Below are 144,179 nucleotides of genomic sequence, written 5' to 3'. Positions count from 1 at the left end.
TGGCATGTGGACACGTCCTGGTGCCTGCCAACCACTGCCCCACTGCCTTGGAGATTAACCTTGGCAGGCATTATGCTACGGGAGTAATCCCTGAATGAAAAATCTGTGGTGGAGACTCGCATCAGGCAGACAAGCTTACAGAGCTCCAGTACGACCCTCAACGGGGGTATAAGCAGAAGAGGTGACCAATATGGGAACCCAACGATTACACCGGCGAAAGAAGGCAATGCATGATAGACAGGCTACAAAGGCGAAACCCAACAAACGTGGCTATCAGCAGTCCATTGCAACTCTCCCTCTCCCCAGTCATTGCAACACTTGCACCACTGGATCAGGAAAAGGGAGAGCCAAGATGTGTGGCTGCAGCCTGTGCTTTTGCCTCACCACATAAATCAACTCACACGCAGCCAACATACAGCTCAACGTACTTCTCATCATCATCAAAAGCCCTTTATCCCCAAAAGTCCTATGGCAACGGACGAGTGGCGACGGGGACAGGCAGAGATGACTGCCAGGAGTCTCTAATCACAACTCTGCACATGGGCAGCACAGATAAGATGGTCGTTTATGTACTAGGATCTAGGCAGCATTGCAATCCGGTCCTGTCTGTCCGACTAAGCAGCCCTTTCGAGGAGCCACTCTGCTTGCCTCACATGGGGAGGGGGGCTAGAAAAGGTGCCCTAAACATCGCCTGCCTAAAGAACCAACCTGACTGGGCAACCTCACCCAGTAAGGTCTTCCTTACATGGTCGAAAACACGATCATAAACACAGATAAAAAAAAAAAACTATACAACCTCTTATGGTCACTGCATGGAATTTCAGGCCCCTTCTGGATACTGGCACAAATGAGCGTCCTGAAAGAAGAACTGCCCTTGTGGCAAAAGAGCTAGCTAGGTATAACATCGACATAGAAGCCATTAGTGAGTCCTGGCTCCCGGACGAGGGTCGACTCAAAGCACAGGGGTCTGGCTATACCTTCTTTTGGAAGGGTAAGCCTGCTGCGGAGAAAAAGCACATTTATGAAGTTGGCTTTGCCATCCACCAATCCATCCCACACAGGCTAACTGAAATGCCTGTTGGGGTGAACGAGTTCCTCATGACGCTCCGAGTCTCACTAAATCACTTACATCATGCCTTCTTCATCAGTGCATACGCCCCAACACTGGCTGCAGAGGATGACATCAAGGCCTTTTATGCCGACATTAGCGGAGAGCAAACCTCTATCCCCAGAGAAGATAAGGTTGTGCTCCTTGGTGACTTCAATGCCAGAGTTGGCAGAGATGCTGAGAACTGGCAGCGAATCATAGAGAGAAATGGACTAGGCAAGTGTAATCCCAACGGCCTACTCCTCCTCAGCAAGTTTGCTGCACACAGCCTCACTATCACCAATACCTTGTTTAGGCAGGCCGACAAGTTCAAGGGTTCGTGGCAACACCCACGATCCAATCACTGGCATCTCATTGACTACATCATTGTCAGAGAAAGAGATCACTGAGCTGTCCTCATCACCCGAGCCATGCGTGGCTCAGACCACTGCGACGCTGATCATTGGCTCGTCAGAGCCAAGCTCTCACTTCACGTCGCCCCAAAACGGCGGAGGCAGCAAGCCTCCGGAAAAGACTTAAACACCAAGCGTCTGGAGGATCCAGTGGTAGCAAATGTTTTCAGAGAGCCGCTCAAACATGGCCTGATAAACAACCCGACAACAAAAATCCCAATACCGAATGGGATATTCTCGACACTGTGATGACAAGAACCTGCTGAGAGACCCATGGCCAGACTGCAAGAAAACACCAGGATTGGTTTGATGAAAATGACCTGGAAATCAATGTACTCGTCGAGGATAAACGTGCTACATTAACTGACTGCCAGAACAATCCTCAGTCTCGGATCAAAGTTGATACCTGCTACAAGAATAAAGCAGCGGCCCAGTGCGAACTTTTAAGACGCCTCCATCGCCAATATTTATAAGGACAAGGGAGACCTGTCAGACTGTGGCAACTACCGCGGAATCTCACTGCTGTCCGTAGCTAGCAAGATTATCGCCCGAGTCCTCCCAAACAGACTTCTTTCTGAAGCGGAAAACTCCCTCCCAGAATCTCAATGCGGTCTTAGACCATTATGTAGCACCACTGACATGATCTTTGCTGCCCGCCAAATACAGGAAAAGTGCAGAGAACAGTTTCTTGACCTGTTCGTGACCTTCATAGACCTAACCAAGGCCTTCGACTCAGTCAACAGGGAAGCCCTCTGATGGACCCTCAGCCGTTTTGGCTGCATACCAAAATTCATTGCCATTGTGAGACAACTCCACGATGGCATGAATGGCAGTGTCCTACACAATGGCACCCAGTCTGAGTTCTTCCCCCATCCAAACGGGGGTGAAACAAGGATGTGTACTGGCACCAACTCTCCTTTTCATTTTCTTGGCTGTCTTCCTTACTCGTGCCAGTGGCAATTTAGCCGACAGGGTGGACATCGAGTGTCGGATGAATCTTGTCGCTCACACTGAACGTGACCTACAAGAGATCCTGAGCACCTATGCAGATGCATATACACACTTCGGCCTTGAGGTGAATGTAATTAAGACTCAGATTCTCTTTCAGCCTGCTCCTAGATCAGCCACACCTCCACCATCCATCCAGCTTAATGGTACTACCCTCTCTAATGTTACCCATTTTCGGTATCTCAGCTCCCACCTGTCCACCACCGTAGACATCGATGAAGAGATTCAACATCAGTTCAGATGTGCATCTCAAGCCTTTGGCAGACTCCATACTCGTGTCTTCAGCTGTAGAGAGCTGAAATTTTCTACAAAGTTGCACGTATATCGAGCAGTGGTCCTCCCCACCCTGCTATATGGCAGCGAGACATGGGTCACATACAGGACGCACCTCAAGGCACTTGAAAACTTTCACCAGCATAGTCTATGTTTGGTCCTCCGAGTTTTCTGGGAAGACAAGAAAACAAATGCCAGTATTCTCTCTGACATCAGCTGTAAGAGAATTGAGGCTACCATTATCCATAAACAGCTATGATGGACTGGCCATGTTACCCACATGGACGACAGTAGACTGTCAAAGCAGCTACTTTACAGTCACCTAACGAATAGTAAACGTAACTCCGACAGGCAACTGAAACGGTAAAAGGATAGTTTTAAGACTTCACACAGTAATGCTTGGAGGAGTACCACACAAGAAGATGTCAATACTTTCGAGTTAGCCCGACTGCATGCCGAAGCACACAAGCGCCAGCACCGAAAAGACGCTGCCGCCGCCCCTCCCGCACTAGATATAGCCCTCCACACGTGCAACTCCCTGCCGGTACCATATCGGTCTCTTTAGTCACCTCGGAACTCACCAATGAAGGTGACATCCTTAATAACTCGTATAATTGTATCATAGCTGGATGATCGTCATACTCGATTTCGAGTGACAGCAAAGTAGAAGTAGTGTGTGTGTGTGTGTGTGTGTGTGTGTGTGTGGGGGTGTGTGTGTGTGTGTGTGTGTGTGTGTGAGGAAGTAAGTACATATAAATGCCATAGCTATTACATTGTTATATAGTTACATAATAATATAGAACTTATCAATCAATACCAAGCCTGATAAGAAGGTCAGGTCACGATGGAGGTCACCAAAAACGTCTCGGGTATTTGCAGTGTGTGAGAAACTCAAAGGGTTATGTGTCACCTTTCTCGACACACTTAAAAATGCCGTGTTATATGTCTAAAGTTCCCCAAGACACTTAAGGCTTAAAGTAAGTTTCTAAGACACTTAAAGACATAAATTAAATCCCCAAGACACTTAAAAGACAAAAAGTAAGTCCCAAGACAATTAGAAGACAAGTCACCAAAACACTAACAATATACAAAAAATAAACTAAGTCACCGAGCCACTTTAAAAGACATGTACAATTCGAAGACACTAGAGACATAAATTAGCTCACAAAACACTTAAAATATATAAATTTATTCCCTAAGACACTTGAAGACATTTAATACGTCTTAAACACCAATTCATCTTAGAATGTCTAAAACATTGGTTCCCAAACTGGGGTCACTGGACCCCCTAGGGATGCACACCAATATTTCAGGGGGTCCACGTAGGGCTATGAGAGGTTGGAAATTTTATAGAAAATTTGTGACAACCTGTAATAAATAAGGTTTAGTTATTAATTCCCACTTGGCAGGGTGGAATTTATCTTCTTTCTTTACATTTGACTTCTAAATTATTTACTGGATGACTTCAAATGTTATCATTACTGTGGTAATAGTTATGTTATGGTTGTTGTAGCCGCCCAATGAGCGACTGTGGAATAATGAGACCCTTGCACGTAGGACTCGATTGTTCTTTATTCGGTCAAAACCTGCAGAGTACAAATTACATATGTTACATATGAGATAATTAATTCACCTGTACGTTCCTTCACTATTAACAACAACATATGATATATTTGAGTGGAGTGGCGGTGTTAAACCATATAAAACTTACGTGCTTCGGGTCTAATGTAGGACTTATTAGCTCCCTGACTTGTTAGCTCACTGGACGGCTAGAGACTATCTTCTGAACCCCACAGGGAGCGAGTCAGCCCAAGGCCAGGACCATCTGTTTCACATTTAACACCTCAGCAAAGTTCGCTGTCAACATTCTGTCTCCCCTTTTCTCTCTCCCTATCCCTCTGTTTCTCTCTCTCTTCTACTTTATCCTACATATCCTACTGTGGCGGTAACAGTTATGTTATACAGTTAAAGTGTTATAGTTATGTTATACATTTAAAGTGTTATAGTTATGTTATACAGTTAAAGTGTTATAGTTATGTTGTACAGTTAAAGTGTTATAGTTATGTTATACAGTTAAAGTGTTATAGTTATGTTATACAGTTAAAGTGTTATAGTTATTGATGGTTATGTCTTGGGCATATTATTGGGTAGAGTTGACAATAATATGTTCTTTTCTTCTCTTGATCACAATCTTATATATTTCATCTTTACTTTTAATGAATTTTGGTGAAAAATGAAAAGGCGTCCACAGGGATTTTGGAGGTTCCCCAAGGAGGGAATGGAGTGAAAAAGATTGGGAACCACTGGTCTAGATTTGTCTATAAGCCATAGACATATCTAAAGAATATGTCTTAGCACTACAGCACACTTAAAACCACTTTAAAATTATTATAGAATATGTCTTAACGCTACAGCACACTTAAAAGTACCTTCCAACTGTTAAAGGTTATGTCTTAACACTACAACACACATAAGAAGGCTGTACGTGATGGCTCAAAGCGCCTAGAGAAAATTTAGAAGTAAAGTCTTAAGTTCACAACACACTTAAGGTCATAAGTAATCTCATGTCTAAAAACTTCGATGAGGACATTTTTTTAAATAGGAAAATAAAGTTTTCTTGCTTAACAGAATGACACACAGAAGAAGGTTATAAGTAAAATCTTGTAAGTTAAAACACACTTATAAAGTTATGTCATGTTTCCACATTTTGCATTATACTTCGATAACTTTTCAGTTCATTACGAAACAATGAAATGAAACTTAAAGTCAATATAACAAGGAATCTACTGTGACAAGTTATTATAATATGAAAGTCAATAGGGCAGATGATAATAACAAACAACAATTTATGAGACATTTACAATATAATAAATTAAATATCGGAGCGCAAAAAGACGAATCAAGAGCACCCGGAACAACACATCGGAGTCAGGCGGTCGACTGTATACTCTGCACATCTGTCGAAGCATTCTGATGGAACGTCTATGTATACAGATTTGGTGTCACACTTTCTGACTCGGTGATATTTAAACAGAAGACTGTCATTCTATTGTGGTAATCTATCGGTGTGTAATGCAAAAAGGGGTATTACCAAAAAAAAAAAAATCACTCATTAGGGCTATGACTTACAGTATGTCTTCATATCTAGAGGACATATTGTAGAAGGCAACTTGTTTACATGTCAGCTGATCTACGCACAACACCATGCAGACATTTACGTGAGTGTGGTTGCAAACATCTCTCTCTCTCTCTCTCTCTCTCTCTCTCTCTCTCTCTCTCTCTCTCTCTGTCTCGCTCAATCTCTCTGTTCTCTCTCTCTCTCTGTAGCTCTGCCTCTATCTTCCTGTTCATCTGTCTCTCTTTGTCCATCTGTCTCTCTCACTCTGTTCCTCTGTCTCTCTCTCTCTCTCTCTATCTCTCTGTCTCTCTCGCTGTTCCTCTGTCTCTCTCTCTGTCCCCTTCTATCTTTCTCTGTATCTTTGTCTGTCTGTTTCTCTCTCTGTATCTCTGTCTATCGGCCTGTTTTTTTCTCACCTGTCTTTTCCTACACACTTTTCTTTATCTACAAGTAAACAACTTTCTGTTTCTGTACACAGTTATGTCTGTCTGCCTGTCTGTCTCACTGTTTGTCTGTCTCTGTCTGTCTGTTTCTCTCTTCCTCTCTGTATCTCCCTACACATCATATATTCTCTTCCCTCCACACAACACACTCTCTCTCTCTCTCTCTCTCTCTCTCTCTCTCTCTCCCTCTCTCTCTCTCTTTAACTGTATCTTTTTGTGTTTCTCTTTCTCTCTCCCTCAGAAATCCGCCTCACAGAACGTAGATGCAAGGGGAAGTATCAGACCACAAATACCAAAGTTTATGGACTCAGGAGAAACAAACAGAATACTCGGCACCATTCCTACACAGTTCGTAATAGGAGTATTCGATGCCGTGGGGCTGCCAAAAGACCACTTGAGATAGTTCTCACCTCCCACTGCTGATACCGAGAAACAGAAGAAATAATAGAGGTAAGTTATTATTCTCCCTCTTACCTACCCTCTCTGTCTCCCTCACCTCCCCTAAATGGTTCCCCAAAGTTACCAAACCTTAAGAAGTTCATTATCACTCCCGATCTATACGGCCGGGCAATAGACAATCTCCCTAGACCAGCATCCGCCAGTAGGGTCGGCGGAATATGAAAGATGACCCCTCACAATAACTTTAAGTGGAATGGGGTAGGCTGTCTAGTGCCAGTGCCGTCAAAAGAGGAGAACCAACAGGTAAATGAGCTTCAAGAAATATCACAAACAATAACTAGTCCAAGTCATAGCTTTAACACACTATTAGCTTAGCCAGCCAGTAGCAAGGCGGTCAGCCCACTTCCTTCTACCTCCCCTTCTCTCTCTCCGATTTCCGAGTTATTAACTTCTTTCCTTATATAATCTTATTTCTCTTAAACAAAGCTAACCTCTCCCGCCCAGCACTCACCCGTTCCATCATTCCACATCAGCACTCCTTCTTGGTCTCGGTCATTGATGGGGAACATGGCAAATGTGTTCAAGACAGACCCCGTCTTCTGATCCATCCAGCCCCACTCACTGGCATCTCTGGGTTTAAACATGGTAGAGAAGAGGCTATCACACAACACGAACGACAGATCCCAGGAGATTGGAAGAAGCCCAGGGAGGTGAAAGACCCATCGTCCATTGTAGGCGACGAATCCATAGGCAGCATAATCTGGTTAGACGAAGGTTAATGAGTTAGACGAAGGTTAATGAGTTAGACGAAGGTTAATGAGTTAGACGAAGGTTAATGAGTTAGACGAAGGTTAATGAGTTAGGGGAAGGTTAGTGAGTTAGGGGAAGGTTAATGTGTTAGACGAAGGTTAATGAGTTAGGGGAAGGTTAGTGAGTTAGGGGAAGGTTAATGAGTTAGGGGAAGGTTAATGAGTTAGGGGAAGGTTAATGAGGTAGGAGAAGATTAGGGAGTTAAAGGCAGGTTGAGTGCATTAAGGGAAGATTGAGTGAGTTAAGAACATAACAATGGAGGAAATTGCAGTGGGCCATAATGGGCAGTCCCATTTACACCCAACCCCTATCACTCATATATCCATCCAACCTATGTTTGAAGCTATCCAGCGCATTCAAGTTAATGATGATGTTTGGTAACTTGTTCCACTCATCCACTACTCTATTTACAAGCCAATGTTTACCTATCGTGCGCCTAAATCTAAATTTTTCTCATTTAAAACCATTGTTACGAGTTCGCTCCTGGTTGGATAGTTTGAATCCTTTGTTATATCACCTTTGTTTAGCCCTAACTTCCATTTATACACCTAGATCATATCGCCCCTCATTCTACGTGTGGAAGTAAAGTCAATGAATAAGATCAGTAAATAGCTTAATGAACTTGGCCAAAATATCCTCACCAATCAAACAACCGTTGCCTGTAGCGTTGGGGTAGAAGTGCTGAGCACAAGCACACTTATTGGTCGGGTCACATTCGCTTCCCTTTGACGTGGCCAGACACTGCACATCCGCCTCGCAGTCCTCTCCTAAGGCCGCTGGCGCTGTTGGGCGAGGAAGAGATGACACTAACTAAAATACAATGAAACCTCTATTTAACGGACGATATGGAGAGATAAGTCCGCTATATCGAAGGTACATTAGATGTGATACTTCATCTAACGGATTATATGGAGATGAGTCCGTTATTATGGAGAGTTCACTGTATAACGTTCTTTGGTGAAACTAAGCGTTTATAGCATACACAAACAACTGTGAAACTGGTTATTGATCTCACAAACCATAACAAATTTGGCCATTGGTGTGAAACCTCGAGAGTTACATTACCGAGAGAGAGAGCAGGCATCTATCCTAGACCTAAAAACTAATAACACGTTTCACTAATGATACGTGCTTAAAGGATACTATTTTTAGGATACTTGTTTAAGGGATACGTCCACTGACCTACTTCACAGACTCCATCAGTGGGGTCATAGCCGAGGTCACAGTCGCAGGTGCCCAGGACACAGGTCGCGCCCTCCGTAAGGACGAAACACTCCCAGTCTTCTGTACAGGACTCACCCACTTCCTTACACACTGTGAAACGATTTATATTGTATTGAGAGAGAGAGAGTACAGGTATACAAATAATATACATAGATATCGCTGGGTTATAAAAAATATACATAGAGCAAATATATATATTTGCCTCTGAGGATGTCTTGAATAAACATAAGAACATAAGAACATAAGAACATAAGAAAGTGGGATACTGCAGGAGGCCGACTGGCCCATGCAGGGCAGATCCCTTTCACACCCATCCCAGCACTTCCATGTGCCTATCCAACTTCGTCTTGAAGCTCCCGAGCGTCCCCGATCCTACTATAGCACTCGGTAGCCTATTCCACATATCCACAACTCTATTACCAAACCAGTGCTTGCCTATATCCTTTCTGAATCGGAATTTATCTAATTTAAAGCCATTTTGTTCTAGTTATTTCGTTATTACTGAGCTTCAGAACATCTTCCATTTTACCCTTGTTAATCCCACTTACCCACTTGTACACCTCTATCATATCTCCCCCCCTAACTCTACGCCTCTCAGCAGATATAGCCCTAAGCTTTTCAGTCTTTCTTCATATGGAAGGTTTCTAATAATATGGATCATTTTTGTCATTCTTCTTTGTACTCTCTCCAAAGAATCTACTGTCCATTCTATAATAAGGACTGCCAGAACTGAACACATAATCCATGTGTAGCTACTAATGCTAGGTAAAATTTCAAGATAACGTCAGCAGTTCTGTTACTCACAGACCTAGATATGAACCCAAGAATCCTGTTTGCCTTGTTGCGAACGCTAATACATTGTTTTCTAGGTTTCAAGTCGTTGCTAACAAATACACCTAAATCTTTTTCACAAACTGAATTTTCTATTTCCGTGTTACCTAGTTTATACTTAACGTTTGTATTCGTCTTCCCTATCTGTAGTACCTTGCATTTATCAGTATTAAAATTCATTTGCCAGTTTACTGACCACTCATGTAAGGTATCTAGATCTCTTTGAAGGTGTTCAAAGTCACTGTCTGAATTTATCACTCTCCCATTTGGTATCATCTGCAAATTTACTAATCCTACTAGTTATGCCTAAATCAAGATCATTAATGAATATAACAAACAGCAGAGGGCCTAATACAGTCCTGGGAACTCCTTTTGTCCACCCAGTCTGACTTTAATCCCATTTATGCTGACTCTTTGTTTCCTACCAGTTAACCATGACCTAATCCATTTTAATAATGATCCACCTATTCCATGTGCTTCTACCTTCCTCATCAATCTCTCATGAGGGACTCTATCGAATGCTTTACTGAAATCTAAATAAATTATATCATATGACTTATCATTATCTACCGCTTCATATACTTCTGAGAAAAAGCTAAGCAAATTTGTGAGACAAGAACGTCCCTGGGTGAACCCGTGCTGAGAAGAATGAATTAAGTTGAATGTTTCAAGGTGACTTCTGATTTTTGTAGCAATAATTGACTTCTAGCAACTTGCCTATGATTGACGTGAGACTAATGGGACGGTAATTTGATGCAATTGATTTATCACCCTTTTTGAAAATCGGAACTACATTTGCAAGTTTCCAAGCTTCTGGCACTAGGCCAGATTCTAATGACTTATTAAATAAAACTGCTAATGGATTACTCAACTCATCTCTACATTCTTTTAATATTCTAGCATATACCTCGTCTGGACCAGGCGATTTATGAGGCTTCAGTTTGTTAATTTCTTTAAGCACATCGTTACTAGTAATATTGATATTCATCAACATATTTTCTATACTGTCGTTATATACCTTATGAACTTCTGGAAACTGTGCTAGGTTTTCATTTGTGAATACGGAGCGAAAATGACTATTTAACGTACTACACATTTCTAACTCATCATCAGTCATTTCTCCTGTCGTAGTTTTAAGGGGACCTATTGTATCTCTAACCTTTGATTTATACAGTTGATAAAAAGCTTTGGGGTTATTTTTCGATTCGTTTGCTACCTTGATTTCATAATTTCTCTTTGCTTTCCTAATTTCTGTTTTTACCTGTCTTGTTAGGTTCTGATAGTAACCAAGTAAGTGATTTTCGCCTTTCTTAACTTTTCTATATACTCCTTTCTTTTTCCCTAGAAGATCTAAGAGTCTATTATTCATCCATTTTGGTTGGTTCCGTATCGATCTGAATTTTCTTTTAGGGATGTGTTTATTTTGGGCATTATTGATTGTCGCAATAAATTGTTCATAAGTAGCTGCTAAATTAAATTCGGGGTTATCCCGTCCTAAGTTGACAGTTTCCAGAGGTGTGGGGGGGATTAATCTTTTGACCATAGGGTCATCCCTTAGGTCTCTCCTTAAGCTACCGTAATTAGCCTTCCTAAAATCCGGGATCAAGGCCGAATTTTCCTTCTTCCTGCCATCCCATATTATGTTAAAATATATGGCTTTATGATCACTGTTTCCTAGTTCGTCTCCAATCCCAAGGTTCGTCTCCAATCCCGAAAGCTAAGGTGCTCCTTTGTTACCCTTTCTCCTGTGTGATTTTATCAAGATTTATCTTATCCACGTTTCCTTTGTGGATCTACGTGAAACCTAAACTAAGTATACTTTTTGTACAGTATATCTTCACTATGTGCAGTAAACATTGTATCAGTGTATACCACCACCACACCCTAGCCACTACCACCACTTACCACCACAGTAGAAGTTGTTGTCAGTGTCATTGAGTACACCGTCCACCACACTGAAGATTGTACACTCATACTTATCCTCAGCTGTGGTCTTCAGATTGTACCCCTCACCGGAGAGCTGCATAGAGGCCAGTCCGCAGTGCAGGCGAGAAGAGAACTGGGTGACGAGTTGGTTAATTATAATGTATATAAATGAGCCCCCTTTTAAGAAAACACTAATAATTAAAATATTAACTACAACAATAAGGATTACCTTATATAAGCATTTATATAATTAGAAACATATTTAGCAAACATTTACTAATTTAGATTATTTACTTAGATAAACATTTATTTAACGAGCCCATATTGAACATTAGTTCAGAATACATACTTCCTTCACCACCGCGATAGAACCAGTGGCAGCATTGTTCTTATATCTCTGGTAAAGCTTCTCATCCAGGGCGATAGTTCCTCCTAACACCATCACCACGCCCACCACCACGCCCACACACAGCATCTATGGAAGGAACAAAAATGGAAATCATACGTTAGGATTAATATTTTTTTAATGATATGTATAATAAATTAAATCTGTACGATGTCTACAGTGAGAATTTATTACATTAACGTCTTTGAGTCTGGGAAATAATTGTATATAAACACAAATAAACTTGAATTATATGTAAATATACAAATATATGATACAAAAATTAACTGGAAATAAACTGAAACACTACAGAATAAATTCCTTGTGTGATCAGAGAAATAAATTGACGTTCCCACATACAGAAAATACATTTTTATCTATGCTAATTTACTGATTTATTTGTTTGTAGTAATGGTAAAGTTATACTCTCGTAACAGTCACTCGAAAAACTATCTCTAGAAAATTGTCTTAAAAAGATATAACAGAACGGACGAAGGATTTTGACAACCCTATCGAGATAACAGGAGTCATAGTGTTCATTCTGAATTTCACGGATCACCCCAAGTAGAGATAATTTATTTGAGTGACTGTACTGTACATTCAAACATGCATAGACTTAAGTTTGGTACAGTTTAAGACTCTTCTAGCTGCTACAGTCCTTTTACATCTTTCATGACCCATTAAATATATATAATGAATGTATTTAATTATAATTAACATTAGACATCAAAATTTTAATCTTGTATGATGAAAATACACTGATATATATTTCTTGTCTGCCTGTAAAACATTGTGACGGTTCCTTGTGAATCATTACCAGACTACTGATTGAAGTCAGGTGGGGGAGGGCAGGTGAGGTATGAAAAGCGTTGATATTAAGTCGACAAAAATAACATTATTAAACGAATGTAATTTGTGGATCTGGCGTCTTTACACCCGACAAAACTCCCTTAGATGGTGGTTGGATAACTTCGTTGGCAACTGACAGTGTCCAATGCCACATTTCCGTTAATTATTTTATTATTTTAATTTTGGTTTACCCGATTTGAAAAAAAAAGTGGCTACAAACATCTGAGGGATCCCACACTATGTTGTCATCAAGTTTCATAGAAGTCGGTAAAGCCGATTTCTGACCTCCTTACAGGCATGTGCTTTGGAATATAAGGCAAACTGCCAATTCGAAGGACTTAGTGGCAAATATTATTATTATTATTATTATTGTTATTATTATTAGTGTTTTCTTTTTGAGGGGGACACATCGTGTTAAAAATGCAAGATGTGATTTTTTCGTAATCAATAACCTCTAATACAACGAGGTGCAAAGATTTAGTAATGTAACATATTTGTATCTGGATATACTAATAAGTCTAATGTATATGCTAATAAGACTAGTGTATATGCTAATAAGACTACTGTGTATACTAATCTAGAACAGGCACTTACACATCAGTTATTGAAGCACATTACTACATCAACGTTATTGTTCTCAAAGTGGTGATATGTGTCACTTAGTTCTTTATTTATGGTGTTTAATTTCGCAATCCTCCAATATTAATACACAGCAGCAGTACTATAAATATTAAAGTATATATGTGAATGGATTAAGACCTGGAACAAAGAAAATGGGTTCATAGCAACGGGTAGCTTTAATATTCAAGACACATCAAAGGAAATTGTATTAAGAATATTTATTACCGACTGACGTGTTGGTTTGTAGGTCATTAATAGTTAATGTAATAATTGTGTTTGATTACTTTAGTAAGTAAAAATATGTAAAATTTGTGAATATGAGGTTTATTTTATTTACGTACACACACACACACACACAGAGGGAACGATAATTTACATGAATGTTGAAGTTCCCACATCTGGCAATAATAGAACCCCCTCGGAGCTGAATTTATGATATCACCGTTATTTACAGTAGGTCGCGTTTCTTTTGTATACTTGTATTTATAAAGTCCCCCCCAAAAAAGTATCGTTAGATTTCTCATCGCTACAATTTGGAACGCTAGACGAAATGTTTTGATATGATCCACAGTGTATCACCATAAGTCTGTTCCCTATATCAGCAACAGCTAGAGGTGGAGGTACGATTGGGGGAGGGAGTCGTCCTTGTATGATAAACTGGGTAGAAACAAGGGATATGTTACCAAGCCGCTGACTGATGATTACAATAACACTGATTTATGAAGAGTGACTAAGCAAATATTACTTGATAGTATGAGTGAACAGCTACAGCAATATACAATATATTAATCTACATGGGATCTACCATGTTGCTGATATGTTAATTGTATTGTGGTTGAGAAGTTTCAGTGTGGCACAGTGGTTTCATGGCGCCTATCTCATCGTGACGTTGTGGGTTCGCTCACCCCAGTTCGCCATGCTGTCTAAGCGTCACGTATACCCTCGTTGTGAAGGGTATTATAGTACCTCTCACATCTTGCCATGTCTTCCCAATAATTCTTCGCTCCATTGGATGTAAGATCTTGTTGATAACTGGCATGGCGTTGGTATCCATGTATGACATCCACTCCAAGTCATGTAATATCTGAAGCCTGGAAGGATTCACATCATTTGAAATCGTATATGTTTATTCATTCTCAGAAACACGTCAGGTAACATTGCTCGGAAAACATCGACCCCATGACAAAGTGTTTTAGGTGTAGAAAAATACAAACTAGTACAGAGTTTATGTTATATGTATAATGTATTGGGTCAAATAAAAGTGCAACACTTAAATAATAACACCGTCACCCTCAGCTGTGACATCAAACAAACGTGGGAGCGATTGGCACGTCACCAAAACATTTGCGGCCAACAAGCGAAACTACGCGATGATGCAGCTCAATGGGAGGTTTGCTGGGTAATAGAATTTACGTTCACGTCATCATCCGATCACACTGTTCTTTAAGAGGTTTGCCGGGGTAAAGGAATTTCCGAAAACAATGCCGTCTTTTGGGAGCTTCCGGATATGGGGGCTTCAATCTGTATTAAAAAAATAAGTACAGTGAGCCAACACGGTGGGAATGTCCCATCCCAACAGGTGGAACTGATCATGGTTGGCGGCTTTATACACAAATCACTAATGTGAGAACAAGATTAAATTATAATAAAAACATATATTTATGAGACCAATACTGTAGAAAATAATATTTGGTTACTATATTTCTTTATCGTGAATGTATGGAATGACCCTCCCTCATCTCAGTGGGCCACATGAGTGACCCTCCCTCAACTCAGTGGGCCACATGAGTGAATCTCCCTCAACTCAGTGGGCCACATGAGTGACCCTCCCTCAACTCAGTGGGCCACATGGATTCTATATCTACGAATCAGGTACTTGGAAAATTAAAAAAGAGAGAGAGAGACAATCGAAGTCTTCTCACAGTAATGAGACAGGTTCATTGAGTCCCCTGAAGCTCCGACACCTGCTTTGAGGTGTTTTGTGAATCAGTGTCATGAACAGCGACGGTCGAACGGTGAGTCAGTTTGTTTACTACTGTCGTTGAGTTAACAACTGCCACAGTGAAGTGTTATAGTGTTTAATCGTTGCTGATGGGAAAATAAAACTAAGAGGTAAGTGGTGGCCAAAGCGAGTTATATTTGTTGAGGTTAATGTGTTAAATATGAGGATGTACAGTGAGTGGTACGGTGAGGACTGGGGCTGACTCGGCTTATAACACAACCAACTTCTACAACTATATAACATTACCTTATACCCCTAAAAAACTCTTACCAATCACTCCACAAAAAATGCTTATAACTTTCCACAAGGCCTTGGCGGAAAACATAGATAAATTGTCATAGTTAAATGAATAATAAGCAAATTTTGGCAGTTTATTTACAATATGGCGCCTCGGTCCACCCGCTGGCAGTGAAAGCATAATAAAGGACTGTAGATGTTTCCTAAAAATAATAAAAATTGTTTTAAATACGAATCAAACATTATCTTATTTAGGAATGATTCGTCAAGTAGTATTTGAATACTTTTAACCTTTGTGAAGCTAATCAATCCCTCCCTGCCTATGTTTACATTGTCAGCTGGTGGAGTGAAAGAAGACATATTGTAAACTGGATTTAAAAAAAATTTCGCATCAAATATAAGCTGTTTAATACAAGTGAATAGTTTGGTAGGGCACCTTGCATATTTTTTAGCATCGAATTAAGGAAAGCTAACGTAACCAAACAACTTTACCATTAATTTTAGGTAAATTTACTGTTTGGGACAACCACCAAATCTCGAGAATGTTATCTTTGCAGTCAATAGTTCAGACAATACTGAGACGCTTTTTTTCTATGACCTAAAAGTGACCTAACCTAACCTAACCGGTGTAGCTCCGCCTCCTAGACCTCCCCCGGCATATATAAGTCATTTCCCAGGGTAGTATATAGAAGAAAAAAAGTTGCATAATCATTCAGTCTATCGATTGGTAAAAAAAATGCAAATATTCCGCGGTTGTACGAAACTGCAATAATACCTATATACTGTATTAGCGAGCTGATGAAAATTTCCAAGTCTGTCAGCAATCGGGTTGGACGGTGACAGAAACACACATCATGCTTGTAACAGTTTATGCAGATTAAATTGAGAATAAGCGGCATCTGCATTAATCCCTTACAACATGTTGTGTGTTGATGTCGCCGTCTGGCCAAGCTTAAAGCAAAATTTCATGTTTAAGTGTTGCTCAAACTGTAACATTTCTACAAATGCGAAAGATGTAGCAGACATGTTCACATTCAAAGTCATGCCTCGGTGCACTGGAGCTTATTGTATTAGTGTCTGGTCGCCCATGGGCCTAACCTTTTTTCAATCATTCCTTGATAGTGGTACCAGTCACTGAATTTGTTATCATCTTTCGTATGTTTGTAAAGAAACAAACATTGTTAATGGACAGACAAGACGGACGCATGACAATTATTTATACTGAAATATTTTTTAAAAATTAAACATGCAATTCCTGTGAGGGTTAAGATTTTGTAAAGGTCAACAACCATGGAACTCTATATTTGCCTTATTTACCTAATGGCCACTCACTAGATGTAACCATACCGAGGGAAGGAGGCCAGTAGTCTGTGTAGGATCCTTCTATTTTTCTTTATAATTTTGTCTATGGCTTTTTTGATGCCCAATATGGTTCTTGATTCCACAGTTTGGGCTGGTAGACCTTTCCACAGGTCGACCACCCTCTGTGTGTAAAAAAATATTTTCTTATATTCAATCTGCGCGATAACTTGGCAAGCTTGTAGTTATATCCTCTCGTGTTGGTGTTGTGCCTTGTGTGAAGAGTTGTTAGTACTTGGGCCCTCAGTCGACTTAGATAATAAAGATGACATAGTTCAGGAATCATCTTCGTCTCTCTGTGTTGCATTTTTTGGATCACCTGAAGAATCATCGCCCCAGCGTATTTCACCTGAAGATCAACTACCTTAATGCTAACTTAACCTAACCTAAACCTATTCTATCCTAACCTAAATCTAACCTAACATATCCTAATCTAACCTCATCCTCCCAAAATAGTTTTAGGGTGGTTTAATCTTTAGGTTAAATAAGCTGGGGCGATGATTCTTCAGGTGATCCCACTTTTTCTAGGTATATCAGATGATTCTGGAGGTAGAGGTTCAATGCCTGGTTAGGTTAAGTTAGACATAATGGTATATATTGATATTTGAGAGTAGTTAAGTTTAGTTCTTGGCAGAAAATTATTTTCTCCACCAATTTCTTGATAAACTGAAGAACTTTTCATCTCTTCAAATGTTTCCTAACTCGACTCCTTAACATAAAACCTTGTTCTCAAAAAGTAGACTATATGAAGTTTTCTTTAATATTTAAGTTAAGTTTTGTCAGTTTTTTTTTCATGTTTTTATCCCACAGTTTCCCTCTACTTGAAACCCCTGCCCACGTTGTGTGATCAAAATTGCAGTCCTTTAAATTAAATAGAAAAGTTAAAAAAAATAAATAAATAAATATAAATTTCCGACAAAAACGATATAGATTAAAGTATTCTTATTTTCTTGCTTTATCTTCTTGTATACAAATCAATATAGAGTTCTGTGGTTGACTTTTCCGAATCTTCACCTGTGTGACTAATTTGCAGGTTTTCTCGACTTGGGGAAGAAGTTGTTTTCAGCAGATACCATAAATAGTTAGAAAGCTGGTAGCCTATGTGGGAAACTCTTGGTTAATATTACTTAACAACAATGGGCTTTCACATAAAGCATATTAAAGCATTATAACCTAGAATAATGACTGAAACCTGTCAGTGGGCAGGACTATGAGTGATATAAGGACATACTGTACAAGTATTTGGCATTAGTGATGGATCGGATGTCAGATTACTGACATCCATCATAATTTGGCATCGCTCATGTAGTTTGTTTTAGTGAGTTACTCTTTGGGTTCCGACCATTATGACTTCTGGTACTTCATTGTGTCAAGTTCATGGATGGAAATATCCACCATCCCTTGTGTTACTGAATAGAATATTGATTTAAATATCAATACATTTGTATATAATTAGACTAATTGAAGCAGAATTGTGGCCTCACTCATGAATGTTGTTTCAGACAGGATGGTCCCTGGCCCAGGACATGACGGGTGACGCCAAGGCTTCCTCTACCACCAGGCCATGGTGAGTACTATTTCTGCTACTCTTATTATGAGACAACGGACAAGTATCTTTATAAATTTTGGTGTTACCTAAAAACATTGTAAGTATCATCGTTGTTCCTGCTAGGTGATGTTTACAATTGTTGGTTAAAGTTAAGGAAAGGGTTGCCACTTTTTTTTTTTGGTGGGAGGGGGCAGAATATTTTTGGGGATGTTTGTTGTAATGTAAAAAAAAACAGCAATAGCACTTTTTATTTTATTATTCATTAATTGAAAACGAGAGCCTGGATGTTCAGAGAAATAACCCTTTTTTTTTCTTTTTTCTTTTTTTTTTTTACGTTTCGATAGGTCTGGTTAGGTTATGTTAGGTTAAGCTAGCGATTGGTTAGTTATATTCAGTTAGGTTAAGTTAGGTTAGTTTCTATAGGTTAGGTTAAGTTAAGCTAGGTTAGGTTAATAGTATGGTGGTTAATCTTTTCGTAAGATAAGTTGGGAAGGGGGAAAGGAATCTGGTGATCCAATGAAAATTCACCGTAAAACTCTCAAAATATGTCGGAATGTGTTACATTTTATTCCATAAAAACCTTCACATTAACTGGGCATATTTGGCACTCCATTCAACAGGAACCAGCCATTTTCTCCAACACTTCATTCTATAAAGAAAATCGACAAACTGACAAAATCCGAAAAACAACATAAAATACCAAAATATTGATACAAATCTAAAAGAAAATTCAAATTTTTAGATTAATCATTCCTTAAACTGTAGATTTAGCCTAAAATTCCCTAAAGAAAATCCCAAAACAATGTAAAAATAATAAGACATCACATAACAACCCCCCCCCCTCAAAAAAAAAATCTCGGAATATTAAAAAAAACAAAAATCCAAGAAACGCCAAATTTCATATAACTGAGGAATCCTTAAGAGCAGAAAATACACCAGTAAGAACGAAACTTAATACACACTGTAAAATCTTCCATAGCGTGTACAGTAGGTTCCCAAACTAACCTAAAATCCATCTCTCAAGAAAGTACAAAACCCATTGAAAATTTAAAACAAATATTACAAGAAAAAAATTCCTAAAAGTGAACAAATTAAAAAAATCATTTAAATTTCCCATAAAATTCTCAAAATGAAACGGTCTATCGGTTCTGTTTAGATACCAAAGAGAAGATAAATTCCAAGAAAGAAAATAATTAATAAAATATTGAAAACAGAAATCACAACACAATTATGAATAACTTACAATTAACAACAGTAGAAATTTGCCCAAATACATAACATCCCAATAAACATGGAAGAAAATATATATAATTACAAAAACAAAACCATGACATACAATCCCACAATCCCATAACTGACCATATATAAATTCATACCTTTTCAAACGATTGAAAGTTGAAATGGTGTATTAGTTGACACGAATCATTTTTGTGACATAAATTAACATAATCTAATATCTCTCTCTTTTTGTCTTAATTATCATCATCTACTCTGATAATCGTACTAAAGTTATCTATGTTTATCTACCAATGTATTTACTCACCAATGTGGCTTTATGAGAGAGGTAGATGCAAGTTACGTTTGTGTATACTAGCTTCTGGTAACAGCTAAAGCAGGGAAGTACTATAGCTTGGGTTTAGCGAGCGCCTCGGGGGAGGTTACCGTCCATCCACACCGTCGTCCACACACAAACTGATGATTGACATTGTTGCTCTGGAATTTGGGACTGAGCGCCGACACACACACACACGTTTCCCATTGTATGTCGGCGTGAAAGGTCTCTTTAACCCTTAGGTGCTGAATAAAATGGTCTGTCGTTAACCGAATAACATATTAAAAGTGTCGTCCCATAGTGAAAGGATTAGAACAAAGGTTTGCACATACATATGCATATTCCCTCCCCCCTTATCCACGTGCACACACACACAAACAAGGTAGGCAAAACGTATGAAGCAGCATGGAATTTTAAAATGTCATATATTTTCAAGAGTTGTGTATTGCGAAAATACAGCTATGCTTATGTTCGTGGGGTTTTTTTCAGTTGTCTCTGCTTGTGAATTAGTGACATCGAGAATGATAAAAGTATATCCCCTCTAGTTTGTATCTGACGTTGTATCTAAAATTTGTATATGAAAGTCCAGGATTCAGAATCACAAAGGTTCGTAAGTTAAATATTTCTGATAGTTGAAGATATATTTTACCTAAATTCAAAGAGTTAAGTCCCTTTAAAGTATCTTTCTTACCTAATCAAAGGTTAACCATTTAGTTGCTATAAAAGTCTTCCACTAGCAGGGATATTCACCAGAAGAATCTTTATAGACCAAAGTTTCCATCCATAGAAGGCGTGAAAAAGAATCAAGAATATTATCTTTCGAGGAATAATCACCCCTTGAACCTCTGTGAACTAAAGTGTGAACATTTATCTTTGTTCTTTATTGATCCTAGATGGCACACTTATACAGTCAAAGTGTATGAATCTTAGCAACACACAAATAACACTTCAGTCTTGAGAGGGGTGAATAAACTTTCTTGAAACTTTCGGTAAAGGACATAGTATTTCCTCAAGTATTCAGTCGAATTTTATGTTAAAATCTTTATTTACATGTCATAATTTTTAACTGTTTGTTGCTTAGCGTTATTACTCATCTTAATAATCGCTCAAAGAGTTTAATTGATAAAGCGCAAAAATACCCATACATCATCATCATCATCATCATCATCATCATCATCATCATCATTATCAGAACAATATTAACGGTTTGTATACATTTTTTTTATTATTATTAATCCCTTGAGTACGATGACTTAATATAACGAATACAGTGTTATTATATGCAAGGGATTTAGCCATTGTTTTCAGAAGGATAAAAACATCGCACAGAAGGGAATAAAAACAGGAAGGATGCAGTACAAAAGATATTTTACAGCTTGAGGGGAAAAAAAGATGATTGGCATCCCAGTTACTTTCGAAATGTCTTTTTAGAGAAAATAAATAGTATTCCCAGGCGAAACACTGTAGGCTACATATATACTGTGATGGATCAGTATTATGTAACGGTCAAGCTGGATGTGGTGTTTTTATAAGTGAATATTTTATCGATGAGTGTTATGCAGATGAAACAGTTTGTAAAAGAATTAGTAATAACACATCCACGCTGGATGAATTACACGCAATATGTGAAGGATTCCAGGTTGCTATAGAGAAATGTAAAGAAACTTATAGTTTTGTTGATAGGAAAAGTGCATTGGAAGCTTTGCAAAGTAAAAATCCATGTATCTTTCATATCGTTAATATCTGTAAACGACTGGTCTAGTAATGCAAGAAATGGAGTGTACTGTGCAGCTTGTATGGATTCCATCACATGTGGGGATTAATTTAAATGGAATGGCTGACAAATTGGTCAAAAAAGCTGCAGAAAAGATGTAAATAGATACTGTTAGCAATGGAAGTATTAGAACGATAAAGAGGGAAATGAAAAGAAAAAGAGAGGAATGGGAAAAAAGCAAGAAAAGAAGTGATTGCCATATGTAGCGAGAGTTTTCAGCACTATTTGTATGTTTTACAAAACACCAATGTAACTTATGGGACTAACTTACCATCTGTTGATACTGTTATAATGAGACTAAGATTGGGATACAAATATTACTGGAGGGGCGGGTCAAGTGTGTCATCTTAGGGATGCCCATATACTACAACATTATGTATTAGGATGTGAAAAAGTCCAACCATACAGGAACAGTGAGATCACTTCTTTAAAGAAACAAGTTTGTTGGATGATTAATAATGGAAAAATTAAAGTAACTCGCAATTTATAAATATTTTGCTCCAAGTATATGACATTAATTTTGTGTAGGGTTACATTATCTGCTTTTTAATGTAGTACAGTATTCATGCCAAAATGAACTATTTAATTGATGTAAAAATAATTATTGTATTAACATTTATAACTTTTTGTAAACCCCAGAAGTGGATGACAAGGGTGACGGCGGGAGTCACCCTCATGATACGAGTGAATAAAAGAGAGAGAGAATATTTACATAATTGATTCGTTTGCTGTTGGCATTTTATTTTTTTATACTAACAATTACAACTATATATATATATATGTGTGTGTGTGTGTGTGTGTGTGCTGATAACCACAAGGAAAAAAAGAAAACACGAAGTTCCCAAGCACTTTCGTGTATTTCACATCTTCAGGGGTGAGTACAGACTAAGAAGAAGTACAGAACAAGTTATATATATACAGAGGAGGGTGACATTAAGTCCACAGTAGTCCGGTATAGGTAATGACCCTACTTATCTTCACAAAAGCACCGCAGCGGTCGGTAATCAGGTCAGAGGGTAAGCTGCCCCAACCTTCTCACCTGGTCACAAATCTTCTTAATTATATATATATATATATATATATATATATATATATATATATATATATATATATATATATATATATATATATATATATATATATATATTTATTATTTATTTATTTATTTATTTATTTATTTATTTATTTATTTATTTATTTTTATTTATTTATTTATTTATTTATTTATTTATTTATTTATTTATTTATTTATTTATTTATTTATTTATTTATTTATTTATTTATTTATTTATTTATTTATTTATTTATTTATTTATTTATTTATTTATTTATTTATTTATTTATTTATTTATTTATTTATTTATTTATTTATTTATTTATTTATTTATTTATTTATTTATTTATTTATTTATTTATTTATTTATTTATTTATTTATTTATTTATTTATTTATTTATTTATTTATTTATTTATTTATTTATTTATTTATTTATTTATTTATTTATATATATATATATTGTTTATGTTCACTGTCTAAAATATATTTCATTTACTCAATTATATTTTCTAAGTTACTGCTGATTGACTGAAGTTGTCAACACCGTTACTTACATTTTATACTTCTAACTTCATATATCTCCACAGTATCTTAACGTGATTCACCTCAAATACCCTAACAAGTTGTTGTGAAAAAAATTATAAATACACCCAACTCACATGGGCTATTTATACAATCAGTGGATCACCTGAAGCTTAGACATCCCAACTTGCTTCACCTGATGATTAAATACCCTAAGGCTAAACCATTTGCTAAACCTAACCTAACCAAACCTAACTCTAAACTTACCTTAACCTAACCTCCCAGATAGTGTGTGGCTGATGACATGACTTGTTGATAACATGACTGGTTGATGACATGACCGGTTGATGACTTGACTGGTTGATGACATGACTATGCTAATGACATGACTGGCTGATGACATGACTTGTTGATGACATGACTTGTTGATGACATGACTGGTTGATGACTTGACTGGTTGATGACATGACTAGTTGATGACATGACTAAGGCAATATAAAACTGACGAATTATTGTGTACACTCAGGTAACACGATAAATAATTCAAATCCGTATATGAACCAAGAGAAAAAAAATAATTAAAATAAACAAAATCTAAAATAATAGTCGTAAAAGTAACAATATCCAGTAGCGAGTAATATTCCTGATGCTTTTATTAATCCATCAAATATTTACGAAATTTATATCAGGAATTTAATCTAACCCGTGACGAAAACTTCACTGCGGCTCTTCGAAGTTTTCCAATTACATTTGATCAAGATTAAGTTGTGGTGTTTACTTTCATCACGGTCATGTAGTCATAAAGGGACATATTTCTGATGAGTTGTGATTGCTGTGCTAAGTCATGTTCAATTCTCTCACTCTCTAACTTTTTTAATATTGTTAATGGGAAGTCATGCGTGATAGTCCAAATACGAGGAATTAATTTGTAAATGGTGTGTGTGTGTGTGTGTGTAGGCAAAACACGTTGAAAAACTGATCATAGGACGCTAAAAGGATGCCTCTACTTGCTTTGTATGTAAATAAATTAAATATTTACCGTAAATATTCCAATAAATCTGCCGTGACGGGGTTCGGACCATGTTTTCGTTTGCTCCTCGTTCTTTCACGTCACAGAAAAACATAAAATTACACCTTGATGCTTCAATAAGCTTGCTTTCATTGGCACCAGATATCAAAATAAGTACTTTCTGTTTAATATGGCAGGGGTCTGGGGGGCTTAGCTAAGAAGTTAAGTAAGGGTAGGTAGTTTCTTTGGTTGGTTAGGTCAGGTTCTGTTCGGCTCTGCGCATTGTTTTATCGTTTTTATTACTTACTGTCATCCAAAGAACATCTGTGGAAAAAATTAACAAAATCTAACAACCTCTTGTGGTGTTAGCTATATGCTCCAGGATTAACAGACTTAATATTCTATGCACAAACACTGATATTCTCGCGAGTTTTAAATGAAACATACAATATACGAGTTACTCCCTTCAAAGCAATTATTATTTTCTATAACGCATAACCATAGAAAACTTAAATACTACCTTGATAAACTATTTTGTTTATGTAATTGTAATATAAATCATTATAAACCATAAGAGATCATAGAGATGAGTACTAACGTGAATAGTAGCTGGTGGAATGAGGTTGTAGTTGAAAGAAGATTTTTTCTGGTTTTTCCTTCGTGTTTGTCCTTTGTCGTTGTTGTTTTGGCGATGCTGGTGGTGGTGGCGGTGGTGATAGTGGCGGTGATGGTGGTGGTGGCGGCGGTGAGGGTAGCATAATAATAAATAATAATAATTATTAACGGCTTATTGAAAGAGCTTGGCAGCCAGAAGGCTGAAAATATACAGTTACATATTTGGGGAATGGGTTTCGAATTACAAATAATATACAAGTAACATAAGTGATACAAATAAGATATATAATAACTAGATGGGGAAAAGCTCAAACTACAGTGCATTTCAACATAGTGACAGTGCAAGAAGTAGTATTTACTGGGAGTGAATACACTGGTTTATTACAAGTTATTGATAATTTTTACAATGGTTGGGACTGGGCTGTTCTTATAGCGATCAGTTCGTGCACGTATGGGTTGGATGCGGTTGTGGTGTCGAACAGCAATTCTAGGGCTAGGGATCTCAGGTGGTCGTAGGAGCCGGTGTCGAGGATGGTGTAGAAGCTTCTTACCAAATTTGCAGATGAGGTCGTGGTGATGGTCAGTGAGAGTCAAAAGGGTCAGTGTGTTGAGCGCTTCTTGATGTGTGGAGTAGGAAGGGGAGAGAATAATCTTGCATGCCCTCTTTTGCACTTTTTCTAGGTGTTTACGTTGTGTGGCATTTAGGGAGGAAGACCAGGTAGGGGAGGCATAGGTGAGCTTGGGAAGTATGAATGTTGTGTAAACACCGAGGAGCTCGGGTGCAGGAACTCCGAGGGACTTGACTTGAGTCGGCGGAGGAGGTGGAGACGGAAACTGGAGGATTTGACAACTTCACTGACGTGTGGTTTCCAATTTAGTTTGTTGTCTATGGTGACGCCGAGGAGCTTCGTGGGATCTACAACCTGGAGTGTGTTCGGACCTAGAGTAATGGAAGGAGGTGGGATAATGTCGGAGGAGAGGTTGATGTGCATAACCATGGACTTGGTGTGGTTGATGGTGACATGGTTGTTGGTGGCCCAGTTTTGGAGACTGTTCAATAAATCCTGAAGGGCGGTATAGTCTGGAGCAGAATTGTTGACACTGATCCCAATGGTGGAGTCGTCGACATATTTCCAGCGAGCAGGGGTTTCTCTTAGGGCATCATTGATGAGCATAAGGAAGCAGAGTGGTCCCATCTTGGTGCCTTGGGGGACGCCACAGGTGAGTGACTGAAAGGTGGACACAGCCCCTCGGAAGCGTACAGCTTGGCGTCGGTCACTGAGGAAATCTGTAAGCCATGGTATAAGACTTCTCCGAAGCCTGAGGTCAATAGCTTTGTTGATGATTATATTGTGGTCGACTAGGTCGAATGGTTTAGTGAAATCAATGAAGGCGACAGCTACAGACGTTTTTCGTTTCTCGAGATGGCGGTATATGTAATCGAGAAAGCTGACAAGACAGTGAGTGGTGGAGGAAGTTTTCATATTGCCAAAATGCTGAGGGTCTACCACTCCTGCAATATCAGCATAAGCCCAGTCGAACACAAAACTTTCACAGATTAGGCTGGGTATTGGGGTGATTGCAATAGGTCGTAGCTGATTTAAGGATTGTGGGCTGGTTGACTTGGGCACTGGTGATACAAAAGAGGTCTTCCAGTCAGCTGGGCATCTGGCTTGACTGAGAGAAGCATTAATGATGGAGCATAGGGGTTTAGCAAGCTCCGGGGAGAACTCCTTGAAGAGTTTCATTGGTAAGTCAATGGGGGTGGTAGTTTGTCCAGGCGTTTTGCTACTTCAAATTCTTCTACTAAGTCAGTGGGAAGGCGGGCTGGTAGGTAAGCAGGAAGAGTGGTTGTGTCAAGCCGGGGGAGCGTCTGGCATATAGTAGCGAAATGGTTATTTGATTGCTCAGCTGCGTCAACATTAGTGAGATGGCTAAGGAAGGGGAGGGGGTGTGTCTTATTGTTTAGTCCACAGAGTTCTTTAAGCTTACCACACCATTGACTGATGTTGGTCTGCTTCAGGTGTTGTAATTTGGTTGGGTAGTGGGACTTCTTTGCAGTGCGTATTTCGCGGATGACTCGGTTGCGAAGGGACCTGTAGCGGATGTGGTCATTGAGATGAAAGGCTTTTGATCCGAGGTGTGATCCAGGGCAAGTCAGCTGAGTGAGATCTGACGGACTTCTCAGGGAAGAAGTGGTGGTGAGCTTCCGTGGTGGTGTTGGTATTATTTATCCATTTGGTTTCCACTTCATTCACGCTAAGTACTTCAGTCCAGGGATGGTGAACTATCCACTGCCCGAAGAGGCGCACTGCAGAGTCAGTAATCGGCCTGTAGGTCTTGATGCAGGGTCTCTGTACTTGAGTGGGAGTGGCAGCTGGGGACCAGAGCACTGATTAGTGTGTGCTACACCCGATAGGAGGCATTGGTTGAGGTGGTTGGTACTGGTCCGCTAAGTCAGTTAAGATAAGGTCAAGGGTATTTTGACCGTGTGTGGGGAAATTCACAACTTGTGATAGTGATAGCTAGTCCTGGATATCAGTGGTGTCATTTTCATTATAATCCCCACATAATACTAACTTGGCACATGGGTACCTAACTCTGAGGTGGTCTGAGGTGGTAATGAGATGATTGATAAGGGTGTCTCTGGTGGATGAGCGAGGCGGATGGTATGCCACACAGATTATGATGGAAGCAGTGGCGTGGGTGGGCCCGTGGCACAACACGTACCCATAATGCTTCCACATCTGCTGGGACTTGAACATCCAGGCGTGACGGGCGTAGGTCATCTTGACAGAAGAGGGCAACGCCCCCATCCGCGTCTATGTGAACGAAGGTGATGAAAGAGTTGACATCCCTCAATATGACACGTTTCAGGCACAATTTGCCAAGCCTCACATATGGCAACGACGCTCGCGGCGGCTGACCTGACTGTAGTTGCCAGCTCGTCAAACTTGTTTGCTAGGGAAGTGACGTTGGATAGCAGTAGAGACGGTGGTGATCGTGGTGGTGGTGGTAGTGATGGTGGTGGTGTTAGTGGTGATGGTGGTGGCGACGGTGGTGGTGGCGGCGGTGATGGTAGTGGTGATGGTGGTGGTGTTAGTGACGGTGGCTACGATGGTGGTGGTGACGTGTACAACGCTCGAGGGACTGGACACCGTGAGCAGCAGTCGTCCTATAACACCGCGGTAACACGAGTTCTAAAGAGAGTTTATAACCTTAAGCCTTACAAGAAGCGTTTTAGTAGGGCCGCCGCCTTAATCTTTGATCTAAATTTTTCAAAAGTTTCAAAATCCCAGAGAGAGAGAGAGAGAGACCACAATCTCTCTCCCAGCTGACAAATTATCATCAACACACAGCCAGCCAAGCCCAAAGCCACCATCCTCTCTCTATCACCATCCCTCTCTCACTACCATCCCTCTCTCATCACCACCATCCTCTCTCACTCTTACCACCATCCTCTGTCATCACCACCATCCCTCTCTCACTACACCATCCCTCTCTCACTACCACCATTCATCTCTCATCACCACCATCCCTCTCTCACTACCACCATCCATCTCTCATCACCACCATCCCTCTCTCACTACCACCATTCCTCTCTCATCACCACCATCCCTCTCTCATCACCACCATCCCTCTCTCATTACCACCATTAATATGAAGGTAGTGAATGAGCACAATGCATTTTGGTTAGGAAGTTTAGCTTATTTATTTTCACATGAAGATCACCCACCCTACCCTTAACTTCCCCCCCAAGCAGTATCAGGGTTGTTTATCTTCAGGTGAAATAAGATGGGGTTACCTCATCTCTATTCACCTCTAGAAGAACTGAGAAATGCAGAGAGACCTGGCAGTTGTAGCATTAGTAAATATAACAAATTTTGTGACGAGTGGTACCGGTATGGCCAGCATAAGGAGAGAACCAGACAATGTGATAGGCGAGAATTTGGCTAGGATACAGACACATCTGGCAAGTTAGTAACGCTGTACCCATACCGGAACACTCAGATGTAAACTTTGTGATAAACCTTTAAATCATACGCTTGAACACTATATTATTGAATGTGACACTGCCAAAGACTTCAGGCCACCTGGCTTATTGTATCATGAACTTTGTAATTACTACATTGAATCGGGGGAGCTTAGGGACATTCTTGCTGTTTATCCAAAATTTGCTGCTAGCCCACACTGATTAGTCTTCAATTAGGATATGACGTCCAATGTACAGTATATGAACCACTGTCCTGCGTGGCAGTGAGAAGTGATATCACCCACATGACTCTGACCTATATATACTGTTAATGAATATTTTGTATTTTGTGTATGAACCTCTGTCCTGCGTGGCAGTGAGAAGTGATGCCACCCTCAGTGTCAAGGCCTGACTGAATTACTCAGAATAGGCAAACTGTACTCCAAGCTTTGTTAGTAAATTTGCTAAACTAAAAAAATAAAACCTCTGGTATCTCACAATCAACTTTCCCTTGAACTGATGTGCGAAAGACGAAAGAAAAAAGACCAATAACACTGGAATCTCTATATACACTTAAAGTTTCGTTCGGGGAGAGTTACCAAGGTCACTTAGTACACAAGGGACTTATCTGAGTCTGATGATACGATATAAGTGTGTATGGCCTCGGTTGTTCAGTGGAAACTACGTTTGTAGTACAGGTTCCTTAATGTAGAATAGGCTCCTTTATGTAGTATAGGCTCCTTTATGTAGTATAGGTTCCTTTGTGATAGTATAGGTTCCTTTGTGTAGTATAGGTTCCTTTGTGTAGTATTGGTTCCTTTGTGTAGTATAGGTTCCTTTGTGTAGTATAGGTTCCTTTGTGTAGTATTGACTCCTTTGTGTAGTATTGGTTCCTTTGTGAAGTATAGGTTCCTTTATGCAGTTGTAATGTGGGGGATTTTTAGATGTAAGTATATATAGCGTGACTCTGTCCTCTGTCATCCCAATGGAATCTGAATCAGGAATCTAATGACCCGTGGACTGGACTGCAGGGCCTTTATATGGAGGAGAACCAACCAGGGAATGACCTCTCCCAATTAACACTAAGCTGGGTGTGTCTTGGCAAGGTGTGGTTATAGGTCATATCACCTGGTTAACTCAAGTACTTAGTGGCCGGGGTCAGGTCTCCTGGGTCACAATAGGGTGTGTCAACTTGGTATGTGGGTTACCACCAGGGCATCTATTTACTGTTATGTGTTGTAATTCTCTGGGCTGTAAGCTGTAGTCTGATAAACAATCATTACATAGTATAGGCTCCTTTGTGTAGTATACTGTAGGTTCCTTTGTTTAGTATAGGTTCCTTTGTGTAGTAAAGGTTCCTTTGTGTAGTAGAGGCTCCTTTGTGTAGTATACTGTAGGCTCCTTTGTGTAGTATACTGTAGGTTCCATTGTTTCATCAATTTTCGAATTGGTGGACGAGGGGCACACTTATTGTATGTATATTATGTATGTTGTATGTATACCATGTATGTACTCTATATATACACATTATTTCTCTAGTCAGTAGCGTGTGGCAATGCCCCTGTTTCATGTCACCACACGCTTAGATAAATGTGCCTGGCGACATCTGGAAGCTGCTAATGTACCACTTACCACATGTCGCCTGAGAGGTCAGAGTGAGGTTAGTTGACCTATATAGGAGTGAAAGGAACATAAGAATGGAGGAAACTGCAGCGGGCCTATTGGCCCATACTGGGCAGTCCCGTTTACACCCAACCCCTATTGCTCATATAAGCATCCAACCTATGTTTGAAGCTATTCAGCGTATTCGAGTTAATGATGATATTTGGTAACTTGTTCCATTCATCCACTACTCTGTTTCCAAACCAGTGTTTACCTAATTCTCGCCTAAATCTAAATTTGTCTAATTTAAAACCATTGATACGAGTTCGCTCCTCGTTGGAAAGTTTGAGTACCTTTGTAATGTCCCCTTTGTTTAGCCCTGCCTTCCACTTGTACACCTCTATCAGGTCGCCCCTCGCTCTACTTCTCTCGAGCGAGTGCAAAGGGGACATTACAAATGTACTCAAACTATCCAACCTGTGTTTAAATTGAAAAACCAGTTTGGCGAAATTGGAATTAAACTAATATGAATGAAATTGTTAAATACTAAAGGGCTCCTTTGTGTAGTATAGCTTCCTTTATGATAGTATAGGCTCCTTTGTGTAGTATAGGCTCCTTTATATAGTATAGGTTCCTTTGTGTAGTATACTGTAGGTTCCTTTATATAGTACAGTATAGGCTCCTTTGTGTATTATAAGCTCATTTATATAGTATAGGTTCCTTTGTGTAGTATAGGTTCCTTTATATAGTATAGGCTCCTTTGTGTAGTATAGGTTCCTTTGTGTAGTATAGGCTCCTTTGTGTAGAATAGGTTCCTTTATATAATATAGGTTCTTTTGTGTAGTATCGGCTCCTTTGTGTAGTATACTGAAGGTTCCTTTATATAGTATAGGCTCCTTTGTGTATTATAAGCTCGTTTATATAGTATAGGCTCCTTTGTGTATTATAAGCTCGTTTATATAGTATAGGCTCCTTTGTGTATTATAGGCTCCTTTATATAGTACAGGCTCCTTTATATGGTAAAGGCTCCTTTAAGTTGTATAGGCCCCTTTATGTAGCATAGGTTCCTTTATATACTGTAGTATAGGAATCACTGTTCATTTTACACCCTCGTATAACCAATGTTTTAGTACCATAGTAATAGATCAGTCTTAAACCAATGTCATATAGATATACCTTTATTAGATGACTACCTTTGTTATATATTTACCTTTGTTATATAGGTACCACTGGGTTACTTTTATCATTGTATAATAAATAAGTGTAATATCTTTATTCTGGGTGGGAGAGTAAGACGACAATAACAAATTCCATATATATTTACATAGCATCATGGGGCAAAAACTTCTTGGTTATGTTATGAAAGACGTGTGTAGACAGTGTTAGTTTGAAACACAGTGGGGCATTTCTACAGGTGGGCCTTTACTTGTATAGTACATATTTCTATGATAAGTATAGTACATGTATAGAGTGTCTCAGAAAAATGTCCATGTCAACTCCCTGAGAGATTGTGTTAGAGGGTGGGACGGAGGGAGCAGGGACATTTTTCTGGGACATACTATATATATTCACAGCATGTTATATGTTTCTGGTACAGTATGATACTGTATATGGTGATGATTATGACATACTGGACAGTCATAAGAAGTTCGTATACTAAATACAAAAGAAAATTTGAGCAAATTTTATCTAAAGAGTAATTCTGTACAGTGCAGGGTAGACAATTTATTACATTTATCAATATATAAGTATAAAAAAAATTGTACATTGATTCGTTCAGCTTGAGCAAAGAGAGACAATGAGACTGACAAGTGTTTTCGTTTGTTGTGTCATTTGGAGCTGTATGGTCACATAGAACATAAGTTTTTTTTTCAAGTCTCAATATTTATTTTTCTGTTGACAAAATTATTTATAAAAAAATATTAATGCCATATATGGAAACTTTGTAGTTTGGCCTTGATCAAAAAGAAAAGTAGAAAAAAAAGCACCAGTTACCAATATGATATTTCACAGGAGAATTGACACTGCTTGAGAATGTTACTTGAAAACTAAATCCTCATCCAAAGGGTTAAACTCAAGACTGGTTAAACTGGGAACACAACTTTAGGTGACCACTTGGAGGCTCATTCTCAGATGAACCAAAAATACTAGAATTGGCTCTGGTCTTGTTTATGGAGTAGACTACAGTGCCTGGTAGCTACATCACAGGTAAAAACATAATATTTCCTTGACTTAAAAGTAAAATAATTAAACAGAAACATCAAAATAAATCCAATCGAGGACAAATGAACATAATTAGGAACTTTGTGTATAAGAGCACATTGTTATCTGACACGAGATAAGTCATTCCAATCTTAATATGTAACACTTGGTATTGTCTGACACCAAACATATACTGGCACGTTATGTATGGCACACATTAATACATCGTTTATGCCACTAATTGTGTTTTAGTATCCCTTTCGTCTTGTTCTTTTGGTCCAGGTTTCTTAAGAACGAATGAGCGTTCAGGTGGGTCCTGCACTAGGTAGATGATCAGGTCACAGCCTGGACAGATGCCCTTCAACCTGAAAGTCTTAATATTTATGGTAAATATGGTAGGACAGATGGAAGTGTAACACATGGGACATTCCTCGGGAACCTGACAGCTCGGGATGTTGTACAGAAGGAAGTTGTCACCATCGAGTATTTGGCCACCAGAATTCTGAGTAGCATCTTGTGGAGGAGCTGGGTCTCTCTCTGCGTTAAGCTCAGAGCTATAGGCATCAAGAAATCTCTTTTTCCTTGATTTCGGCATGGATTTGTGTATCATCTTCCTTGGTATGCACTGTCTCTCTCGCAAGCATCCGGAAGTTGAGTCTTTGGTTCGAGAAGGACTTTGTTTTGTTGTAGATGCCGAGTTAACTATGAGAGATTGGTCTTGGGCTGTGATTGAACTTAAATCCCTTATATTCGCGGGAGGTGACGCCTTGCTGACATCTGAGTCCTCCTTCACCTCGTCATCAAAGAGAGACACGTACTGAATCACCTTCTCCAGCATATCTTGGTTGTATGGCAGTGATAGAAGGAAGTCCCCGAATTTTGACTGTATATCAGGACTTTCTAGGGTCTCCTCAAAGGTGTTCTTGGCAACATCAGGATCACTAGTGTTTAGTAAGATTGCTTGGTCAGAGTTTACTGGTAACATTGTATCTATGGTGCTTCTTGGGCTAACAACAGGAGATTTAAAGGACAATTTTCTCTCAGCTTGATGCCCCACAGTCTGCACTGCCTCACTGTGTTGCTTGTCCCCTGCACTACTGAAAGAGGCTTCTTCGGCTTCTACTGTCAAAATGTTTTCTTCACTAATGCTCAAGATATAAGCTTTTCCGGCATTTATCTTTGTCTCTTCTTGTTGAAGAGTTCTCTCCACTTCCTCCACTTCAGAACTTGTGAGTGTTTGTGTTTTCTCTATTCTCCAAGGAACTGAGCTCTCACTTTCTGCTTTAACAGTCTCTTCTGGTTTGTTTTTGTTAGTATTAGTTTTCGACAAACCTACAGAATTCTCACAATCTTTATCAAAGGACTTTTTTCTCCTCTGTTTCAAGTGATGTTTAGTCAAGTTAGTCATCGACTGCATGTTCCTCACAAACTTCCAGCATTTCCTTATTGCCTGTTCCCAGGGACTGTGATGCTCCAGTGCTGAGAACTTTTTGAGGAACTTGGCCATTGTAGAGATGAGATCTGTGGTTGATGGGGATGTGTCTTTACCAGCATAGAAGTTCCTCGTCACAAGACTTTTGCTCATATGGTAAGACACGAAGGAAGTCGGATCAGATGACCACTCGAGGTACTTGTGCTCTCCTGTTGTCTCTTTCTCGCACGGTATGTCTAAGATCTCCATACTCCTGAACTCCCAACAAGTCTTGATGGACAGTTTACAGGCAGCACACTTGATCTGCCCAAAGAAGAGGTGATAGATTGCTTCCTCACTGGGGACAATAATACCACACAACAGGCAAGGGAACTCAAGCTGAGGAGGAAGGTACATGGAAAATCTAGCATTGAGGCAAAGATCTCCGCAGATGTCCTCTTTCTCAGGATTTTTTTTACTGTATGATTGTTTGAGTCTACTCTTCATGGTCAAACTTCTTGGAAATGGTTGAGCTATTGTGGTGACACATGGAGAAGCTCTCCCCTGGATATTGATGTCTTTAAGCTGAGTCTGTCCTGTGGTACTGGTAGATTCCTGAAGCTTAGGCGAGCCTTGTGGTGTGGACGTCACTGCATCTAGAATCGTAAACCCACCTGAGGTACCATGTGTGGCCTCTGGGAAGTCCAGTGACACTTGTGGAATGTTGAGAGAAAGAACTATAGGGGCAGGTGTGTGTTTGGAGGTGGCGAACATGTGTTCTACTGTAGAATATGTGTGTGTTATTACAGAAGGTGTATGTTCTGTCACAGCAGCTGTGTCTTTCATTGCAGCAGTTGGGTCTTCTCCGTAGGGAGTCGTGGGTTCCATGAAGGAATTTGTTAAGGTATCAGTCTTCATATCCACAGCCTCCCCAGAAGTGATCTTGTTAGTGAACACACTGGAAAGCTGCTTCATGAAGTGATTATCAGGTATTACTTCACTAACTGTGCTGCTCGGCTTCGGTATGAGACTGAATATGGGTGGCGTTGGTGGAGGTGTGAGGCTGAGGGATGTGGTGTTTATGGGATTTCTGTCACTGATACAAGAGATGCCTGGATCCACAGAGACTCTAGACAGCTCACTGCGGACTTCACTGACAATAGAAGTGTTGACTCTGGTGTTACTAATGCTGTGGTCGACTGATTGGTTCATGGAAGGATTCGAGTTTATACCATTTAGTTCAGGAGTCTCCGGAGTGTGTTGATTCATGTGTTTTGAGGAGGTGACTGAGCTGTACCTGCAGGAGGAGGCTACCTCAGGTTTGGCAGGTGTGGAATAATCTGTCTCCAACATCCGTGCAAATTTTCCTTGTCGATATTTCTGAGTGAGTTGTTCTCTTTTGTGGCTGTCAGGAGAACCCTTGGCATTCTCTTGTGTTTGTTGACTTTCCCGTCTGTCTGGTTCCCCAGCTTCAATATTCCGCCCCTGCAAGACCTTATTCTTGTATCTGTTTTCCTCGTGCTGTTGACTTCCAATAGTTGTGTGTTGGCACCGAGTTGGTTTCTCACCGTCATTTCCGCCATCTTTTAATTGAGATGGTTGGCTCTGCACGGTTTCTTTGAGGCGATTAACAAATTGCATCACTTCCATATCTGTCTGTATTGCCCTTTCATATTTACAAGTTTTTTGATATCCCATGCTATCCTGTTGGGTAAGTGACAAACTGATGAGCAGGTGATTTTCTTGATGGTCGGTTTGTTTTGATAAATTATTCGAGTGTTCTCCTCCTTCCTGGCCTTGAGAGGGCTGCTGCTGGTCCTCATACCTTCTACTAGCTGCTGAAGACTGAGGTAACTGCTGGATGTTGACCTTCGTAGTCTTAGGTGGCTCTGGTGAGATATAGATCACTTCTGGCTGGGCTGAGAGTTCTCCTTGTTGTTGAAGGAGTTGGAATTGTTGCTGGGGAGGTTGGGGCTGTTGGAATTGTTGCTGAGGAGGCTGGGACTGTTGGAATTGTTTGAATTGTTGCTGGGGAGGCTGGGGTTGTTTGAATTGTTGCTGGGGAGGTTGGGGCTGTTGGAATTGTTGCTGGGGAGGCTGGAACTGTTGGAATTGTTGCTGGGGAGGCTGGAACTGTTGGAATTGTTGCTGGGGAGGCTGGGACTGTTGGAATTGTTGCTGGGATGGATGGGGTTGTCGTTGGTGTGACTTTATTTGTTGTTGGGGAGGCAGGGTTTGTTGTTGGGGAGACTGAGATTGGTGTTGGGGTGACTGGTATTGTTGCTGGGGTGACCGGAACTGTTTGCGGGGAGGGTAATGCTGTTGGTGTTGATCGTGACTCTGTGATCCCTGGTAACTGGCATGTGACTCTCCTCCCTGCTGTTGACGGTGAGGAGCAATTCCTGCAGTTGTTTTCCTCAGGTGCCCAAGTTGCTGCTGATGTGGTTGATGGATAGTATACTGAGGATAGGGCGGCTGGGGATACCTCGTGGAATGTTGCTTGATAAGACAAGAATGAAGTAATGGCTGTGCTTCATGACCCTGCTGTATGTTGTGGCTAGTGCGGAAAGGTCGCTCCATGTCCTGGTGCTGAAGGTGTGGAGGGTGGAATGATCGCCCTAGGTGTTGTTGTTGTTGGTACTGAAAAGTGAAGGGGGATGGTCTCTGTATATGTTGTGTGGGGAGTGATGACTGTTGTTGATCAGGGGCTTCTTGATGTGTATCAGAAGTACTGAAACCAGGTTGCTGCTGATGGTATTTGTTCGGAAGGTTTTGATACTGTTGAGGGTAGGGAAGCCGCTCCTGAGTCGCTTGCTGACAATTTAATGCACGGGGATGTTTCAAACCCTGATGTGGGTAGCATGGCAGTCGAGGATAGTGTTCAGGATACATAGGTTGTGGTTTACCACCTTTATCCATGGTAGATACCTGGAAGAACGACGATGATTCCTGTGGATTCTTTGAGTGCTCCACAGACTGACCACACTGTCGGAATTTGACCTGACTTTGAACCTTCATTTTACAGAAGAAGTTTTCACCGCTGTGGTTTGATTGGTTAACAAGAGGAGGAGGAACAGGAAGAGGAGAGGTCTTCCACCACTCTTCTCCATGCATTCCAGGCTGTTGAGGAGGGGAAAGCTGCCCAACAGGTGACGAGGAGGACATCCAGTGTCTATGAGTCATGCCAGGATGTAAGGGAGGAACCCCTCCATCGCCACCACTAGACAGCGAGACCCTGGGATATCCTGAAGGGCACAACATGAAGTTCTGGTGAGGTCCGTAAGTCTCCCCTTGGCAGCAAGACATACTCTCCTTCACCAGCGTTCTGCAAGAGAAAAATAGTGAATGAGTAAATACATTAGATAAATGAAAACATATTCAGTAAAAGAAGATGAAGGATGTAAGTGAATGAATTAATAGATATGAATGCAAATTAAATAAAATTCAGATAAATGGAATAATTAAATAGATGACTACAAAATTAGTAAAGTAAAATAATTTTAAAAAGTACTGTACAGAGTTATTTATAATTGGCTCGTTAAAATGGTCTTAAACAAAACTAAACTTTTAATCGATGTATACTGTATTTCAAAGATTTAGAACATAAGAATCGAGGAAACTGCAATGGGCCTATTGGCCCATACTGGGCAGTCCCATTTACACCCAACCCCTATCGCTCATATATCCATCTAACCTATGTTTGAAGCTATCCAGCGTATTCAAGTTAATGATGATATTTGGTAACTTGTTCCACTCGTGCACTACTCTATTTCCAAACCAATGTTCACCTATTTCGCACTTAAATCTAAATTTGTTTAACTTAAAATCATTGTTACGAGTTCGCTCCTGGTTGGATAGTTTGAATACCTTTGTAGTGTCACCTTTGTTTAGCCCTGACTTCTATATATAAACCTCGATCATATCGCCCCTCACTCTACGTCTCTGTACTCAAGGTTCCTTATGCCCGGGATTAGTATTGTCATTCTCCTCTGAATTCTTTCTGGGGATTCTATATCCATTCTGTAGTACGGTGACCAGAATTGAACTGCGTAATCCAAGTGAGGTCTCACAAGCGCAATATATCATTTTAGGATGACCTCGCTAGTTTTGTAACTAGCACTCCTTTGTATGAACCCAAGTATTTTATTAGCCTTGTTTTGAGCAAATACACATTGTTTACTTGGCTTAAGATTCCTATTTATCATTTTCCTAAATCTTTCTCACAGTCGGATTTCTCTATAACATCGTTGTTCATCAGGTATCTGTCTTTTTTTTTTTTATGAGAATTAGCCCACCTGGGCACAGATCAAACGACCCACAACGGGGCCTAGGGGGCGAAAAAAAAAGAACAGAAAGAAATTGAAAATAGAGAAGAAAAAGGTTACATTGTGTTAAACTACAATTTAGAACATCTCCAACCAATTCCATCCACTTTACGTACAGCATTAGTCTTTTGTGGGGAACCCTGTCGAAGACTTTGCTAAAGTCAAGGTAAACCACATCATAATCGTGTACATCATCCACTGATTCGAAAACAGTTGAAAAGAATGATGATAGATTTGTCAGACACGACCACCCATTTGTGAAGCCATGTTGATCAATTTGTGTTTCTCGAGGTAATATCAAATTTATTTTAAATTACTATTGCTTCCAGCAATTTGCCTCCAATAAGAACGGCATTTCCATTTTCACAATAAAATATTTAATTTACCAAGTTTCTAAACCAAATCTGTATACAGTGAGTTCTGCTATAACGCGTGTTTTGTCAACGTGAATTGGTTGTAAGGCAATTGATGAATAGAGAACAATATTTGTAAAACACGAACATGTTCAATTGATTTGTGTTTTGTTTGTGAAGAATTGCAGAAATAATTTATGTAACATTTATGTATACAGTATACCTGTACAGTATATGTAAATTGCAAAATTTTAAATAAGAGAGAAAAACAAAATACGTAGCGTTTTAGACCCGCGCGCTCTGTTTACACCACACGATCAGTTTGAAACACGTAGGAAGTTTTTAAGCGTCCTCAGTGATTTTTTATTACTGTTTCTCCAATTTTGTGACTATGGAAAATAAGAATATCTCCGGGAAGCGTTCTGGTGATCGCATTTCCGGTGGTGATCTTAAAAGAAAGGCTATAACACTTGAAGAAAAGTTTGATGTTGTCAAGCGTTTTGAAAATAAGGAAAGAACATGTGATATTGTGCATGCAACGGGAATAAAGGAGTCTACTTTACGCACCATTAGAGACAATGCAGGAAAGATTAAAGCAAGCTGTATTGCTGGAAAAACCTTGAGTGCTAGCAAAAGTGTGAGATCATGGCCAAAGGAACTTGAGGAGATGGAATGGCTTCTAAGTGTTTGGATAGAAGATCAAACGAAAAAGCGATCTGGGACCAAGTTATATTCATATTTTTTCAAGGTAAAGTGTAACATTTACTGTATGATTTCATTATTAGATATGAATGTAACATTTATTTAGGCTGTGCTATCCTTTGTGTTAGGCTAACTACTAAATTTTTTTTCGATTTCGAGTAATCTGCACCTAACCCTATTTTCTCCATAAGCCCTGTTATTTCTATTGCGGGAATTTCTAGAACGCGATGTTTTACAAGAACACAACTATTGCGTTATAGCAGAACTGACTGTACTTAAAAGTGTCACAGAATTGGTAAGGAAACTTAATAATACCTATCTTAAAAATTATTCTGCAGGTTGATTTTGCCATCATGAACTTTAAAGAGTCACTATTTGTTTATCATAAGAAATAAATATGTAATATAAAAGGTTGGGAAATAACTAAGAAAAGTAAAAATACATGAACTCAAGAGACTGCACAGTGGACCACCATAGGGTTCACCAAGTAAATGCGACTTAACAAACAACTGTCAGCACATTTGAAAAATGACTGACCTTACGGGTAACTCAGAATCAGAGGATTTTATCGAAATGATCCAGGACTGTTTCCTAAGTCAACATATAACCGAACCCATCCGGGGTAATAATATACTCGATTTAGTTCTGTCGAACAGAGAAAACCTTATTAGCAATGTTGAGGTAGGGAACGAGCTTGCAAACAGCGATCACAAAGAAATTAGATTCCAGTTAGATTTTCAGGGCAGACGTAAGGAAAATTCCACTAAAGTACCAGATTTCAGAAGGGCAAACTTTGACAGAGGCAGCTGAGGGAGGGGGTGTCGCGCTTGGGGGTGAGCTACATGACCTCGCATGAGGTGACCTCACTCAATGCACCCACAGAGGGCGACCTGGCGGCTGAGACAGACCTGATAACAAGATTGCCGAGTTCCATGACAATTTAAATAAGGAGTTACTTAATGCACAAAGGCAGAACATACCATACAAAAAACTCAGATCAGACAACAATGACCCTAAATGGATAAATAATTATTTAAAGAACATCATTGGCCAAAGGAAGGCTATAGGTAGAAGGATAAATCGTGGCGAAATTTACCTCCGGGATTATTATAAGGTATTGGCGAGTAGGGTTAAAAGCGAGAATAGGAAAGCTAACAGGAATAATGAGGTAAGGATAGCAAGGGAGGCGAAGACAAACCCCAAAGGATTCTACCAAATGTATCAAACTAAAACACGAGAAATGATTGGACCAATGCGGTCGGATACCGGCGAGCTAACTGATAAAGACGGAGAAATGAGCAATAATTTGAATAAATATTTTTCAACAGTTTTCACCACCGAAAATTTAAACAGGATACCCGAGGCACCGACTCTATTCAGAGATAGTGAAAAAAACAAATTAAGCGAGATAGTAGTGACTAGTAACGATGTTAGTAAGCAAACAGACAAACTAAAGCCTAATAAGTCACCTGGTCCCAGTGAGATATTTGCCAGAGTATTAAAGGAATGTAAGGAAGAGCTTAGTATGCCCTTAGCAAAGTTATTTAACAAGTCCTTAAAAACAGGTGTAGTACCAGAATCCTGGAGGATAGCGAATGTAATACTGATTTTCAAGAAGGGGGATAGATCACTATCCTCTAACTACCGCGCAGTCAGTCTAACATCAATAGTAGACAAATTACTGGAAGCAATCATTTCAAACTCTATTCGAAATCACCTGGAGAAGCACCGATTGATCAATGATTCCCAGCATGGCTTCACAAGCGGGCGTTCATGTCTAACTAATCTATTCACATTCTTTTCATCAGTTTTCGAATCAGTGGACGAGGAACACAATTATGATGTGGAATATCTCGACTTTAGCAAAGCCTTCGACAGAGTCCCCCACGAAAGACTAATTAGAAAGGGAGAAGCACATGGCATCAAAGGTAATATCCTTAAATGGATTAGGGCGTGGTTACAGGACAGGAAACAGCGAGTGAGCATAACGGCACTAAATCCCATTGGAGCAACGTCACTAGTGGAGTTCTCCAAGGCTCAGTACTTGGACCATTATTATTTATTATATACATAAATTACATAGATATCGGCATAGACAGCAACGCAAGTAAATTTGCTGATGACACTAAAATAGGACGTGTTATTAAATCTGACGAGGACTCCGCAAAACTACAGGAAGATCTAAACAAATTTTTCGAATGGTCTGAAAAATGGCAGATGAAATTCAAAGTGGACAAATGTAGAGTACTCAGTATAGGAGATGTAAACAGGGAAACCAGTTACCAGATGAACAACGATGCCATTGAGATGCGAGTGAGATTTAGGAGTACTTGTAATGAAGCAGGAACCTTAAGCCAAGTAAACAATGTGTTTTTGCACGTAACAAGGTTAATAAAGTACAATACTTGGCTTCATACAAAGGAGTGTTAGTTACAAGACTAGCGAGGTCATCCTAAAACTGTATCTTGCACTTGTGAGACCACACCTGGATTACGCAGCTCAGTTCTGGTCACCGTATTACAGAATGGATATAGAATCCTTGGATTCAGAGGAGAATGACAAGACTAATCCGGGGCATTGGGAACCTTGAGTATAGAGACAGGTTAAAGCATCTTAATTTGCACTCCCTCGAGAGACGTAGATAGAGGTGTATAAATGGAAGTCAGGGCTAAACAAAGGGGACATTACAAAGGTACTCCAACTATTCAACCAGGAGCGAACTCGTAACAATGGTTTTAAATTAGAAAAATTTAGATTTGGCAAGAAATATGTAAACACTGGTTTGGAAACAGATTAGTGGACGAGTGGAACAAGTTACCAAATATCATCATTAACTCGAATATGCTGGATAGCTTCAAACAGAGGTTGGATGCTTATATGAGCAATAGGGGTTGGGTGTAAACGGGACTGCCCAGTATGGGCCAATAGGCCCGCTGCAGTTTCCACCAATTCTTATGTTCTTATGTTAACTCTTAAGGTAATACAGATACTAATACAAATTACAAACCTTGAGTGTTTAACCCATTAGCGCCTATGGTCCTTTTTTTAGGACCAGAAGGATAATTCATCATATTTCTGCAACACCTGTATTTTTCTGAGATCTTTAGTTAGTCATCAAGACTGGAGTGTCTTTCAAATATTACACCTACTGTCTGATGTATATTGGCAACACTGATGTCTCAGTTTTCAGTACAGTGTGAAACTCTTGAGGGAAAGGATACACTCAGTTTCATCTATTATTCAATCAAAAATTTTTTGGTAAGTAGTACTTATATCCAACCCATATTTGTATATAGTATAAATGAATGTTCTAACTGTCCTATACAGTCAAGAAAATCTTTGAAAGTAATTTTGCTCAAATATAGCATGCTCTAAAAGTTTGGTCCTAAAATAAGGACCATGGTCACTAGGACTCCATTTTTTCCATTTTCTATGGATGTTGCATAAAAGAGAAAACAGTTTACAAGGCAAACGTTTTTATGCTGAAAACATTTTCTATGTATAGACAGAAGATGGACAGATAGTAAGATACTATGGAAGAAGCTCTCTAAAACAATTTATAAGAGGTAAGCCAATAAGATTTGGTTTCAAGCAGTGGGTGCCATGTTGTGCCACTAGTGCCTATTGTTTTGGAATGGATTTATATCAAGGAAAACAAAAAAATCCTACTTCCAATACCAAGAACGCTGACAGTCTAGGTTCAAGAGTGGTTTTATCAATGACCAATCACCTAGAGAACCCCAATGATCATGAAATTTATGTTGATAACTTTTTCTCAAGTTATAACCTATTTGTACAAATGAAATCCTTAGGAATCAGAATCACGGGTACAGTACGTTCAAACAGAACATCCAGATGTCCCCTGAAGGATGACAAATCCCTGAAAAAGGAAAATCGTGGATCCTATGACTACAAATTTGAAGAAAAGGAAGAACTCTTTTTTTTGAAATGGCATGACAACAGCGTTTTCACAATTGCAAGCAATCATCAGTCTGCCACCTCTGTTGGAAATGCTAAAAGATGGTCAACCAGCCATGGAAAGGAAATATTTGTTCCTCAGCCATTTCTCATATCCCAGTATAACAAATATATGGGAGGAGTGGACCACTTAGACTGGCTTATCCAAAGGTATCGCATCTCTGTTAGATCTAAGATTTGTTTCAGTGTTAAGCTCAAATTCATCTTGCATTAGTCCCTATCTAATAGACAGTAATATTTGTATAACTGTGGGCTGCATACCTTGGTTTTATATACAGTAATTACATCACGCATGGTAATTAAACCACGAGAAAGTGTCTAGCAAATAGGTTACTGATGCAAGTGGCATTAAGTCATGTAGCCTCAAAGTCTTCCAAATAAACCTTGTGCACCAATGTCCAGCAGAGGTCATCAAATAACTAGCTGGTAACCCTCAGTTGACCCAGTTATCTGAAGCTCCCTGTATCGCTTCCTGCTCATGGTGTACAGTAGTTATGGTGATAACATACTTTAATTGTGCTTAGACGTATTTCTATAATAAAAAGAGAAAAGACGACAATTTGGGTCTGAAACTTTAACCAGAAACAATTATTTGTGTGTGACAACTACAAGGACTTCACACGGTACAAGTTTGATAAAGAAAATACGTTAAGTCACCAAGCCATGACAACAGTGAAGTCACCAAGCCATGACAACAGTTAAGTCACCAAGCCATGACAACAGTTAAGTCACCAAGTCATAAGAACATAAGAAATGACAACAGTTAAGTCACCAACCCATTAATAGCATTTCTAGGTCACTTTCACAAATCGATCTTATCTCGGGTAGTTTATGGCGGTGTCTTGTTTACTATAGTCTTGTTCCTGGCGTGACCCACACAGGTCCTTACTGCTGGCGGGAGTAACGTTTATTGGATTAACAGGGTCATCAACACGAAAGTGAGAAATCCTTGTCACCTGGCGCTTGGGGGTTTTCTAGGCCACTGGTCCTGGGTATTGTAGGCCTCCCGCCATTATGCACTCCATCCGCCTCTGGCAGTATGTTCCTCAAGCAGATGTAAGAAGACTAAATGTAAAGTGTGTGGCCAGACATATGGCCACACACTTTAACACTACGTCCTCGACTGTGTGAAGATACGACAACAACAGCAGCTAATTGTACCAACTCGTTCAGTCCCTTGATAGACGAATTGGACGTTAATACAGTCAGGGACAGGGCTGACAAGGAAGGTATAAAAACTTTAATTGTTGGTGACTCACAGGTAAGGTACTTGGACAGAGCCTTTTGTGGTAAAAAAAAATAGGATGAGGGTGTGTTTGCCAGAGGCTGGGGTGGGGGATATAGTTGACAGGATGCAGGAGACAATGATATTGGCCGGTGTAGGAATGAAGAGCTTCTTGATAAGTTCAAGACAGCTATAGATCGTATTAGGACTAAGGGAGGGATCCCTATCATATGTGGTGTCCTGCCTAGAAGGAGAGTTAGCAATGAATGGTTGTCAAGGGCAGTTTGTGTCAACGGCCGTCTTGACGGATATTGCAAGTCAATATCAGTCCCATTCACTGACAACTGGGACAACTTCTACGGCAGAAGGGACCTTTATGCTAGGGATGGGGTACACCTGTCTCGGGATGGGGTACACCTGTCTCGGGTTGGGGTGGCAACCCTGGCTGGGTCTCTATAGGGGGCAGTTCCAAAGATATCGAAGTCTTTAAACTGCTAGGGGAGCATATGGGCACAGGGGTGGAGGAGACTGCATTGGGAGCGGTTAAACAAAGTGAAAGATTACAGGGAAATAGTGTTAGGAATGATGACAAAACTAAATTAGACAGGGAGTTTAAACCTAAACGCGGTAAAGGGAGGACCCTGAACACGACTAACTTAAATGTCTACTGCGCGAACAGTAGAAGTATATGTACCGAAAAAATCGATATAATAGCATTCACTGAAACCTGGATCAACCTAGACTCACGTGAGTTACCTGTCGAATACCAAATTGCGGATTACAAATTGTTCCATACCGATAGGACGTCCAGGAAAGGAGGCGGAGTCGCCATCTATGTCAGGGATAATCTGAAGTGTGAAATAAATAAGGAAATAAAAACTGAGCGGAATACAGAAACAAGTTGGATAGAATTAATCGATGGTAGGGAAAAATTAATCATAGGAGTAATATATAGACCTCCCAATCTTGATAGAGTTAATGAGCGACTTATCTGGGATGAAATGCGCAGGGCTTCCATACACAACAAAGTCTGTATAGTAGGCGATTTTAACCTTGGCCAAATAGATTGGACTGACCTTACGGGTAACTCAGAATCAGAGGATTTTCTCGAAACGATCCAGGACTGTTTCCTAAGTCAACATATAACCGAACCCACCCGGGGTAATAATACACTCGATTTAATTCTGTCGAACAGAGAAAACCTCATAAGCAATGTCGAGGTAGGGAACAAACTTGGAAACAGCGATCACAAAGAAATTAGATTCCAGTTAGATTTTCAGGTCAGACGTAAAGGGAATTCCATTAAAGTCCCAGATTTCAGAAGGGCAGACTTTGATAGTTTAAAACGGCAGCTGAGAGAGGGGGTGTCGCGCTTGGGTGTTCCATACCAGAGAACTGGTAATGTAAGTATCTAAAATAGTTCCTGAGGCGATAATGCAACTGTTATCGCCGCTGGCTTTATCGTTGGTGTCAACGACCATGTGCCTCCCCCCCACACGGCCTGTTACCACACCAGATGTAGCGACTGGGGGGGGCGGTGTTTACCGCCGGGAGTGTCATCACCACTGGCGTGAGCGCTGAGAGGGTGTCATGGATCTCATGACACAGATCGCCCTCTCGAGTGATGCCCCCCACCACGCGACCTGTTACCTCGACAGATGTGGCAGCTGGGGGCGGTGTTTAGCGCCGGGAGTGTTTTCACCGCTGGCGTCAGTGCTAACGTTTTTACTGCCTTATCCGAACAAAGATTAGGGGGTGACCGGTGTTAACGGCGGCGTGGCCACCTGGACTCTTTATCACCGGGAGTGTCATCGCTACTGGCGTAAGTGCTGGCATCGCCGGGAGTGTTTTCAATGTTGTCGTCAACACTAGTGTCAGTGCTGACGTTTTTGCTGCCTTACCCGAACAAAGATTAGGGGGTGGGCGGTGTTTACGGAGAAGAGATCATGACTCTGCTAATGTATGGATTAAAAGGCGGCGTGGCCGCCTGGACACTGCCCCCCTCAAGTGATGCTGTGAGGATCAACACTCTGCTAGCAGTGGTGAACAACAACTCCCAATCCTGGCCGAGTTTTGTACTGGAACAATTTACACAGAACTATCTTCCCTTGGAACACCATACTGGTTCGCACTGACCCGCACTTGTAAGTACAGCCAAAGTGATGACATACCCCTCAGTACTGAAATATTGTGGACTAATTATGCCCACTCGTTCCTGCCTTATCTGGAGCAATAAGGCAACGCGGAATGAAGTGTAGCTAAGATTAATAGAGTTATGAACTTTGTATCATGTCATTATGCTCAATAATCAATTATAATTAAGATAAATTGTGTGAGACTAATTATGTTCAGATAGATCACCATGTAATACTAATGAACGCCTTGTTGTCTGCAGGCTTTGATCACATCAATAAATATTGAATGCGTCAAAAGACGGGTTTCAATCATTCCCTTCGACTTGCCCGTCACCTGAACGTCCTTAACTAAGGCGTTTTCAGTCAAAACAAAAGGGGGAGGGCATCGAAGGGAATACTCAACTACCAGGAGAAAAGGGGATCACAGGACACGTCACCAACGCCAGGAGTTCAGCGTGGAACAACGTAGATCGTCAATCAGCCACCCACCCACAGTGTCATAAAGTTTTCGGTTCAAGCGTACGGTGCTCTGAGCGTTTGTTTGTAACAAGCCGGCCCACGCACCCAGTGAGGCAAACCCGTGTGTGTGTGTGTGCGCACCAGTGATCATAAGGGGCAGCTGACCGGGTTTGAGGTAACAAATAACCAACTTAACGAATTACGAGGTAAGTGTGATTAAATTAACTTAATATCACCCCAATTTGTGACACCGTAAACAACCTGTAGTGATTCACTTGTAACACCGTAAGTAACCGACAGTGAAGATGTCGCTTGTAACACCATAAGCAACCAACAGTGACCTACTATTGTCAAACATACATACAAGCAGCGAGCCACACCACCGAACGCAAATACAGTCAGTGAGCAGTGGTTCATCGAACAAACTTCGAGACCTAACCAGAGCTGAAAATAATTCTCAATAAGAGGACCAGAGGTAACGGGAATGGATCCAGAGCAACGAAAGGGAAATGTGAACATGGATGAAGGTGACCAAGTCCCAGAGGCAGTAGTTGTCCCTCCAGAGCTGAACGACCACGATGTTATGGCCACAGAAGCTGGAAGGGGCCACCCTCTGCCCGAGTCTGAATGCTCAGCACCTGACCAAAATCCCGGATCTAACATAATGGGAGAAGTACGACGAACCGTGACTAAAATGCTGGAAGCATATTTTGCAAAAGGGAGCACAGCACGACGTTTGGACGAAGGGAGCGACCAACCCAGGCTGAAGACAACATTAGGGGGGACTCTTGGCAAGTCTCCCACTGTGATGACTGGACGCCCCAAGGGCCATGAGGAATCGACCGACGAAGACGTGCAACGAGTTGAAATGGAGCAGCCTGAAAGGAGAGATAAGTGCGGCGGCAAGGAAGAATCCGGCAGCACCTCAACTTCACTGAAGGACATGCTGTCATCCTACCACATGCAAAATGCGCGCATCCCTACTTTCAAAGGGGAGAGCCGTGGAGAATATTGTGACTACATGAATAGCTTCAAGAGATATGTGGGAACCGCCACTGCCCCAGATTCGGAGAAACTTCAAATGTTAATCCACTCGTGTTCAAGTGATATTCGGAATGTTCTGTACCCATTCACCAGGATGAAGTCCTCTGAGGGCTATAGAAAGGCCCTGAGTACCCTGAAGGACCGGTATGGTGACGAGGACTCCCATATCGAAGAATTATTGATGAACCTGATCAACGGACCACCTGTCAAAATAACCAGCGAGGGCCTGCAGGACTTGGCCGATGAACTTCAGGCGTGCATTTGCAGCTTCGAGTCCATGTACTCACAAGAAACCCTCGAGCATCTCCTCGTAAAGAAAGGCATAATTGAAAGGCTTCCTGGTCATTTACAAGAAAGGTATGAGATTGCAGTCCTCGATCACCCTCCAAAGAGATATGGCCACATGAAAATAAGGGACATCTGGCAGTTCATACAAAGCAGAGCGAAGGAGGCAAAAAGGGTGCATACTCGATACACTAGCTTGAGGTACGAGGGAAAAGACCGATCTAGCAAACAAGCCATGACTCTTGTGACCAACGACGTGGGAGAACGAGATTGTCCACTTTGTCATGGCCCTCATCGGCTGCCACAATGCTCAAACTTCCGAAAGTTAGCAAAGATGGAAAAAAGGAACAGTCAAAGAGTTGGGCTATTGCTTCTTGTGCCTAAGGGGCCGGCATCAAGCTAGCAACTGTATGTCTGGCTTCCGCCCATGCGACATCGACGGGTGTGGTAAGGCACATTCAAGATGGCTCCACCTGCCAAAGGAAGGGGCAGATGTGCCGCCATGGAAGGCAAGTGGGAGCAGCCGCCAGATCATAAAATCAACAATGGTGCCAGAGAACTGGTAATATAAGTATCTAAAATAGTTCCTGAGGCGATAATGCAACCTTACATTTTACAAACAATAACCGCGCTTCCCTCATAGTTACAATATGTATGTTATTCCACTGGCTAGGTTAAGGTTAGGTTAGCATTGTGGTGGTTAATCAGGTGACACATACCTAATCGACTTGGTGCGTTATAACTAATGCTTGTGTTGTCAGCATACTTAATTACTAATGCCTGTGTCGTCAGCATACTTAATTCCTAATGCTTGTGTCATAAATTACTAATACTTTTGGCGTCAGAATATTCAATTAACCAAGGCTTGGGTTGTCAGCATACTTTATTACTCATGCTTGTCTCGTCAGCATCCCTAAATAATCCTGCTTGCGTCGTCAGCATACTTATTTACTAATGAATGTATCGTCAGCATACTTAATTACTCATACTTATGTCGTCAGCATACCAAAATACTCATGCTTGGGTTGTCAGCATACTTCTTTAGTAGTGTTGTCAATATACTTATTACTTAATTACTTATGCTTGTGTCGTCAGCATACTAATTACTAATGCCTGCGTTGTCAGCATACTTAATTACTAAAACTTTTGTCGTCAGCATACTTAATTACTTATACTTTTGTCGTCAGCATATTTAATTACCAATGTTTGTGTTGTCAGCATACTTAATTACTCATGCTTGTGTCGTCAGCATACTTCATTACTAATACCTTTGTCGTCAGCATATGTAATTACCAATGCTTGCGTTGTCAGCATACTTAATTACTAACACTTTTGTCGTCAGCATACTTAATTACTTATACTTTTGTCGTCAGCATATTTAATTACCAATGTTTGTGTTGTAAGCATACTTAATTACTCATGCTTGTATCGTCAGCATTATAATGAAGGACTCACAATGAAAAGATTACATAATAGGAAGAATATTGATAGTAAGAGGATGTAAAACAGAGGAAGAGTTTGGTAGCGTGACACTGTCAATACACTTATCTTACATTTCAATACACATCTACTACGTTCTTAAGGACGACTTCTCAAACACCGCTTTGTTACAACTCTTTATTAATTACGACAATGACATGGACACATTTATAACAGCTTCTATCGAAGTTACTAGGACATTATATTTACGTTACCAGGACATAATATTACGTTACTAGGACATCATATTACGCTACTAGACACTGATTCTGGGACACAACATGAAATGAATACACTTCCCACGTTAAGTAACTCATCCTATGGAGAGCTGACAAAAACTCACGTGACCTGGGGGAGGCCTAGCAGGTGATTCTGGGTTGTCTCTATGGGAGACTGCTTAGCTGGGCACCGGTGTCCGGAGGGAAGTCGGGAGGGAAACTCTCGCTCCCAACTGGAGGAGGGCTTGCCTCCGGCTCTCTGTCTGACTGTCTCGACTCTCCTCCTTCGACTCCTCTGTCTGACTGTGCTCCCTCGACTCCTTGACTCCAGTGAGGGAGGGCTACGACGTCCTATATACTGGGAGACGGTGAAGGGTCCCTTTACATTTGACCTCGCTAATGTAGGGTCAGGTCTGGACTTTTTCTGAGACTAAAGTTGTTGTATATATTGGAGGCAGGTGGCCTCTTCTGTTGACTGCGTGCCGGGTGATTTGTAACCCCTTGACTTGGGCTGCGAGGGGTCCCCTTACATTTGACCCCGCTAATGTAAGGTCAGGTCTGGACCTTTTCTGAGATGTACTGTAGATTATTGTGTATATTGGGGGAGAGTCGGCAGGTGGCTCCTTCTGACTGTGTCTCTTACATATTTGTTGGGGCCGTGTGACATGGGGAGGGGAGCTGGTTGATTTGTAACCCCCTTGAGCGGCCGCGAGGGATACCCTTACACTTGACGCCCCTAATGTCGGGTCAGGTCTGGACTGTTTCTGAGATGTAAGCTGTGGTCTGACAACCCATCACTACAGCATACTTAATTACTCATTCTTGTGTCGTCAGTGTACTTAATTATTAATACTTTTGTCGTCAGCATACTTAATTACTAATACCTTTGTCGTCAGCATATGTAATTACCAATGCTTGCGTTGTCAGCATACTTAATTACTAACACTTTTGTCGTCAGCATACTTAATTACTTATACTTTTGTCGTCAGCATATTTAATTACAAATGATTGTGCTGTCAGCATGCTTAATTACTCATGCTTGTATCGTTAGCATACCTAAATAATCCTGCTTTTTTCATTTTTAAACGGGGATTAGCTCACCCGAGCACAGGGTCTACAATTAGACAACACATTATGCTACCAATATCTTCCCAGGGGGTAGTACCTCCCTGTTTGGTAGCTGCCTGCATCGTCAGCATACTTAATTACTAATGATTGTATCGTCAGCATACTTAATTACTCATACTTGTGTCGTCAGCATACTTAATTAGTGGTGTTGAAAACATACTTAATTACTCATGATTGTGTCGTCAGCATACTAATTTGTAATGCTTGTGATGTCAGCATACTTAATTACTCATGCTTGTGTTGTCAGCATACTCAATTAATAGTGTTGTCAGCATACTTAAGCTTGTGTCGTCAGCATACGAATTACTAATACTTGCGTTGTCAGCATACTAATGCTTGCGTTGTCAGCATACTTAATTACTAATACTTTTGTCGTCAGCATACTTAATTACTGATACTTTTGTCGTCAGCATATTAATTACCAATGCTTGTGTTGTCAGCATACTTAATTACTTATGCTTGGGTTCTCAGCATACTAATTACTAATGCTTGTGTCGTCAGCATACTAATTACTAAAGCATGCGTTGTCAGTATGCTTAATTGCTAATTTAATTACTAATGCTTGTGTTGTCGGCTTACTAATTACTAATGCATGCGGTGTCAGCATGCTTAATTGCTAATTTAATTACTATTGCTTGTGTCGTCAGCGTACTAATTACGAATGCATGCGTTGTCAGCATGCTTAATTGCTAATTTAATTACTAATGCTTGTGTTGTCAGCATACTAATTACGAATGCATGCGTTGTCAGCATGCTTAATTGCTAATTTAATTACTAATGCTTGTGTTGTCAGCATACTAATTACTAATGCATGCGCTGTCAGCATGCTTAATTGCTAATTTAATTACTAATGCTTGTGTTGTCAGCATACTTGTCAACCACCAGCGAGACAAGACGTGCCCTGAAGGCGCTCCCAGTTTGAGCAGCCAGGCCCAGTCTGTTTGCCCCTCCCCCCTCTCTATCCTAACGCTCTACCAGCCTTACTACACCGGGATTTATTCAGCAAAACATTCAAGTGATCAGTGAACGATTGACTACCAAACAGTGTTCCTATAGTGCACTCCTAACCTGACCTGACCTCACGGCTTCACCTGACCTAACCTCACGGCTTCACCTGACCTAACCTGAAGGATGGAGCACACTTTCATTGCCACAAGCTACTGTCCTGGCCACACACCTGCCCAACCGCGTCCAGCCCATATGAGCACGAACTGATTGCTCTAAGAACAGCCCAGTCCCAACCATTGTAAACATTATCAACACCTAATTATTATATATCATATTTGTATCACTTATGTTACTTGTATATCTTTTGTAAATCAAGAAACCCATTGCCCAATTATGTAATTGTATATTTTCAGCCTTCCGGCTACCATGCTTTCAATAAAACGTTAATTATTATGATTGTATCGTCAGCACGCCTAATTACTAATGCTTGTGTTTTCAGCATATTTAGTTAATAGTTATCAGCATACTTAATTACTAATGCCTGCGTTGTCAGCATACTAAATTACTAATGCTTGCGTTGTCAGCATACTAATTACTAATGGTTGCGTTGTCAGCATACTAAATTACAAATGCTTGCGTTGTCAGCATACTAATTACTAATGCTTGCGTTGTCAGCATACTTAAGTACTAATGCTTGCGTTGTCAGCATACTAATTACTAATGCTTGAGTTGTCAGCATACTTAAGTACTGATGCTTGCGTTGTCATCATACTAATTACTAATGCTTGTGTTGTCAGCATGCTTAAATACGAATACTTTTATCTTCAGCATACATAATTATCAATGTTTGTGTCATGTTAATGCCCTGCTCAATACGTACATGAATTCTTAATAGTCTTATCCATCACTCCTTGTTGTTTACCGTTGTTTGTATACCTGCACTGTCTATGTATGCTTATATACCTGCACTGTCTAGGTTCATTGTTTGTATATATTCACTGTCTACGCACAATGTTTGTACACCTGTATGGTCTATAATATGCATTGTTTGCTATATAAATTATCTACCTCCAATAGTTATGTCCAGTATTGGAATACATACACTGCCTATGTACTGTATATCTACACACTCTAGTAATACATACGCAATCACTGTGAACTTGTATGAGCATATTACCGAATCTCTGTCTCTGTCGTGTGAGACCCTATCAAAAACCTTGCTAAACTCCTGGTAAACTATGTTATAATCAATGTCCTAATCTCCCAAAGAGCTTGTTAAGAATGAGTGGAAATTTGTGGAACATGAACGCTATCTAGTAAGCCTCTTTGGTTGCCCCTAATTAAACAATTAACAATCAGAAAATTAATTAATGTCATCACTGTAATGACTATTTAGATACCGCTTCAATGAGTAATTAGACACCATTGAAATAACCACTTGGTCGCCATTAAAATAAGAAATGCATTCATTACAAAAAAATATATCAGTAAAATAGCTATGTTACCCCTTGAGTCTTCCCATTTCTGCCGCTTTCTATGATCGACTAAACCGTTAAAGGAGAGTTTATACCACTTCAACAAATTAATCTTCCTTACATAGATATACAAATACCTAGATATTGATCAACATAAATATATATATATATACATAGAGATAGATAGAAGTAAATATTAATACAGGATTTATAGTATCTAAGACCCATACAAGCTCACACACTACGTAAACAAACCTCTATGTTCCCCGCATCACGATATGGACAATTAAAGCCTAATTATAAAAAAATGAAAGTTAACAATGGAAGGAACACGACACATAATAACATCATTAATAAATAAATCGCTCTACTTACGTTTAAATAAGAATAATTGTTGGTAGAATAGAGAGCTCTTTGGTGTGGCCTGGTTACGGTATATTGCACTAAAATATCTTTGTACTTAAGCATTCGTGGCTACCACAAAGCGACAACCAATGCCTATCAGAAAGCTCTCAACCTCTCCATAGCACTGGAGCGCCACACACCCGCGCACACACCCTTTGCCCACCGCTGTTAGTGGCTGACTGAATATCACTCTGTCAGGCTGACTTTTGCCGAGTGGCCACTGGCCCACTGCATGTGTTGAGTCTGGTAGTGTGGTGAGTGATTGTGGGTCGACCTATGATGAGGCGTCGTGTGATTGGTTCCCTGGGACCGTGACGTCATAGATGAGGGAAATTATAATGTGATTTGCCCCCGCGATGTGGCTAGTTTATTGGGCACCCTCTTGCCTCTTTAGCAAGGCGAAGCGTCAAGGCGTTTACAGCGCCCAACAGGGAAACTGCAGAATTCATGCTTACTTGCTTTGACTCGGGCGATTAAGGACGCAAGTGCCTGGAGGGTCATGGATAATGTCGGCAAGCTACATGTAATAATAATAATAACAATAATAATAATAATAATTAACGGTTTGTTGAAAAAGTTCTGCAGCCCGAAGGCGGAAAATATGCAGCACATTGGACATAAATGACTTTATTACATACATTGGTGGTTTAGCAAAAGCCTTCATTAAAGAAAGGTAAAGGAATATACAGTGAACATACGGATTAATGTAGGTGTTGAACAGCAAACACGTAGTGTAGTAACTCCCTCCCAGATGGTGTCAGAAGGAACCTCACGTGGTGTGGTAGTTCCCTCACAAATGGTGTTATGAGGAGCCTGACGTGGTGTAGTAATTCCCTCACAGATGATGTTATGAGGGGCATCACGTGGTGTAGTAATTCCCTCACAGATGGTGTTAAGAGGGACCTCACGTGGTGTAGCAGTTCCCTCACAGATGGTGTTATGAGGAGCCTGACGTGGTGTAGTAATTCCCTCACAGATTATGTTATGAGGGGCATCACGTGGTGTAGTAATTCCCTCACAGATGGTGTTATGAGGGACCTGATGTGGTGTAGTAATTCCCTCACAGATGGTGTTATGAGGGGCCTGACGTGTAGTAATTCCCTCACAGATGGTGTTTTGAGGGACCTGACGTGGTTTAGTAATTCCCTCACAGATGGTGTTATGAGGGACCTCATGTGGTGTAGTAGTTCCCTCACAGATGGTGATCACAAATAGGGTGGTGGACGAGTGGAACAAGCTTAGCAACTATGTAGTAAGTGCTGGAACGCTGGAAAGTTTCAAAAGGAGACTGGATAGATTTATTGATGATAGAGAGTGGTAGTAACGCTCGACAGGAGCTGCCATGCACAGGCCAACAGGCCTATTGCAGACTCCTTACTTTCTTATGTTATATGAGCGAGGTGTGGTCCCAGGCCTTCCTATCGTAGACAGATTACACACACACAAACATATATATATAGGTAGAAGTATAGAGAGTAGGAATGTAAAGATAAGAAGAGTTTGGTAGCTGGCCGGGATGTTATTTACTCAGCGTCAACATATATTATGTTCTTAAAGGGACAACTTGTTAAACACCTCTTCGGTACAACTATTTATTAAGTCACTCAATGACATGGACACGTCAATATCATTATTATATCGGGGTACTACACATTATGTTACGTTACTTGACACTGACTCTCGGACACACATGAATGAATACACTTCCCACAGTAGGTAACTCACCCTAGGGATAGTCCTGACAAGACTCACGTGTACCCTGACGTAGGCCCAGTGGGTGCTTGGCTGGGCTGCCTCCTATGGGAGGCTTCTGCTTAGCTGGTGACGACGGGAAGACTGGTCGGGAAGCCCCCCCGACCTGGGGAGAAGACGAGCGTGACTCTGTGCGAGTGGACAGTCTGACGGCCCGGACGGGAGAGAGATGACAGCAACCAGACTGACAAGGTCAGAATCCCGAACAGAAATAATCGCGTGGGCTGGACTGCAGGCCTTTATATGGGGGAGGCCCAGTTGGTGTTTGACCTTAGCCCAATTAACACTAAACTGGTTAGATCTGGACAGCTGTGTTCAGGTGTGGTCATGCCCAGGAGTCTAGGTCAGGTGAGGTCACCCTCTAATTCAGGTGATTAGCAGACGGTGTCGCTTCCCTTGGGTCTTGGGGTGTGTCCACCTGGTATGTGGTGGTACCACGAGGTCTGTAGTGTACTTGCTGTTATATGTGATGTAATTCTGTGCTGTAAGCTTTGGTCTGATATTCAATCATTGCACCTCCCGCCAAGACCAAAGCTTCATCACAGAGAACTGATGACACACATAGACAGCAACATCACGTGTAGTATCTAAGATAGTCCCTGGGGTGATAACATAGTCTCATATTTACATACAACAATCTCATAGGTGTATGTTTTTCTACTGGCGCTAGTTTGATCTGACAAAGCTCACTGTGTGAAGGGTACGACTCGGCTGTTACTGTTGAGTTAAGAACATAAGAAAGTGGGATACTGCAGGAGGCCGACTGGCCCATACAGGGCAGATCCCTTTCACACCCATCCCAGCACTTCCATGTGTCTATCCAACTTCGTCTTGAAGCTCCCTAGCGTCCCCGATCCTACTATAGCACTCGGTAGCCTATTCCACATATCCACAACTCTATTACCAAACCAGTGCTTGCCTATATCCTTTCTGAATCGGAATTTATCTAATTTAAAGCCATTTGTTCTAGTTATTTCGTTATTACTGAGCTTCAGAACATCTTCCATTTTACCCTTGTTAATCCCACTTACCCACTTGTACACCTCTATCATATCTCCCCTAACTCTACGCCTCTCTAATGAATGTAAGCCTAAGCTTTTCAGTCTTTCTTCATATGGAAGGTTTCTAATATTATGGATCATTTTTGTCATTCTTTTGTACTCTCTCCAAAGAATCTATGTCCATTCTATAATAAGGACACCAGAACTGAACCGCATAATCCATGTGTGGCCTCACTAATGCTAGGTAAAGTTTCAAGATAACGTCAGCAGTTCTGTTACTCACAGACCTAGATATGAACCCAAGAATCCTGTTTGCCTTGTTGCGAACGCTAATACATTGTTTTCTAGGTTTCAAGTCGTTGCTAACAAATATACCTAGATCTTTTTCACAAACTAGTTTTCTATTTCCGTGTTACCTAGTTTATACTTAACGTTTGTATTCGTCTTCCCTATCTGTAGTACCTTGCATTTATCAGTATTAAAATTCATTTGCCAGTTTACTGACCACTCATGTAAGGTATCTAGATCTCTTTGAAGGTGTTCAAAGTCACTGTCTGAATTTATCACTCTCCCCATTTTGGTATCATGTTCTTATGTTCTTATATATTGACCTTGGCGACGTGTCTTACGAGCCCACGGCCTTGCCGGCGGTACACAGGATGCCAAATCCACCGAACATTGCCCGTTAAAGTACCTGTAAAAGAGAGAGAGTGAAGCAATATTGCGGCGAAGAGAAAGGAAGAGAGATTATCAACTAAAGGAGGAGAGTTAATAACACGAAATGCCTTTGATTCCACCCTGTCTAACAGATGGACAGAAGAAGAGCCACCCCAGATATGAGAGCAGTACTCCAAGTTAGGACGAATGAAGCCCTTATATACTTGAAGCAACTGCTCAGGAGTGAAGTAGAGCTACGGCCTTTGTACAGCATTCCCAGCTTTTGGGAGGCAGTTTTAGCAATGTTGTGGATGTGTGACTTCCATGACATATTAGAGGAAATGGTGAGGCCTAGCACATCTATTTTAGAATTTGGCAGAATGATTGCGTCCTGAATTGTTTTCATCCATTCTTACGAGTATTTACCAACACCATGTTACATGTAGTAATCCAGATGATATATACTAAATGTTATTTAATAATTCCTTGCGATAATTGGATAATTATACAGTATTTATCGGTACTCGGAAAAAAATGGCACAGGAAAAAATGGCACAATTTTCATACTATGAAAAATAGCACAACAAATATCACTTGGAGCTCACGAACCACAAACGAGCTAACAAACGTTCATAAAGCAACGCTTAAGGATGAATCACGCACGAACAACCTTTTGTTGGGGATGGAACAACCGATACAGTAGGTAGTAGCCTTTGTTAGTCCATGCATAATTGTTTATTAAATTCAGGAGATTTTTCCATAACTTAATTGATGTTATGGATGTGATAAGTTGTACGAGTTTTCACTAACACGGTAGATTGTTTTAGTTAAAGGTAATAAATGTTTTAAGTTATGACATTGATATAACTCTTAAGTAAGTTTCAGTAACAAACGTTATAAAATTTTAGCGAAAACATGTCAATAAAAATGAATGAGCCAGTTTTTTTCCTAGTAGAGACACCACCCCAGCCGTGAAGGAGGGTTAGAATGTTGGGGGGTTAAGAGTCAGCAGTAAATTGCTCCGAGTTGAAGTGTCACCCACCTACTCTTTGTTGATACTGCACCAGCACCACCCTCGGGGTTACAGGCGGGGTTCTGACGTTTCCTGCGAGGATCCCGTCACATATAGGAATAACTGCCTGTGACACTGTTGATCGACTTGCCAAAGAAGCGACACAAGAAGAAGATATTGAAGCCACCCTCGCCCTCTCCCTGAATCATCTCAAATCTCGCATACACGCCACACAACGAGAAGCATTCGACGTAAAATGGACACACCTGAAACAACGGGGCAGCGTCACACTATGCCACTATGACGCTGTAACCGGTGACTCCAACCGCCACTACAAAGAGTATCAATCTCTGACTCGATCTCAACAGATTATATACATGAGACTGCGCCTAGGGTACAGGTACCTATGGGAGTACATTGGCAACCCTGAGCCTGGCCGCACTGTTTGTAAACTTTGTGGCCAACCCGACTCTCACACCCTCCGTCACTACTTCCTCACTTGCCCTATGACCTCCTCCTACGGGTCCCCAGCCGTTACCAACACCTCTTCCCTCCCTGACCAGATATCCCTCCTCCTAGTCACTGGCCTGGCACTTGACATTATTAGGGACCTGCCACGCTTTGCTATAAACAGATGAAATGTACCGGGAATTTCCCCTCCCCCCACACACTCATCATTCTGTCACTTTATGTAACTTGCTGACAAAACCCATGACCCTTCAGGCTTCCACGCCCTTAATGCATGAGTCATAAAGGCAAGCATGAACTCCGCATGCTTCCCAGTTGGGCACTGTAAACGCTTCTGCGCTTCACGTTGCACAGGATGTAAGGGGGTGCCTAATAAACTAGCACCCTCCGGGGCAATCTGTATCTGTGAGGAGCTGTTCCTTACATTCTGAAAAGTTGTCCCCCCCCCACTCCAGCACGAGGCTAGTTTGTTGAGCACCCTTATATCCCGTAAGCGCCAGAGCATTACAGAATATAAACAAAACTCAAACCTGATTTATACAGAAACGTAAAAAAAAAAACTAGATGATGAATAAAACGAAAATTGAACTAGAGTTGAAGCTTCTAGAGCGATAACATTAACAAAAAACAAAGACTGAAATAATAACAGAATAAAAGTTAGTTCTGTAGGCAAATGTTGACAAAAGAATATAAATAGAAAGTGAAGGTTGCAAATTGAACACCATGCAAACACGCCTAGGTTGCAAATTGAACACCATGCAATCATAAAAAAAACAGCAACAGAGCACTTCAGTCAGAAAAGCCTTGTCTGTTCTTCTCAGTCAATCTATTTAAAGATGTAATAAAACTGGCACAAGGAGGTAATGAGTGGACTATCAACTTTCAAACTTCATATTAAGTTCTGCATGCGAGAGATCCTTCAGAGATAAGTCTGCCTCCACACGCTCTATACACACACACAGCAACAAGCACCACGCCTCGCCCCTATGTACGCAGTCACGCCTCGCCTCCATGTACGCAGTCACGCCTCGCCTCCATGTACGCAGTCACGCCTCGCCTCCATGTACGCAGTCACGCCTCGCCTCCATGTACGCAGTCACGCCTCGCCTCCATGTACGCAGTCACGCCTCGCCTCCATGTACGCAGTCACGCCTCGCTTCCATGTACGCAGTCACGCCTCGCCTCCATGAACGCAGTCACGCCTCGCCTCCATGAACGCAGTCACGCCTCGCCTCCATGAACGCAGTCACGCCTCGCCTCCATGAACGCAGTCACGCCTCGCCTCCATGTACGCAGTCACGCCTCGCCTCCATGTACGCAGTCACCACAAGCATGATATACAAACTCATTCCTTGATATAAAATCCTGTCAGGGTGGATTATAGCCTCATCACACGTCGCGGAAGAAATATACAGTATTATATATCTTAATAGATGTGACTTACTGCGGAGTTTCTCAGATATTTAACACTGGAATTTCACCAAGTAGTTACCTGGTACATCACTCCTGTAGAATTTTCACTCCACTTCCAGGCATTCACTTAAATTGAAGGAACAGGAGGTCTTAACTAGTCCTCGGTGACGGTATCGGAGTCTATTAACTTCATTGGCGTGATATATTATGAAGACAACGGGGCACTGTCGACTGGGCTCCAAAAGACAACGGGGCACTGTCGACTGGGCTCCAGAAGACAACGGGGCACTGTCGACTGGGCTCCAGAAGACAACGGGGCACTGTCGACTGGGCTCCAGAAGGCAACGGGGCACTGTCGACTGGGCTCCAGAAGACAACGGGGCACTGTCGACTGGGCTCCAAAGGCAACGGGCACTATCGACTGGGCTCCAGAAGACAACGGGGCACTGTCGACTGGGCTCCAGAAGGCAACGGAGCACTATCGACTGGGCTCCAGAAGACAACGGGGCACTGTCGACTGGGCTCCAGAAGACAACGGAGCACTATCGACTGGGCTCCAGAAGACAACGGGGCACTGTCGACTGGACTCCAGAAGACAACGGAGCACTATCGACTGGGCTCCAGAAGACAACGGGGCACTGTCGACTGGGCTCCAAAAGGCAACGGGGCACTATCGACTGAGCTCCAGAAGACAACGGGGCACTGTCGACTGGGCTCCAAAAGGCAACGGGGCACTGTCGACTGGGCTCCATACCTCGTCGCGTTCTCTGGTGTCTAATAAACAAACAGTCGGTCTGGTTGAGTGAGGCGAACATCACATCTCATTATTTGCCATTTACTTTCATTATTAATTTAATGTTATAATATATTTCTGCCTTTAAACAAGTAAGGTATTTAAGATCGTAGAAAATTATTTTTTTTTACAGTAGTCTTTCAACAACAACACAAATTATTATGAGATGCAGAACTCTAATTTTAACTAAGTCTGATTTTTTTTCAAGTGATTACTTAACCAGATTTCTAAACGATTTTAATCCCTTTGCCTGTTTTACCTCGTCAACAAAGGCAGATTTCATAAGTAACTGTAATCACTCTTCCACTTACCTCATTAATTAAACCAGATTTTTAAGTGGAACATAACTAATGGTTTAAGTATCTAGTATAAACTCCGTCTATACTTACTTCATTTACTTATATTTCGAAGTAATAGTAGCTCTACTTTACTCGTCACCAACTCACTCACCCATTTTCACTAGAGACGTCGAGCCAGCAGTCACACACAGTCCCCGGCTCTCCGACACATATAAAATGGTTCTAGAGCCACTTTGTTTGGGAGAACTTCGTCTTTAAGTTAATACGCTGCTCTCTAATCCTCTCGCTGTGTTTGGTGGGTATAGTGATCTTACACACACACACAGAGAAACAACACAACAGCCTGAGAATAGAAAGAACAAAACATCTGTCCTTGAGGTTTGTGTTTAACAAACATTTATTACCCTCTTGACCTTTTGCCCAGAGTTGCTAGTGCGTGTGTGTTAAAGACCTCATGTTAGAGTGTAGTTGTATGTATATTTGGTGTTGGTAATGCTGTCTATTAGTTCGAGGGCGCTCTGGTACAGGTATAAACTGAGTAGATTGTGTGTGGCGTTCCCTTGTAACTTTAAGAGGAAGTCAAACTCGTTGGGAGAAAGTTAAAAGTTCATTGGTAACTTTGAACAGGAGAGGCTGTCAGAGGGATGTGACTGAGTTGGATGGCGGTGAAACTGAGTCACGGAAATGAGTCTCCGAACTGACTTGCCCTGACTGTTTCATCTCATTTGGGTTCAATTTGGGCGGGAGCGAACTCTTGACCCCGACTGTACAATATGAATAGCCGCCCAGCTGTGTTGGTTTTAATTTACCCCGCGAGGGAGCGAGTTTATTGGGCACTCCCTTGCAACTTGTGCAAGGCGTAACGCAAGAAGCTTTTATAGCGCCCAACAGGGAAGCAGGCAGAGTTCATGCTTGTCTAGTCGACCCATGCATTTAAAGGGGTTTGTGCCTGAAGGGTCATGGATTACATCGACAAGTTACTCATAGTGACAGGATGAGTGTGCGTCGATAGTTTCAGCGACGAGGGTGATGTCGAAAGGTTGATAGGGGACGTCCTTCGTGGGGGAGATATGTAGTCCACGTACATGTCATCAGCATGGTCCAAAGGCGCCGAGAGCTGGAGTGGGAGAGATCCCGCGTCCTCTAGTCCAACAGAGAGCCCTGGTGAAGACAGCCCAGAGATAGGAGTAGGCATGGCCTGCGGAGGGTGGACAGGTTGAGGCGCGGAGAAGACAGGGTCGGGATTCGGGGATGAGTCAGGTCGACGCTCTGGGAAAGCTGTGAGGGAGGCTGTGGGGAGGAGAATTGGGGGAAGGGGGGGGGGCACAGGTGGTAGCACTAGGTCTGGCAGCGTCTGAGTAGAGACGGGTAAGAGGCCTAGGAGCGTCAGCATGGCGTTGAGGTGGCGCCGGAGGTGACGGTGGAGGGAGGCATGTTACAGCAAGATGAGGCCACGCCGGGGCAGGCATGGCCCGGGGCAGAGAAGGGAAGTTGAAGGGGTCAGCAGAGCAGGTCTGCCCAGCAGATTTAAAAAAAAAAATCTAAATGTCATAGCTGGAGATGGTGGGTGAAGAATCCTTGGGAGGGGGGGGGGAGGACTTGTCCCCATGAACAGTCGGGGCAGTGCCAGGAGTCATCATTGTGCCGGCCACGACAATTGCAGCACCTGGGTTCAACTACCAGACCCACCGACCTAACATGAGACACAGGCAGCCGTACAGCGAGGTACCTAAATAATTGAACATACAAATTATTATAGTTTACAGTTGGTGGTCCGGGCGTGAGCTGGTCATGAACACACCAGGTGGTGATGTAATGAGACAAAACTCACCAGAAGAGGATATTACATATAGGTAGAATACTTGTAGTAGGAGGATGTAAAGACAGGAAGTTTGGTAGCGTGTCTCGAGGGTGTGGGGGTGACTACGTATATTAACACAGGCTCAGTACAAGTGTAGTATATAAAACACAAATGCGCGTTACAGCTTTATTTTACTTGTTGCATAGGGGGAATTAATGGGGGGGGGGGATTCTTACACAGGGTATGATAGGCAATTATATGTTCGTTTAACTTCACAAGTCGAATGGGCACTTCACTAAGTCGTTCGTTGGGAGGTTCGGGATCACTGCACGTCTACCGCCTACACAGACAGCACTCTGTCGATGGACCCGGCTGAGACCTCGTTGCCTTTAGTGACGGACTTCCTTGATGAGCGGGACAGGGGACGTGGTTGCTGGCCCTCCTTGGTTATCAGACTCTCTCTGTGAGAGGAGCTCCAGTCCCTATATATTGGAGGAGCCGGAGGGTGACCTCTCCTACTTAAGTGGGTGTGTCTTGACCGGGTTGTTGGGGTGAGGTAACAGGGGTGCTGGCTGATTAGCGGGTCCTTGATCTCCCTTGGGTCAGGTCTGGATAGCTGTTTGCCCAGGTGAGGTTATGTCGCAGGACAGTAGTGCTTTGTAATTATTACCGCCCGGGTGGGTCTTGGCCAGGTGTGGTTTCTTTAACACGGTTTTATCGTAGGGTTACAACAAGTACCTAGGCCGGGGTCAGGTCTTGACCTGCGGTGTGTCAACCTGTGGTGTTAGGTTACCACGCGGTCTGTACTGTACTTGCTGTTATATGTGATGTAATTCTGGGCTGTAAGCTTTGGTCTGATATTCAATCATTACAGAGGTGTTTACGTGGTGTAGTAACTCGTCCTCGGGTGTTGATATAAGAACATAAGAATGGAGGAAAATGCAGCGGGCCTATTGGCCCATACCTAAGTTTGAAGCTATCCAGCGTATTCGAATTGATGATATTTGGTAACTTGTTCCAATATTCCACTACTCTATTCCCAAACCAATGTTTACCCATTTCGCGCCTCCTGTCACCCTTCCAACCACTCTCGTGAACCTGAGAATCCTTGGACCTGAAACCTCTTTGGACTTGAAATTCGTGGAGCGCCAAACACAGGACTTACCACCCGAGACATATAACGCTGGACTTGAAATACATGTTCCCTGTAACGTGTTGGACCTACAACACCTGGACTTAGGACGTGAACGGAGGAAACAGGTCAAATAATGTACACACACGTACACAGTCAAGGTCGGGGGTGATGTACACACACACGTATACAATCAGGTGAAAAGTCATGTACACACACACGTATAGGGGGAAAGTGATTGGCGACAGTGAGGAAATAAGCAAAGCATTAAACAGCTACTTTTTATCAGTTTTCACAAAAGAAATTCACGAGGAAATTCCAGAGGTGGAACTGACATTTAGGGGATATGAAGAAGAGAAATTAAAGAATATCACTGTCAGAAAAGAGGATGTTCTTAAGAAGATAAATAAATTAAAGAAGACAAAATCCCCAGGGCCGGATGAAATTTTCCCTCGATTTTTTGAACGAGTGTAAGGAACAGATTAGCGGACCCCTCGTAAATTGATTTACAAAATCATTGGACACGGGAGTTGTGCCAAACTTGTGAAACAGACAAATGTAGTACCCATATTCAAAAAGGGAGACAGAGCATCAGAATCAAATTACCAGCCGATTAGTTTGACGTCAGTAGTGGGGAAATTTCTTGAATCAATTATAGCAAATAGCATCCGATCGCATCTTGAGAAAAGCAAATTAATCTACGACTCTCAACATGGGTTTACAAAGGGAAAATCTTGCCAAACAAATCTGCTGACGTTTTTAGGGGTCTTCGAGGTAGTAGGTAATGAAGAAAATTACGATGTTATTTACTTCGACTTCAGTAAAGCATTTGACAGAGTACCGCATCAGAGGCTTCTGAGAAAAGTTAAGGCTCATGGTATCGAGGGGAAAATTTTAAATTGGATAAAATCATGGCTCACCTATAAAACACAGAGGGTCAGCGTAGATGGTGTTAAATCTGAGTGGGGTTGTGTAACCAGTGGGGTTCCCCAGGGGTCAGTACTGGGCCCACTGTTGTTCATAATCTACATAAACGATCTAGATACTGGAATCAGCAGTGACATAAGCAAGTTTGCGGATGACACCAAAATAGGGCGGCAGATTAATTCAGGGCAGGATGCAAATGCACTACAGGAGGATTTAAATAAACTGCAAGAGTGGTCAGAAAAATGGCAAATGAAATTCAACACCAGCAAGTGCAGCGTACTTAATATTGGAAGGACCAAATACTGTCAATGTATACAGCCTTAACAACATCAACCTAGAGAAGTCGACTTGTGAAAGAGACCTAGGGGTACTTGTAAACCCTTACCTACGGCCTAGAAAACAGTGCGTTAATGTTCGAAATAAGGCAAACAGAGTATTAGGTTTTATATCTAGAAGTGTAAGTAATAAGAGTGCATAGGTCTTATTGCAACTATATCTTGTGCTAGTCAGGCCGCACCTCGATTATGCGGTTCAGTTCTGGTGCCCTTATTATAGAATGGATATCAATTCATTGGAGTCGGTGCAGCGAAGAATGACAAAAATGATTCCGGGACTTAGAAACCTTCCATATCAGGATAGGTTAAGGAAACTAAACTTGCATTCCCTAGAAAGACGAAGAGTGCGGGGAGATATGATAGAAGTATTTAAGTGGGTGAAAGGAATCAATAAAGGGGATATAGATGAAGTTATTATAATATCCGAGCAGGATAGGACTCGTAGCAACGGATTTAAGTTGGATAAGTTTAGGTTTAGGAGGGAGATAGGAAGGAACTGGTTCACAAATAGGGTGGTGGACGAGTGGAACAAGCTTAGCAACATTGTAGTAAGTGCTGGAACGCTGGAAAGTCTTAAAAGGAGGCTAGATAGATTCATGGATGATAGAGAGTGGTAGTAACTCTCGACAGGAGCTGCCATGCACAGGCCAATCGGCCTATTGCAGATTTCTTATGTTCATATCTATAAAGATAAGATAAGGAATCATGTCGACATTTACGTACACAGATAGGTGATGGTTGGGGTGTGGGCGTTTGGTTGTTCCAGGTATAGGCCAGATATTATCATCTAACCTAACCTAACCAAAACTTAGAACCAGCCAAATAGAACATACGCCACCACCAACAAAAGACAATAACATTTACTTGACGTCATGACCCAGAGTGTAAGAGGACCAATCAATGGACCTTTAAGCACGTGGAGTTTGACCTCTTAGTACTACCGGGTGTAAGGGCGGGGCACTTAATGGCGATTCAGAGAGGCGGATTATCTCAGATTTACCGAATTTACCCTATTCACCTGGACCCTGGCTCGTTGATTTGTGTAGGTGTGGAGTCCTGGTGTGTGTCTCAGGTGTGTCTCAGAGTGTAGTGTCTTGGTGTGAAGCCCAGGTGTCTGTCTCAGTGTGTAGTGTGTGGGTGTATTTTTTGGGTGTGTGTGTGTAAGGTGCATCCCAGAGTGTAGTGTACAGGTGTGTGTCTCAGGTGCATCCCAGATTGTAGAGTGTCGGTGTGTGTCTCAGGTGCGTCCCAGAGTGTTATGTGCAGGTGTGTTTATCAAGTGTGTGGGAGGGAGGAGCTAACACTTCCTTGTGGTCACCTCCCCCCCTCCCAGCCAACTGCTCTGGGCAACACATGTTTACAGAGCTCAAGCAAGACCCCATCGACGGAATAGGCGGAAGAGGTGACCAACACGGGAACCCAGATGGAGGCAATACAAAATGGACAAGTTATTGGGCTATCGGCAGTCCATTACAACTCTCCCTCTCCCCAGTTGTTACAGCTATCTGCACCACTAAATCAGGAAAAGAGAGAGCCAAGATGTGTGTTTGCAGCCTGTGCTCCTGCCTCATCACATGAATCAACTCACGTGAAGCCATCATCCAGCTCATCATACTTTGCATCATTATCAGGACGGTTCTGCATCGGTCTCTCGAGTCATCTTAGAGCTCACCAACCGAGGTGTCTTTTTTAATAACTTACATCATAGTATCATAGTTGGATGATCGTCATACTCTATTCCGAGTGGCAGCCAAAATGTTTAAAATGTCGATAATGTTCATTCGAGATATAGGAGAGAACAAGTAACCTTTCTCGTCTCACGACAATGCTGGTGCATGACGCAACACACCGAGTAACATTGTGACGTAGTCTGCGTTCGTCGATTAAACGTACATATCGTCCAGCTCTCCGATTGTAGGTCGGTGCAGTCGTACCCTTAGGACTATCTGACGATGGGGTTCTGCTTTTTATACGTTCTATTAAACTGAACATTTATATCGGCCATGTCTGTTAAACGATACATGTCAGCGGGCTTATATCACAATACACGTTTGAATTTATAGGGGTGAATGATTCGAGGTGACGCCAGGAAGTAAATTAGTGTATTATGTCCGGTTAAATAAACACTAAATCTTATCTTTATGGTTTGAGTGATGCGCTCAGCTAAACACAAAGCTCAATCCTCTTGCTGCGGAGATAAGATTGTACTTAGGGATTATAAAATTCGCGCCCCTGTTCGTATTGATTTTGTGGAGTAGTCCTCGGGAAAATTCTGACTCGGGGATCAATTTTAAACCATCGCACACACTAGTACAGACAGTCCCTACTACGAGTTAATGAGGCGGATAAGTGAAATAATTGTTTACTTTGTGACAGAAGCATGAAATTTGGCAGAAATATTTAATTATACTGTATATATTCATTACGTTTTGTTGTGGAACCATCTCGTGTGTGTGTGTGGGTTATAAAATCTTACATGTATGTATATTTTGTATCACTTCTGCCCAAGACCTATTTTTTTTGTAGTAAATAATTCAGTTTCCCCTAAAAATTAATAGAAAACAAGTAAGACGAATCATAGAGAACGCGAGTCATAAATGCTGAACTTAAGGTTTCTGTCCACCCTTGAATAAAATATCACTTACTCGGCCTGAGACATTAGTACAGTATACGCATAAAATATTATAATACAGATGGTGTAAAGAATAGCAATGTAGCTTGGAATTTTTTGAGGGGGAGTCTTTATCGAATCTAAGGATGTTACATTTCAGTTATTAGTTTGGATAAAATTACTTGGTTCGTCTCATGTGCTGTCAAAATTGATCTAGTAACGTGTTATTCCTGAAAATACGCAGAGACATATAGTTCATGTTCTCATTGAAGCTTTTAATACCATATCCGTAAACTGGTATTCATTTTATGTCATCCTGATTATCCAAGTTAATTTATATTTTGTACAGGAGAAAGAATTTATCCATTAAAACCTGTGAAGGAAATTCATTTACTATGGTGGCGGTGTTTGGTTACTCAATACAATCATGAAGTGAGATACTAACCTAACCTAACCTAACTATACTAAAAATATCACTCGTCCATAAACTTACCAAAATACCTGATATTCCCCACTGAACCCCCAACCCCCCCACACACGACCCGATGTCACCATGTCGTGTAAATAACACCAAGAAGTAATTGATGCAAGATATATATGTGATCTTCAACACTGGTAAGGTCAGTTTAGTTACCCGTGACAACTCAGATCAATGGACTAACAATTTTTCTGTCAACACTCACGATGCCGAGGTAGGTGGGTGGAGTTTGATAAAGGGCAGCAAAACCTTGGCTTGGTAGTTGCTGTAAAAATCATTGTCTGGGCGACTTTTTTTTTTGTATCTCTTGCAGTGATTGGACTTTTTTTTAAGGTATCTGAGAGACAGTATATAAAAGCCCATCTGGTATATTTTGGGAGAATATTGGATTTTTTTAATCGATATAGGAGAGATGTATATTCATGTTCCTGTTTTATATACTGAAAATGATAGACGTTTATATCTGTTCTGTTTCATGAGACCAAAATACCGACCACCTGATGAACAGAGACCCCCAGTTTTGTTTTTACTTTATTATTAAACAACTTAACACTACCTGAAAAGACTAGGTTAGGTTAGCTTAGATTAGGTCTAAGCTAATCTTTAGATGATCTACATAGAATTCATAATCAAAACATAAACTAATTCTTTACTTTAGAAAGTTTTGGCAACATTAATTTTGACCTTCTCGTGTGACCTGAACTTTAGACTAATTCTGACTAAATTTTGTTCATTTTCACCCAGATATTTTCCCCGTCAGTGTGCAAAGTTTCATCGAAATTACCTAATAGATTCTTGAGATATAGGCAGACACATATTACTGAGGCAAAACCTATCTCTGGATGGAGGTTATCGGCGTCACTTAGAGGATTAACATTTTTATTAGACCAAATTGATATCCACTTGATGCATGGATAATGTGTGGCCTCGTTGTGATTGGTGGATTTTGTGTGACTTTCTGTGATTGGTGGATTTCGTGTGGTTTGCTGTGATTGGTGGATTGTGTGCAATTTGCTCTGATTGGTGGATTACGTGTGACTTGTCATGATTGGTGTATTTCGTGTGGTTTGCTGTGATTGGTGGATTTTTTGGCCTCTTTGTGATTGGTGGATTATGTGTTACTTGCTGTGATTGGTGAGTGTTTGTAATTCATTGTGATTAGTGGATTTCGTGTGGCTTGTTATGATTGGTGGGTGTTTGTACGGTTCATTGTGATTGGTGATGATTATTTACGTATTTGTTTATGATTGGTAGTTGTTTATTTACATTTATTTAGATCGTAATGCCTGGCGGTGAATGCCAGTGAGGTTCTTTGTGACAACTAGACGTCTTACTCAGCTCATAGTTGTAACCAGGGCCCCAACGTTACCCCCCCCCCTATCCCCTCCCACCCCAAGATGCTGATGACGTGGAAGGTTTCGATTGGTCAGCGTGGGTGCAGTTGGAGTCGATGCTGGCGTGGGCGACAATGATAAGCCCGAGTTGCTGACGCAACTCGGACTGATTATGTGCGTCTCTGTGATTGGTCCATTCTGGTAACCAAGAGCGTCTGTGCTGGTGTGGCGTTCTCTGATTGGTCGGTTTCACTGCTGAGATCTTGGTCGATGAGTGTTGCGTAGTGGGGGGGAGGAGGGAGAATCTCGTATTGGCATCTGGACACAACTCACGAACGAAACTTGTAACCCAGATTCATAACGAACACATAACGAACACACACGAACCCCTCCCCCCCCCCCTCCTCGTGTGTGTGATAAAGTGTGAGAGAGAGATGGAAGTAATAAAGAAGGGGAGGAAAGATGGAGAAGAGGAGGAGGAGGAAGGAAAAGAAGAGATATATCGTTGGTCATCTATGCTTTCTAGGGTGAGGGGGAGGGGGGTGAGGGGTAGGAGGTGAGGGGAAGGAGGTGAGGGGAAGGGGGTGAGGGGTTGAGGGTTAGGGGAAGGGGGTGAGGGGTTGAGGGTTAGGGGAAGGGGGTGAGGGGTTGAGGGTTAGGGGAGGAGTTTTAAAGAGGAAAGATCACCAGAGAGAGAGAGAAGAGAATTATACAATACCATGAGTCTATATCTGGTCTGGGGGTCATACACACACTCATACACGAACACACACACACACACACAACAACAACCTGGTATCAACACACATTACATGAGTCATGCTCGCAATCAACACGACATTCCCCTTTCCTTGACTTACCACAGAACAAAGACCCAACCTAACCTAACCTAACCTAACCTAACCTAACCTAACCTAACCTAACCTAACCTAACCTAACCAAATAGACACTGAGTCATGTGAAATTCTAATATTACTTTATTTCACAAACTTTTAATCACAAATGTGTATAGTTTTTCTACTTGAGTGTACATGATTATAATACATGAACAGGATAAGGGTGGGTTAGAGTGGGTTGGGGTGGGCTGGATAAGGGTGGGTTGGGTGGGCTATACAAACTTATGAAAACCGTACTTTGGAAACATTTCTGGTGATTGCTTTTAAAGTTTACTGATCATGTCGAACCAGGAACTAAAACATTATTTGACAAGTTTCTTAAATGTCATAAACGTAAATAAAAATATTAAGTCAAAATAAAAACTCATTACAGTATTAAATTAAAAACATTTTTTTATTTAAAGCTTTATGCTGTTTTCTAAAGCTTGAAATTATTAAAAAAAATATTCATGAAATTCTATAAAGATATTCAAACTCGTCTAAATTTCTTTATACTTACTTTCCAAATATTTCCCTAAAATTTTACGAAAATATCCCTAAAATGTCTATGAAAATGTTCCTAACTGCCTCCAAAGATCTCCAAAATATCCCTAAAATATCCCCAAAATGTCCCCAAAATTTATCCCCCCCCCCAAAAAAAAAAAATTTAGAAGGCAAGTCAATCTTTACTTTCCAATTCTCGTCTCGTTGGTTTAATTATAAATTTCTCACCAATCTATATCACATTATCTTAGTCACAATTACGTTTATCACTCCTCCATGATGTATTAACCTCAAGAAAATGGTCCCAAAACAAGAGTCCTTTCAAACGCATATACTTTCCTTAACAACAACGCTGAAATCATCACTGTAGGAGAAGAAATATGAGATAAAAAATTTAGTATATCTTGACCGTATAACTTACAGCCCCTTTCACTCAGTATATCTTGACCGTAACCTTCAGTCCCATTTCACCTTGGACAGTGGAATTTCAGTGTAGTCGGCACTGAACTCGATAGCCATCAATGTCCTCATCTGTAAAGTTAGGTACACCACTCATAGTTGGGAGGGCTGCTGAGGGTGTTGGTGGTGCCCTGTGTGTGTGTGTGTGTGTGTGTGTGTGTGTGTGTGTGTGTGTGTGTGTGCGAACTGGCGACCTTTAGGATGGCAGGCGAGTGTTGTGTCCACTTGCCCACTGCCCCTTCCTTCTTGAAGCCTCGAGATAGGGTTGAATAATGAAGGAAAGATGATGGCTATAGGTTCTAAGAAATAAGGAATGAATAAGGTTGAAGACCCAAAAGTTTGAAAGTATAAGGAGAAAGTCCAAAAAAATAAGGAAGAATAAGGAGAAAGACCAAAAATAAGGAAGAATTACGAGAACGACCCAAAAAATAAGGAAGCATAAGAAGAAATATAAAAAATAAGGAAGAATTAGGAGAAAGGCCAAAAATAAGGATCAATAAGCTCCAGAATAGACCAAAAATAAGATTCATAATTAACTTTTATGTCAAGAATAGGAGAAAATAAAACAGGAAGAAGAAAAACACAAATCAAAGGAAAATTACTGTACCATAACCAGTAAAATGTGTAAAGAAAACTCTGAATACACCTATAAAATATGTCACAACAAAATCACAAAAAATAAGCCAAAAAATACGTTCAAACAAGTAAAGAAACCCAAAAATAAGCCACAATTAAACCCAAAAATAAACCACATAAATACGTCAAAATACGTTAAAATAAACCATATTTAAAGGCTAAATACAAAAGTTACAAAACATAAAGTACAGAAGACAATTAACCCACCAACACAGGCACCGAAATATGGTTAGAAATTGTTGGATACATTTAGCGAAGGATCCGTGCCTTGCCCCGCGGTTCGGCTGGCTGGGAAAATCAATACTTTCTCTGGGGGGAGGAGGTGATGCCGTCCCTGGCCTGCTAAGTTGTGTAGCGTTCATTGTTCGTCCTGTATAGTGTTTGTTATGAGAGTTGGTTGTAATGATGGTTGGTTGTAAAGATGGTTGTCATGGTATTTGGTTGCTATGATAATTAGTTGTGATAATACTTTTTAATGAGGTTTTGCCATGAACCCTTGAACTTGTCGGTCTGCCTGAATAAGGTATTGGTGATAGTGAGGTTGTGTGCAGCACACTTGCTGAGGAGGAGTAGGCCGTTGGGATTACACTTGCCCACTCTGTTTCTCCCTTTGGTTCCCTGCCAAATGTCAGCATCTCTGCCAACTCAGGCACTAAAGTCAACTAGAAGCACAACCTTAACTGTCAACCTGTCAAGATCGGCGTAAAAGGCCTCCTTGATGTTTTTCCTCTGCATCCAGTGTTGGGGCGTGACAAAGACAACAGCAGCAACACAATAATAATAATAATAATAATAATAATCATCAAAGAGTAAACAAATCCTCCCAGAGGTAACCAGGCCACAACATCCGGGTTAGGCAACAAACAGAGCGCCTCCCTTACTTGTAGTAACTGCTTCTGCAATTTCGGATTTCGGTCACAAATACTTTATTTCTAAGGTACGTTTTATTTTTTCTCGGTACAGTGTTGAACCTATTTACTAGACTCTGGCAAGCTTTTCTATCCGGCGTGTGACAGGTTGTATTTAATGCATAGGACAATTTCCAGGAACTACAGTCCTTGAAAATTAGCCCCCAGCTTATTTCACTTTAAGATTAATCATCCGTTGGATTAGGTTAGGATAGAAACACACACACACACACACACACACACACACACACACACACACACACACACACACACACACACACACTATTACTCTTACTTTGCTGTCACTCGGAATCGAGTATGACGATCATCCAACTATGATAAAATGTTATGAGTTATTACAGATGTCACCTACATTGGTGAGCTCTGAGGTGACTAGAGAGGCCAATACGGGATCGGCAGGGTCTGTCACAGATGTTGCACATGTAGAGGGCTACATCCAGTGCGGGAGGGGCGGCGGCAGCGTCTTTCCGGCGTTGGCACTTGTCTGCCTCGGTTTGCAGTCAGGCTAACTCGAAAGTATTGACACCATCTCGTGTGGTGCTCCTCCAAGCCTTACGATGTGGAGTAATCGTCTCCCAGGTGAGGGGGGCGATTTGGCACTTTTTCTGGTTGTCTTAAGACTATCCTAATACCTTTTCAGTTGCCCGACAGCATTATGTTTACTATTCGTTAGATGACTGTAAAGTAGCTGCTTTGGCAATCTACTGTCGTCCATGCAGGTAACATGGCCAGTCCAACATAGTTGTTCATGGATAATGGTAGCCTCGATGCTCCTACAGTTGGTGTCAGGGAGAATACTGGCATTTGTTCTCTTGTCTTCCCAGCGAACTCAGAGGATGGAACGTAAACTACGTTAGTGTAAGTTTTCAAGTGCCTTGAGGTGCCTCCTGTATGTGACTCACGTCTCACTGCCATATAACAGGGTGGGGAGGACCACTGCTCGATATACGTTCAACTTTGTAGATAGTTTCATCTCCCTACAGCTGAAGACACGGGTAAGGAATCTGTCAAAAGCTTGAGATGACCATCTGATCCAATGGTGAATCTCTTCATCGATGTCTGCGGTGGTGGACAGGTGGGAGCCGAGATACTGAAAGTGGGTAACGTTAGTGAGGGTAGTACCGTTAAGCTGGATGGATGGTGGAGGTGTGGCTGAATCAGGGGCTGGCTGAAAGAGAATCTGAGTCTTACGTACATTCATTTCAAGGCCGAAGTGTGCATATGCATCTGCATAGGTGTTCAGGATCTCTTCTTGGTCTCGTTCAGTGTGAGCGACAAGGGTGAGGTCGTCTGCATACTGAAGTTCAGTAATGGAAGCTACCGACACCTTTGTTCCTACCTGGAGTCGTCTTATGTTGAAAAGACCCATCATCCGATACTGGATGTCCACCCCACCGGCTAACTTGGCACTGGCAAGAGTAAAAAAGGCAGCCAAGAAAACGGAAAAGAGAGTTGGTGCCAGTACACATCCTTGTTTTACCCCCGTTTGGAAGGAGAAAAACTCAGACGGGGTGCCATTGTGCAGGACACTGTTGCTTATGCCATCGTGGAGTTGCCTCACAATGGCGATGAATTTTGGTGGGCAGCCAAATCAGCTGAGGGTCCGCCAGAGGGCTTCCCTGCTGACTGTGTTGAAGGCCTTGGTTAGGTCGATGAAGGCCATGTACAGGTCATGACGCTGTTCTTTGCACTTTTCCTGTGTCTGGCGGGCAGCAGAGATCATGTCAGTGTTGCCACGTGATGGTCTAAAGCCACATTGAGATTCTGGGAGGAATTTTCCCCCTCAGGAAGAAGTCTGTTTACGAGGACTCGGACGATAATCTTACCAGCTACGGACCGCAGCGAGATCCTGTGGTAGTTGCCACAGTCTGACCGGTCTCCCTTGTTCTTATAAATATTAAGAGCTTGGGGGATTTCCTCCTTTTCCCATATATTCTCTAGGAGAGAGTGGAGACTGCTTTGTACACCCCGGCTAGGATTTCTTCAGGCCCTGAGCCTTTGTTATTTTTCATCTATTTGATGGCAGTAGCATCTCAGCTATCCTCCATCCCTAAATGAGGTCATTTAGGGATGGAGGATAGCTGAGATGGGTCAACTCTGGATGCTGAAGGACCTGCTAGGTAGTTAGGACATCTACATCAGTGTTTTGGTTGAGCAGTGAATGGTAGTGCTCTTTCCAGTGCTGAAGGAGGCCTTCTTCATCTTTAATTACGGAGTTACCATCGAGTGAGCAGAGGGGGACTGCACCATGAGTGATTGGCTCTTAAAATGTTTTAGTGGAATTGAAATATTCACGCCTCTTGTGTTTATCTGCGAGTTCTTGTGCTTCATATGCTTTATTTTTAAACCAGTTGTTCTTTTGTTTGCGAAGTTTGCGCTGGGCTGCTTCTTTCTTCTTGCAGAAGGTATCAACTTGGTCTGAGACTGAGGGTTCTTCTGCTAGTCAATTAAAGCAGCACATTTATCCTCGATGAGTACATTGGTTTCCAGGTCATTTTCATTAAACCATTCGTGTTGCCACAAACCCTTGAACTTGTCGGCCTGCCTAAACAATGTATTGGTGATAGTGAGGTTGTGTGCAGCACACTTGCTGAGGAGGAGTAGGCTGTTGGGATTATACTTGCCTGGTCCATTTCTCCCTATGATTCCCTGCCAAATGTCAGTATCTCTGCCAACTCTGGCATTGAAGATCGTCAAGGAGCACAACCTTGTCTTCTCTGGGTATAGAGGTTAGCACTCTGTAAAGGTCGGCATGAAAGGCCTCCTTAATGTCATCCTATGCACAGTGTTAGGGCGTATGCTCTGATGAAAAAGACATGATGTGAGTGATTCAATGGGACTCTGAGTATCATGAGGCGCTCATTGATCCCAACAGGCATTTCAGATAGCCTGTGTAGGATGCATCGGCGGATGGCAAAGCCAACTCCATAGATACAGTTTCCCTCCGCAGCTTGCTTACTCTTCCGCAAGAAGGTCTAGTCAGACCCCCGTTCTGTGAGTCGACCCTCGTCTGGGAGCTGGAACTCACTAATTGCGGCTATGTTAATGTTATACCTCGCCAGTTCTTTTGCTACAAGGGCAGTTCTTCTTTCAGGACACTCATTTGTGCCAGTATTCAGAAGGGTCCTGACATTCTATGGAGTGACCCTACAAGGTTGTATAGTTTGTTCTTGTTTTGATCTGTGATTTTGATTGTGTTTTCGACCACATAAGGATGACCTTACTGGGTGCTGTTGCCCAGTCAGGTTGGTTCTTTAGGCAGACGATGTTTAGGGCACATTTTCTATCCCCCTCCATATGTTGGGTGAGCAGAATGGCTCCTCGAAAGGGCTGCTCAGTTGCACAGTTGCTCAGTCGCACAAACCGGATTGCACTGCTGCCTAGATCCCATTGCACAAACGACCATCTTATCTGTGCTGCCCATGTGCAGAGTTGTGACTAGAGACTCTCGGCAGTCATCTCTGTCTATCCCCGTTGTCACTCGTCCGTCGCCATAGGACTTTTGGGGGTAAAGAGCTTTTAATGATGAAGAGTGCGATGAGCTGAATGTTGGCTGCATGTGAGTTGATTTAAGTGGTGAGGCAGGAGCGCAGGCTGGAACCACATATCTTGGCTCTCCCTTTTCCTTATCCAGTGGTGCAAGTGTTGCAATGACTGGGGAGAGGGAGAGTTGCAATGGCCTGCCAATAGCCCAGTTTGTTGGGTTTTGTCTTAGCAGCCTGTCCATTATGCATTGCCTTCATCCGCCGGTGTAGTCGTTGGGTTCCCTTGGTGGTCAACTCTTCCGCCTATACCACCGATGGGGTCTTGTTGGAGCTCTGTAAAACATGTCTGCCTGATGCGGGGCTCCACCGCAGAATTTTCGTTAGGGGTTTACTCCCGTCGCCTTATACCTACCAAGGTTAATCCACAAGGCAGTGGGGCAGTGGTTGGTTGGCGTCAGGACGTGTCCACATGCCAGTGGACCAATCCGCCATCCGTCTGGGGCCCACTGCTACTCCGAGATCCCCTGCTGGTCTAACCTGGGCCCACGAGGCACCCAGTTACATTGTGTCGCCACGAGGAGGTGCAGCAGGAGTCTTGATGGTGAAGAGGCTGTGTACTGGCAGAGGAGGACTTAGGCAAATTGCTTCCCTGTTCGCCACGAGGGCTATCCAACGGCGGTAGCTGAAAGCGAGAGGAAACAAGCAGTGCTTGCACCTTAACACTAACATAATACTGCCATACTGCCACACTAGACGCATTGCACCACTTGTGCACACACACACTCTCACACACACACACACACACACATAGGCACACACAACACGCACACACACACACACACAAATTAATACCACTATTCTACATAACAACACAACCACCATCACTATTCCATTTACCACCATAACCACCATCACTATTCCATATACCACCATAACCACCATCACTATCACTATTCCATATACCACCATAACCATCATCACTATCACTATTCCATATACCACCATAACCACCATCACTATCACTATTCCATATACCACCATAACCATCATCACTATCACTATTCCATATACCATCATAACCATCATCACTATCACTATTCCTATTCCATCACTATCACCATTCCTTATACCATCATATCACTATTCCCTATACCACCATAACCACTATCACTGTCACTATTCCTTATACCACCATAACCATCATCACTATCACTATTCCTTATACCACCATAACCATCATCACTGTCACTATTCCCATACCACCATAACCACCATCACTATCACTATTCCCAATACCACCATAACCATCATCACTATCACTATTCCATATACCACCATAACCACCATCACTATTCCCATACCATACAACCACCATCACTATCATTTCCTTATACCACCATAACACACCATCACTTATCACTATTCCACATCCGCTACAGGTCACTTCGCAACAGAGTCATCCGCGAAATACGCACTGCAAAGAAGTCCCACTACCCAACCAAATTACAACACCTGAAGCAGACCAACATCAGTCAATGGTATGGTAAGCTTAAAGAACTCTGTGGACTAAACAATATGACACACCCCCTCCCCTTCCTTAGCCACCTCACTAATGTTGACGCAGCTGAGCAAACAAATAACCATTTCGCTACTATATGCCAGACGCTCCCACGGCTTGACACAACCACTCTCCCTGCTTACCTACCAGCCCCCCTTCCCACTGACTTAGTAGAGGAATTTGACGTAGCAAAACGCCTGGACAAACTAAAATTAAAACGCTCTACCACCCCCATTGACTTACCAATGAAACTATTCAAGGAGTTCTCCCGGAGCTTGCTAAACCCCTCTGCTCCATCATCAATGCTTCTCTCAGTCAAGCCAGATGCCCAGCTGACTGGAAGACCTCTTATGTATCACCAGTGCCCAAGTCAACCAGCCCACAATCCTTAAATCAGCTACGACCTATTGCAATCACCCCAATACCCAGCCTAATCTGTGAAAGTTTTGTGTTTGACTGGGCTTATGCTGATATTGCAGGAGTCGTAGACCCTCAGCAATTTGGCAACATGAAAACTTCCTCCACCACTCACTGTCTTGTCAGCTTTCTCGATTACATATACCGCCATCTCGAGAAACGAAAAACGTCTGTAGCTGTCGCCTTCATTGATTTCACTAAAGCGTTCGACCTAGTCGACCACAATATAATCATAAACAAAGCTATTGACCTCGGGCTTCGGAGAAGTCTCATACCATGGCTTACAGACTTCCTCAGTGACCGACGCCAAGCTGTACGCTTCCGAGGGGCTGTCTCCACCTTTCAGTCACTCACCTGTGGCGTCCCCCAAGGCACCAAGATGGGACCACTCTGCTTCCTTATGCTCATCAATGATGCCCTAAGAGAAGCCCTGCTCGCTGGAAATATGTCGACGACTCCACCATTGGGATCAGCGTCAACAATTCCGCTCCCAACTATACCGCCCTTCAGGATTTATTGAACAGTCTCCAAAACTGGGCCACCAACAACCATGTCACCATCAACCATACCAAGACAATGGTTATGCACATCAACCTCTCCTCCGACATTGTCCCACCTCCTTCCATTACCCTAGGTCCGAACACACTCCAGGTTGTAGATTCCACGAAGCTCCTCGGCGTCACCATAGACAACAAACTAAATTGGAAACCACACGTCAGTGAAGTTGTCAAATCCTCCAGTTTCCGTCTCCACCTCCTCCGCCGACTCAAGTCCCTCGGAGTTCCTGCACCCGAGCTCCTCAGTGTTTACACAACATTCATACTTCCCAAGCTCACCTATGCCTCCCCCACCTGGTCTTCCTCCCTAAATGCCACACAACGTAAACACCTAGAAAAAGTGCAAAAGAGGGCATGCAAGATTATTCTCTCCCCTTCCTACTCCACATATCAAGAAGCGCTCAACACACTGACCCTTTCGACTCTCACTGACCATCACCACGACCTCATCTGCAAATTTGGTAAGAAGCTTCTACACCATCCCCGACACCGGCCCCTACTACCACCTGAGATCCCCTGTCCGAGAATTGCTGTTCGACACCACAACCGCATCCAGCCCATACGTGCACGAACTGATCGCTATAAGAACAGCCCAGTCCCAACCATTGTAAAAATTATCAATAACATGTAATAAATCAGTGTATTCACTCCCAGTAAACACTGCTCCCTACACTGTCACTATGTTGAAATGAACTGTATTTTGAGCTGATCCCCATCTAAGTTACTATATGTCTTATTTGTGTCACTTATGTCACTTGTATATTATTTGTAATTCGTAACCCATTCCCCAAATATGTAACTGTATATTTTCAGCCTTCTGGCTGCCAAGCTCTTTCAATAAACCGTTAATTATTATTATTATTATTATTATTATTATATACCACCATAACCATCATCACTATCACTATTCCATATACCACCATAACCATCATCACTATCACTATTCCTTATACCACCATAACCATCATCACTATCACTATTCCATATACCACCATAACCACCATCACTATCACTATTCCTTATACCACCATCACCATCATCACCTTATACCACCATAACCATCATCACTATCACTATTCCTTATACCACCATAACCACCATCACTATCACTATTCCATATACCACCATAACCATCATCACTATCACTATTCCATATACCACCATAACCATCATCACTATCACTATTCCTTATACCACCAACCACCACATCACTATCACTATTCCATATACCACCATAACCATCATCACTATCACTATTCCTTATACCATACCACCACCATAACCATCATCACTATTCCTTATACCACCATAACCATCATCACTATCACTATTCCATATACCACCATAACCACCATCACTATCACTATTCCTTATACCACCATAACCATCATCACTATTCCTTATACCACCATAACCATCATCACTATCACTATTCCTTATACCACCACAACTACCACCACTACCAATGTAACGGCTCACGGCCAGACAGGGGTGAGGCTGGGATTAAATGACACCCGTCCAGTATTACACGACAATGTTTATTTGGTCATACCTGGAAATACATGTCCCACTATCAGCTGTAAATACCAAACACACAAAAAGTATCCATCATACCTCGTATTTAACTCACATCTCAAGTTGGCTGAATACAATTGCTCACACTCACTTGTGACTGATCTGTTGTTATGACACGCGTAAGAACAGTAACAGACGATTTTGGTTGAGTTAGCGGTAAACTCTGTAGCTGGGTCACTGACGGACAGTTGCTAGATATTGGTTAGAAGTCGTCTCTGGACACGTAACCAGACCACCTCGTCTGCTCACTGTCCTCACACGGTGTCATACTATAACTAAAACCCATATCTGGCCACCACATATCATTCTCTTATCGAGTAGATAATGAACTTGTCGCTGACGCTTCAAAATACAACCTTCATCTTTCTCTCATCTCTCTCCCTCTCCCCTTCTCCTCCTACCGCACCTCACGTCCCATAAGATGCGGTAACAACCAACAATTCCGTTCCTTCTCTTGACTCTCTCACACACACACTTTAGCTGTCACCAAACTCTTGTAAAATCCTGTAATTACTTTCTAAAATTAAACTCAAATACTCCTCAGTGTCTCCCATGAAGTATTTCTCTCTTCTTCATTTATTATCTCTGTTAACTCTTTCTCGTCGCAACTGCGGTAAATATTACATAGTGTGTCGTTTACCCAACCAATAATTAGATGTTCGAGTTTCTCTGTTTTCGGTGGTTGTGTTGTGGTGGTAAATGGTGTTTCTGTTTGATTTAAGGTCACTAGTATTTAAGAGGTAGGATGGTGTTGTATATAATAATAATAATAATAACAATAACAATAACAATAACAATAGAAATAATAATAATAATAATAATAATAATAAAAATAAAAATAAAAAGTAAAAATAAAAATAATAATAATAATAATATCAACAACAACATCAACAATAATAATAATAATTAACGGTGTATTGAAAAAGTTCAGCAGCCTGAACACTGAAAATAATCATTGGACATAAATGACTTATTGCAAACAATGGAGGGAACTTTCATTAGAGAAAGTATGTGGTGTGGTGTATGTAGGATGGTGTGGTGTATGTAGGGTGGTGTGGTGTATGTAGGATGGTGTGGTGTATGTAGGATGGTGTGGTGTATGTAGGATGGTGTGGTATATGTAGGGTGGTGTGGTGTATGTAGGATGGTGTGGTGTATGTAGGATGGTGTGGTATATGTAGGGTGGTGTGGTGTATGTAGGATGGTGTGGCGTATGTAGGATGGTGTGGTATATGTAGGGTGGTGTAGTATATGCAGGATGGTGTGGTGTATGTAGGATGGTGTGGTGTATGTAGGATGGTGTGGTGTATGTAGGATGGTGTGGCGTATGTAGGATGGTGTGGTATATATAGGATGGTGTGGTATACATAGGATGGCGTAGTATGTATGCAGGATGGTGTGGTATACATAGGATGGCGTAGTATGTATGCAGGATGGTGCTGTCGACTGAAGACTCAGGTCACTGGGAGCTCTGAAGATAAGTAACTTGCTGGATTCTTGAACTTCCACCACACTGCGATGACCAATAGCAGCGACCATAGACAAAACAACTTGAATTGGAGATTGGGTGTTTCTCAACCTTGTCTTGAGCAGGTAGTGTTGCGTCTCGGAAGAATATGCTGGGAAGAATATGCTGACAGCTTGTTGAATGATGACGGAGCCACAACAAGTACTCAGTATAGGAGATGTTAACAGGGAAACCAGTAACCGGATGAACAACGATGCCATTGTGCAATCCGACTGCGAGAGAGATTTAGGAGTAATGATAAGTAGGAACCTTAAGCCAAGTAAACATTGTGTTTTTGCTCCTAACAAGGCTAATAAAGTACTTGGGTTCATACAAAGGAGTGTTAGTTACAAGACTAGCGAGGTCATCTTAAAATTATATCTTGCGCTTGTGAGACCACACCTGGATTACGCAGTTCAGTTCTGGTCACCGTATTACAGAATGGATATAGAATCCTTGGAAAGAATTCAGAGGAGAATGACAAGACTAATTCCGGGCATCAGGAACCTTGAGTACAGAGACAGGTTAAAGCATCTTTATTTGCACTCCCTCGAGAGACGTAGAGTGAGGGGCGACATGATAGAGGTGTATAAATGGAAGTCAGGGTTAAACAAAGGGGACATTACAAAGGTACTCAAACTATCCAACCAGGAGCGAACTCGTAACACTGGTTTTAAATTAGAGAAATTTAGATTTCGGCGTGAAATAGGTAAACATTGGTTTGGAAACAGAGTAGTGGATGAATGGAACAAGTTACCAAATATCATCATTAACTCGAATACGCTGGATAGCTTCAAACACAGGTTGGATGCTTATATGAGCAATACGGGTTGGGTGTAAATGGGACTGCCCAGTATGGGTCACTAGGCCCGCTGCAGTTTCCTCCATTCTTATGTTCTTATGAATGTTGAGTAAACACTGAGAAGCTCGGGTGGGTGTGTGTGTGTGTGTGTAATAATAAATAATGATAATAATTAACAGTTTATTAAGAAAACATGGCAGCCCGAAGGCTAAAAATATACAATGATATGTTACACACATGGTGGAAGCTGGGAGTGGGTCACTTGATTGACAAAAACTTTCAATACAAAAAGATAAGAAACAATGAGTTAACATATATATTAACTATAGATCTGGTAATGTTTGAGCTGGACTTGTAAACATTCTTGTGACCTGATGTTGGTGCCCATATCTGGATGACCGTTGCGTCAAACCTGGGTGTTAAGCCGCAACCTCACTACAGCTGCAGATGCACCACGTGGTCGGGTAGGTCCTCCAGCTCAAACAGGGTGTTAGAGATGGTTGTTGTTCCTCATGTGATGTCGTTAGGGATTCATAATTCCTCACTTGGGTGGAGTAGAGAGTCCTCATTGTGTGTGTGTGTGTGTTTTACCGGAGTAAGCCAGAACCAGCTTGATCACTACGGCCTCCTCCCCCCACAAGAGCGGCGGGCCCTGGCAGGAAGCTTATTGGAGAATGTCAGATAAGCTGTCACATGCAATGAAAGCACCAGCACCTCCCCGCGCCACCGAGTTACCGCCCTTATTCCCCTCCTCCCTACGGCTCAGTGTCCCTCGCCTACCGTGTCTCCAGGAGGCTTTGAATATTCTGAAAACCTTATTCACTCCTGTCATAAAGGGGATATTAGGTGTTTTACGTTATACTATGTTTATCAAATAGAATAAAAATGTATGGAATTCTTAAGTGAGTTTATTTATTTATTTAGTATTTAATTAAGCACTATCCGAGAGAGGCAGCTACTGAGGTAAGCACAATTTTTTATCAAACGCAGGTATTTTATTGATTGCAAGCGTATAATCTTTAATGAAGTGTACAGGTGATAGATATTTATTTTGTGTGGCAGGTAGTCTTACTGGCGATGTATTTAGAGTAATAAGATCATAAGTGGAATTCGTTATTCCGTCATGTTACCTGGCGATGGAAAGCGTCTCGTGATTGGCTGTCATTATCTAAGACAAAATTTGTGGCGCATGGGTGGCTTAGTAGTGTTGTGGGGTTATGAGATGTTGGTTCACACTCAGGATGGGATGGAGAAAGGAAACTCACAAGGTGCTCTCCGTATACATATTATATTGGATGTACAATGCAGCTTGGTGGCTGGTGCTGGAAGGAGGCAGCGTGGTTACAAGCGTGAGTAGGGAGAGCTGGTTGGTGAGGGTGCTCAGAGGAGGACCACCTTGTGGGTCGCCATGTTCGCCGGCGGGAGCGAGGGCTGCCAGGCAGGAGCGGTGGAGGTGGTGTTACTTGAAGACTGGCTGTAGGTAGAAAGACAGTTAGGTCACCGCGAGGTCAGGTCTTATATAGCGGAGGTAGGCGTGGCTTAATAGTTGACCCCCATCATGTAAGGCGGCGCTGGTTGACCTAGACCACGAGGCATACACTGTGGAATTCGCGGGGTCGGCTACTGAGCGACAAACAGCGTTTGTAGGGGAGGAATCCACTACAGTGGAACAAGTGCGTGGGGCGGAGGATTACTTCGGTGGTAGAGGCAGTTAGTGGTTAAACAAGCAGGTGGGATGGTGGAGCAGGAGTGTATGTGGGTGTCTGTGTGTGTCCGGGGGGGCGGTGACCTCGCCATCAAACAGCATAATTATGATCTGAGGTTCTGGCGTCTTAGTTCAACAGGTAGAAGGTCACAGATGGTTTAAGGGTTGTTCCTACAGCTTGAAAATTTATTGGAGGAGAAATTTGTTTTCCAGAATTGATCGAATAACAAAAATACGTGGGAAGCCAGACACAAGTTCAGGTGTTTAATTAGTTTTACCAAATTAGGAACCTTGAATACAGAGACAAGTTAAAGCATCTTAATTTGCACTCCCTCGAGAGACGTAGAGTGAGGGGCGACATGATAGAGGTGTATAAATGGAATTCAGGGTTAAACAAAGGGGACATTACAAAGGTACTCAAACTATCCAACCAGGAGCGAACTCGTAACAATGGTTTTAAATTAGACAAATTTAGATTTCGGCGTGAAATAGGTAAACACTGGTTTGGAAACAGAGTAGTCGATGAATGGAACAAGTTACCAAATATCATCATTAACTCGAATACACTGAATAGCTTCAAACATAGGTTGGATGCTTATATGAGCAATAGGGGTTGGGTGTAAACGGGACTGCCCAGTATGGGCCAATAAGCCTGCTGCAGTTTCCTCCATTTTGTTCTTATGTTCATGGTGTCTCATATGTAGGATGGTGTGGTGTATGTAGGCATGGTGTGGTATATTTAGAATGGTGTTATATATGTAGGATGGTGTGGTATATATGTAGCATGGTGTGGTGTGAGACCACACCTGGATTACGCAGTTCAGTTCTGGTCACCGTATTACAGAATGGATATAGAATCCTTGGAAAGAATTCAGAGGAGAATGACAAGACTAATCCCGGGCATTAGGAACCTTGAGTATAGAGACAGGTTAAAGCATCTTAATTTGCACTCCCTTGAGAGACGTAGAGCGAGGGGCGACCTGATAGAGGTGTATAAGTGGAAGGCAGGGCTAAACAAAGGGGACATTACAAAGGTACTCAAACTATCCAACCAGGAGCGAACTCGTAACAATGGTTTTAAATTAGACAAATTTAGATTTAGGCGTGAAATAGGTAAACACTGGTTTGGAAACAGAGTAGTGGATGAATGGAACAAGTTACCAAATATCATCATTAACTCGAATATGCTGAATTGCTTCAAACATAGGTTGGATGCTCATATGAGCAATAGGGGTTGGGTGTAAACGGGACTGCCCAGTATGGGCCAATAGGCCCGCTGCAGTTTCCTCCATTCTTATGTTCTTATGTTATTGAAAAAGTTCTGCAGCCCGAAGGCTGAAAAAATACATTGGACATAAATGACTTATTACATACATTGGTGATTTAACAAAAGCCTTCATTAGAGAAAGGTAAAGGAACATACAGTAAACATGCGGATTAATGTTGGTGTTGAACAGCAAACACATAGTGTAGTAACTCCCTCCCAGAGTGGTGTAAGAAGGAACCTCACGTGGTGTAGTAGTTCCCTCACAGATGGTGTTATGAGGGGCCTCACGTGGTGTAGTATTTCCCTCACAGATGGTGTTATGAGGGGCCTCACGTGGTGTAGTAGTTCCCTCACAGATGGTGTTATGAGGGACCTGACGTGGTGTAGTAGTTCCCTCACAGATGGTGTTATGAGGGACCTGACGTGGTGTAGTAGTTCCCTCACAGATGGTGTTATGAGGGGCCTGACGTGGTGTAGTAGTTCCCTCACAGATGGTGTTATATGAGTGAGGTGTGGTCCCAGGCCTTCCTATTGTAGACGGATTAACACATCGCTGGTTGTTGTTGGGTCTCGGGCAGTTATCACTGGGTACCTGGGACCTCACTGTGTGAAGGGTACGACTCGGCTGTTACTGTAGAGTTGTTCTCACTGACTTAAGCACTGTTCACCACTGTTCAACACTGGTTCCATTCGTTTCCTAAATGAAATCGTAACTTCTGGCGAGAACTTGTTGATATTCCGGTGGGGAGGAGGGTTCAGGGGAGGGAGTTGGCCAAGTTAACAGTTGACCTGGCTGCTCCCAGAAGAGCGCCAGGTACGTCTTGACCCTTCAGTGGTCAAGAATGTAGGATGGTGTGGTGTATATAAGAACATAAGAAAATAAGGAGTCTGCAATAGGCCGGTTGGCCTGTGCATGGCAGCTCCTGTCGAGAGTTGCTACCACTCTCTATTATCCATGAATCTATCTAGCCTCCTTTTAAAACTCTCCAGCGTTCCAGCACTTAATACAAAGTTGCTAAGCTTGTTCCACTCGTCCACCACCCTATTTGTGAACCAGTTCCTTCCTATCTCCCTCCTAAACCTAAACTTATCCAACTTAAATCCGTTGCTCCGAGTCCTATCCTGCTCGGATATTATAAGAACTTTATCTATATCGCCTATATTGATTCCTTTCACCCACTTAAATACTTTTATCATATCTCCCCGCACTCTTCGTCTTTCTAGGGAATGCAAGTTTAGTTTCTTTAACCTATCCTGATATGGAAGGTTTCTAAGTCCCGGAATCATTTTTGTCATTCTTCGCTGCACCGACTCTTGTGAATTTATATCCATTCTATAATAGGGACACCAGAACTGAACCGCATAATCGAGGTGCGGCCTGACTAGCGCAAGATATAGTTGCAATAAGACCTCTGCACTCTGATTACTTACACTTCTAGATATAAAACCCAATACTCTGTTTGCCTTATTTCGAACATTAACGCACTGTTTTCTAGGTCGTAGGTCCGGGCTTACAAGTACCCCTAAGTCTCATTCACAAGTCGACATTTCTAGGTTGATGTTGTTAACGCTGTATACGTTGACAGTATTTGTTCTGCCAATATTAAGTACGCTGTACTTGCTGGTGTTGAATTTCATTTGCCATTTCTCTGACCACTCCTGCAGTTTATTTAAATCCTCCTGTAGTGCATTTGCATCCTGCCCTGAATTAATCTGCCACCCTATTTTGGTGTCATCCGCAAACTTGCTTATGTCACTGCTGATCCCAGTATCTAGATCGTTTATAGAGATTATGAACAAGAGTAGGATGGTGTGGTGTATATGTAGGATGTAGGAAGGTGTGGTATATGTAGGATGGTGTGGTATATGTAGGACGGTATAATTATTTAATTGAAAGACCTAACATTAAGACCTAGTGAACGGTGGTTAATAGCCCAGGTATGTCACAGAAGAGAGAAGTTGGATGTAAGGTCGATGAATAACGTATTGGTGGCGAGCGACGGAGAAAGGGACACACACACACACACACACACACACACACACACACACACACACACACACACTATTTATGTTTTAGCTAAAGTGAAATAGATGATATTTTACGTCACCAATTACGAGAAAATAAAAATAAAACTGTATGAAAATTTATTAGTGTCATTGATTATATTCATCGAGGCGTCCCACTCCTTACCTAAACACTGACGAAGTTCCACATAATCTATGACGTTGAGAGGAGGAGTTCCATATAGTGTTAGTCTGGAGTGTGCATTATGCCCACACAGTGAAGGCTTTACACAGCGTCTTACCAAGAGGACATTGTGCTCTGACCTCACTGGCACACATTACGAGGTCATAGTTATTGTTGTACTGTATGATACACGTGAGCTTCCTCTCTCATGACACCGCTATTGATTCCACTCGTGATGATCCGGGAGGTAGCATCTCCAGGAAGTGTTGGAGGATCGCCTGTCTGAGCTCAAGCACGAAATTGGCGAGAGGAGGCTGATCTCATGGGGTACAGTACGAGGTGTAAGCAGGACCTTTCATCTGTTCGTTGTTACCAAGAGCAAGAAACGGGGTAGTAGCTATAATTTGTCCCCTCACCTAACACAGGAAGGCTTGTAATAAAAGACTTCTGGAAGTAGTCATTTTATCGTGTGTTCTTTGGTCAACATAATATATCATTTTTACAATTTGCCCTGCGAGGGAGCTAGTTTATTGGGCACTCCCTTGCATCCCGTACAAGGTGTAGTGCAAAAACACGTTTACAGCGCCCAGCACGGAAGCACGCAAAGTTCATGCTTGCTTAATCGACTAATGCATTAAACGGCGTAAGTGCCTGAAGGGCCATGGATTTCATCGGCAAGTTACATATAGTGATAGGATGAATGTGGGGGGAGGGGGGGGGATTCTCGATACAATACATCTGTTTACGGCAAGTCGTGGCAACATCATCGACAAAGCGTGTACAAGAGAGTCATAAATATATAACTAATACCTGTAGCTCTCCACCGTAACACACGCAAATGGGGAGAAGCATCCTCGAGTTATTCCAGAAACAGCAAGAACTTGTTCACTTCTGTGGTAATGATTCTCGCTCATCACAGTGGCGTCGAAGAACAAACTAAATGTAATCGAAAAGGGATAATAAAGGGTGAAAAGAGAAGGGTGAAGGGTGAAAAGGGGAGGGTGAAGGGTGAAAAGGGGAGGGTGAAGGGTGAAAAGGGGAGGGTGAAGGGTGAAAAGGGGAGGGTGAAGGGTGAAAAGGGGAGGGTGAAGAGACGTAGAGGGTGTGAAGATAACGTCGAGTGGTTGAGAAACTTGAGACAGTAACACAGCAGCGGCAAAAGGATATCCTATGTAAACACAATGGTCAAAGGACATACTAAGAGATATGAAACTCTGTCACCTTCCTATATCACTAACGTTATCTCAGGTCAAACACGATACCCACCAATACACAAAAACTTACAACCACTTTAAACACTTAGAACACTTAGAAACACTTATAACACCTAGAAACACTTAGAAACACTTAAAAGGTCCATATGGATAAATTTCCCCGGTTAGTACATTACTTTACACAGTGACTACAATATTAATCATCACACAGAAATTACTTACCAAGCCAGTCGAAAAATACTGAGGAACATTACGGGGAAGATCACAGTACAGTTTCGTTTCATTTCGTTTCGTTTAGTTTAATCATCAGATGAGATAAGGTTTGGTGCCTAATCTTCAGGTGATTCGCAATCTAAAATAGGCATAAATAATCAATTTGGTAGAAATTCGACCAAAACTGGAACCCATTGGAACTGGAACCCATTAGAACTGGAACCCATTGGAACTGAGGGACATTACCAAGAACTGTTAAAGGTTGAAATTCTCTCTCTCTCTCTCTCTCTCTCTCTCTCTCTCTCTCTCTCTCTCTCGTTTTATCTATCGTTTGTTTTCTGTCTGTCTGTCTATCTGTCTAATTATGTATGTATGTATGTATGTATGTATGTACTGTATGTATTTATGTATGTATATATTTCACTAATACGCACAATAGGGATGGAAATTTAACTGTTTCAAGATTCACCCACTCATTCAACTCACTCACTCACGCCGTCACTCACTCACTCACTCACGCACTCACGCCGTCACTCACTCACGCCGTCACTCACTCACTCACTCACTCATGACCTAGATCCGATTAAATACCCTTTCCCAGATTAAAATAAATTAGGAATTAAGTCATGGCTGAAAATAAAACCTCACACGAGTTGATTAAATGAGCTCGCTAGTCTGCTGGTGTGGTTTATTGACTGGTGTAATGGTTTATTCATCTCAGCTTGATTGAGACACTGTTTTACGGTTCAACGAATCCTCAGATGAAGCTTTGGGACTAATGAATCTTTAGATGAACTTTCTGTCTAATGAAATTTCAGATTAATGAAGCTTTAGACTAACGAAGCTTCAGATTAAAAGTAAGCTTTAGATCAATGAAGTTTCAGGTTAAAAATGAAACTTTAGACTAACGAAGTTTCAGATTAAAAGTAAGCTTTAGATCAATGAAGCTTCGGGTTAAAAATGAAACTTTAGACTAACGAAGCTTCAGATTAAAAGTAAGCTTTAGATCAATGAAGCTTCGGGTTAAAAATGAAGCTTTAGACTAACGAAGCTTCAGATTAAAAGTAAGTTTTAGACCAATGAAGTTTCAGATTAAAGTGAAGCTTTAGACTAACGAAGCTTCAGATTAAACTTGAAGCTTTAGAGCTTCAGGGAGTTAAAATGAAGTTTCTACCAACGAAGCTCAGATTAAAAGTAAGTTTAGACCAATGAAGTTTCCGATTAAAGTGAAGTTTTTAGATCAAATTCAGTTTTAGATTAAACTTGAAGCTAGATATTAAGGCTTCAGATTAAAAATGAAGCTAGGACTAATGAACTTCATCTATGAACCTCAGATGAATCCTCTCCGATCAATAAAAAGTTATGTATCTGAAGGTCCATCTCAAACCACATATCCCAGCGTAACTACCTATCTTCTTGTCAGGATTAACCTGCACTTCATTCCACTCTCCCGGCTCCCACTCCTCACTGTCACCCCTGCCCACCTCACCTCCCCACCTCACCTCCCCCACCTCACCCCCCACCTCCTTCCTTCCCTCCCCATTCAACTGAACGTAATTGTCGCCAGTAAAGACACCAGATCCCAACTGCTAAACAACACATGACCCACAATGACTACCATTATTATTAATACAGAAGGAGCACACACAATTCGTCAGGGGACACATACACCTGTCAGACACACACACCTGTTGCGGATACACACACACAATTGTCAGGACACACACACACCTGTTAGACACATACACCTGTCAGGACACACACACCCAGCTGTGGGATACACACCTGTCAGACACATACACCGTCAGGAGAATACACCTGTCAGAGCACACACACCTGTCAGGGATTATTGGTACACACCTGTCAGGACACACACACCTGTTTGTGACACACACACACCTGTCAGGACACACACACCTGTCAGGACACACACACCTGTCAGGACACATACACCTGTCAGGACACATACACCTGTCAGGACACACACACCTGTCAGGACACATACACCTGTCAGGACACATACACACCTGTCAGGACACATACACCTGTCAGAATACACACACCTGTCAGGACACATACACCTGTCAGGACACACACACCTGTCAGGACAGACACACACCTGTCAGAATACACACACACCTGTCAGGACACACACCTGTCAGGACACACACACCAGTCAGGACACACACACCTGTCAGGACACACACACCTGTCAGAATACACAGGATACACACCTGTCACCTCGTCAGACACACACACCTGTCAGGACACACACACACCTGTCAGGACAGACACACACCTGTCAGGACACACACACACCTGTCAGAACACACACACACCTGTCAGAACACACACACACCTGTCAGGACACACACACACACACACACCTGTTTGACAGATTAAGGATACCAGTCTATGTCATGTAGTATTTCATCCCTATTTAAGAAGAGTGTATAGTCCTCATGGTAGTTTTGGGTCACTTGCTGACCTAAACTAAACTAACAAACCATAACATGTAACACCTTCAGAACTTATGTTCAAGGCCTTCGGTCATAGGTTCCTCAAGATTATGTGTCATAAATCAACGACAACATACCAAGAGGAGATGGAGTCTGTTTACAGCAAAGGAAGGAATTGTTGTGCCTCCTGAAATAATATTATTTTATTTATTTGTACTGGTAACAGCCGTAAGTCAACTATACTGCCCTAAGTCAACAACGTTGACCATAGGGGTGTATTGTGGCCTGGAGGGGTATAACACAGCCTAGGCCAAAATATACCCGGGTATAAACTATCGGTGGGTGTTAACTGGCCTGCTACACCGGCACGGCCACAAACGTCCGTTTGTTCCACAAGACCACCCCCCATCGGCCTCTTCACTCACCATCTCCCCACTGTCATCTGGCGGGCTCTGCTGACTCTCCACCTCCCCCTCTGCCCCGGCATCCGCTGTAACACGCCATCCTCCACCGTCACCTCCGACGCCACCTCAACGCCTTACTGACGCTCCTGGGCGTCCTCCCCGTCTCTACTTTGACGCTACTAGTGCTACCACCAACTCGACTCCGGCGAGATGTCACGGCTCATGTCCCTCCTTTACAAAGTAGAGAGCCGTGTTGAGCATCATTTTGGATCCATTCTTGCCGCCATCACCGACCTATTGCTTCTCGGTCTTTTGGCCAAGATCAGAGAGTAGCAAAAAAAAAAATCCAGCGCCGCATGGTGCCTTCTGTGAGCCCACAGCCTCCCTCACCCCTGCCGGCTGTCACTGCTGCCGCCGAATAAACTAGCCTCTTAACGGGACAAATTAAATTGCACACTACGACTAAACATATAGCAACATACCTGAGGCACTGCTCCCTCCTGGAGGTATTGCTGACTGAGTACTAACAGTCAACAGCGGGTTGACTGGCCATCTTAACAGGGTTGGCCATAGCCCTGGGCCACCTGGGCCACATGAGTCGGACTTGCCCCAAGGTCTTATCAGTGCCTCTCTTGGTCAGCAACGTATATTCAGTACCCCTCCACACACACACACGGGCGCGCACACACATACACACACCAAAACACACACCAATACACACACACACACACACGTCCCTAAACATTACTTAAGCACTGTTAAAGTAAACATTTAAACGTTTAGTTTGGTTCTTTGGTAAAAATATATCTACCTTTGAACGTAACATTTTTATGTCTAAATTTTCGGTGGTGAAAACTGTTGAAAAATATTTATTCAGATTTTTGCTCATTTCTCCGTCGTTATCAGTTAGCTCGCCGCCGATTTCTGACAGTATTGATCCAATCTTTTCTCGTGTTTTAGTTTGATACAATTGATAGAATCCCTTGGGTTTTGACTTCGCCTCCCTTGCTACCTTCAGTTCATTACACACCTGTGCATTATTAACCTTTAATTATACCTGTGACCAGACTGCTAATTTCCTTCCTTCTCTCAACATATACCATCATTAACCAAGTAGTATTTTCCTCCCTCTCTCTCTCTCCCTCTCCTACCTCTCCTTCCCTCCCTCCCTCCCTCCCTGTGCCTTTCGCCAATACTCTTCCTATAATCAGCACTTGAGTGACCTTCTGCACAGGACAGGGAAACAGACAGGTAGGAGGGAAACTTTTCACCTGACCTTTACAGTGACTCAGGTGTTGTTTCCTGTTGTTGTTAATCTTTTAAATTCAGTGAGATGAGACGACTGATGATTCACCTGGTTTTTTTTCCTTTCTGTGTTTTTTTATATATTTGTTCTTATCTAAGTATATTTTTCGTGTTTACTTTTTTTCTTTTTTTACTTCGATTTACAAACCATTCCAAGAAAATAATACATACACATACATACATACATACATACATACCTTGATAGAATAACACAGGAAAAAGGGAACAATGGAGCACCTTAGCTTTCGTCTTTATTTAGAGGCAACTCTATTTCAAGGACCGAGAGAGGCGCTCCATTGTTTCCCTTTTCCCTGTGTGATTTTATGAAGATTTATCTTATCAACGTTTTCATTGTGGATCTACATGAAATACATACATACAGACATACATACATACATACATACAGGTCAACAGTTAAGTTGGCCCATACCAACTCCCTCCACTGAACCCTTCTCCCCACCGGAATATCAACAAGTTCTCGCTAGAAGTTACACTTTCATTAGGAAAGGAACGGAACCAGTGTTGAATAGTGTTGAACAGTGGTGAACAGTGGTGAACAGTGCTTAAGTCAGTGAGAACAACTCTACAGTAACAGCCGAGTCGTACCCTTCACACAGTGAGGTCCCAGGTACCCAGTGATAACGGCCCGTGAGACCAAACAACAACCAGCGATGTGTTAATCCGTCTACGATAGGAAGGCCTGGGACCACACCTCACTCAAATACTACCCTCTGTGAGGGAATTACTACACCACATGAGGCCCCTCATAACACCATCTGTGAGGGAACCACTACACCACGTGAGGTCCCTCCTAACACCATCTGGAAGGGAGTTACTCTGTGAGGTCCCCATAACACCATCTGTGAGAGAATTACTATAGCACGTGAGGTCTCTACACACCACCCTGTGAGGGAATTCACTACACCACGTGAGGTCCCTCATAACACCATCTGTGGGAGTTACTACACCATGGAGGCCCTATAACACCATCTGTGAGGGAATTATTACCACGTGAGGCCCTCATAACACCAACTGTGAGGGAATTACTACACCACATGAGGCCCCTCATAACACCATCTGTGAGGGAACCACTACACCACGTGAGGTCCCTCCTAACACCATCTGGAAGGGAGTTACTACACTACGTGTTTGCTGTTCTACACCTACATTAATCCGTATGTTCACTGTATGTTTCTTTACCTTTCTCTAATGAAGGCTTTTGTTAAACAACCAATGTATGTAATAAGTCATCTATGTCCAATGTATATTTTCAGTCTTCGGGCTGCAGAACTTTTTCAATAAACCGTTAATTATTATTATTATTATTATTATTATTATTATTATTATTATTATTATTATTATTATTATTATTATTACATACATACATACATCAGTGATGAACAGTGTTTAAGCCAGTGAATTCAGCACTAGACAGTACCAGTGAGAGCCCGTGATTCACTAATTAGGTCCACACCCAAAGATCAACACCCTGGGAACTGACCATCATCTGACCAGGATGTGTTAATCAGTCCACCCTGGGAATAACAGTGGGTCGACTTTATACTTGACCACGAGATATTGCAACTATATCTTGTTCTAGTCAGGCCGCACCTCGATTATGCTGTTCAGTTCTGGTGCCCTTATTATAGAATGGATATCAATTCACTGGAGTCGGCGCAGCGAAGAATGACGAAAATTATTCCGGGACTTAGAAACCTTCCATATCAAGATAGGTTAAAGAAACTTAACTTGCATTCCCTAGAAAGACGCAGAGTGTGGGGAGATATGATAGAAGTATTTAAGTGGGTGAAAGGAATCAATAAAGGAGATATAGAGAAAGTTCTTATGATATCCGAGCAGGATAGGACTCGGAACAACGGATTAAAGTTGGATAAGTTTAGGTTTAGGAGGGAGATAGGAAGGAACCGGTTAACAAATAGGGTGGTAGATGAGTGGAACAAGCTTAGGAACGTTGTAGTAAGTGCTGGAACGCTGGAAAGTTTTTAAAGAAGGCTAGATAGATTCATGGATGATAGAGAGTGGTAGTAACTCTCGAAAGGAGCTGCCATGCACAGACCAACCGGCCAATTGCAGATTCCTTATTTTCTTTTGTTCTTATGATAACTCCAACATGGAAGTTTTCATCACTGTTCTCTATTTCATGTCTGGAAAATGTAAATTTTCATCACTAATGTCTATATTTAATGTTGTGGAAGGACTAGGGACGACCATGGCCAGGGAATGATCAGATGACAGATGTAATTTAACGTGCTTCATAGCTGGATGGCGGAGTTATTGATAATACTCTACTATCATAAACACATCTACTTTTGGTAAATTTCTTTCATCTGCCTTGATGAACCCTGGAAGAGAAGTCCAACTCTCTCAGCTGATCGGCTCTCTAAATAAATATTATTAGATAATTAATTGTGCTTTACTGTACAACACAGTAATGCTATATTGAATATGAATATGAATATATATATATATATATATATATATATATATATATATATATATATATATATATATATATATATATATCATGTAGATCCATTAATGCAAACGTGGATAAGATAAATCTTATCCCTTTTCCCGTGTGATTTTATCAAGATGTGTGTGTATATATATATATATATATATATATATATATATATATATATATATATATATATATATATATATATATATATATATATATATATATATATATATATTACTGAGCACATTAAGTGATTCAATGGATATTAGCTGCCCATACTTCAAATTTCATCGTAAAAACATTCCAAACAATAGTGGTATTATTTTGGTTTTGGTCATCCGGGAAACCTTAAGATTCTAACTATGGGATTAAGTACTTTAAACAACAAGACACATTATTATTATTATTATTATTATTATTATTATTATTATTATTATTATTATTATTATTATTATTATTATTATTATTATTATTATTATCACGGCAGGAAGAAATTTCCCGCCTTTAATCATGCCAACGGATGTCCTGCTGACTTGGCTGGTGGATGCTCTTATCGTGTGAAAGAAAACGCAAAAGAAAGTCGGAGAGATTTTTTTTTGGCGGGTGAATTAAATCTAAACAACGCGGGAAAAATAATCAAATGAGCGTACAAAGTTTAGCTGGCTCCGTCTCCATAATGTCAAGGAACGGAGAGTAAAAAAATCAAGAAGTACGACGAGTAGGGAGGGATAACTGCCATTCTCCACTATCGAATAAACATCAGCTACTTAACAGGGATTGTGTATGATTTTACGATGATTATAATGGGATTCTAATCAGGATGGCTGTGGGCATTACACGAGTCATTACACTACTTTATGTCGGGAGCTTTGTGGGTTACTCATTCTATGTTTCATGGAAGTGTTGAAAGTTGATCTTAAAAAATCTGTATCGTGAGAATATACTGTTCTTGTGAGCTATAGTCGTAATCTTAAAATCCTGTTATATTATTCGTCTATATTGACCCTATGTTATCTAGTAGAGTCAGTTACCAAGGTTATATTAGTGATATCAATAAGTAAATTCACATATATTTACATTGCAAAATTATACACAATTACAGTAAAATAATAATAATCCACCTCGTACTATAATGCACATACAGTACATATTAAAATAATAGATAATCCACGGTAAAATAGCAAGTGGCTATTAGGCCGGGTAGCGGTCAAATATCACCTGCATATTTCAATTCAATTTCAATTTCAATTGTTTATTCCTTGATCGAGGAAGCGGGATTCTAGTGCTGTCACTAGGTACCCCTGTACAATGACACCAGAAGCATCTGGCAAGTGTGACAAGTATATACAGTATAAATATTATAATGGGGCATACTAAAGCCTAAGGAAGGAAGGATATTCCTTTAACACATAATCAATATTATTTACAAAATATCTGGCCAGTATGGGGAGGATCATCGTGTCTCCGTCAGGGGGTCGTGGAGTGGTGGTCCAGCAGGCGTCACGGAAGCGTTGTGTGTGGGGACATCTTAGGAGGTAGTGAATAAGGGTGCGGCTGTCGGGTCTTCTGCATAATGCACAAGAGCGTTGCTCAGGGGATGCGGGGATACCAATCTCCCAAGCAAAGTCATACCCAATGATGATACGGGCAGCAATCACGTCCCTTTCCGCGACCCTGCATCCTGAAGTGTGGATGTTAACCCTCGTATTCGGAGGATGAGGTCCTTATTTTCCCCTGATCCAAATGCGATCCCGTCGAGAGCAGACCTGGAATCGCAGCAGACAAGCAAGGGGCAGAAACCATCTGCTTCTTCCTCAGCGAGAAGGGCAGCAAGGAGGGCTATTAGTTCAGCCTGAGTGGAGGATGCCCCGTCAGAAACTCTGAGAGACAGTTTGATAGGCTCAGGGGCATCAGGACGGGAGATGTAGACACCAGCCCCGGCCCTACCTGTAGCGGGGTCAACAGAACCATCAGTGTAGAGGACGACCCTACCTGGGGACCAGTGGGCGATCCTGGAGAGGTGGTATTTGCAGAGAATAACAGGGTTCACCTGGGATTTCGGGAGCGGTCCACCGAGGGCAATCACTTCAGGTTGAAAATCCAGCCAGGGAGAAGGAGACGAACCAACAGCAGGGGTGACAACAATATCAGGCAGGAGGTCGTGTTCCTGAAGGGCTCGGATGAGTGACCCTCGCCACTGTCTTCTAGATGGAGGTCGGTCTCGGACAGCAGGAGTCAAGTTGGTTTGGACATAGTTGCCCCGAGGATCCCGTAGAATGGAAACGGCAGTTTTTAGGTAAAACTCCTGGACACGATCCTGTAAGGGGGAAAGACCAAGTTCGGTATATAGAGAAGTAGAGCGTGTCCACTGAGGAGCCCCAAGGATGATACGAGCAGCTTTCCTCTGGATAACTTCGAGACGGTTGACAGCAGTCCGACTAATGTTGACGAGGGCAGGGGCGGCGTAGTCGACACAGGAACGGACAAAGGACTTGTACATGGTGAGAAGTACAGGGATGGTGGCACCAAGGGAACCCCTGCACATGGTAGAGAGGGGAGCGAGACGCCGAAAGCATATGTCTCGAAGATAGCGGACTTCAGGGATCTGACAACGTGTGCGAGTTACATACACACCCAGGTATTTTGTCTCATTAACCCAGTCCAAGGGCGTTCCTGATAAGAAAAGGGGTGGAGGTACAACACGACCGTGCCACATGGCTTTTGTTTTCGCAGTTGAAAGAAGGAAACCAAGTGAATCACACTCTCTGGAGACCAGATCAAGGGCTTCCTGCATGCTGAGGTAGTCAGGGGCTTGGAGGAGGACATCGTCGGCATATCCTGAGTGGACAACTTCTGTCGGCCACGGGAGTGATGCAATGGAGTGCATGAGAGTGTTAAACAAGGTGGGACTCAGGACTCCACCTTGAGGGGTGCCGAGGTTCATTTCTTGAACAGGAGACATAGAGCCTTCAACGCGAACCCGGGCCTGACGTCCAGTGAGGTAAGAGGCGATCCATTGTAGAAGTCTCCCTTTAACCCCTAACCGTGCAAGTTCAGCTAAAATGAGGGCAGGCTGAGCCGTATCAAAGGCTCCCTTGATATCAAGGAAGACGGAGATGCGGGCAGTCTGATTGCAATAAAAGGAAGCAATGGAGTGTGCTGTGCTGCGATGTTGAATGAAACCATTGAGGGAGTTGTGGAAGCCGCCTATGGTGTGAAGAAGGCGACGATGGAGTATCCTCTCCATCATCTTGCAAACACAGGAGGTAAGACTAATGGGTCGATATTTCCCAGGATCTCCCGGCTTAGGGATGGGGATAATAGTGGCATTTTTCCAGTTGGACGGGAGAACCCCATGTTCATAAGACATATTGTAGAGAGCAAGCAAGGGGCCGTTAGGAATATTAGTACAGGCGTTGAGGACGGAGTAGGTTATCTGATCATCCCCAGGAGAGGTGTCTTTTCTAGAGCGACGAGCACTGTCAAGCTCGAACTGTGTGATGGGATGATCAGTGGGGGCAGGGGAGGTAAGAGCAGCACGAACAACAGGCTCAGACGCATCGATGCGGGCCTGCACTGCCTCCTGCATTGGATCTGGAAGTGCCTCAGGGGAGGAAGCTCGTGCCCAGTCCTCCATTAAAGAGCAAGCAAGGGAGGCGGGGTCAGGGTGGGGAGGAGGCCTCCGTCGAGTACCCCGTATAGCATTAATCCGATTCCATACATAAGAGGGTGACGACTGGAACGATAGAGACCCCGTGAAGGATAGCCAGTCCGCCTCACGTATCCGACGGCGCTCCTGAGTTGCAAAGGAGCACCAATTTTTGAAGTCTTCCCAGTCCTCTGGAGACCGAGACCTCCGTATGGCAGAGTGGAGATCACGGGTTACCTGCCGGAGATGTCTCATGGCAGGGATACGATACCAGTAGTTGGTGGCACTTCTGGGGTGACGGGGAGGGCGTGGAGGGGTAGCGCGATTGACAGAGTCATACACGGCATCAACAAAATCAGCGCTGTAAGAGTCAAGGGACTGGGGGACAACATAGGAATCCGCCCAGGTAGAAAGGTATTGGGTAAAGGAAGGAACAGCATCTTGTGTGAGACGAAGGCGAGGGGATCGATAAGGAGCTGATGTCGGGGCAGAGAAGGAGAGCCTGAGATGGGTAGTAACGGCAAGATGGTCACTATACAGAGCAGGCTCGGTGCAGACGGTAGGATGAAAGGAGGTATGACCGTTCAATAGTAAGCCAACATCAAGGAAACTATGGGGGAGGCGAGTAGGATCGTCAGGACAAAGAAAGCGAACATCATCATCCCCATTAAGAAACTGTGAGAGATGTGATCCGTTAAGGGTACATGGAGTGGGATGATCCGGAGTAAGAGTGGGATGGCGGGCATTAAAGTCGCCAAGAACAATAGTGGGAATCCCATCATGGAGGTCGTGAAGAACCTGGGGGTCCAGAGAATCACTCTTGAAATGAACATTGACTACACGAAGGGTCCGGTCACCAAGAGTAAGGGAGACAGAAAGTAATTCAGACGGGGGTCCATGTGAGTCAGGTGAAGGGAGACGAACAGATGGAATGGTGTTACGCACAAGGGTGAGGAGGCCACGAGCCTGCCCACGGTACCGAGGCAGGGTGTAAACAGTATAGCCAGAGAGGCGGAGTGGAGTAACATCGTCTGTGATGGTTTCCTGAAGTAGAGCAACATCTACTTGATGGGAGAGCACAAACTGGGCGAGGTCTGTCCGGCGAGGTCTAAGTCCCTGGATGTTCCATTGTAAGAAGAGGAGGGAACGGCCTCCGGTGTGAGATGAGTCGGAGGGGCTAGACAGGGCTCCAGAGGAGGTACCAAATTCTGTTGAGAAAAATGGAGAGGGAGGAGTGGGAGAGCGAGGGATGGATCCTCCATCTCGGGAGATGGAAGGAGGCGGGTCATCAGGGCTTGCAAAGTGCGCCCCTGTTGGGTCAGGGTGTCCAGAATGAGTTGTTGTTGCTTCTGCAATGTCGCAATTGTTTTCACAAACAAGTCGAGTTGGGCTGAGAGAAGGTTGATTTGCTTGGAGTAGCGATCCAGATGGAGAGTGATTGTTTCCAGAGAACCAACTTGGTGTACCTGTACAGGAGCTGGAGGTGGCGGCGAGGATTGCCGAGGACCCAACTGGGCAGGTGGTGGTGGTGGTAGCGACGGAGAGGGACGGTGAGGGTTCAGTTGAGTAAGAGGTGGTGGTGCTGGTGAGAGACAGTCGGGGTCCGGGTGGGCAGGAGATGGTGGTGACTGTGTGGCAGGGCCGGCAACGACCTTGTTCCAAGAACGGTAGAGAGAGGGAGGGAGGGGAGAAAGGATGGGTGACGGGGATGATAGGGGGGATGGTAGAGGAGAGGAGATCAATGGGAAATCCTTGTTGGATGGAAGAGGCGGTGGTGGATAGGAGTGAGGTTTGGTTGACTGGGGCTTCGTCAGAGACGAGGGCGGTGGTACAAGGTAAGTTTTCCCCGGGCGAGTGCCAGGACGCTGTGGGCAATTGGCATTCCAGGCGTGGTGACTGCCATGGCAATTGACGCACCGTGGAATAACTGGGATTTTGTTCTGAATTTCGATTTGCATTCCACTGTTTCGTGAGGACCTGCACAGAAACCGCAGGCGACCATCCTCGTGCACTCCCAGGTGCGGTGTTTCCACGATTGGCAACGACCACAGATCTTCGGGGTTCCGATAAATCGGTCGAGAGGACAGTTGTGAATTGGTCCTACATTCACCTTCGGGGGGAGGGGGCCCACCCACCAGCCGATGAGTTCGTTGGATGGACGTTTGGAGACCGGGTTGATGCGGCGTTCCATGTCCAGTAGTTGTGGGAGAAGAGGGCGAAGATCGTCGATAGGGATCTCCCAGGGTACGTGGCGAACCATTACCTTGGTACGACGAGTTTCTGGGGTGATGGTGGTGAACTTCAGCATCACCTCCCCCTGGGGAGCAGGAAAGCCCACCTGAGTGAGCAGGCGTACCGTCTCGTCCATTTGTGTGGTGACTATCACGGCTGTGGGACCTCGGCGGAGGCGAAGTGTTGAGTCCTGAAGTGGAGAGCAGTGACGGAAGAACCAGGTCGTCCGTGTGCTCAGAGGCAAGTCCCGAGGGAAGGCGAGACGACAAAGGCGCGACGGTGCAGGGAGACAAAGGGAATCCCCTATGTCCATCGTCGGCGGAGGGTCGGTCATTGAGCCACATGTAAGCTCACTTGGGGACCCCGATGACCGGAGGAGTCCACCCTCTACAGCCCCAGAAGGGGTGCAAGGGGGAGCCGTGGCCCCTGCTGGAGACCCTGACTTCTGAGGTTTCTGCTTCTTCTTTGACGTGTCTTCAAGAAGAAAGTCGTCAGCATCACTGTCACCTACTGCCGCCGTTTCCAACGAACGAGAGCGTTTAACGGCGGGCATAGGGCACGTTGGCAACACTGCAGTCAGGTGGAGTGGTAATGACGTCACTGCTACGTCACACTATCACATTGCGCATGCACAAACTTGAAAAACTTTGCTCAGAGGGATCAGAGCCACCACCACCTCCCAACAGTCACCACCGCTTCCCAGCAGTCATCCCTGCCACCCAGCAGTCACCCTTGCCACCCAGCAGTAACCCCCTCCTCTCTGCAGTCACCCCCGCCTCCCAGCAGTAACCCCCTCCTCCCAGCAGTCATCCATGCCACCCAGCAGTCACCCTTGCCACCAAGCAGTCACCCCCTCCTCCCAGCAGTCACCCCCGCCTCCCAGCAGTCACCCCCGCCTGTTTGGGCCGGGGTTTGATATCGAACTATCTCACTTGTTAACACTTGCCTGAATGAGTGTAGGGTAGTCACTGGTAACTTTGATGAAGCTGGGTGAGATATTAGCTAATCTCACGGCGTGTCACCTTTGATACAGTCGTAGATTGGTTGATAGTTGAAATCGTCCCAGCCTCCCTGGGTTGCACATGTAATTATCTTAGCTTGTAAGTTACTCAAGTGCACACAGGTTCTGTTATCTTCACTTGTTGTTCCTTGGTTTAATGTAAACACACGTGGTGATTTTCTAGTTATATTGGAGAGTTTGATAGTTACAAGGTTGCTGTTGTCAGACTACTGAGCATTAGCTATTAGCTTGTAATTAGCTGATATAATTAGAGAAAGGTACAGCCTGGGGGAGTTAAGCTCACAACACGTCTCTTTGGTACGGCGTCTGTCTTTGTACTCGCAAACTGTGGGAAACTGTGTGAACTAGCTGTTAACCTTAGGAGGGGTGACAGAACAAAGCTCAGTGTAGCTGTATGCTCAATAGTCTGGGTGATAGAATGTATATAATGAATATATGTCCTTAGCCCATATTTATATAATACTGATTGATAGAGGCTAGAACACGCCTCCCTGCAGTCATCCCCGCCTCCCTGCAGTCACCCCCGCCTCCATACAGTCACCCCCGCTGTAATAGCTGTTTTGGTATCACACTAATTGTTTTAATTAAGTTTTGGAACTCTTAAGTTGCAGAGCTTGATGTAAACACTTTCTGGGAATTCTCTCCTGGGAAGTGTTGTAACACTTTGAGCTAAGTGCCCAGCTTCCATGTCCAGTGGTAGTAAGCAAAATTGCCACTCCCTGAGAGTAAGAGTGGGCTAGTTGTTTCTCTAAACCAGCTGACCCTGACACGACCCTTGAGAGAGATGCAAGCCAAGTTATCTGGATTCAGCTTATTTGGTTGATTGGCATAGGGGAGAGTGCCGAGAGGAAGTTCGCTGCCCTTGGCATTGGTGTTGAGTGGTGAATAACTTGGGTGCATATTTATATAAAGCAAACCAAAGGTGCTGCTGTTACACCGTCACTATGAATATTTCCCTGTACTTCTCAACTGGATTTGAAAGTAAACAATAGCACTTTTGTTATAAAAATAATTTTATTCTTTACCATTTGTGTCGTCATTTCGTGGTTGGGAGTGTTATACATAAACCACTTTTGACACATTTTCTTGGACAAGAACTCACTGTCAGCTCTCCTGACTGTCAAAAGCTTGCCTCACTGTCAGCTCTCCTCAATGTCAAAAGCTTGCCTCACTGTCAGCTCTCTTCACTGTCAAAAGCTTGCCTCGCTGTCAGCTCTACTCACTGTCAAAAGCTTGCTTCACTGTCAGCTCTCCTCACTGTCAAAATTTTGCCTCACTGTCAGCTCTCCTGACTGTCAAAAGCTTGCCTCACTGTCAGCTCTCCTCACTGTCAAAAGCTTGCTTTACTGCTCGGGCTGTCTCTCACTGTCAAAAGCTTGCCTTACTGTCAGCTCTCCTGACTGTCAAAGGCTTGCCTCACTGTCAGCTCTCCTCACTGTCAAAAGCTTGCCTCACTGTCAGCTCTACTCACTATCAAAAGCTTGTCTCACTATGAGTTCTGACTATCAAAAGCTTACTGAATGTCAGCTCTCTTCACTATCAAAAGCTTGCCTCACTGTCAGCTCCTCATTATCAAAAGCTTGCCTCACTAGCAACTACGGTAGAACCAACTAGCTCTATTCTGAACCGTGAGAGAGAGTGTACTGTACACACACACACACACACATCTCCCCGAGTCAATTACACCAGTCTCCACCGACCGACCTCTTCCGTCCGTTAATCTGGTCCTTTCATCGTTGGTGGTGGTCAGGCATGGTCTACTGCACCCACCTTCACTGGGTACAATAATTATTACGTATAAATTTAGCAGAATTTCACAAGTTAAGACGAACACTTCCGTAAACTGCTATTATGATATTGTTTTGTTCAGTTGTACAGTATATTTGTTCGTTTGTTCTGTCTATATCAGTATTATTATCATCATCATCATCAATCAATCAATCATCATCATCATCTCATCATCATCATCATCATCATCGTCGTCGTCGTCGTCGATTTTGATTCTGATATTATTATTATCATTATTATTATTATTAGTAGTAGTAGAATAGCCCAGAATGCAACAGGGGAAGTGGACAACAGCGAAGTTAATAAGATCCGTAGGTCCATTACAACAGATCGGCAGCACTGCCAAAATGACATGTTGCAGCAACTATTGCTGCATGTTCCAGAAAATTTGACAAAAAAGGCTATAGCGCAGGAGGTGGGCGCCTCGAACTGGTTAACTACGTTACCGATAAGGGCAAATGGTTTCAGCCTTAACAAACAAGAATTTACAGATGCCATTGCTCTAAGGTACGGTTGGCAGAGATGGGTTGCCCTCCCAATGCGTGTGTGGCTCTTCCTATGATAGCGATCACGCCATGGTCTGCAAGAAGGGGGGCTTCATATGCATGAGGCATGACGAGGTAAGGGATCTCACAGCAAATATGTTGAAGGAAATCTGGGGACGTCATGGTAGAACCGACCCTCCTTCCACTGGATGGCGAGATCTTCCAACACAGGGACTTCAAACACATCTAACGAAGCCCGTGTGGACGTCAGTGCTCGAGGATTCTGGACGCGAGGACAGCGAGCTTTCTTCGACATCAGGATTTTTGATCCCATGGCCGTTTGTCACCGTAACCTAGCTCTCGATGCTGCGCATAGGAGGAACGAGAACGACAAGAAAGGGCATATGGGGAGAGAATTCAAAATGTTGATCAAGGCAGCTTCACTCCTCTAGTGTTCACAACCTCTGGTGGGATGGGCCCAAGTGCAAGATGTTTCTACGCCAGACTCGCGGAGCTGATCTCCGAACAGAAGCAGCAGCCCAGAAGTTATGTTTACAGCCTGGATGAGATGTCGACTGTCCTTCTCTCTCCTTCGGTCGGCTTTGCTCTGCCTCAGGGGAACGAGAGCTTCTGCCCCTACTCCGACAACTGCTGCAGATATTGACTATGAGGCTACAGTCACTGAATGCCGCATAGATCTGCGGCTCAACTAATTTAACACAGATAGGATAGCTTCTTATGTATTAGGATATTTAATATTAAGGTAAATAAATGGTGGCGAAGGTGTGGCTATTGGGGGAGGCTGGAGGCCATTTGTCAAAAAAAAAAAAGTAGTAGTAGTAGTAGTAGTAATAGTAGTATTGGCTGGATAAAATAAACATAGATTCAGTCTGTGTAGTAAAACAAGGCTTCCTCCCCTTTACTTAGACTTTAGCAAAGCATTTGACAGAGTACCGCATCAGAGGCTTCTGAGAAAAATTAAGGCTCATGGTATCGAGGGGAAAGTTTTCAATTGGATAAAATCATGGCTCACCGATAGAACGCAGAGGGTCAGCGTAGATGGTGTTAAATCTGAGTGGGGCCGTGTAACCAGTGGGGTTCCCCAGGGGTCAGTACTAGGCCCACTCTTGTTCATAATCTACATAAACGATCTAGATACTGGGATACAACTCAGGCACCCAGAGCGACTAAGACCACCCCCATGCGCTCCTCACGGTCCCAAGCTTCCATAAAATATCATGGTGTGAAGGTGTGGAACAACTTACCCCCACCCACCCAGCAAAGACTACGCTCCCTTCCTTTAAATCATCTCTTAAAAAATATCTATTGTCTAAGTATTAATAAACTTGTATTACTTACTTTATATCCCTGCTTATATTGTACCACCAAAACAGTTATATCAGGAATTATCATGTAGATAAATAGAAATTATTATTGCAATAATTATATTTGCCGACTAGACATGATACTAACAGCTCTGTCCTCTTGTTCCACCTTAATACAACCCATGCTGTACTGCTTCCCTCCCTTATCATATTTATGTAAATCAACACCACTATAACGTATATAACCCTCCCTTATCATATTTATGTAAATCAACACCACTATAACGTATATAACTGCAAAAAAAGAAATAAATTTTGAAGTGATAACCGTGGTAACATACTGATATGTTCTTATTACCACCATGCTATTGTACTATTTCAGATGATAATAAATGTTACATAATACTTCCTTGAGATAAATGTATAGTATATATCAGGTGCCTAAAAGAGAGCTCAGGTTCTCAACTGGCTCAGCCATGTTAATATTGTTATTATTATCCACTCTGTATCTGTGTTTTTTCTGGCTAAATAAACTGTTTCAATATCAATAGGTGGGTGGGATTTTAGCTGGCTGGCTGGGTAGATGGATTGCTGATTGGGTGGTTGGTTGGGTTGGTAGGTAATTGGCTGGTTGGGTGGGTCAGTGGTTGGCTGGTTGGGTGGGTCGGTGGTTGGCTGGGTGGATGGATGGATGGCTGATTGGTTGGGTGGGTGATTGGCTGGCTGGGTTATTGGCTGACAGTGTGATTGGCTGGCTGGTTGACTGTCTGGCTGGCTCGCTGGCAGGAGAGGGGTGCTGACTGGGTAATTGACTGGCTGGCTGGCTGGCAGCCAGGCAGGGTGGTTGGCCCTTTCTAATTAGGTACGAACCCAATAAACTTCTCCAGTCCCAATAATCCCTTAACAATTTAAATCTTCACTGTTTTCATCATTCATCGATTACAAATTGGTTCATTCTATTGTACACTGAAGATTATTCATTTTGAAATTAATTAAAATCTGGGATATATTTGCGGGGAAAATTGAGGGTAAATATTTTGTGAATTTAATTTCTTGATTTTCCTTTTGATATCGAAGCTTGTAATAGTGCTGGTGATGTAATATATTCCTGTTTGGGAATTTTATATTATACGTTTTAATATAAACTAAAGGGTATAACATTATTTTCATGGCTACGGGGTTAAGAATTTATATTATAACGAATTTCATGGCGGGGCCCGGTTCCACGCACGCGAGGCCATCAACCGCCATATACCGCGAAGCAACATTTCCACAACATTCTCAGTTCTGGTGCCGTTTACAAGCTTCTTACTTTCTTTAATGGCGTTGCTTATCTTAATACGATATTGATGGATCTCTAGTCAGCTCTGAAATCATGATAATCGTCGCTTAAGGTCACAGCGAAGTTAAAATCTCGTGAAATGAGTAAACCTGCGTAGGGAACCAATTCAGTCTGGGAGTTTAAAGCTGACATACCCGAGCCCAACCCTCCTGAGGACTGCGTCAGGCCTCACCCTCACCGTCTCACGCCTCAGTAGTCAGTATTCACCATATGAGAGGAGGAGATAGTCGACGGCTCTTTTGTTGATAACTTACCTTCCTACACGGCTTTTCTGATATATATATATATATATATATAAATTATCTTCATAGTTAAATACACAAAAGTCATCTTGAACTGTGAATTATATATTTTTTTTCATTGTTGATGTTGGTTCAGACTTGAATAGTATAGCGTGCAGTGAATTCTTAAAAATAATACTGGGATCTGGCCAAGGTCAAAGCTGAAAGTCATCGCTTTAGGCTAAAATATAACGGGTCATTATATATATATATATGCACCATCGCCCCGTCAGTTCGCCCATACTTATGTAGTCCAAGTGAGGGTGTACGTGCATTATCTGCCAAACGCCTGAACTGATTGACTTTAAACTTTGTATGGAAAACTGTCGTGTAATTTCCTAAGTTTTAATTGGTCGAGAGGACAATGATTCTAGCAGCAGGGAAGAGAGGGCGGGTGAGGTAAGGAGAAGGAAGATGGGCAGACATGGTGAGGTAAGAAGAGGAGGTACAGTAAGCAGAGAGAGTAGGGGGGGAAAGGAGGGAGGGAGAGAGAGAGAAGGGGGGAAGAAGGCACACCCTAGAGAGTGACCGTCCAGACCTGCCTTCACACAACTTCTGTTATTACCACTACTGATGGTGGCTTGCTAAACCCCCTGGAGGCCTCTCTACCACACTTATGGAAGCCTCTCTATCACACTTATGGAAGCCTCTCTACCACACTTATGGAAGCCTCTATCACACTTATGGAAGCCTCTCTATCACACTTATGGAAGCCTCTCTACCACACTTATGGAAGCCTCTCTACCACACTTATGGAAGCCTCTCTATCACACTTATGGAAGCCTCTCTATCACACTTATGGAAGCCTCTCTACCACACTTATGGAAACCTCTCTATCACACTTATGGAAGCCTCTCTATCACACTTATGGAAGCCTCGCTACCACACTTATGGAAGCCTCTCTACCACACTTATGGAAGCCTCTCTGTCACACTTATGGAAGCCTCTCTATCACACTTATGGAAGCCTCTCTACCACACTTATGGAAGCCTCTCTACCACACTTATAAGAACATAAGAACATAAGAAAATAAGGAGTCTGCAATAGGCCGGCTGGCCTGTGCATGGCAGCTCCTGTCGAGAGTTACTACCACCCTCTATCATCCATGAATCTATCTAGCCTCCTTTTGAAACTTTCCAGAGTTCCCGCACTTACTACAAAGTTGCTAAGCTTGTTCCACTCGTCTACCACCCTATTTGTGAACCAGTTTCTTCCTATCTCCCTCCTAAACCTAGACTTATCCAACTTGAATCCGTTGCTCCGACTCCTATCCTGCTCGGATATTATAAGAACTTTATCTATATCCCCTTTATTGATTCCTTTCTCCCACTTAAATACTTCAATCATATCTCCCCGCACTCTTCGTCTTTCTAGGGAATGCAAGTTAAGTTTCTTTAACCTATCCTGATATGGAAGGTTTCTAAGTCCCGGAATCATTTTTGTCATTCTTCGCTGCACCGACTCTAGTGAATTTATATCCATTCTATAATAGGGGCACCAGAACTGAACCGCATAATTGAGGTGCTGCCTAACTAGCGCAAGATATAGTTGCAATAAGACCTCTGCACTCTTGTTACTTACACTTCTAGATATAAAACCCAATACTCTGTTTGCCTTATTTCGAACATTAACGCACTGTTTTCTAGGCCGTAGGTCCGGGCTTACAAGTACCCCTAGGTCTCTTTCACAAGTCGACTTCTCTAGGTTGATGTTGTTAAGGCTGTATACATTATAAGTATTTGTTCTTCCAATATTAACTACGCTGCACTTGCTGGTGTTGAATTTCATTTGCCATTTTTCAGACCACCCCTGCAGTTTATTTAGATCCTCCTGTAATGCATTTGCATCCTGCCCTGAATTAATTTGCCGCCCTATTTTGGTGTCATCCGCAAACTTGCTTATGTCCCTGCTGATTCCAGTATCTAAATCGTTTATGTAGATTATGAACAAGAGTGGGCCTAGTACTGACCCCTGGGGAACCCCACTGGTTACACGGCCCCACTCAGATTTAACACCATCTACGCTCACCCTCTGCGTTCTATCGGTGAACCATGATTTTATCCAATTTAAAACTTTCCCCTCGATACCATGAGCCTTAATTTTTCTCAGAAGCCTCTGATGCGGTACTCTGTCAAATGCTTTGCTAAAGTCTAAGTAAATAACATCGTAATTTTCGTCATTATCTACTACCTCGAAGACTTTCCTAAAAAACGTTAGCAAATTTGTTAGACAAGATTTTCCCTTTGTAAACCCATGTTGAGAGTCGTAGATTAATTTGCTTTTCTCTAGATGCGATCGGATGCTATCTGCTATAATTGATTCAAGAAATTTCCCCACTACTGACGTCAAACTGATCGGCCGGTAATTTGACGCTGATGCTCTGTCTCCCTTTTTGAATATGGGTACTACATTTGCCTGTTTCCACAACTCTGGCACAACTCCAGTGTCTAATGATTTTGTAAATAAGTTTACGAGGGGTCCGCTAATCTGTTCCCTACACTCTTTTAAGACTCGAGGAAAAATTTCATCCGGCCCTGGGGATTTTGTATTCTTTAGTTTATTTATCTTCTTAAGAACATCCTCTTTTCTGATAGTGATATTCTTTAATTTCTCTTCTTACTTTCCCTTAAATATCAGTTCCACCTCTGGAATTTCATCGCAAATTTCTTCTGTGAAAACTGATAAGAAGTAGCTGTTCAATGCTTTGCTTATTTCTTCACTGCCATTTATCAATTCTCCCCTCCCTGACTTTAAAGGCCCAACTTTGTCCTTGACCTTTGTCCTATATACCTGGAAATATCCCTTGGGATTCGCCTTGGATTCTCTTGCTACTTTGATTTCATAGTCTCTCTTTGCTTTCCTTACATTTTTCTTAACATTCCTAGATAGTTCATTATGGGTGTATGGGTGCCTGCCTGTGTGTATGGGCGTCGGTCTGTGTGGGTGTTCCTGTTTATTACAACCTAACCTGACTTACCTTACCTAACCTAACCTATAAATAGGTAGAAGCAATCCACAATTCTAAACCACAAAGATAATTACAAGAAGCCTCACTAACACTCTGTAATTACTAAAAGCTCTCTCGACCTCATTTTTAATTTCCTTCAAAGTATACTCTCATTTAAAGTCGACCTCCTTAAATTAGTTTTAAGTTAATGAATCGACTTCACCTACTCTTAAAAATTTAACTGTCTGTGAAATCGACCTTCCTAAAATTAATCTCCCCTAAAAATTGACCTCCTTTAAAATCAACCTGTCTTATAATCGACCTATTTAAAGAACCTCCCATGAAATCGACCTATTGAACTTGCCCTAAAACTCATCTCCCTTAAGAATCAACCTTTCTTACAATCACTTAAAAAATCAACCTCCACAAAAATGCACCCACACTTAAGGTCGACCTGGGGGGATATAGACCACTTCATTGATTCAAGGTTGAGGGGGAGTGGGGAAAGACCTAGTGATGAAGAATGGTATTACAACACGATACAGTGCCCCTTAACTTCCCCTCTCCCCCTCTTCTCCCCTTCATTTCTCCTCACCCTTTTTTTTTCATCTTCCTCTAGTTTCCTCCTCTCCCATTCCCTCACCGCCATTACTCTCTTCCTCATCTTTTTCCTTCTCCACCCACTCTCTTCCTCTACCACTACCCTCTTCGCTGTGTACGAACCTCTGTCCTGCATGGCAGTGAACAGTGACATCACCCACATGAATTTGATCTATGTATATATATATGTAGGTATGTGTATGTATGTCTTGATAAAATCACACAGGGAAAAGGGAAACAATGGAGCACTTTAGCTTTCGTCTTTATTCAAGACATCTTCAGAGGCAACTGAATTACATGAACGGACAGAATGGAGAGAGGCTCAAGTACACAGGGTGACCTTACTAAACACGAGGTCAGTTCATAATCATGACATCCACTAATCCGCACACCAACACCACCACCACACGCAGAGGAGCTTAAGAGAAAGGGCGACGTGACTAGTCAAGTTAAGTCAGGTAAAAAATATGGGACACACTAATCATCTATCCTACATCTAACTCCAGGGCTTTTAAAGCATTTTTAACCTTAGGCCACTGACAAATAAATTTGTGTAACATGTTATCAGTTTTGTACTGACCATCACTAAGATTTATAGAATTTAATTCCTAAATCAAACTTGTGCTGTTTGATTCTGAGTTACCACACCACGTGAACACCACACCACCTGGTGTCTCCATGACCAGCCTAGGCCCGGGCCATCAACTGTAAACTATAATAATTTGTATGTTCAATCATTGTTCCTTCTTCTTTCAGTAATGAAAGCTTTTGTTAAACGACCCACCCATTTTTGTCTTATGTATATTTTCAGCCTTTGCGCTGCCTTTAGTTTAACAAATTTATTGGCAGAGCTTGTAGTACAGTTTGCCTATTCTGAGTAATTCAGTCAGGTCTTGACACTGAGGGTGGTATCACTTCTCACTGCCACGCAGGACAGAGGTTCATACACAAAGAAATACATCATATTCATTAACAGCTATAAATGTATAGAGGTCAGATTCATATGGGTAATGTCACTGTTCACTGCCATGCAGGACAGAGGTTCGTACACAAAGAGATGCATCATATTCATTGACAGTACATATACATATATGTATACATATACGTAGGTCAGATTCATGTGGGTAAGGTCACTCTTCACTGCCATACAGGACAGAGGTTCGTACACAAAGAATGCACCATATTCGTTGACACTATATATAGGTCAGATTCATGTGGGTAATGGCACTGTTCTACAGGGGATTGTCCGGCAATAATGAAGAATTTAAAAAAAATATTTACTAAAGTCAAAACAAACAAACAGACAAGAGGCACAACAAGAACACATTTCACATCTGTTCCATCTGCACAGTGAAACCAGAGCCAGTCTAGATACAGTGTTGCCATCTGTGAATCATTGTTTTTGTTGAGTCATCCACACTCGATAGGCTTGTCCATTTTTTTTCTCGAGTATTTAATTATTTTTACTTTACTTTATTTGTTTTTGTTGGGGAAATTTTGGATCACTTAAAGAAACCCCAGACCCAGTTTATTTTACCTTAAGATTAACCACCCTAACACTATAGGTTAGGTTAGGGTAAGTTAGGTTAGGTTAGGGTAACATTAGGTTTAGTTAGGTTAGCTTAGGTTAAGTTAGGTTAGCGTTAGGTGAGGTTCAACGTAGGTGTTGGTTTTGAAGGCAGCAAACTTGTATTACAAACCATTGGCGTGTTAGGTGGGTACTTGCAGACCTGTGGGGCTGCAGTGGACTGTATATAAGAAATTAAAGGGAGGGGAGGAGCAGCTCAGAAATAGGTATAATGAACTATCTAGGAATGTTAAGAAAATGTAAGGAAAGCAAAGAGAGACTATGAAATCAAAATAGCAAGAGAATCCAAGGCGAATCCCAAGGGATTTTTCCAGGTATATAGGACAGTGACTTCTATACCTTTCTAAAGAGCAATCAGCCAAGACTGAAAAAGATCCTATCTACAGAAAAGTATGCATGGGCACATCAAGTCACACACACAGTGAGGGAAGAAGATATTCAGCCTTAAGCAAAGGTAATTTGTTTTATTATTTTTTTAAGATTTCTATACCATGTATGTTGTATATTAGCCTACATTAAAAACACAATGCAATAGAGTACACCGATACTGGTATACTGTATACTGTATATATATATAAATATATATTAATGTTATGCAAATGTGCAAAATTAATTGTCACGGCTGCTTCAAGGTTACATAGCGCCAAAGTGTGTCCCGGGCTTGGGGGGCAAGATGTCTTCGGGAACGTCCTCTTTTTTTTAATGTTCAGATATGGCGGCAACCCTAATGCGTACCCTGGCGTGAACGGATGGGTCACTGGGTCTAAGGTGGCAGCATGCCCGGGAGAAGGGGGGAGGGGAGGGAACAGGGAGCCTGGGGTGGTGGCCACTGGTATAATAAGGAAGCACTGAATTGAATTGGAACATTTTATTTAGCCAGAAGAACACAGATACAGAGTGGATAATAATAACAATATTAACATGGTTGAGCCAGTTGAGAATCTGAGCTCTTTTAGGCACCTGATATATACTATACATTTATCTCAAGGAAGTATTATGTAACATTTAGTATCATCTGGAATATTACTATATAAAGAACATCTCATAATGTTACCACGGTTATCACTTCAATATTTATTTATTTTATTTATTTATTGTTATTTTTTTTAGTTTTTTATTTGTTTTATTATAAGTATATACATAAATTACAGTGGAATTGAAAAACATAAGTATAATGGGGGAGCAGTACAACATGGGTTGTACAGTATTAAGGTTGAACAAGAGGACAGAGCTGTCAGTATTATGTCTAGTTAACAAATATGTTTATCGCAACGGTAATTTCTTATCTATTTACATGATAATTTCCGATAAAACGGTTTTGATGGTACAATAAGAGCAGGTATGTAAAGTAAGCATTACAAGAAATATTAATACTTAGACAATAGATATTGTTTTAGAGATGATTTAAAGGAAGGAAGCGTAGTCTTTGCTAGGATGGGAGGGGTGAGTTGTTCCACACCTTCACACGATGATATTTTATGGATGCTTGGGACCGTGGTCTTAGTAGCTCTGGGTGCCTTAAGTTGTGTTTCTGATTATTCCAGAAATGGAAATAATTATTGTCAAGCAAGTGATTGATAGATTTGTAAACAAAGAGGGCACAGCAGTAGGTGTTAATATCTTCGAATTTTAACATTTTCAATTTAGCAAATTTTCGTTTGTGTCATCTGTTTTTTTCAAGTAGGTCATTGTCCGTACAACTCTCTTTAGTGCAGTAACCGGGGATTGTGCTTTTGAAGAGCCAGAGGCTCCCCATAGTGTGTGACAGTGAATCAGGTGTTGGTAAACAAGATCATGATAGATTTCTTTCATTGCTGTGAGAGTGAGTGACTGTCGAGTGTGATACATGATATCGCACTGTTTATTGATTTTACTGTGAATTGCTTGTATGTGGTTTCTTCAGTTAAGTTTCTCGTCAACAATAATTCCGAGGAATTTAGTATTTTCACGTTTGAGGACTGTATTACCAAGGTACAGGGGGTCCAAGTCTGGGGGTAAGTTTTTCCTTCTGTGAAAGATCGTGTAGTGGGTTTTCTCAAGGCTTAAGGTCAGTTTATTACGTATTACCCAGGTCCTGACTTTAGTCAGTTCAGTGTTCATAGTTCTCATCAAGGAATGGAGGTCTGAGTTGCTGGCATAGAGATTACTATCGTCTGCAAATAATTTGTATTTTATGAGTGTGCTGGCATGGACTATGTTGTCTATGTACAACAAAAACAGTACTGGACCGACCAACGAGATGTTCAACACAGCACTCTAGTTTGTGAAAGATGGACATGTACTGTGTTATCTCACCGGATGAGAGTTCGGGGGGCGGGGGGGTGGGGCGGCAGGACGGAGGAGAGGAGGTGAAGTGCGTAGCACCCTGGTCAGCTCACCACCTAACCCGCGTTCTCGTTAAATTACTGGGAACTTAAACAGTCCTTCACAAAGAGACAAAGGAAGATCGAATCAGAGAAGACTTAGAGAAACTCCACAATCGTTTATATAGACACACGAGTTCATAAAACACTGAGACACTTAAGAGAAAATGAGAAGACTGAGGAATTGTGGCTTGGTGGGAGAAGGCGAGTTTTTGTGACGTGGAAGGGACAGAGAAGATAAAGCACACAATTTACCCTCCCGCTGTTGGAAGTTTTCTCTGAACTGAATAAACCTTCTGGCGACAGCTAGAATAAAATCCTAAATTATCTAGAGCACCGAAGACTTAATAACGGTGAACAGGGGAAGAAATAGGAGAATAATCACTGACTTATAACACACAATGTTCAGGCTGACATAAGACGGACGAGCAGGGGAGGTGGAGTATGGGTACCGGGGTAGGAGGTAGGGAGGTCTAGCCGGGGAAGGTGAAGGAGTTAAGATATATCTTTTCCAATTAAGACTCTAAATCAGCTACAGGACGACTGAATGAATGATTCTTCCCATTTATTAGAACAAATTTTTAAAAGACAGACTCGATACTTCAAAATCTTAAAAGTTAAATTTTTAAGGGATGCAGAATAAGTGAATCTCACGATATATTGACAAGCCCACACCACACCATGGCTCACTCCTCCCACACCACGCCTCCCTCACCACACCACACCCTTCTCACCCTACCTCACAAACCAAAATTATTTTTGAACTGTCTTGAAATACGAGTGTTCAGGAACTTACCCAAAGAAAAGTCCTCACAAATTGCCTGACGTCACAACATTGTAACAAATTTTATGTCCCTAATATTAATGTAACATTTTATATACCAAATTACTCTTATATTGTCTTTTTAATTAATTGTATGTATTTATTTTATTTATTTATTCTTACTTCTTTCACTTTTTTCTTTATTATCCAATTCTCTTTTCTTCTGTGTTCGTTTTACTCGTTTACTTGTGAGCTGAGGAAGGTATTTGTTTACGTTTGCGGTTAGTCTGAGGGGTAGGAGGCTTACAGTGGCCCCTCACAAACCAGCAAGGGGAGATTGAGGGAAGCTGGTCAGGAGAACTAAGATACAACACTTCAGAGGAGAAAATATGAAATACTTATTATTTAGGGCTCACTGTATTTCTGCAAAACACCAAAGGCATGCAGGACAATGTTTTAGTCAACACAAGGGGATTGAGAACTAATCATAATGGTTCTTCATTTATTCACGACGTTACTCAAATTGAACAGTTACACTTGAGATACAATAACCCATCTTTCGAACTAGCTAACTTGGGGTCACATGAATCACAATACATTTCGGGAAACGGATAAAACCTAATAGGTACTCACATTATAGCCGCCACAAGTGATCATGGGCCCTTCGTGCCCGGTGGCGAGTCCGGTGGTACAGTTTACCAAGGTTGGTATAATCATGGTCGTGGTCGTTTTAATCATAGTTGTGGTTGTTATAATCATGATCGTGGTTGTTATAATCATGGTCGTGGTTGTTATAATCATGGTCGTGGTTGTTATAATCATGGTCCTGGTTGTTATAATCATGGTCGTGATTGTTACAATAAGGGTCGTACCTGAGACTAACGCAGGTAGAATAAACTCCACACCTTATCTTTAATTCTCAATAAACCCAGATTAACCTCACCTAATCAACAGGATTAGAGACCATTAGGATTGTACCACCAATACCGATACATTTCACACTGGATTAATAACAAAACATTTAATCACATTTCCAATAGCTAATGTCTTACGGATATCTTATCAAGCTGTGAGTCTTACATGTCTATATAATTATGTTTTATTCTTACAAATATTTATAGTTCGTTGTGTATTGTATTGTATGGTATGGTATTGTATTGTATGGTATGGTATTGTATTGTATTGTATGGTATGGTATTGTATTGTATGGTATGGTATTGTATTGTATGGTATTGTACTGTACTGTTTTGTTTTGTATTACATTGTATTGTATTGTATGACAGTGGGCCCTTCGTGCCAGGTTCACCGTCCGGCTAACAGCGTACAGCGAATGAGGGTGCGCCAAGTCCATAGTCTTGCATGGTTAATTAGGGTGCTCCAAGTCCGTAGTCTTATATCGTTTTCCATCGTAAATAAAATTGTTAATCAATGACTTCCTAAAGAAACCATCGACATGGGACCAGGTTTGTTCCACTCTACGAATTTTTTGCGATTTTTCCACCAAGTTTGATAAAAAACGAATGTGCGGTTTCGGCTGCCCAGAACAGACAGACAGACAGATGGCTATTCTTATAGTATATTAGATATGAGGAGATAACACCTACTATATTTACAGTACCTGCTTTTATTGTACCATCAAAACCGTTTTATCAGAAATTATCATGTAAATAGATAAGTAATTACCATTGCAATAAACATAACGACAGTATAGAAAATATGTTGATGAATATCAATATTACTAGTAACGATGTGCTAAAAGTAATTAACAAACTGAAGCCTCATAAATCGCCTGGTCCAGACGAGGTATATGCTAGAATATTAAAAGAATGTAGAGATGAGTTGAGTAATCCATTAGCAGTTTTATTTAATAAGTCATTAGAATCGGGCCTAGTGCCAGAAGCTTGGAAACTTGCAAATGTAGTTCCGATTTTCAAAAGGGTGATAAATCAATAGCATCAAATTACCGTCCCATTAGTCTCACGTCAATCATAGGCAAGTTGCTAGAGTCAATTATTGCTACAAAAATCAGAAGCCACCTTGAAACATTCAACTTAATTCATTCTTCTCAGCACGGGTTCACCCAGGGACGTTCTTGTCTCACAAATTTGCTTAGCTTTTTCTCAGAAGTATATGAAGCGGTAGATAATGATAAGTCATATGATATAATTTATTTAGATTTCAGTAAAGCATTCGATAGAGTCCCTCATGAGAGATTGATAAGGAAGGTAGAAGCACATGGAATAGGTGGATCAGTATTAAAATGGATTAGGTCATGGTTAACTGGTAGGAAACAAAGAGTCAGCATAAATGGATTAAAGTCAGACTGGGGTGCGGTCAAAAGCGGAGTTCCCCCAGGGATCTGTATTAGGCCCTCTGCTGTTTGTTATATTCATTAATGATCTTGATTTAGGCATAACTAGTAGGATTAGTAAATTTGCAGATGATACCAAAATGGGGAGAGTGATAAATTCAGACAGTGACTTTGAACACCTTCAAAGAGATCTAGATACCTTACATGAGTGGTCAGTAGACTGGCAAATGAATTTTAATACTGATAAATGCAAGGTACTACAGATAGGGAAGACGAATACAAACGTTAAGTATAAACTAGGTAACACGGAAATAGAAAACTCAGTTTGTGAAAAAGATCTAGGTGTATTTGTTAGCAACGACTTGAAACCTAGAAAACAATGTATTAGCGTTCGCAACAAGGCAAACAGGATTCTTGGGTTCATATCTAGGTCTGTGAGTAACAGAACTGCTGACGTTATCTTGAAACTTTACCTAGCATTAGTGAGGCCACACATGGATTATGCGGTTCAGTTCTGGTGTCCTTATTATAGAATGGACATAGATTCTTTGGAGAGAGTACAAAGAAGAATGACAAAAATGATCCATAATATTAGAAACCTTCCATATGAAGAAAGACTGAAAAGCTTAGGCTTACATTCATTAGAGGGGTAGAGTTAGGGAGATATGATAGAGGTGTACAAGTGGGTAAGTGGGATTAACAAGGGTAAAATGGAAGATGTTCTGAAGCTCAGTAATAACGAAATAACTAGAACAAATGGCTTTAAATTAGATAAATTCCGATTCAGAAAGGATATAGGCAAGCACTGGTTTGGTAATAGAGTTGTGGATATGTGGAATAGGCTACCGAGTGCTATAGTAGGATCGGGGACGCTAGGGAGCTTCAAGACGAAGTTGGATAGGCACATGGAAGTGCTGGGATGGGTGTGAAAGGGATCTGCCCTGCATGGGCCAGTCGGCCTCCTGCAGTATCCCACTTTCTTATGTTCTTATGTTCTTATAATTGTCAACTTGACGTAATCCTGACAGCTCTGTCCTCTTGTTCAACCTTATTACTGTACAACCCATGTTGTACTACTCCCCCATTATACTTATGTTTTTCAATTCCACTGTAATTTATGTATATAAAAAAAATGAAAAATAAACTGAATAAATAAATAAAATAAATAAATATTGAAGTGATAACCGTGGTAACATTATGAGATGATCTTTTTACCACCATGCTTATTGTACTATTCCAGATGATACTAAATGTTACATAATACTTCCTTGAGATAAATGTATAGTATATATCAAGTGCCTTATAAATGCCTTGGTTAAGGACGTTCAGGTGAAGGGCAAGTCGAAGGGAATGATTGAAACCCGCCTTTTGATGCATTCAATATTTATTGATGTGGACAAAACTTGCAGAGAACAAAGCATTCATTAGTATTACATGGTGATCTATCTGATACATAATTAGTTAGTGTCACACAATTTATCTTAATTATAATTGATTATTGAGCATAGTGACATGATACAAAGTTCATAACTCTATTAATCTTAGTTACACTTCATTCAGTGTTGTCTTATTGCTCCAGATAAGGCAGGAACGAGTAAGCGTAATTAGTCCACAATATTTCAGTACTGAGGGGTATGTCATCACTTTGGCTGTACTTTTAAGTGCCGGTCAATGCGAACCAGTATGGTGATCCAAGGGAAAACTCGGCCAGGATTGGGAGTGGTGTTCACCATTGCTAGCAGAGGGCTGGTCCTTACAGCATCACTTGAGAGGGAGGAGGGCTGGTCCTCGCAGCATCACTCGAGAGGGCGATCTACTGGAGTCCAGGCGGCCACGCCACCCTTTAAACCATACATTTAGCAGAATCAGGACCTCTTGTCCATAAACACCGCCCACCCCCAAATCTTTGTTCGGTAAGACAGCAAACGCCAGCACTCACACGCCAGCACTCGCATGTCAATACTGACGCCAGCGGTGATAATACTCCCAGCGATGCCAACACTGACGCCATTACCCCCCGCCACATCTGGCGAGGTCACAGGTCGCGTGGGGGGCATCACTCGAGAGGGTGATCTGCGTCATGAGTCATGCCACCCTCTATGTCTGAATCAGGACCTCTTGTCTGTAAACACCGCCCACCCCCTAATCTTTGTTCGGGCAAGGCAGCATACACAAGCATTCACTCCAGTGACGATGACACTCTTGGTGGTAAACACCGCCCCCCCCCAGCCGCCACATCTGGCGAGGCAACAGGCCGCGTGGGAGGGGTCGTGGTCGCAGGCCGAGAGATCCAATGTTTGTTTGGGCCAGCACTGACACCAGTGATAACAGCCTAAAAGAGAGCTCAGGTTCTCAACTGGCTCAGCCATGTTAATATTGTTATTATTATGCACTCTGTATCTGTGTTTTTCTGGCTAAATAAACTGTTTCAATTCAATTCAATTCTATTCAAGACACAACCACACTTAACTCTGACCAAACACAGACTCTGCTTTTCAAATTGCGTCAGCCCACAAGGGACGCCACAACTTTCATGACGTCACACCTCATAGACTTTCTCATTGGTCGAAGACAGGCCTAAGGCCTTCATACTATTGACTCGAAATTGGCAGAAACTCTCAGGTGGCGGGAAACTTATGACATTGTTACAACATAAGCATTGGGATGCACGTGGCGTGAACAGCGATAGTACCCTCAGTGGCAAGAACCTGACTGACCTACTCAGACTTGGCAAATTGCACCACAAATTTTACAATACAGTTGTTAAACTAATCTTCCCTTAATTTTGCTATTGCCACACAACAGGTTCATCTGTGCCTATGACCAAGCCCTGTGCTGTCGCCATACTGTGTGGTGGCGGGCTTTTGGTGGGAAACATAGTAATACTTTATCACAGTGTGTATTCGGCACTTGTTTTTCATCCAGCCACCAGCTCTACCTGATGGAGTACTTCCCCCAGAACACATGAGAAGGCTTCCTCCCCTGTTTCCACCACAGTTATGGAATGTCCACCAGGCGGACATTGATGGGGAGGATGGCACCAACAACCTATGCGAGAGTTGACATTTGGTTCCCCAGGGCTCATAGGACATTGAGACATGACCAGCCAACCATCTGGAAGACCATTGAAAGAATTAGAATGGATCAATCTCTTGTATCAACAGCCCTGATGAGCCCCTGTGTCTGCATTATGTGAATGAGAGGAAGACCTTGAAGGAGCTTCTGAGGGGCGTAGGTCACAGTATCAGTGTTTCCTCCTGTTTTTATATTGATAGTTTATGTTTCGTGACCCTCTCCCTAATATATCCTTATATAATTTATATAATTTCTGTTTATTGTGTAGTTTTCAGTTCAAGGCAGCTAGATTTTCTTAATAAACCGGAAATTATTAATTGTTGTAACACATACACACACACACAACGACTCAGGTCACTTGGGGCACTCACGCCAGAGCTGAGGACTATCTACAATGCATTTATACTTCCAAAATTAGTGTATGCATCACCAGCCTGGTCGTCTTCTCTTAACTCTACCCAACAACGTCAGCTAGAGAAGGTACAGAAGAGGGCCTGCAGAATCATGCTCGGCGCAGACTACTCCGGCTTCAACAACGATCTCTCCACCCTGGAAATGCCACCCCTCAGTGACCTCCACCACCACGCACTAGCAGGGTTTGGCAGTGGACTACTGCACCATCCTCGTTATCGCCACTTACTACCATCTGCAGTACCCCGCCCACCTCCCGCTGCCCGCCACTGCAACAAAATTCAGCCCATAAGAGCCCGCACTGATAGATATAATAATAGCAACATCCCATCTATTGCTAAAATAATAAATAGCTCCTGATTTATGTACTGTACAGCCCTGTAAATGTATTGAATGTATATTATTATATCTAAATCACATGTAAGTTTGTATATTTTCAGCCACCGGCTGCAACTCTATTAATAACTGTTTATTATTATTATTATTATTATTATTGTAATTATTACACACCGGAGGGTCAAGATCTAACCAGGCAGCGTCCCCCCTCCTTGGCCAATGTTGGCCCATTCTCCAAGTCTCTCTCCCTAATCCTCACCACCGGGATGTCAACATAATCCGGTCAAAAGTGATAATTACCTGCATAAGACGGGAAAATCCTGTGTGTTACTCTGGCTCAAGGAAGTATCTTTAAACGGAGTATTTGGCAACCCCTGAGCAGGTAATACACTGTAAAGGCCAAGGGAATCGTGAGATGATTCCTAATGAACAACTCGGCCCTTTATTCACTTGCTTGGTCTGGGGATGTGCTTGAGGGTGTGCTCACGAGAGGGGGTGTGCTTGAGGGTGTGCTCACGAGAGGGGGTGTGCTTGAGGGTGTGCTCACGAGAGGGGGTGTGCTTGAGGGTGTGCTCACGAGAGGGGGTGTGCTTCACATTGAGAGGGGTGTGCTTGAGGGTGTGCTCACGAGAGGGGTGTGCTTGAGGGTGTGCTCACGAGTGGGGTTGTGCTTATGGGTGCTTACGAGTGGGGGTATGCTTGAGTGTGCTGACGAGTGGGGGGTGTGTTGAGGGTGTGCTCACGAGAGGGGTGTGCTTGAGAGTGTGCTCACGAGAGGGGTTGTGCTTGAGGGTGTGCTCACGAGTGGGGTATGCTTGAGAGTGTGCTCCGGGTGGGGTGTGCTTGAGGGTGTGCTCACGAGTGAGGTATGCTTGAGAGTGTGCTCACGAGAGGGGGTGCATGGGGTGTGCTCACGAGAGCTCACAGTGGGGGGGGTGTGCTCACGAGGGGTGCTGAGGGTGTGCTCACGAGAGGGGGTGTGTTTGAGGGGTGTGCGCACGAGTGGGGGTGTGCTTGAGGATGTGCTCACGAGAGGGGTGTGCTTTGAGGGTGTGCTCAATGAGTGGGGGTGTGCTTGAGGATGTGCTCACGAGGGGGGTGCGCTTAGGGTGTGCTCACGAGGGGTGTGTTGGAGGATGTGTCACGAGAGGTGTGTTGAGGGTGTGCTCACGAGAGGGGGTGCTTTGAGGGGTGTGCGTGCACGAGTGGGGGTGTGCTTGAGGATGTGCTCACGAGAGGGGTGTGCTTGAGAGTGTGCTCACGAGTGGGGGTATGCTTGCAGTGGGGGGATAATTAGTAGCAAATTTATTACACCTGGGTAGAGGTGTTGTCAACTAGTATGGAGATAGTGTGGTGTGGTGCCACACAGCAGTGTCAGCTTTTCTCCTATGTTGACCTAAATATGCCTGGCGTCACAGCTCAGCTGTCAGCAAGGTTCGTAATAATATGAGTCTGACTTCAAGGTGTGATGGAGGAGGGGAGGGAAGGAGGCAAGGAGGGAAGAAGGGAGGGAAGGAAGGAGGGAGGGAGGAAGGGAAGGGAGGAAGGAGGGAAGAAGGGAGGGAAGGAGGTAGAAAAGAAGGGAGGGAGGGAGGAAGGAGGGAAGAAGGAGGGAAGGCGGGAGGGAGGGGAGGGAGGATGGAGGGAAGGAGGGAGGGAGGGGGATGGGAGGAAGGAGGGGAGGAGGAGGGGAGGGAAGAAGGGAGGGAGGGAAGGAGGGGGAGGAGGGGAAGATGGGGGGAAGAAGGAGGGAAGGAGGGAGGGGAAGAAGGGGAGGGAGGAGGGGAGGGAAGGAGGGAGGAAAAAGGGAGGGAGGAAGGGAGGAGGAGGAAAGAAGGGAGGGAGGAAGGGAGGAAGGAGGGAAGAAGGGAGGGAAGGAGGGAGGGAGGGAGGAGGGAAGAAGAGAGGGATGAAGGAGGGGAAGGAAAGAGAAGGGGAAGAAGGGAACAAAAGGAGGAGGAGGGAGGGAGGAAAGAAGGGAGGGGGAAGGGAGGGGAAGGAGGGAAGAAGGGAGGGAGGGAGGAGGAGGGAGGGAGGAAGAGAGAGGGATGAAGGGAGGGAAGGAAAGAGGGAAGGGAAGAAGGAACGAAAGGAGGGAAGGAGGAGGAGGAAAGAAGGAGAGAAGGAGGGAAGGAGGGAGGGAAGGAGGGAGGAGGAAGGAAAGAAGGGAAGGATGGAGGGAAAAAGGGAGGGAAGGAGGGAGGGAGGGGGAGGGAAAGGAGGGAGGGAGGAGGGAGGAGGAGGGAGGAGGATGTTAAAGAAATTCACGAAAATATTATTTAGGTAATATTTCGATAGTGTGTGTGTGTGTGTGTGTGTGTGTGTGTGTGTGTGTGTGTGTGTGTGTGTGTGTGTGTGTGTGTGTGTGTAATAATAATAATGATAATAATAATAATTGACGGTTTATTGTAAAAGTTCTGCAGCCCGAAGGCTGAAAATATACATTGGACATAAATGACTTATTACATACATTGGTGGTTTAACAAAAGCCTTCATTAGAGAAAGGTAAAGGAACATACAGTGAACATACAGATTAATGTAGGTGTGGAACAGCAAACACGTAGTGTAGTAACTCCCTCCCAGATGGTGTTAGGAGGGACTTGATGTGGTGTAGTAATTCCCTCACAGATGGTGTTATGAGGGGCCTCACGTGGTGTAGTAGTTCCCTCATAGATGGTGTTACGAGGGGCATCACGTGGTGTACGAATTCCCTCACAGATGGTGTTATGAGGGACCTGACGTGGTGTAGTAATTCCCTCACAGATGGTGTTATGAGGGGCCTGACGTGGTGTGGTAATTCCCTCACAGATGGTGTTATGAGGGACCTGACGTGGTGTAGTAATTCTCTCACAGATGGTGTTATGAGGGGCATCAAGTGGTGTAGTAATTCCCCCACAGATGGTGTTATGAGGGACCTCACGTGGTGTAGTAATTCCCTCACAGATGGTGTTATGAGGGACTTGACGTGGTGTAGTAACTCCCTCACAGATGGTGTTATGAGGGGCATCACGTGGTGTAGTAATTCCCTCACAGATGGTGTTATGAGGGACTTGACGTGGTGTAGTAATTCCCTCACAGATGGTGTTATATGAGTGAGGTGTGGCCCCAGGCCTTCCTATCGTAGACGGATTAACACATCGCTGGTTGTTGGGTCTCACGGGCCGTTATCACTGGGTACCTGGGACCTCACTGTGTGAAGGTTAACTTGAATACGACTTTTACTGTTGAGTTGTTCTCACTGACTCAAGCACTGTTCACCAATGTTCACCTCTGTTTAACACTGGTTCCATTCCTTTCCCAAATGAAATTGTAACTTTTGGCGAGAACCTGTTGATACTCCGGTGGGGAGAAGTGGTTCAGGGGAGGGGGTTGGTATGGGCCAACTTAACAGTTGACCTGGCTGCTCGGAGAGGAGCGCCAGGTACGTCTTGACCCTTCGGTGGTCAAGGATGTGTGTGTGTGTGTGTGTGTGTCCATTGCGTTTTAATGTTAACCAGGTAATCTGCGTCTCACTTACACACCCACTACTCCCACGCCACCAACACACCCACTACTCCCACGCCACCCACACATCCACTACTCCCACGCCACCAACACACCCACTACTTCCACGCCACCCACACATCCACTACTCCCACGCCACCCACACATCCACTACTCCCACGCCACCCACACATCCACACTCCCCACGCCACCCACACATCCACCACTCCCCACGCCACCAACACACCCACTACTTCCACGCCACCCACACATCCACCACCCCACGCCACCCACACATCCACACCACACGCCACCCACACATCCACTACTTCCACGCCACCACACATCCACCACTCCCCACGCCACCCACACATCCACACCCCACGCCACCAACACACCCACTACCCCACGCCACCCACACATCCACGCCACCAACACACCCACTACTTCCACGCCACCCACACATCCACACTCCCACGCCACCCACACACCCACCACCACTTCCACGCCACCCACACATCCACTACTTCCACGCCACCAACACACCCACTACCCCACGCCACCAACACACCCACCACTTCCACGCCACCAACACACCCACTACTCCCACGCCACCAACACACCCACTACTCCCCACGCCACCCACACACCCACCACCCCACGCCATCCACACATCCACTACCCCACGCCACCCACACACCCACCATTCCCACGCCACCCACACACCCACTACCCCACGCCACCCACACACCCACTACTCCCCACGCCACCACACACCCACCACTCCCCACGCCACCCACACATCCACTATTCCCCACGCCACCCACATCCACTACTTCCACGCCACCCACACATCCACTACTCCCACGCCACCCACACATCCACACCCCCACGCCACCAACACACCCACTACCCCACACCACACATCCACGCCACACCACACACCCACTACTCCACGCCACCCACACATCCACCACGCCACCAACACACCCACTACTCCCACGCCACCCAAACACCCAAACTTCCACGCCACCCACACATCCACTACTTCCACGCCACCAACACACCCACTACTCCCACGCCACCAACACACCCACTACTCCCACGCCACCCACACACCCACTACTCCCCCACGCCACCCACACATCCACTACTTCCACGCCACCCACACATCCACTACTCCCACGCCACCCACACATCCACTACTCCCACGCCACCCACACACCCACTACTCCCACGCCACCCACACACCCACTTATAATGAGACAGACACAATGAGAGAAGAAGATTACATATAAGTAGGAGAAGTATAGAGAATAGGACTGTAAAGATAGGAAGGTTGGGTAGCGTGGCCGGATGTTATTTACATATATTTATCTTATATGTTAACACCTCTTCGATACAACTATTTATTAATTCACTCAATGACATGGACACGTTAATATCACTATTATATCGGGGTACTAACACATTATGTTACGTTACTCGACACTGACTCTCGGACACACCTGAATGAATACACTTCCCACAGTAGGTAACTCACCCTGGGAATCGTTCTGACAAGACTCACGTGTACCCTGACGTAGGCCCAGTGGATGCTTGGCTGGGCTGCCTCCTATGGGAGGCTTCTGCTTACATAAGAACATAAGAAAATAAGGAGTCTGCAATAGGCCGGTTGGCCTGTGCATGGCAGCTCCTGTCGAGAGTTACTACCACTCTCTGTCATCCATGAATCTATCCAGCCTCCTTTTGAAACTTTCCAGAGTTCCCGCACTTACTACAAAGTTACTAAGCTTGTTCCACTCGTCCACCACCCTATTTGTGAACCAGTTCCTTCCTATCTCCCTCCTAAACCTAAACTTATCCAACTTGAATCCATTGCTCCAAGTCCTATCCTGCTCGGATATTATAAGAACTTTATCTATATCCCCTTTATTGATTCCTTTCACCCACTTAAATACTTCTATCATTTAGGTGGTGGTGTTGATTCGTTAACACGAGATCTGGGTATCCTGTTTGGCCTCCTCTGATGTAAGTGGGGAATTCCGGTCCGAGGTGTACCACGTTGCCGTGGCTCACTAGTGTGTTCAGGACCCGGCTTACTGCGTTGTTGGTATGGTGTCCTAGTATGCGGTGTCTAGTGTTGAGATCACCCAGAAAGTATGCAGGTATGTTCCTCCTCATCAATCTGAGCATGTCTGCTATTGGAAAAATTGGTCGTCTTGGAGGGAGGTAGCAGGTGCCAATTATGATTGGACCCGTTGTGCTGTTAATTTCTATAGCCAGAAAGTTTTCTTGGAATGTATCAAGGTATGGGACTGTAGGGCCTTTATATGGGGTCGGCCCAACCGGCTTTTGACCTCTAACCAATTATCACTAAACTGGTTTGATCTGGATAGCTGTGTGCAGGTGTGATCCTGCCCAGGTGTCTTGGTTAGGTGAGGTTGTAGGTCACCCGGCTAACTCACGTCATTAGCGGGCGAGGTCAAGTCCCTGGGGTCGACCTGAGGTGTGTCAACCCAGAATGTGGTGGTACCACGAGGTCTGTAGTGTACTTGCTGTTATATGTGACCTAATTCTGGGCTGTAAGCTTTGGTCTGACAATCAATCATTACATTATGTTGTAAGGTACAAAAAGTCAAACTGTCCATTACGGAAGTGATAACTGGGAGTGAAGGTTCAAAATAATGCTTTATGGGGTGACGCAATACCTACAGAGGGTGGAGTGGCCGATTAGATAAAGTGCTTGTCTCCTAGGGTGCCCCAAGAATGGTGTACAGACAAAACCCCAGTCTCATAACTATATAAAATATAAAATAAAACAGCTTAGGTTAGGTGCGTCTATATGTTGCTTTGTCGGTCTGTCGGTCGGGCGATAGAAAACTGTTGGGGTTTGTCATGGATTCCCCAAGGCCACCCAGCTGCAAAGGGGACGTGCAGTGTATCCAGTAATAGTAAAATCTTACCACTCTCTGACGTCTTATGAACTGCCACGAACAAGACATCATCAAGGGAAGAAATACTATAAAAACAAAGTAGATTAACATCAATCATCAAGTCAGTTTATTATATTGTATTTAAGGAGTCAATTTATGGTAAAGGAAATAATTCGATATTGGAGTGTTTTTTATTATTATTAATGCTAATGATAAGTTCAGACAAAAACAAGTCGATTTTCATCTATGAGACTTTTGGTGATCTTTACTCATAACTGATATATTGGGAGTTGAATGTCCAAAAACCACTAGAAAAGCTATTATTGCATTTGTGGAACCGAGATACTTAATATGTCAGGGGGGGGGGGGTGTTCAGAATCTGAATTTGCAATCCCTCGAGAGACGTAAAGTGTGGGGCGATATGATTGAGGTGTATAAATTGAAGTCAGTGCTAAACAAAGGTGATATAAAAAGGTATTTTAACTATCTAATCAGGAGCGAACTCGTAGCAAAGGTTTTAAATGAAACAAATTTGGATTAAGGTGGAAGTTTGGTAAACACTGCTTTGGAAATAATAGTAGTGGATGAGTGGAACACGTTACCGAACATCATCATTAACTCGAACACGCTGGTTAGCTTCAAATATATTGTAAGTTAGTCAGATACAATATGAGCGATATAATAGATATAGTAGAGGTACGGGCATAGAGGCCCGCTGCAGTTTCCTCTCTTATATTTTTATGTTCTAACTGAACTTCACCTAACATAACGTAACGTAACCTAATCTAATCTCCACCCCCGGTGACGTTAAGAACATAAGAACATAAGAAAATAAGGAGTCTGCAATAGGCCGGTTGGCCTGTGCATGGCAGCTCCTGTCGAGAGTTACTACCACTCTCTATCATCCATGAATCTATCTAGCCTCCTTTTGAAACTTTCCAGAGTTCCCGCACTTACTTCAAAGTTGCTAAGCTTGTTCCACTCGTCCAACACCCTATTTGTGAACCAGTTTCTTCCTATCTCCCTCCTAAACCTAAACTTATCCAACTTGAATCCGTTGCTCCGAGTCCTATCCTGCTCGGATATTATAAGAACTTTATCTAGGAAACAGTGATCATAAAGCCATATATTTTAACATAATATGGGATGGCAGGAAGAAGGAAAATTCGGCCTTGATCCCGGATTTAGGAAGGCTAATTACGGTAGCTTAAGGAGAGACCTAAGGGATGACCCTATGGTCAAAAGATTAATCCCCCCCACACCCCCGGAAACTGTCAACTTAGGACGGGACAACCCCGAATTTAATTTAGCAGCTACTTATGAACAATTTATTGCGACAATCAATAATGCTCAAAATAAACACATCCCTAAAAGAAAATTCAGATCGATACGGAACCAACCAAAATGGATGAATAATAGACTCTTAGATCTTCTAGGGAAAAAGAAAGGAGTATATAGAAAAGTTAAGAAAGGCGAAAATCACTTACTTGGTTACTATCAGAACCTAACAAGACAGGTAAAACAGAAATTAGGAAAGCAAAGAGAAATTATGAAATCAAGGTAGCAAACGAATCGAAAAATAACCCCAAAGCTTTTTATCAACTGTATAAATCAAAGGTTAGAGATACAATAGGTCCCTTAAAACTACTTACAGGAGAAATGACTGATGATGAGTTAGAAATGTGTAGTACGCTAAATAGTCATTTTCGCTCCGTATTCACAAATGAAAATCTAGCACAGTTTCCAGAAGTTCATAAGGTATATAACGACAGTATAGAAAATATGTTGATGAATATCAATATTACTAGTAACGATGTGCTTAAAGTAATTAACAAACTGAAGCCTCATAAATCGCCTGGTCCAGACAAGGTATATGCTAGAATATTAAAAGAATGTAGAGATGAGTTGAGTAATCCATTAGCAGTTTTATTTAATAAGTCATTAGAATCGGGCCTAGTGCCAGAAGCTTGGAAACTTGCAAATGTAGTTCCGATTTTCAAAAAGGGTGATAAATCAATTGCATCAAATTACCGTCCCATTAGTCTCACGTCAATCATAGGCAAGTTGCTAGAGTCAATTATTGCTACAAAAATCAGAAGCCACCTTGAAACATTCAACTTAATTCATTCTTCTCAGCACGGGTTCACCCAGGGACGTTCTTGTCTCACAAATTTGCTTAGCTTTTTCTCAGAAGTATATGAAGCGGTAGATAATGATAAGTCACATGATATAATTTATTTAGATTTCAGTAAAGCATTCGATAGAGTCCCTCATGAGAGATTGATAAGGAAGGTAGAAGCACATGGAATAGGTGGATCATTATTAAAATGGATTAGGTCATGGTTAACTGGTAGGAAACAAAGAGTCAGCATAAATGGATTAAAGTCAGACTGGGGTGCGGTCAAAAGCGGAGTTCATAATAAGTTACTGCAGAATGAAGCGAAGCTAAGATTAATAGAGTTATGAACTTTGTGTTATGTCAGTATGTTTAATAAATTGTAATTAAGATAAAATTGTGTGAGACTAACTAATTATGTATCAGATGAATCACCAACATCTCCTCTGCAGGTTTTGGCCATATCAATAAATATTGAATGCATCAAAAGGCGGGTTTCAACCATTCCTTTCGACTTGCCCATCACCTGAACGTCCTTAACCAAGGCGTTTAAACCAATGTTTACCTATTTCGCGCCCATATCTAAATTTTTCTAATTTAATACGATTGTTACGAGTTCACTCCCGGTTGGATAATTTAAATACCTTTGTAATGTCCCCTTTGTTTAGCCCTGACTTCCATTTATACACCTCGATCATGTCGCCCCTCACTCTACGTCTCGAGGAGTGCAAATTAAGATGCTTTAACCTGTCTCTGTACTCAAGGTTCCTAATGCCCGGGATTAATCTTGTCATTCTCCTCTGAATTCTTTCCAAGGATTCCATATCCATTCTGTGGTACGGTGACCAGAATTGAACTGCGTAATCCAAGTGAAGTCTCACAAGCGCAAGATATAGTTTTAAGATGACCTCGCTAGAGTTGTAACTAACACTCCGTTGTATGAACCCAAGTACTTTATTAGCCTTGTTTCGAACAAATACACATTGTTTACTTGGCTTAAGATTCCTACTTATCATTACTCCTAAATCTCTCTCGCAGTCGGATTTCTCAATAACATCGTTGTTCATCTGGTATCTGGTTTCCCTGTTTATACTGAGTACTTTAAATTTGTCCACATTGAATTTCATCTGCCATTGTTCAGACCATTCGAAAATTTTTTTTAGATCTTCCTGTAGTTTTGCGGAGTCCTCGTCAAATTTAATTACACGTCCTATTTTAGTGTTATCAGCAAATTTACTTGTGTTGTTGTCTACGCCTATATCTATGTCGTTTATGTATATAATAAATAATAATGGTCCAAGTACTGAGCCTTGCGGAACTCCACTAGTGACATTGCTCCAATGGGATTTAGTGCCGTTAATGCTCACTCGCTGTTTCCTGTCTATAAGGGTACCACAATTGAACAGCATAATCGAGGTGCAGCCTGACTAACGCAAGGTACAATTGCAATATGACCTCTGCACTCTTATTACTTACTCTTCTAGGCATAAAACCTAATACTCTATTTGCTTTATTTCGAATATTTAAGCACTGTTTTTTAGGCCGAAGGTCCAGGCTTACGATTACCCCTAAGTCTCTTTCACAAGTCGATTTCTCTAGTTCGATGTTGTTAAAGCTGTATACGTTTACAGTATTTGCTCTTCCAATATTGCATCACTTATCACAGCATCTTTGTGTGTTATTTGGCACTGATATATATATATATATATATATATATATATATTGAATTTAGAGGTAATTTTCCTTACCTGTTAAGTCGGTAAGGTTATATTTTATATTACTTTGTTCCTTTGTACAATGGAGGGCTTCAGAAGCACAAGGCCGCAAGCACCACCACAGGGAAATAGAGTTGTTGGTACCAAAGTATTCTCTAAGTTGAGTTCTGTCTTGTGGAGCTTGCATTTGCGGCCTTGTATTACTCTAAAAAAAAACACTGGTTTGTGTACCTAATTGGACCATGTTCAACGCGTATTCGTCACACAAGGCCGCAAGTCGCACCCCACCACACTGTATCATTTTAACTCACATAGCAACCAATGACTAGCGCGCATCACCCAACACACCTCCCTGCTGAGCCAATGACACAGCGAGTAGACCTGCTACAGCCAATGGGTGCGCATCTGGGGCAGATGAGCACCAATGCATGACTCATACACAGAATTTGTACAACAAAAATCTTCGAAGTAAAACAAACCCCACCTTGATATCTTTATTGGTTGTGGAGTAACAAAGGATTAAACACTATGCATGTACCCTGGACGGGCGTGCACATGAGCGCACATGGGCCGAGATGCATGGCACTGTCTTACACAAAACTTAAACAACAAATATCTTTGAAATAAAACAAACGCCACGTCGTATCTTTATTCAATGTAAAGTAACAGACGAAAAACTCTTAGGGCTTTTTTCTCACATTTTAAAAAATGGCACTTTTGGCCTTGCGGAACTAAGGCCCTCAATTGTTGTTTAATACACACACACACACACACATATATATATATATATATATATATATATATATATATATATATATATATATATATATATATATATATATATATATATATATATATATATATATATATATATATAGTTTGATAATTGGTGACATGGTAACAGCACTGTGGGTCATGGGTCCACCAGCTCAGTTGGTAACGGTGGGGAAGCAGATGAGCCTGACTGGTGAGAGGGTGTGGTCCAAGTGTGGTACAGTTGGTCTGGTCTCAGGATATATGTATACGGAGATAAGTGGTTTATGCTTTTGTACTGTTCAATTGTATAGTAAGGCTCAGGTTACGGTTTAGATTAGTTTAGGTTGTGGTTGTTTGTATTTTGTTTTATTATATTAAAAAATTATGCAGTGTATGATTCCTCCTCAATGTGAGTTAATCTGAGGCTTATTGAGAACCTGGTGGAGAAAATATATTCATTATAGTGTTTACCCTGCTTGTTATGACCACTAGTGGCAGGGGTTTGTTTCTTTATGGTTTCACCTCTTATTTGACTAATGGCAAATTCTTGATAAAGTAGAGTGAAGGCATAACAATATATTATTTATATTGAGTTACTAGTCCAAGGTTTATTTAGCATTATTACTAAGCGAAATCACATCAAGTAATATTTTCAACCAATCAACTCCATTGTTAAAAGACTGCTGTACTGTCAGCCCCATATGGCAGCCAGTAGAACCCACTCACGCTGTCTCCCTACAACACCCCTTTGTCCTATTGGGGAAAAGAGCCTAATGAAGTACAGTTCTGGGCCCTGAGCAGCTTGGAGCTGCACACACAGGGGTGGTTGACAGCTGACAAGTGCTAAGTATAGTTTGACATGGGATTAGTTGCAACAATTGGGGCGCAACACCACCATAGCCGGCCCCTCACATAGTCTAATGCTTGTGACCCACCTTTAGAGCACATTAGTACCTAGGGTTAGTGCATATTAAAAATGAGTGAATTCCAAATGTACTCCAAAACTCCTTTTGGCACTCTAGGTGAAAGAACTTTGCCACACTTGGGAAAGGGCGGGAGTTACAGTCCGACCATCAGCGTGTATGTTGTGAACCTTATGTTGGGGCAGACGCAATCATACTTGAGTACAGTGGTCGCTTCATCCGGTTTGTTGTTTAATTGTGAGGACAACTTTTGCGATTATATTTTCACTGAGGCACTGTCTTAATCTAGCGATATCAACAACTACACTCTGGAGCTACTACGTGCAAAAAACCTCAAAGCTGTTAACACAGATGTATCTAGCCATAGTATATCCCTACGTAGCAGTAGGTGGTCATCAATTTGTAGAAGGTCCAAAGGATCCCTAAACACCCTGTCTCTCCAGAGTGTACGGTCATGAGCTAAGGCAATCATTAGTTACATCTTCACAGCTTTACTCTCGCTAGTGAGTACTGTACACCTGGCAGCTCTACGGTGTTTCTTGGTATGGGATGTATAGCAGAGAAAGAGGGAGTTATTTCCGCCTTATGGAAGCTTACTGGTACGCGGTGACCACCATAACTTTTGCTGTACCATAAGTTGGGTTACGGTCACCGTAATTGTTAGTGACTCACCTATTCATCCGTCAGGTTGTTCGTAGCGACATGTGGTGACCATAAGTCGTCAATGAATCCGGCTCCAGGTTTCTAGTGTCCTAGAGAGATATCCACCACTTGTACCTAATAGGGGAGAAATAAACTAAGCATGTCACACACAAATAAAAGTTTGGCTGGTCGTGGCACTTATCCCATTCTGGCACTGCACTACTTGTAATTTATCGGTACTGTTTGAATCACAATGCAAGCCTGGCTAGATTATGTTGCCAAATAACATTTACTTTTCACTCACTCACATATGTAAGCCTCCCAGTCTCTGTTCTTAGTAGTTTCCTAAACTTTTGTGGACTTCACATGCCCAACCACATTTGTCTATCTCCCAACACAAGTGTAGTAGGGGGTCATACTGCCAACCCTGATCTTATCTGAATACCTCACACACACACCACTTCACATGCATTCTCGATTCTTCCTAGTTCCTATAATGCAACCAGTAGTAATAACATGTGTGGTAATTCTTTACTTTTTGCATCATGCATAACCAGTATGCAGGCTTAGATTTTTTTTTTCTCAAATATACCTGAGTGGGAGTGGAAGCGTATGCCGACCGTAGCCCAGTGTCTGGGAGTTACCGTTATGCATTGCATTGAAACTCATGGCAAGAATAAGTATATGGATTTGAAGTTCATTGTGACATTCAGGTGATTCTCCTCCAACATGACAATATGCAGCTTCACACAAGTTTCTAACAACTGACCCAATTCCTTACCTTAGTTCCAAAGCTCAGATCTAACTCTTTCAGATTTCCATTTATTTCTTAACAAAAGGAAAATCTTTGAGGATGACATTTCTTCTTGGAAATTGAAGTCAAGGTTGGCTAGTATTCTATATTATGTACAGACGTCTTGACTCAAGTGTCAATAACCCACTAGAGCTGATATAACAAAACAAACCAATTAATCCACTGATAAATGTCTAGCAGCCCTCGGGCCCATACGCTAATAGGGGTCCAAAGCCACTTCAGCTGCCATGAGTGATGTTGGTTGTTGGTTATAATACCACCTGGGGTTGAGTAAGTTTTGGAGACCCTTCATTTCAGAGATGAAAATAAGGATCATTCACGAATAAAAAAGGATTATTTTCCCTGAACTCTGGGTAGATACTCTGCTACTACCTCCTTGTTTGTCCCAATTTAAACATTCCCAAATTCCTCTGGTAAGGGACGAGATCCTAGTATGCAGCAAGCATTCCTGTGTATTGCTTTGGCGAGGCGCTGGAACAAGAAGCTCAATGTTCTAGTGTTCCCGGTGGTTTCAATGAGCTTGGAACCCTGTCTCTGATACTATTGGAGCAAAACAATGTTGAGGGGTAAGGTTCTTAGTTCCACAGCTTGAATGGAACATCCAATGATGGTCTCAGGGTCTGTCTTATGGGAGAGTATTAGTGTTATTAGTAATGCAGTATTACCGAAGACATTGGGATTAAGGTCCCTATTTGCTTTTAGTGTTTGAGAATAAGCTGACACCATTAATACATCAGATATTAAAGAATGGCATTAAATGTAGTTTAAACTGACAAAAACAATAAAGAATGGCTTTTGCATATAATGAAAAATTAAAGTTTATGTGAACCACAGGATCCATGGAAACAACTGATCACACATGTGAACCATTGTAAGCCTGAGTCCTATGACTGCCAGTAAACTTTACCCAATAAAAGATAATCGTTGTTATGGGTCCAATGATATATTATATTGATTTTGTTTACTTAGCAGCAATTAAATAATTGATTTTCAATATATTAAATGCAGCCTGAAATCAATTTGTAATTACCGTTCTTAAAGAAGTTCCCAATATTTAGTAAATGGTAAGTCAAAAGTGTAATAATTATCATGGAAGTTTATATGGGATCTAAATTTATGTCTGCCATTATATTTATAGATAAAAATGTCCCACAATACAAAAAAACAGAATGATTACATGTATTTATGTTTACGTTGCTTTTATGATGAAAAGAAAAAAATAAGAATCAGGTTTATGAGCATTTAAGCAGAATTGTTGTATTTCTTAAGAAATATGAAAGCTGCATTTATTTTATAAAAGAAAACTAATGCTTTCAGCAACCCTCTGTAGTACTTACAAGGTTCCTGTGCAACTATCATGATTACGAACTTTCTTAGTAAAAAACGCAATCCTCACCCTGGTCAAAATAAAGGCATTGGTAATTAAGTATGGATAAAAAATTAGCTTTACAAACCTAATACAAAATTTTTATTGTATGTACAGTAGAAAAATTTTATTACATTTGGCTTAAATGCACACCTCGCAGGTAAAAGGTTATCCACAGTGCTTGATAACTTAGGAATGATATTTTTGTATCATATTTAAAGTTTGTATAATGATGCATCCATATAACAATACACGGTAATCAAATTACACAAAGTATTATGGATACCAACTTTTAAGCAATAAAATGTGAAATATTTTGAGGTTTTACAGACTTTCTTGGTCTTCCAGGCTTTGCATATTTTCGTTTCTTTCCCTCAGTTCCTGCCAAAGACTGAGGTGGATTCTTGAATTCTTCTTCGGTTACAATGGATACACCTGGCGTAGAGCCGTCTGGAAGCTCAGGGACTATGTATATTGTCAGGTCACATCCAATACAAATTGTGGTCATGAGAAACGTTTCAACATTAACAGTGAACCTCGAGGGACACAAGATTTTGTAACACATTGGACATTCCTCAATGGCATGACGAACTACATAATAGTAGCCATTGGCAGGAGTTTCAATGTATTCAGTAGATAAATCCTCCTCGGGTTCAGTATCTTTTCCAATGACCAAGGGTTTCAATTTTTCCTTTCGTTGGTGATTTTGTCCAGCAACAATGGGTTTCAACTTTTCTTTTGGTGTCTTCCGCTTCTTATATGGTCCTCTTGGACCCCTTTTCTTTTTCAGTGGTTTTAACAAGAGTTCTGCCTCTTTATGACTCTCTGCTGCACCGTGTCCATGCACCTGAACATACTCTATTGCTTGTTCCAGTTGTTCAAGGCCATAAGTCTGAGATAGAAGAAGGTCCCCAATGTCCTCATCTTCATTTATATTACTTGAATTGCAAATCTGCTTATTTGCTTGCAAGTAGCTTTCTTGTCTAGACTCAATATTTTGAGCAACAAGAAGTTTTTTGCCTCCTCTCTGGTTATTTTCAAGCAGTGGTGTAAGATTTGGCATTTGTGTAGTGTCTGTTGTTTGGTGTTCCAAACTATTGGGATGTGCATGAGGAGAAAGTTTTGCATTTTCTGAAGATTTCGAAACGGCGGTTGGCAAAAGTTTCTTACATTGCAAAATTGCCGTTCTCCATGGATCCTTCATTTCAACAATACCTAGTTTATCAATATACACCGACAGATCTTTCAGCACATTTGAAGAATATAAGGAACCAAAACCATTGCACCCAAATTCACCTGAAAGTCTTAGGCTGATGTAATCAAATGGGTTAGAACAGTATTGTAACTTATGGTCACAAGTTGTTTCCTCCATGCTGGTTTTCGTGCATAGCAATTTAAAGCTGTGACAGTCTTGAACCTCTTTATTACATTTTAAACACTTCACAGGACCAAAAAACAGGTGCTTTACAAAGCGGTCTTCTTTAATATTTTTTTGACAGAGATAACACATTAAAGTCTTTGGCATCTGTCCACTTGGAAATTTCTGTTTTTTATGTGACATCCCCTTTGAGTGTAAAGGTTTTAGACTTGATTGAAGTGATAAATGGGGAGTTGGCATATTTGTTTTAATTGATGTTTGCAGTAAATCTTCCTTCCTCCTTTTTTCGAAGTTTGTATGAGAAGGCAGCCCAGAAGTTAAGGGGCTAGATGTTTTATCAACTGCTGGGTGAATCTCAGAACTCAAAACTCTTTTTACAGCCTCAGTTTTATTGGGATCTTTATGAAGGTTCCCACCAAGTCTCTCATTTTTTGGTGATTTATCGGTACATAATGAATATGTATTATTGTCATTCGTTTGTTTTTGTAATTCACTGGAACGGGAGCGTGAAATACCCAATTGATTCTTTGGCTGCACGTATAATTTATAATACTGGAGACTGAGATTTTTTCCCCTTGGTAATTTCTGCTGAAGGCTAGAAGTCTTCTGCTGATGCAACTGCTTAAGAAGACTGCTTTCTAGTTGATGTGAATTGCCCAACCAATTCCACCTTGGTGGGCTGCGCACGGATGGAGATTGATATGGAGATTGATATATCGCTGAACTAGCCATCATGAGAAAGGGTATTTCCTCCTGAAAAAAAGGGAAAATTTTTTCATTATACAGGTTATTTCACTTGAACATATAAAGTAATTCTTGACAATTAGTTGCACCTTTATTTTATGACTCTTGTCAGATATTTCTATAAAACGAAATCAGAAGGTAAGGTAAACTAACTACAGATATTGAAATCAAGAGGGAATAAGGAATTCAAGCAGTATATGATTTAGGTCTGTAAGCGAAAAATTAGTATTGTACAATAACTGTTGTCTAAATCTTTGAAAAATTTGTATTAACCACAACTAATATACAGTATATTGGTCTACACACCAATTTAAAAAACTAACGATGTATATTAAAGAACAATTAGCAGATTTTAATGACACTTACATATACTACAAACTGCACAGCATAAGTTTAATATGAGGAGAGAAAACACCCACAATGGACATCAGCATCTAATTAACATATTAACACAAAAGAGCATAATAAAATAAGGAATCTGCAATAGATCGGTTGGCCTGTGCATGGCAGCTCCTGTCGAGTTACTACCACTTTATCATCCATGAAGCTATCTAGCCTCCTTTTAAAACTTTCCAGCATTCCAGCACTTACTACAAAGTTGCTAAGCTTGTTCCACTCATCTACCACCCTATTTGTGAACCAGTTCCTTCCTATCTCCCTCCTAAACCTAAACTTATTCAACTTAAATCCGTTGCTCCGAGTCCTATCCTGCTCGGATATTATAAGAACTTTATCTATATCTCCTTTATTGATTCCTTTCACCCACTTAAATACTTCTATCATATCTCCCTGCCCTCTTTGTCTTTCTAGGGAATGCAACTTTAGTTTCTTAATCTATCCTGATATGGAAGGTTTCTAAGTCCCGGAATCATTTTCGTCATTCTTCGCTGCACCGACTCCAGTGAATTGATAACCATTCTATAATAAGGGCACCAGAATTGAACAGCATAATCGAGGTGCAGCCTGACTAGCGCAAGATATAGTTTCAATATGACCTCCACACTCTTATTACTTATACTTATAGATATAAAACCTAATACTCCGTTTGCCTTATTTCGAACAGTAATGTTTTCTAGGCCGACAAAATGAATAAGGTAAAATAAAAAAAATTAAAAATTAAATAATCCATTTATAGTACAGAATACTGTTACATAAAATAAAACTTAAGAAATTCACAAATATATCTTCAGGTAATGAACCCTACACGACACTAAACTAAAAAAAAATTACCTGACAGATTTTTCCCATTGTCTTCAAACAAGAAAGAAACTAAATTAAACATTGTAAATGTGTTCATTCTTCTTGGGATGAAACAACACATTCATATCAATTACTTTACCTTCCTCAGATAGTGTATGTTTGTGTGGAGAGGTGATAAAGGCCCTTATCAACTACAGGATAATATCATTCTAATAAATATGCTGACTTAAACAGAGATTGATAAAATTTCTCGGGATAGGCTTGGATATTATAAATTACCTCTACAGTACATTAAATACACACCCAATATACAATACACAGTTTTCAGATCAACACTCCCAATATTGTACAAGTAAATAGTACCAGGATATTTTCCCTTATGAAAGAGATATGAATAAATAACAACATTAGTTAATTATTGGATATGATAAAAATAAATTTTACTTGACAAGATACAAATAAATACTGTAAGTAATTAAGGAAGTGCTAAAATTTAAAAAAATCAATTAAATAACTTTTTAATACAGAAAAAATTATGATACTAAGTAATGATGCTAATAAGTTTCTAAATTTAAATGTTGCATAAAGTATGATCTTATAATTTAAATAATAAGTCTGCCAACTCTGCATCCCAGTTACAGTATTAGCTACTTTTCTATTAATGCCTAAATAGTATGAAATTAATATTACATAAGTATAAGTTACTTTTTAACAATATACCAAGTACCACCATAAAATTCTTCTCTGTATTACAAGAAAGCCATAGTTATAAAATTTTGATTAATATTGAAGTCATACCCGTCGCAGCAGTGTGTTTTGATAGATCTTTGCTTGCCGCATTTTCATCATTGAATTCAGATATGATAATCATTTAGAACGTAAGAAAATAAGAAGTCTGCAATAGGCCGGTTAGCCTGTGCATGGCAGCTCCTGTCGAGTTACTACCACTCTCTATCATCCATGAATCTATCTAAGCCTCCTTTTAAAACTTTCCAGCATTCCAGTACTTACTACAAAGTTGCTAAGTTTGTTCCACTCGTCCACCACCCTATTTGTGAACCAGTTCCTTCCTATCTCCCTCCTAAACCTAAACTTTTCCAACTTAAATCCGTTGCTCCGAGTCCTATCCTGCTCGGATATTATAAGAACTTTATCTATAACTCCTTTATTGATTCCTTTCACCCACTTAAATATTTCTATCATATCTCCCCGCACTCTTCGTCTTTCTATGGAATGCAAGTTTAGTTTCTTTAGCCTATCTTGATATGGAAGGTTTCTAAGTCCCGGAACCATTTTCGTCATTCTTCGCTGCACCGACTATAATGAATTGATATCCATTCTATAATAAGGGTACCAGAACTGAATCGCATAATCGAGGTACGGCCTGACTAGCGCAAGATATAGTTGGAATAAGACCTCTGCACTCTTATTACTTACACTTCCAGATATAAAACCTAATACTCTGATTGCCTTATTTCGAACATTAGCACACTGTTTTCTAGACCATAGGTCCGGGCTTACAAGTACCCCTAAGTCTCTTTCACAAGTCGACTTCTCTAGGTTGATGTTGTTAAGGCTGTATATATTGACAGTATTTGTTCTTCCAATATTAAGTGCCCTGCACTTGCTGGTGTTGAATTTCATTTGTCATATTTCTGACCACTCCTGCAGTTTATTTAAATCCTCCTGTAGTGCATTTGCATCCTGCCCTGAATTAATCTGCCACCCTATTTTGGTTTCATCTGCAAACTTGCTTATGTCACTGCTGATCCCAGTATCTAGATCGTTTATATAGATTATGAACAAGAGTGGGCCCAGTACTGACTCCTGGGGAACCCCACTGGTTACAAAGCCCCACTCAGATCTAACACCATCTACGCTGACCCTCTGTGTTCTATCGGTGAGCCATAATTTTATCCAATTTAAAACTTTCCCCTCGATACCATGAGCCTTAACTTTTCTCAGAAGCCTCTGATGCGGTACTCTGTCAAATGCTTTGCTAAAGTCTAAGTAAATAACATCGTAATTTTCGTCATTATTTACTACCGCGAAGACTTTCCTAAAGAATGCTTCGTTTGGAAGATAATTAGGTCCCGAGGCTCGCACTAGCTACACTACTTCGTCTTTTGCAATGATAAAACGGTATGGCAGCCCAATCCATGGCCAATTTTATTTTTGCTCAGCCTTTGTTGACGAGCTGCTCTGTCTGGGAGGTTTCTCATATCCACACAAATGTAAAATTACACCTTATCATATTAAGTTTTTTTTCGGTTTATTATGCTGGGGGTCCAGGGAGCAGAGCCCCTCCCCTCCCCACAGCTAAGAAGTTAGGGAAGCTTAAGTAGGTTTCTTTGGTAAGGTTGGTGCAGTCTTCTAACAGTGCTTTGGCTGCTTGTGTTTCTTAACTATGGTTAGATTAGGTTTAATTTTAAAAAAAGTAACACATTTACCCAAACTACAACTGTGTCTACTAAACAACACAGTGAAATTGCTGTACTGTATTTTAAATTCATTTTCTATGAAAATTTGGCGACTGGTATGTCATCAATAATTACCAAAATTTATCATAACACAAAAAAAACCTATCTACAGACATACAATTCTATTTTCACAGAGCTGTACGTCG

At 42.0% G+C, this 144,179-nt stretch overlaps 3 protein-coding genes across 4 annotated transcripts in view; all 3 read right to left on the bottom strand.

Annotated features, from left to right (window-relative positions):
- Positions 1 to 6,230: 6,230 nt before the first annotated feature.
- On the bottom strand, positions 6,231 to 20,211 carry LOC121864069. Its single transcript, XM_042362969.1, has 7 exons — positions 20,078 to 20,211; positions 11,882 to 12,007; positions 11,512 to 11,665; positions 8,734 to 8,865; positions 8,193 to 8,333; positions 7,253 to 7,501; positions 6,231 to 6,761 (listed from the first exon to the last, which is right to left on the bottom strand). Exons 2-7 carry the CDS (start codon positions 12,005 to 12,007, stop codon positions 6,580 to 6,582), a joined length of 984 nt encoding a protein of 327 aa, XP_042218903.1. The 5' UTR covers positions 20,078 to 20,211; the 3' UTR covers positions 6,231 to 6,579.
- An 11,729-nt stretch (positions 20,212 to 31,940) lies between these two features.
- LOC121864065 lies at positions 31,941 to 81,681 on the bottom strand. 2 transcript variants are annotated; one of them, XM_042362966.1, is made up of 2 exons: positions 81,509 to 81,681; positions 31,941 to 37,575 (listed from the first exon to the last, which is right to left on the bottom strand). In XM_042362966.1, exon 2 carries the CDS (start codon positions 37,554 to 37,556, stop codon positions 33,069 to 33,071), a length of 4,488 nt encoding a protein of 1,495 aa, XP_042218900.1. In that variant the 5' UTR covers positions 37,557 to 37,575; positions 81,509 to 81,681; the 3' UTR covers positions 31,941 to 33,068. The 2 variants fall into 2 exon arrangements, with proteins under 2 accessions (XP_042218900.1, XP_042218899.1); XM_042362965.1 differs by lacking the exon at positions 81,509 to 81,681 and adding an exon at positions 54,380 to 54,613.
- A 56,635-nt stretch (positions 81,682 to 138,316) lies between these two features.
- Positions 138,317 to 144,179, bottom strand: part of LOC121864064 — an 11,491-nt gene continuing 5,628 nt past the window's right edge. Inside the window, exon 2 of the mRNA XM_042362964.1 lies at positions 138,317 to 140,362. Coding sequence (XP_042218898.1) covers positions 138,524 to 140,362 — 1,839 coding nt within the window. The 3' untranslated portion in view covers positions 138,317 to 138,523. The remainder of the gene's footprint in view (positions 140,363 to 144,179) is intronic.

This window comes from Homarus americanus, unplaced genomic scaffold (genome assembly GCF_018991925.1).
Source record: "Homarus americanus isolate GMGI-L3 unplaced genomic scaffold, GMGI_Hamer_2.0 scaffold36622, whole genome shotgun sequence".
In the NCBI taxonomy this organism is placed as follows: Eukaryota; Metazoa; Arthropoda; class Malacostraca; order Decapoda; family Nephropidae; genus Homarus; species Homarus americanus.
Note: the sequence above shows the minus strand (reverse complement) of the source record. Positions and strands in the feature narration are given on the sequence as shown.

Coding starts and splice junctions, on each gene's coding strand:
- LOC121864065 (XM_042362966.1), bottom strand. CDS start 37,556: ATGTCTTGCTGCCAAGGGGAGACTTACGGACCTCACCAGAACTTCATG.
- LOC121864069 (XM_042362969.1), bottom strand. CDS start 12,007: ATGCTGTGTGTGGGCGTGGTGGTGGGCGTGGTGATGGTGTTAGGAGGA. Junction 11,666..11,881: donor CTATCGCGGTGGTGAAGGAA/GTATGTATTCTG, acceptor CTCGTCACCCAG/TTCTCTTCTCGCCTGCACTG. Junction 6,762..7,252: donor GATGTGGAATGATGGAACGG/GTGAGTGCTGGG, acceptor TCTCGGTATCAG/CAGTGGGAGGTGAGAACTAT.